The sequence below is a fragment of the Phaeoacremonium minimum genome (genome assembly GCF_000392275.1).
Source record: "Phaeoacremonium minimum UCRPA7 unplaced genomic scaffold PA7_03_scaffold_212, whole genome shotgun sequence".
NCBI lineage: Eukaryota > Fungi > Ascomycota > Sordariomycetes > Togniniales > Togniniaceae > Phaeoacremonium > Phaeoacremonium minimum.
In genome coordinates this window covers 136,519-246,747 of record NW_006921118.1, presented here as the reverse complement: position 1 = coordinate 246,747, position 110,229 = coordinate 136,519, and the positions used below count along the sequence as shown (strand labels likewise).

At 52.2% G+C, this 110,229-nt stretch overlaps 22 protein-coding genes across 22 annotated transcripts in view; 9 read left to right on the top strand and 13 right to left on the bottom strand.

The window, feature by feature from the left end:
* Positions 1 to 8,412: 8,412 nt before the first annotated feature.
* UCRPA7_2855 (hypothetical protein) lies at positions 8,413 to 9,379 on the top strand (the record flags this gene model as incomplete). Its single annotated transcript, XM_007915371.1, has 2 exons — positions 8,413 to 8,782; positions 8,853 to 9,379. 2 exons carry the CDS (start codon positions 8,413 to 8,415, stop codon positions 9,377 to 9,379), a joined length of 897 nt encoding a protein of 298 aa, XP_007913562.1.
* A 2,650-nt stretch (positions 9,380 to 12,029) lies between these two features.
* On the bottom strand, positions 12,030 to 13,565 carry UCRPA7_2854 (hypothetical protein; the record flags this gene model as incomplete). Its single annotated transcript, XM_007915411.1, has 2 exons — positions 12,030 to 12,775; positions 13,361 to 13,565. 2 exons carry the CDS (start codon positions 13,563 to 13,565, stop codon positions 12,030 to 12,032), a joined length of 951 nt encoding a protein of 316 aa, XP_007913602.1.
* Positions 13,566 to 21,521: 7,956 nt separating this feature from the next.
* On the bottom strand, positions 21,522 to 22,739 carry UCRPA7_2853 (putative solute carrier family 35 member f1 protein; the record flags this gene model as incomplete). Its single annotated transcript, XM_007915384.1, has 1 exon — positions 21,522 to 22,739. The coding sequence occupies one exon, from the start codon at positions 22,737 to 22,739 to the stop codon at positions 21,522 to 21,524; it is 1,218 nt and encodes a 405-aa protein (XP_007913575.1).
* A 2,831-nt stretch (positions 22,740 to 25,570) lies between these two features.
* On the bottom strand, positions 25,571 to 27,318 carry UCRPA7_2852 (hypothetical protein; the record flags this gene model as incomplete). The annotated part of the gene is made up of 3 exons (XM_007915419.1): positions 25,571 to 25,697; positions 25,810 to 27,210; positions 27,275 to 27,318. 3 exons carry the CDS (start codon positions 27,316 to 27,318, stop codon positions 25,571 to 25,573), a joined length of 1,572 nt encoding a protein of 523 aa, XP_007913610.1.
* Positions 27,319 to 30,737: 3,419 nt separating this feature from the next.
* Positions 30,738 to 32,482, bottom strand: UCRPA7_2851 (putative atp synthase f0 protein; the record flags this gene model as incomplete). Its single annotated transcript, XM_007915394.1, has 4 exons — positions 30,738 to 31,039; positions 31,100 to 31,734; positions 31,800 to 32,040; positions 32,131 to 32,482. The coding sequence occupies 4 exons, from the start codon at positions 32,480 to 32,482 to the stop codon at positions 30,738 to 30,740; spliced, it is 1,530 nt and encodes a 509-aa protein (XP_007913585.1).
* Positions 32,483 to 33,936: 1,454 nt separating this feature from the next.
* UCRPA7_2850 (putative adp-ribose pyrophosphatase protein) lies at positions 33,937 to 34,449 on the top strand (the record flags this gene model as incomplete). The annotated part of the gene is made up of 2 exons (XM_007915430.1): positions 33,937 to 34,159; positions 34,211 to 34,449. 2 exons carry the CDS (start codon positions 33,937 to 33,939, stop codon positions 34,447 to 34,449), a joined length of 462 nt encoding a protein of 153 aa, XP_007913621.1.
* An 80-nt stretch (positions 34,450 to 34,529) lies between these two features.
* UCRPA7_2849 (putative nudix domain-containing protein) lies at positions 34,530 to 35,415 on the bottom strand (the record flags this gene model as incomplete). Its single annotated transcript, XM_007915423.1, has 2 exons — positions 34,530 to 35,270; positions 35,323 to 35,415. The coding sequence occupies 2 exons, from the start codon at positions 35,413 to 35,415 to the stop codon at positions 34,530 to 34,532; spliced, it is 834 nt and encodes a 277-aa protein (XP_007913614.1).
* Positions 35,416 to 38,793: 3,378 nt separating this feature from the next.
* On the bottom strand, positions 38,794 to 41,964 carry UCRPA7_2848 (putative zinc finger protein dhhc domain containing protein; the record flags this gene model as incomplete). The annotated part of the gene is made up of 4 exons (XM_007915379.1): positions 38,794 to 38,835; positions 39,344 to 39,690; positions 39,993 to 41,413; positions 41,786 to 41,964. 4 exons carry the CDS (start codon positions 41,962 to 41,964, stop codon positions 38,794 to 38,796), a joined length of 1,989 nt encoding a protein of 662 aa, XP_007913570.1.
* Positions 41,965 to 46,933: 4,969 nt separating this feature from the next.
* On the bottom strand, positions 46,934 to 48,551 carry UCRPA7_2847 (putative bleomycin hydrolase protein; the record flags this gene model as incomplete). The annotated part of the gene is made up of 2 exons (XM_007915406.1): positions 46,934 to 48,230; positions 48,295 to 48,551. 2 exons carry the CDS (start codon positions 48,549 to 48,551, stop codon positions 46,934 to 46,936), a joined length of 1,554 nt encoding a protein of 517 aa, XP_007913597.1.
* A 2,167-nt stretch (positions 48,552 to 50,718) lies between these two features.
* Positions 50,719 to 52,720, bottom strand: UCRPA7_2846 (putative woronin body major protein; the record flags this gene model as incomplete). The annotated part of the gene is made up of 5 exons (XM_007915385.1): positions 50,719 to 50,903; positions 50,958 to 51,356; positions 51,412 to 51,725; positions 52,033 to 52,309; positions 52,681 to 52,720. 5 exons carry the CDS (start codon positions 52,718 to 52,720, stop codon positions 50,719 to 50,721), a joined length of 1,215 nt encoding a protein of 404 aa, XP_007913576.1.
* Positions 52,721 to 55,499: 2,779 nt separating this feature from the next.
* On the bottom strand, positions 55,500 to 55,700 carry UCRPA7_2845 (hypothetical protein; the record flags this gene model as incomplete). Its single annotated transcript, XM_007915412.1, has 1 exon — positions 55,500 to 55,700. The coding sequence occupies one exon, from the start codon at positions 55,698 to 55,700 to the stop codon at positions 55,500 to 55,502; it is 201 nt and encodes a 66-aa protein (XP_007913603.1).
* A 336-nt stretch (positions 55,701 to 56,036) lies between these two features.
* Positions 56,037 to 63,616, top strand: UCRPA7_2844 (putative serologically defined colon cancer antigen 1 protein; the record flags this gene model as incomplete). Its single annotated transcript, XM_007915441.1, has 7 exons — positions 56,037 to 56,069; positions 56,134 to 59,215; positions 59,866 to 59,903; positions 60,382 to 61,540; positions 61,673 to 61,912; positions 61,977 to 63,026; positions 63,459 to 63,616. The coding sequence occupies 7 exons, from the start codon at positions 56,037 to 56,039 to the stop codon at positions 63,614 to 63,616; spliced, it is 5,760 nt and encodes a 1,919-aa protein (XP_007913632.1).
* A 663-nt stretch (positions 63,617 to 64,279) lies between these two features.
* On the bottom strand, positions 64,280 to 65,452 carry UCRPA7_2843 (hypothetical protein; the record flags this gene model as incomplete). The annotated part of the gene is made up of 1 exon (XM_007915382.1): positions 64,280 to 65,452. The coding sequence occupies one exon, from the start codon at positions 65,450 to 65,452 to the stop codon at positions 64,280 to 64,282; it is 1,173 nt and encodes a 390-aa protein (XP_007913573.1).
* Positions 65,453 to 73,585: 8,133 nt separating this feature from the next.
* Positions 73,586 to 74,402, top strand: UCRPA7_2842 (putative methyltransferase domain-containing protein; the record flags this gene model as incomplete). The annotated part of the gene is made up of 2 exons (XM_007915407.1): positions 73,586 to 73,884; positions 73,937 to 74,402. 2 exons carry the CDS (start codon positions 73,586 to 73,588, stop codon positions 74,400 to 74,402), a joined length of 765 nt encoding a protein of 254 aa, XP_007913598.1.
* A 2,003-nt stretch (positions 74,403 to 76,405) lies between these two features.
* On the top strand, positions 76,406 to 78,029 carry UCRPA7_2841 (putative s-adenosyl-l-methionine-dependent methyltransferase protein; the record flags this gene model as incomplete). The annotated part of the gene is made up of 3 exons (XM_007915374.1): positions 76,406 to 77,576; positions 77,639 to 77,904; positions 77,961 to 78,029. The coding sequence occupies 3 exons, from the start codon at positions 76,406 to 76,408 to the stop codon at positions 78,027 to 78,029; spliced, it is 1,506 nt and encodes a 501-aa protein (XP_007913565.1).
* Positions 78,030 to 83,512: 5,483 nt separating this feature from the next.
* UCRPA7_2840 (hypothetical protein) lies at positions 83,513 to 84,693 on the bottom strand (the record flags this gene model as incomplete). The annotated part of the gene is made up of 2 exons (XM_007915367.1): positions 83,513 to 83,732; positions 83,786 to 84,693. The coding sequence occupies 2 exons, from the start codon at positions 84,691 to 84,693 to the stop codon at positions 83,513 to 83,515; spliced, it is 1,128 nt and encodes a 375-aa protein (XP_007913558.1).
* Positions 84,694 to 87,034: 2,341 nt separating this feature from the next.
* UCRPA7_2839 (hypothetical protein) lies at positions 87,035 to 88,126 on the top strand (the record flags this gene model as incomplete). Its single annotated transcript, XM_007915393.1, has 1 exon — positions 87,035 to 88,126. The coding sequence occupies one exon, from the start codon at positions 87,035 to 87,037 to the stop codon at positions 88,124 to 88,126; it is 1,092 nt and encodes a 363-aa protein (XP_007913584.1).
* A 6,771-nt stretch (positions 88,127 to 94,897) lies between these two features.
* Positions 94,898 to 96,098, top strand: UCRPA7_2838 (hypothetical protein; the record flags this gene model as incomplete). Its single annotated transcript, XM_007915372.1, has 3 exons — positions 94,898 to 94,926; positions 94,980 to 95,020; positions 95,074 to 96,098. The coding sequence occupies 3 exons, from the start codon at positions 94,898 to 94,900 to the stop codon at positions 96,096 to 96,098; spliced, it is 1,095 nt and encodes a 364-aa protein (XP_007913563.1).
* Positions 96,099 to 97,329: 1,231 nt separating this feature from the next.
* On the bottom strand, positions 97,330 to 98,445 carry UCRPA7_2837 (putative ras small monomeric gtpase protein; the record flags this gene model as incomplete). The annotated part of the gene is made up of 8 exons (XM_007915380.1): positions 97,330 to 97,508; positions 97,567 to 97,824; positions 97,879 to 97,907; positions 97,961 to 97,983; positions 98,041 to 98,120; positions 98,224 to 98,250; positions 98,325 to 98,356; positions 98,423 to 98,445. The coding sequence occupies 8 exons, from the start codon at positions 98,443 to 98,445 to the stop codon at positions 97,330 to 97,332; spliced, it is 651 nt and encodes a 216-aa protein (XP_007913571.1).
* Positions 98,446 to 102,401: 3,956 nt separating this feature from the next.
* On the bottom strand, positions 102,402 to 103,530 carry UCRPA7_2836 (putative pq loop repeat protein; the record flags this gene model as incomplete). The annotated part of the gene is made up of 6 exons (XM_007915390.1): positions 102,402 to 102,687; positions 102,736 to 102,784; positions 102,839 to 102,890; positions 102,947 to 103,081; positions 103,135 to 103,225; positions 103,463 to 103,530. The coding sequence occupies 6 exons, from the start codon at positions 103,528 to 103,530 to the stop codon at positions 102,402 to 102,404; spliced, it is 681 nt and encodes a 226-aa protein (XP_007913581.1).
* Positions 103,531 to 104,829: 1,299 nt separating this feature from the next.
* Positions 104,830 to 105,738, top strand: UCRPA7_2835 (putative replication regulator protein; the record flags this gene model as incomplete). The annotated part of the gene is made up of 4 exons (XM_007915440.1): positions 104,830 to 105,251; positions 105,315 to 105,351; positions 105,401 to 105,506; positions 105,557 to 105,738. 4 exons carry the CDS (start codon positions 104,830 to 104,832, stop codon positions 105,736 to 105,738), a joined length of 747 nt encoding a protein of 248 aa, XP_007913631.1.
* A 3,828-nt stretch (positions 105,739 to 109,566) lies between these two features.
* The window catches only part of UCRPA7_2834 (putative rna binding protein), a gene marked incomplete at both ends in the record, with an annotated part of 1,147 nt that continues 484 nt past the window's right edge, over positions 109,567 to 110,229 (top strand). The window contains 2 exons of the mRNA XM_007915396.1: positions 109,567 to 110,137; positions 110,200 to 110,229. The exon at positions 110,200 to 110,229 is cut by the window's right edge and continues 199 nt beyond it. Of these exons, the coding sequence (XP_007913587.1) occupies positions 109,567 to 110,137; positions 110,200 to 110,229 (601 nt within the window). The remainder of the gene's footprint in view (positions 110,138 to 110,199) is intronic.

Genomic DNA, 110,229 nt, shown 5'->3' with positions numbered 1-110,229 from the left:
GTGGAGCTGCGGGCGACTGATTTGACCCATTCACAACCAGAGGACGCTCAGCAGGCGCTGGATTCTGTGTTATCGGCAGCGGCTCTTGCACAAAACTGCTCACTGTCTGACTTTGGTTTATATGTAGGGGATTGTCATAGCCAGTTTCATCAGGGGTCCTACTCTCAGTCGTAGAAGGATTTCGGCTCGAGGTCGAGGTCGATGATGGTGTAAATGCCGAACCATTGACAATCAGCGGACGATTGTCCTGCGAAAGTCTGCTGTTAGTCTGCTGGAAAGGTGCAGAAACCAGCGGCGCTGAATTGGTCCCCATAGAAAAGGCTCTAGCATGTCCAAGGGGAGACGGCGATCTTGACGTCCTGCGCATACGTCTGTCAAGGATAGATTGAGGTAATTGATCAGTTGACAGTCGACGGCGCGCCTGGTTACTCTGGGCCAAATCGCCGAACGCGGGGATGCCAGCAGCCACACCACTAAGCTTTCTAGCCGGACTCGAAGCATCATTCACATAATAGCCAATGTATCTCGAACCTTCCTCATCCGGAGGTGTATCGGATGCAACTTTGTGTAGGCCATCATCAGCCTCTGAATCACCGTTCTCGTCGGGAATGAAACTAGGGATGGGAACTCCATTGACATGCCGTGCCGGAAATGTTGGGATACCAGTCATCGGCTGGCTAGATCCAGGATAGCCAGGTATCGCTTGGGTAGGGGGGATTGATGTCCGAGATGCCGGCTGTGACTGAGATCTCAAGGATCCACTTCCGGTCGAGTTACCAGAGTCGCTCGTCACAGTCGTCCGGTGCAGACTTCTCCTATATTCTGGCGCGGCGCTGGTAGTCGACGGCGATGATGGATATGTAGTGAAGCCAGGCTGTGGGTAGTAAGGAGATGGCTGCAAAGGAAGTCCGTAAACATACATCTCAGGACGAATTGGAGCTGTCAACGGCGGTTGATCAAACGAGTTAGTTCGCGATCTGTCAGATGACTGCGACGGACCACCCTGCATCCTTTGGGCATGTGCAAGCGCTTGTTGCTGTGCTGTAAACTGTTGTTGAGTGTATAGCTGAAAGCGAAGACTATGCTCCTGCATTTGCAGAGCATTCAAAGTCCCAAAGACATCTCCTTGGAAAGGATATTGAGCCTGTTGAGCTTGATACCACTGGATATCCTGGGGTGTGAGCGTAGGGGGCAGGCCAGTCTGGACGAAGACAGGACTGTTCTCGAAGGTTTGACTCGAAGATGCCCTTCGATTGCTGTTCACGTTCCGAGAAAAGTGTCGGTTGCCCCGGTAGTTTGCTCCACGCCCTCCACGGCCAGAATGTTGTTGCGATGAACTTCTCAAGATGGCAGGTCGAGGCGCCGGTTTCTGCCAGACTCGCTGGCTGGCGTTCTCCTCCTCCTTGGGGAAGACATACTGCTCGCAGCAATCATCTAGCTTTCCCTCGGCTATCAAGTCAAAAGCCCTCCTCAACTCAATATGTAATCCTCTGAACGAAGTATCATCGGCCGTATTGCCAAGGTTACGCGCAGTGTTGAAAGGCTCCTCGACACAGAGCATGTTGTTCATGGCCAAATGCCATTTCTTCTCCGTCTTGGAAATCATCTTCCCCAGTCTGACCGACAAAACCCACTTGTCATAGTCAAACTCATGGGCATAAAATCTGAAGAACTGAAATAGCAGTTCACCTAGGCTGGACTTATTCTTATCCCCATAGCCCCGTAGCTTGTTGATATCATCTGCGAACTCGGTCTTATGCCCATCCTTCGTTGGCAGTTTTTGATGTTGCCGTTGGTGCAATGCCGGCACCACGGGAGGATCGCGCAGCTGGAGGAAAACGATAATCATACATATCCAGGTATATGAACTCAAGGTTCCACCAAATGCTGTGATATGAGTTAGAAGCAATATCTTAGGCCCGAGCTGGCTGGAAACTTACCAGCATCGTTGACAATCCGCCTCCTAGTCCAGTATTTGATGATCATAGCCAACGGACGAATACGAGGATCAATCTCAACATAAGTTCTGACCATTCGGGTGTTCTCCAGAGCCAAGGTATTGTTGACATTCATGTCGCAAGCCAGCCCAAGCTCGGGGTCCCAAATCTTTACGATTGGGACCTTTGCCGAAGACACACAAACGACTTTTTCCATGCCACCTACATCATTTAGTATATTACCTTGAATAAAATCTCGAGTGTCCTTACGTTTCTTGAGCAGATCAGCTATTATGCAGACCCCTTCCAATTCCTTCCACTCGGTTGTTATGCAGATGTCCACTAGAAGAATTGTAAGTTAACGTTCCATTTGCTGCTGTTGAGGCGTGACAGTTACGAACCATCAGAGTCGTCAGAGCAAAGGAGGTTGCCTGAAGAACCAAACAAATGCACTCGGATATTGTGGCCGCTCCATTCCTCGTTGAAAATCCTTTCCAGCTTTTGCACCAGCTTCTGTCTGTTGTCCTCCACAGCCGGTGTCGGTTGTAATCGATCGTACAAGTCACGCATGTCTGTGTCTAACTGTCGCGCGACATCCTCGGGCAGCTGGCTTTTGATCTTGTCAGGATCCACATTTTCAAGTCGGTCACTCCCTATACTGTATGGCATCCGTCGTCGGCCGGGCACGAAGGCTGTTTCATAGATACATCCTCCGAAGCGCGGTGGCAGTGGACGTAAAGAGGGCACGCTGCCGTTCGTCTCCGAGTATGCAGATCGTGGAGAGTGGTTTTGTGCGGCATTGGGAGAGGGTTCGCGAGACTCGAAGGAGAAATTTCGCGCGTGTTGATGAGGAGTGGACGGAACGGAACTCGAGTGAGCGGGAGGATTGGACGCTTGCGCCGCGCGCTGAGCAGGGCGAGAAGGCAGGGTGTGAGAGAGATCGGCCTGTTTGGAAGGCATCTTGGGCGGTGTATCCTTCCCTGTTATAACCGCGCGATCGGGTTTGTCTGAGTTCTTACGGGCCCTATTCCCATGGCCGCTCTGCGCGCCAGGTTGCTTGGGCTGCTGGCTCTCCTTGTTCGACACCTTGGAGGACGATCTTGATCTCGGCGGCGGCGCCTGACCGTGAGGCGAGGTTACGGTAGGCGGAGGGGGTTGACTCTGGAGTCCGCCACCTCCTCCTCGGCCAGGTGAGATGAGCTTGTTGTACTGCAGAAGCTGAGCCTGCACCTGCGCCTGATAGGACGAGGTCTGGGGCGTAAGCAATGCCAGAAGGTCTGCTGGGATTGGAAAGGGGATCGGGGAGGACTCTGGTAGGGATGTCGAGTTGGATCGTGGCGTCGATGTTGTCGAAATGCGGCTCCAAGGGGCAGCAGATTGGTAATTATGCTTCGATTCCGCGGTAGTTGACGGGCTGTCCATGAAGGGTACCCGGAACGACTACCGGCAAGGCGACGGGGAGATCTGTGCGACACAGACGGTGGTATCGTATGAGCTATGAGCCCTGGATTCGAGTGATGAATCGGTGGGGTCTCGATGATGTCGTTGTTCCTCGGGAGTCTCAAAGATCAAAGGAGCGATAGCGGGTAATCAATCCTCTTTTTTCAAAGACAAGTCGTGGAGAGTGCCAGAAAGGGAATTCCACTGGAGCTAAAACCTGGCAAGGCCAAGCCAACTTGAACAAAAAAAGCCGAAAGAGTGAGCTCTGTCAGTCACGGTCTGAAGCACCAGCAGACGTGCCGTGCTGGCATGGAGGCAAATGTTGAGAGAAGTGAGTCGTCAAAGGACCTGGAACAGAGCAGCGATGTGACCGTGCTGTCAGGAAGCAGTTGGCCGGAGGCCAAGAAAGAGAGAGTAAGAGAATGTAATCGCGATAACGATGAATGGAGAAATGAGGAGAAATCGACGTGTCTGGAGTCGTCGTGGTGGTGCTAGAGATTGCCAGCGACTTGGATCCCCATGAAGGTAAGGAGGAGACAGCCAGCTCAGGAGCAGGTTGTTGCAAGGCGGCTTTGGATGGATGATCGTGGGAGGGAGGCGAGCAGAGGAGAAGGGGTCGTCTGTCTGGTTTGTCGCAGGTGTGCCTCTTTCTTGCAATGTATGCTGTCGTCGTCCCTACTGCTCTCTGAGGTAAGTAAGGGAAGGTACGATGTATGTAGTACTGTCTGTCCAGTACGATACTCCAGCAAGCAAGTGCAAGTGCAAGTGCAGGTGCAGGTGCGTGGAAAGAGTGCAAGAGCGACTGGCTGGAAAATAGTCTAGGCGTTGCAGGAACGACGAGCGGCAACTGACCCGGCCTGACGAAAAGAGAAAGAGCGCAGGATAGCGTAGCACGGTGCAAATGCAGTGCAGTGGACAGAAACACCTGTAGTCTTCTAGTCTAGGACCTTGGTAGGTACCTAGGCAGGTATGTAGTGCTCGCTTCAGGTCAGATCCCTGCGCCGCAGTAGGTAGAGTAGCAATGGTAAACTGAGGCAGAACCAGCCAGGAGAAGGTGCTGGGCCTTGTCAAGTTGGTGGGAATTGCACTGTGGGACGCGGTGTGGAGGGGTCCGTGTTGAGTGGATCACGACGTGGTGGATGCTGCTGCACTAAGGTTGTCTTCCGCATATCCATTTGGTGCCATACCTACAGGCATGACGAAGGCCAACACCAACACCAACAAACACCTACAACACCTACACAATGACTCTGTTGTTTAGACTATCAGATATGAAAGTATAAATGGCTGTTGGTCCTGTTGGTGACACTTACTTCGCCTTGATGACACATACATTGCAAAAAAGTGCTCACTGACTTGATTGATTTCTGCTTATTGCTCAATTCAATCACTCGCTCGCACATCTCAGGGCAAGCAGGGACTTGACTCTACCTCAATTTGGCTTGTGGGGTTTGTGTATGTGCAGCACCCCCTTTACTGGGTCGAGACTTTAAATGAAAGGAAACACACGCGCTTCCTCAGACTCTCCCATTTCACTCTAGCTAACACGCGAAGAGCGCGCCCTAAGAAAGAACCTGGGCTGTTTTTGTCTGATGCATAACAAGCCATTCATTCATTCATTGCCATTGCCATTGCCATTGCACTTATCCCATTCCCTCGTATCTCGAAGGCCGTAGCTTATCTTACCTAACGTAGCTCGTGTTCCATCCTAAGCTTCTTGTAGGTCGGATAATCGGGTGCTGAAAAGCGTGCCGTTGTCGATGTGCTGCCGAGACCACTACCCCATCAAGGTCCAGTCTAAAGATAGAAAGCTGGGGCAGATCGTGTTCAAGATCAAACAACGCCAGATTCATGTAGCCAACTTGGCAACCATGACTGACAGCGAAACCGCCTTAGAAGCGGCAATTCGCATCGGTCTGGGTGACTACCTTTAGGGTATCGTCGTCGGGTGCAATACACTGCTATGCTTTCTCAGAGGGGCCGCTGCCTGAGAACTTGACACCCCTCACATCATAAGCCATCTTCAGGGCCTCAAAACAACACCACTACCACCGCAACAGGTGCTTCTGTACGCAGGTCCATGAGCATCCCACTGCCCCCCATTCGGTCAATATCTGCTCGGTGTGTCTCACCCACCCATCCACCCGGCTATTCCAGCTGTGCTGTCCCGGCTTCCAATGCTGGCGCAGGCAAGGCTGAGCGCCCGGTGTCTCCTCCGGTAGGAGGAAGAGACAGGCCAGTCAGCCCGTCTCATACACCGCAACCGATGCGATCTGTAGTCTGGGGCAGGCCCTGTGGGTTGGTCGTAATCCGATCCTCCGGTCAGCTGTGTTACCGCCTGGAGTAAGTAGGAGCCTGGCTGAGCAGCCTCGCCCGCCCAATGAGGCTCCAGAGTGGCCGAGTTCCTGATCACGGCTCAGCGGTCGTGTAAGCCCTCTAGACAATGGCGCTGACAGTAACCGGCCACCGCTCAACCGTGGCACTGCTGCGAGGTCAGGCTGATGGACTTCGTAGCGAGCACTACAGGTGTTTACCAAGCCAAATCCACGGACAGAATACGTCTCAGGTGTCGTCTTCTCCAACAGAATTGATATGACTTCAACTTCGTCTGAATACGTAGAGATCGCCAACAGGCAGGCGATCCCTCACACACTGAGCATTACAAGCAAGGCAGGTGGTGGGTTACATTGCATCGAACAGTCCGATTCGCAAAGCAATGTGCTACCGGACGAAACACCTACTTCATTCCACATCACTTAGGAAGCTGACTAGAGACTGATGTGAGATGCGACAAGTCTCTCCCCCACCATTTCTCTTCTTTGAAGGCTGGAGTAACGCTGGAGCATATACTGTTCAGCATATCTGACTATTATACGCCTCAAAGGCCCGTGTGAACCCAATAGAACCGGGTAGTCCGGTCTCCTATTCTAGAAGTCCTCCTCCCTTTCTCTTGTGCCTAGTTCTTTGCTCCCCAGTCAGGCTATGACGAGGATACCTCTTTCGTGCCGCCCCGTAGCTCACTTATTGTATGGTGGAATTTAAGCTTCAAGCCATCCGTAACAAGTTTGTGATCGCCGTCTAGCTAGATCCATATTAGCCAGGGGTCTGTAACTGTCGATCGGCAATGCTATCTGCTGGAGACGAACTCCAAATGCCTTGAAAACGAGCACTAGGAGACTGTTACTCGTCATCTCTTCGGCGAATACGTATACAGACAGTAAGAGGCGCTTGCTCCGGGCTACTGTAGATGACCCGCTGCCGCAGCGGGTATGCCAGGAACCGGGCGGGTTCTCGCGCGAGCGCACGCGTAAAGCCAGTCGGTCTCAGTCACATCAGACCGCGATGCAATAGGGCCGTCTGCTTGGTCATGAAATGCGGATACCCCACACTCGCTTCCTTGCAGTGGTGCATCTCTTCCGCTGCTCGTCACTACAGTACTTACTTTGGCCCAAAGGCTACCTACGTCAGCTCCTCTACCGCTCTCTATTGCTTCCACCAATCCATATCCGACTGCGATACTATGCAGTATAGACTTGCATCCCGCCGCCATCACGAACCTGCTGTCGCTTCAGATTCATCCAAATAGCCGGGGCTGCCAATCTTTTGCCTCCGTTAGGGCCGCCACCATCTACCTGTTCCTGGTAACCCCCTTGTGGGCTTGCCTTAGCCTAGGGAAGATCGACCGTGGCGTTCCGAAGGGTCGCGTTGCCTTGCGTCTAAGGCATGTCTAAGAGTATTCCCGTCTTGAGGAGACGAAGCCGTCTATTTGACAAATTCAATTCTAATTCTTCCCGCACGCGATCCGGGTTGACCACCGATGATTGAGGCCGATAGACTCCACACGGTATTGATTGCAATGTTCTCGCGAGCTTCCACTATGTTCTATTCCTGGCCAGGGTTCTCCGCCATGACTCTATGCTGTCAGTATCCTAGTACCGAATGGATCGCAGGGCTCGCTGTCTGATCGAAGCGACATTTTACTCTTGAAAGTGGCACGAACCACTAATACTTCCACATTCCCTCGCACAACAGCTCGGCAGATTGCAGAGCCCGTTTCGGATCGAAGCCTGCCAATCCGGGCTCCAGATGAACTTCGGGACTTCGGGACAAGACACAATTGCAACTGCCTAGCGACGCTCTTTTGCTCGGCCAGACTCGTCAAATCAGTTTTTTAGGTCCCGGAGCAGCCAGCCAGCGGACCCTAAGACGGAGAATAGCTGTCCGAGACGTGGCAACTCCGCCTGTTATCAGACATCGCCTTGATCACATAGACTGGTCACTCCGGGAGCCTTATCCGATCCTTATGAAGTGGCGACTATCATTCCTGACTCAGTTCGTCATTTGCAAGTCACTGCCATTTTCACAAGATGTAACCAGGTGAGAAGACTCATGAGGATGAATCGCTGATGAGTGGCTTTTATTGCGAGATGAAGTGCTCATCATATTGATAAGGCGACATAAAATCAAGGTCTTCAACAAGTCTTGTCAAGGACTCTACTTTTCCAAATTGGCCATCCCATCTAGTGTATGTTGTTCGCGACGTCACAAGTGACGCTGCTCGATTCTGCTATGAGTCTCAGAGATATCGAGACCAGGCTGAGACCCGCTCGACAACCCCGCAATTCACCCAGCGAATCGGGAGTCCCCGCCCCACACGCTCCCATTGCCCACATTCCTTCAGCCTCGCGGGGCTCAGGGGTAAGCTCCAAACCCAAGAGCATGGGGCCTCAGCGGCCAGAGCGCTGCACAGAGGATGCGACGTCCCCTGTCTCAGGGTCCCTGCCAAAATACCCCGTTAGCCTTGTGCTCACGCTCTCTTATCGTCTTTTGTTTCTGACTTCGTGTTTCAAGATCTGCTGGCTGTTCCTTACTGTTTCTAAACGCTAAACTACCTCCTCTGTCGTATTTCTGTCCTGTCATCCTCGCAATTCGCAGCATCGATTCTAATTTTATGTTTCTTTGATATTGATCCAAACTTTGATACCCAAATTGCCGTTATTGTGTTATATCTGCAGGTCCTTGACAAGTCGCCAAGATGTTCTCAAGCCTAACCACCAAGATCGCGCTCAAGAAGATCGGCATGTCGAGCGACACGTTCAACTTCTCGTCGCCCGACCAGCCAGAGCCCAAGAAGCTGAAGAAGACCCGGAAAGACCTCCCGCCCGGTGTCGTGCCCGGCCTAGATGATGAGGAGGAGGAGTCAAAGGGCTGGCCCAAATGGATGACGATGAAGAGCCTCCCGCTGACGGTGCAGCCGTGGCTAGCACCTCCGCCTCCGCCTGTCGCAGTTGCTGCAGAGTGCCCCAAGATCGGTGACCTGGCGCCGCTGGATCGCGACAGGAAATTGACCTTCGGTGGCGGGAGGAAAGTCATCGTCGTCTTTCTGCGCTGCGTGGGCTGTGCATGTAAGTCTAAGACCCTTCTGATCGCACGCTACTGCTCGAGGCACTGTACTGACACCAAATCTTCATCCAGTTGCACAAAAGACCTTCCTCAACCTGCGGGCCCTTGCCAACAAGCACGCCAACAACATCACCTGCATCGCCGTGTCGCACTCGTCCGCGGCCGCCACCCAGAAGTGGATTGACCTACTCGGCGGAGCCTGGAACGTCCAGGTCGTCATCGACGAGGACCGCGCCATTTACGCCGCCTGGGGACTAGGACTGAGCTCCGTGTGGTATTATTTCAACCCGACAACACAGACAGCAGCCTGGAAGGAGAAGGGCTGGCTCGGCGCCACTGTAGCTGGCGCGATCCAGCGGAGCGGCACCATGGGCAGGGGCGTAACAGGCGCGCACACCATACCCAAGGAGCATAGCACAGGCGGCACTGGCGTGATAGATGCGGCCGCCGAAGGGCCCACGACTGTCATGGGCAATAAGTGGCAGCAGGCGGGCGCCTTTGCTGTGGACGGGCGGGGCACAGTGGTATGGGGCGGCAAAGCTCGGAGTGCAGACGACCTGATGGACTTGGACATGGGTGCGAAGGCTCTGGGCATGTAAGTGCGAACAGCTTGAGAAGTACGCGATAATAGCGGCCTGTCTGAGTGCTCGGCATCATTGTATAGTATTCCCAGTGGATTTCATGTCACTACATGACATCAAGGCGTTTAGGTTGGACGAAGCCGTTGTTCCAATGAACAACACATTTCATAGCTCATATTCTAGGGCATAAACCTCATTGTGCCCGATAACCATCAGTATAATTTGTCATTTCTGCCCAACCAACAAGATCGCAGAGAAAGATCATATTGTGAAAAGATTGCTCGGTTCCAGGTCGTCGGGTCGGGAGGGCACACTCACCGTGCATAGCACAGCTGCTCCGCCTCCTTTCGTTCGTGCCCATGTCCTTGTCACCACGCCCGACATGCCCCGCATTCGTGCCCGTACGCAGGAAATCTGCAAGTCATCGCTCATTCAGATTGTCCCACGGCGTGTGGCATACATCTAGACGCAGGAACAGACAAGCAGATGCAAGCCGAAGAGTCGATGCCCAACAATCCCAACAGTCTCCGCTCAGTGGAGTTTGCTTCGGTGCAGGAACGGTGTGAAGTCTATGGTGCCACCACAGAGTGCATGACAGGGATGGCTGAGTTGACTCTGTTAAATTCGATAAAACTATGAAATACCTAGATAGCTACAAAAGCCGGCGACGGGGGAGATACGTGTTAATCCGCCATATTCCTGAGTTCGGCCCCCCGATCTCAATTGCCCCTGTTCTGTTCCGGCGCCGTTGTGGGGACGGCGGGACTAACACAGATCTCCGGAATTGCGAAACGACAATGTCATTTCATCTTCTTGTCGGCGACCCGTTTCAATGGCACAAGAAGGTAATTGTCCCAGGGCATTATGTGAGAAGCACTGCACATCTAAATGGTGTGTTGGACGAACCTGCTAGGGTACTGCTCTGAGCTCATTTTGTGCCTGTCTTGACATTGTCCAAAGAACCTAAAATTGCAGTGAAAGAGGCAATGAAATATTGGGTCCGTATGTTGGCGCATCTCATGCCTTCCGTAGAGGCTAAAAGTGCAGTGAAGTCTTACTCGCAAAAGGTCATGGAACGTAGCGCAGGGTCTTCCAACTCGCACATGTAGCTTCATTGCCAGTCTTCTTGCCCTTTTCACAGAAAAGATGACTCAGGTAGATGATTCTATAACACGCATGGCATAACGGGCATCTAATGCTGCTAAGTCAACGTATATCAAGTAGACACCATTGTGATAACCTTCGTGAGAAAGAACCTAACCGTGATGTTCCATTTCTCTCCTCCCGCAGTCGTTCACAGTTCTTTCGATATCGCCGGAAATTGACCCAGATGATCCTTTACCTGACAGAGACACGAGTTAGTTTTAATGCAAAATGCCGCTGAGACGCTTTCTTTGATATTAGCAGTTTTTCCACACACCATACTTAGCATAGAGTAACTCTCGACGATGCGCTTCCTTCACATAGAGCCTCACATATTCTCAACGGATACGATACACTCTGTGTTCTCATGAATGTTGCAGCACTTAAATATGCAGTCTGTTCCAATAAGAAGCATTGTCACGTTCGGGGGGAGGTTGACAACGCTGTAGTATCCACATATTTTCGTATCCAATAGTCAAGCATGAACGACTCGGCAATATGCTAGTCTATTAACTTGCTGGGGGTATTGTTGTGTGTTCTTGTTTGATCATTACGTAGTATAAGTTTAAGTTAGTATATGATATTCTTAGATAGCAGCTCTAGCATATATATAGAGATGTCCGGACCGTAGAAAGCGTAGCAAGAACGAGCGCCGTCACCCCCCCGTTTGCATGCCGGCATACCAGAGAATTTCTACTCGATAGAAAGAAAGCGACAACGCCAGGTATGACCATCTCTCGTCAGACCATGTGCCCACCATATCCATACGGTCTTCCAGTTCGTGCGGTGATGACCAGATATTAGCTCCAGCTCTGCAAGCCAAGTCACTGCACAGAGGATCCGTTGGCGACGACAGGGGTCAAGGCAAGATCGGATGAGTATTAAAGAGGGAATGATGAGATGTATAGATCAATGAATGCCCATTCCACTACGCACAAACACCACCAGCAGTCGCCCTGTGAGAGCTTCGCGAGTAAAAATGAGGAAAGAGCTAGAGATATCCATCCAATAACTTCCAAATTCCGCCCCACGCAAATTTTTGGTGCCTTTCCGCCCCGAGTCCTATATATCAGGTATTCTTTTGCCGGGAATCTTAGCCGTATGCCTTCGATGCAACTAAAAACACCCCAACGACCGACGACCAAAATGAAACTAATAAAGGGGGTAGGTAAAAGCCGAGATAATAGAGAAGATGAAGACCCATGATAATAATATTAGCGAGGAGGAAACCGCAGCAAACTTCAAAACTCCCACCCCGACAACGGGTATGTTGACCCAAGGTGTTTGGGTTGCCCTTGTAAAAATTCCGTTGTCTTCCATGTAAGACCCAGCGAAGGGCCTGACGCCAATACCAATGCAGGAATTTGCTTTCACGCCCACCCTGAATGCCACCAAAAACACCTAAGTCGATTTTGTCCTGTCCCCAGCCACGTCGTCTGCAAATGATAACATCCTATTACACCGTTGCTGCCGCCAAAACTTTTGAATGTGAGGCATGTATAGCAGGATCCTGTCCTAGCGATACTTAGCCCCAGACGCTAGCCTGAACTCCTAGGCCAGACTTGTTGCCCCAGACACCAGGGCGGCCACCCCAACCAGACAGACCAACTGGTCCCTCGCCGGCTGCTGATGTTGGGTTGGACGGAGCACCCGTGCTTGTAGGCGTGTTGTTGTCACCGCTTCCTGGAGCACTGTAGCCTTGGCTGAGAGGAGAAGGCAGCGGCGTCGTCGAGCGCTTGTTTAGAGCCGGATTCTGTGCGGCTTGGTTTGACGCTCCAGGCACAGTGCCGGACGGCCGTGTACCAATTGGCGCTACGGCATTGCCGCCCTGCGGCTTCACATTGCTCGGGGATCCGCCAGGAGAAGAGTTGCTGGTACGGCTTGTGCCTTCAAACACGCCCTTGTTTCCAGCATTGTTGGATTGAGGGCTGGCATTGCTGTTTGCACGCGACCGTTGGTTTGGTCCTGCGGACTGCGATCCCTGCGCACCTTCAACAGGAGGTTGTGATCCAGCATCGGGGTGGATCGGTGGAGTGCGACCGTATTCATAGGTCAATGGAGACTGTCCGCGCATGCTAGCTGGCCCGTTTGGAGGCGCTGGCGGACCCGAGCGTGGAGTACCAGTTTCATCAACGTAGCTGGCGGCTCCCTCGCGATAGAGGGCCTCGCGCTGACGCGCAATGAGTTCACGGCGATCATCCTCGGACATACCGCTTGGGCTGAGGGTACGATCGGGCTTGTTGCCGTAGGAAGACAATTCAGCGAGAACAGCTAAGTAGCACAAGTTAGCCAATGATCTTATCTAAGTCATGAACGATATGCCAGAAGCCGTGAACATCGCAGTGCCGATCTTTACGCAAGAATATCAAGAGAAGCAGCGAGGACAGGATGCTTCGACCGCTGGGGCAAGAACATGTGGAACAACAAAGCTTCTGACCCCTGGAGGCGGAATGCGTCTTTTTTTGAATTTGCGATAGGAGTTTGATGCTATACAGAAGAGGGCGGCCTACTTCGGTTGTATTGCTGCTCTTGATGGTAATTTCGAAGCTCTCGCTCCCGCTGAGCCGCCATCCTCCTCTTTGCCTGCATCACCTGCTCCGCCTCGTTGGAGCCGCGCGAGGTCTGGTGTCTCTGGGAGGCGTAAAAGTTCTGCAAGTTCGATTGCTGGTGAGCGCCTCGACCCTCTCCGAATTCGCCTACGGATGGCGGTCGGTTACCGGCTCCCGCCCCCGAACGCCCATCTGTGATATTCAAGTCAGTTTTCCGTACGTTGGCGGCTCAGCCCGGCCAGTCCCAGACGGATCAAGCAAAGTCTGGATATAACCTGGCAAGGCTGTAATTAGGTAGCGGACTCACGTCGGCCGGGGCCTCCAAACATCTTCCCGCTCTTAACGAGATTATCAATGGCTCTGTCGACCTCTGAAAGTCGCATGTCAGCACGCAGTCGCTTCACCAACTCTGAGTCGCAAATTCCTCCACCACAACCATAATGAATGATATGCGCGGAGGCAGATATCAAGTGCTTGCGCAAATCCCCCAAAAAATCCCCAAAAGGCAACATACCCTCAATCTGATGTGTGAACGCGGCAGGCTCTTCCCGTGGTATCGCCGAGCTGGCGCCTGTTTGTAACAATTGTCAATCAATGCCAGTGCCACGCTAAGATACTGGCAACAAACCAGAACGAGCGGGTGGAGTCTGGTGATCCCATCCGGACTGTCCAGCAGCTGGCCATTGTGAGTTATCGTAATATGACATGATCGCTCGCTGTCTTCTAGAGTCTCGGAGCTGGATCGGCTAGCCGCAGGCTGGTGTTCGCAGAGATGGGGAGGGAGGAAGTAGGTTCGCCGTCTTGAAAGGACTCTGCGAGGTTATTGTATTAGTACGGCGGCGCGCAAAATACTCTTGAGGTAAGTGTGACGTGCGTAGGACAGTGCGTTTGAGAGGTTCTAGGAAGGAAAGTGGTGTTTGGAGTGAGTGCGGAGCGAGGAAATCATGGCATGCGCGGCGGGAAAAAAAATAATTTCGACTTTGACTTTGCGCGCGCCTATCACTCGATGTCATGCTTGTCTCAGCTGCAACTTACCCAGACCGAATCCGCTCCTATGCTTCTCAAGAGGTTTGCGAGACGTGACAGGCGAACAAGCCGGTTGAGGAAAGAAGGCAGGGGAAAGTACCAAGCCGGGCGCGCAAGAAGGGGGGGCTCTTTTTTTACTTGGTCCCAGAAAGTGGATGAGGTTAGGAGAGGAAAGGAGGGCCCGAGGATGATTAGCAGCAGCGGTGCGGTGCGTGGGAGAGGAGGGCGAGTAAGGGGAAAGTTGAAGAACGCGGCGCAAGTGTCCGTGGGCCGATCTAATTTTTAGGCCCGTTCGGCTCGTGAGAGCAGAGACCAAGTGAACCCGGACTAGAGAGGCAAATGAAAATAAAATGGAGCACGAAGGAGGTTGAGAGAAGGGTGTCCCGGGGCGTCAGGTGGTGGTGGAGGAAGACGTTTGATAAGTAATAGGGAAAAATTTAAATAAGGTAACAGAAAGTCTCGAGAGGGAAAGGAGACGCAGAGCAGCGCAGCGTGGGCGGCAGGGGATAGGATAGGATGGGATTGGGATGGGGATGGGGATGGGGATGCGCCCGCCGGCCGGGGCAGGGAAGAGAGGGAAGTGACCAGCGAGGTACCTTCCGTTTTGCCCGCGTGCGACTGGTGGTGTAAGAGGCTTGAGGAGCGACGGAAGTACACGGAGGGACACGCAGGAAAACGGAGCGAATAGACGATCAGTGTCGAAGATGAACAGCACTCAGCACTGGGCTGGACAGGAGAAGACAAATCCACTGCGCCCGCAAGGCAACGACTTAGAGAAACTCACAGATGATTCGACCACGCGCCTCAGCTCTCTCAATCTCGAAATAGGCAACTTCAATGTCGAGTCGAGTCGAGTCGAGTCGCGCTCGTGTCTTGCTTGGGTCTGGAGTCTAGAGTCTAGCCGGGAAGTACCCTTCTCGTCCACAGCCCACAGGTTCGATGTTTTGCGTGGTGTTGCAGCGGCCAAGGAGCAATCAATTTGTCGGGGATGGCAGACCCGACTTGTGCTAGACTACCTACGTACCTGAGGTAGAGCAACCCGGGCGGAAGAAAGGGCAGGGAGTAAGTAGCGTATTGGCCCGGGGGAGGGGATGTGGGTGATGGACATGAGAAAGCAGCCGACGCAAGATTGAGTGATGAAGTGTAAAGCAGGCATGTATGCTCTACCTACCTACCTACTTAATAATGGGATGGGTGGCTACGTTACGATGACCTGCGGCAGGCGAAAGATGGACATGGAGATGGGCTAGGAATACTGCGTAGTAGACCCGAGCCGGCACCAAACGTCGGTCAACCGACTGAGCGACGAGTGCATGCGAGTGAAATGTGAATGAATTGTGTGTGGTGTGCGTACGGTTACCATGAAATCGTCGAATCAGCGCTCAACAGTTGCAGGTGTTGGAGAGCACCCAAAATTGACGGGAAATTCGGAGTCTCATCTGCAGGTATCTGTCTTGCTGGTGTCGTTGACGGCTATGGTCTGGGTCAAGCCAACCCGCGGTCGACTTCCATCCCAGGAATCAGGTACCTACTACAGGACTGTTTCTCTCTCTCTCTCTCTCTCTCTCTCTCTATCTCTCCTCTAAAGATCACACACTCCGAACCGCGACCGTACCGGCGGCAACACCTGCTTTGTTTAAGTGGGATGGATCTGACGATGCCGGCCGTGGAGACGTGGGTGGAGAGACAAGGAAATTGAACTCGAGACCAGCGGCGATAGCGTTCTGGGGCGTGGAACGTGGGTACCTGGTACCTTGTCCATGTCATTCACGACATCCATCACTTTCTTATATTACCTAGCGTCGAAACCGGGGCTATCATATCACGGCTGCGAGACACCGTACTGGGCGGTTCTCCAATTTCTCTTGCGCTTGCACCAACCTTGGAACCCAACCGAATCTTAGACAAGGGCAAAACGGCATCCGCAAAAGGGGCAGGCGCTCTGGAGAAAGATATCGTCTGAATTATAGGGGTCGCGACGTCAGTAGGAAGTATCCATCTATGGACGGAAGGCACGACTTTCAGAATTGGAATTCGCAGCACTCCGTCCGCATCAGTCGCACCTACCTGCACAAGATCAGGCTGATTCATCCTGAGATTCCTCATCGCTGGACATCGCTGCTCCTCTCAAGTCCAGTGTCATTTCCCTGCAAAACCCGAGAGATGGCTTGTCTAGCTTAACGCTTTCCCTCCTTTCTTTTCAGCCCTCCAATTCCTGGGACTCTGGGCTGACAATGGAGCAAGTACTGTAAGTCCCCTCACTCCACTCTGTGTGTGATTGCAAGTATCTTCAAGTACCCGCCTTTGCCAAGCCTCTAAATCGCCAAAAAAGATGCCGTCTTTCCATCGCTCCTGCCATTGCAACTCCGCACGTCATTTTCTCTCGCAGGAGAAGACCGCACTGAAGAGTAGTGCCAATCTCACAAGACGCCTTCCGAGCCAAGGTTCAGTGAGTAGTCTAGAGACCTTGGGTGAGAACGGTCTACAAGTCTTTTGATATCGGCAGCATCCCATGCAGATGTAGATACCTATGCCAGGGATGTTCAGGAGATAATTATCCTTAATTACTGTACTGCACAACAGTCCTTTGGCGCCAAGGGTCTCCCATCTCCTGGGCCTTGTGGACCAAGATTCGTTCGCTGCATGTTCTAGTGAAGCAGCACCCCGTCTATCTGCAGTCCTTCGAGGACTGACAAGGGTGGCGCCTTCAATGGGCAAGATATCAACCCACGAAGAGTCCAGCTTCACATTTGCTCTAGTGCATGAGGCGAGGACAATAATGGGCAACCAAAAAAAGACGACTGCCTTTTCTGAAGAATCGAAACAGCTCTTTCCTGTGAGACATTCAGTATGATACTGTCTGTCCTCAGTTGAACCTCCTTTCAGTCTGGCTGTTGGGACTTGCTTAATTAGGCCTGGCCTTGCCAGCTCTTTCTCCAACGCGGACGGGCCGACAGCAACATTGATATTTCGACCGCTCACTCCTACACTCAATGTGGATTTTCAACATCTGCATCCTTCCTTACGACGATGACATGCATTGCTTACGAAGTATCCCACTGGGGGTGGTGGACACAGCGCTCTGTCCATATAGTCACTCAATTATCGAGTATCTCTTCTTCTCTCCAGGGCTCCACGTGGGATGCGAGGTGTGCTTCCCACATGACTTGAACTGCCCAGCTTCGTGTCACTCGATTGACGAGAACCATATTCAAGCTTAAGACCCTGGAATACCCTGTGCCAGTCGCAATCACGGTTGGCGCCTCCCCTTTTGCCTTCCCAAGGCATACGCAAGCGTCCCTTATCCCGTTTAGCCTGCCGTCAGATCCTCGCAAACGTTGCACTGCACCAGAGCCCTGCATTCTGGGAGTCGGCGTGTACCTCACGAATCACTACCTAGGTATATCATCCTGAGCCTCGTCACAATGGCTTCTTTGATCTAGGCATTAGAAAGGGTTCTATCCTTACCCATTTTGCCCCTCATCACACAAATTCGCGCAGACGATGGTATTCCTGAGAGGATGCCAATCATGTCCATCTTATCCACACATGGCAATTGAAACTTTGCTGGAACAGATGTGATTAAATCACAGTTAGGACATGGAACGGGCAATCCCTTCGACTAAGCACCCTAAAAGGCGATTGATATCAGTCGACTGTAAACGGGACATGCGACACCCATTCCGACATTCTGACGACTTACAATGGCCCGTTCAATGTACTGGAGGTTAATGTCACAGCGGTAACTGGCAAGAATCCACCAGGAGCCGCCCGGAACCTCACACAGTGGTGGGGGAGTTTTGCCTCTTGTCTCAAACTACTCACTGGAGTTCGGTATTCCGGATAACTGGGACAATGTGCCGCCTCATCAACACTCTGGCACACATAATGGGTTTCCCCTGCTCACCTGTACTGCTTCGTAGCAGTACTTCAGCCTGGGTGCCCTTGGGCGGCGAACGATCTATGATATCAAAGGATCGCAACATTGAATTACACAGCAAGTAGTATACTTGGCGCACGAACCATGTCTACATTCATCAAGGTACTAGCATTTTCTCAATAAGCGCAGTTGGCGGCTTGTAAAATCAGGCCAAGTCTAGTTCCCCTCGATGCTTGCTATTCAACATCAATGCCTCTTAACGACATACTTGATAAAATAACAACAGCTTGAACAGCCCGCTCCCTTCGGGGACTGCTAAGGGCTTCTACGTTTGCTTTCGCATTGGTGCGTCAGAATGCTTCCTGACAAGGATGCAGTGCGACAGATAACTCGCCAAATAACTGCCACTTTCTGACTTCAACCCAACTCGAGCTTCCGTAACCGGTAATAGACAAGTCTGCACCCTCCTAGTGGCTCGCCAAATGTATCGATATGTCGCATTTTGGACCATTGGATGATGAGCGAGTGACCGGTTCAGAGATCTGCTCGGCCCACAACTTCAATCGCTAGGCATATGCGTTGCCTTTAGGTAAATCACCTGGTTAGATATGTACCGTTCATGTATCTCTCTCCCTTAATTGCCCTGTGGGTGCCGAAGCTCGACCTCGCGATTACGATCTTCAACATGCAGACCAGGGACATAGGCCAGAGGTGAGAACATATCTTTCTGACTTCCGTTCCCAATGGCCAAGGACGTGATGATTGCAGTCTTACATAAGTAAGTCAATAGTTGGCTTACAGCATGCTTGAGGCTGCGAAACCTCTCATCCCTTAGATTCGCGAGCCTCTCCTGATCGAATTATGGCTGGGCAGTTGATCTTTGGAGCCACTTTGCTGCAGAGTAAGCCCCAGCTACCCCAAGGTAGTACCAGTGACGGCAAGCTTCGCCATATATGGCAGCAAACCCGTGCCTAGCCATGCAACGGTTCCCCCAGACCGGACAGACCGCGAGCGAAATTTCGGGCAGAACAGGCTTGCAGGGTTACCACGCTTTACGGAGAATGACCTGGTGGACCCGCCGTTTGCACATCGCGAAATAGCATCTCTCGTGGTCTGGACGAACTGATTTCCCGAAGCGATCTTCGTTCTTCGAATCTGTACTGGTTGCGTCTCCCAGCTCGACACGAGCAACAACCACGCAGCAGTAACAAGGCTGCCGGCTTAAATTGGCAAGCATCAGCACAGCTGCGGCAACGTATGACGCTTGTCATCATGGCTCCAGGGAGGTTTTGGGGCGCGTGAGATCTTAATTTGAGGTTGAACGCGCTAGAACTTCCAGAATCCGCCTAATTACGGTCTGTTAATAAAGTTATATACTGACCGACCTCGTCCGGATCTGGGCGGCCACTGATCCGAACCAAATGATAACGCCCAGCTGTCAGCCGAAAGTGGTGTTCACAACCTTGAAATTTTTCCATAGAGCGATTCGAGCCAAACACCTCATTTTGCGGGAAATGCCCATGAACTCGACTAGAGCGACGAGAGGGTGCAGATGATGCGTAATCGCTCCTTGGTTGTGCAGCCAACAACTACTGCCGATGCTGCCGTCTCCAAGTCTGACGATTACTTCTTCGAGTGAGGGACATCCTAGCAATTCTCCCCAAGGACCTAGCCAACGATTCCGTAGGTGAGAGAGCTTAGGAGCCGTCTACGCATCCCGAATCTCTCTTCATATTCGACTAGTATAATCGTTCAGCCTTATGACAACGATCCAAAGATGGAGCCTCTAGAAGATAGGTTTTGCCGTGACCTTGACTAGAAGCTATTCCCCCCTCACACCCTGTATTCGGCGCTCCCGTCGCTTGCATCTGAAGCTTCCATTCTCCAATCCTGGAAATCGACCTCTCCCTCACCCCGCCTTGAGGGAAGTGGGGTTGATGTTAGTCCATCGCCGCCTCCGAGGCAATTCATCAGCAATGACAAGCTTCCTACTGCTCGTTGCGGAGGGAGCTCGGCGACATAACGCTCGCCTCCAAGAATCATCCCGCACATCCTCTGGAGCTATGGCAAGCTGACCCGTCGAATGAGGACGACAGCTTTCCCAGAGCTCTGACCCGCACCGCCCAGAGACTTTCCGCTTACAGGCTAGGCGGGATGTCGAACAGACACCCACCCCCCATCGAGATTCGTTATCTTTATTGAATGTGTCCCTGCTGATTCCGAGCGAGTTGATCCCGCCGTCTCGGTACTTGACCTTGACATTCTTCAAGCTCCCTCATTCTCTGAACAGCAAAGCGGAGAACAACCAACCCCCCGCTCGCCTGGTTTTCCGCCTATGCGGAATGACGTGAGAGAGAGCCTTCCCTCGGCGGGGATAGCCTCGCCACAACTGACTGCCAACCAACGGCTCTCGGTATCTGAACAAGTTCAAACGCCTCTCTGGCGGTGTTGGTTCACTTGCTTGACAAGTGTCATACCATGCATGTGTCAATCCCGCAACTACAAGGCAGCGAGAATGCGCCCCTATGCAGCGCGGCTGTGTGCTCGATATCTCTCTCACCAACGATTCATCCTTAGTCCTCGAGGTTGGCGGGTGTTCCCGTCGAGTCCGCATGTTGGCCAGTACCAGTTTTGCCCATTACTGTCTTGATGTCGTTTGCAAGGAACATCCTCGTACGAGGCTGTGCGTGGCTTGAGAGCAGGCACCGCCATTGGTACGGAGTCAGGTGCACACAGATCGTGAGATCTGAAAAAGCAACTCGGAGCGACTGCCTGTGCCATGCTGGATTTATGCATGAGCGTTTGACAAGGTCATTTTTAAAGCTAATGGATTAATCAGGAGAGACTACTCTTTGGTACGAGCAGTGGCTGTGTGCCTATTTGAACTCTTCAACCCCTATTGGGGTCTTGAACCAAGCACTTACATGCCGTGCAGACCTAACTTTGCCTACAGCTTTACCGTAGTCGAGACGCCAATATGTAAATCGTAGATGGCGCCTTATTTCAGAAAATTTGGCGTGGCCTATGAAACCACCGAGAGCTGTAGTGAGATTGGTAGCTTGAGCTGAACCCGTTGTAGACGGTCATCCTAGTCTCACCTCACGTAGTCCGCAGCAAGTGCAAGTATGTCCCTAGTGTATCAACTTGCATCGGTAATTAATAATAATTTGCGGTCACCAATTTATACATTCTGGTGATGAACATGGGAAGTGTTCCTCACGACCGTTATGGCAGGCCTCAAAAGAAAAGCAGCATCGTGATATAGAATATTGTTGCATTGTGTGCTAAGGGAGTATGCCCCTTGACGTGAATGAGGGTATACGAAGCCAAAAATGCAACTTCAAAGCCAGTACTTCAAGCACATCGCTCTTCAGTCCAGCCAAGCCCCTTTCGGAGCTTAGCCGCACTTCAAAGCAAAAGAATGAAGCCAGTTCCTCGTTTCTCTCAAATCATCCATCCCTCGTCTACTCATCGAAAGTCCACCAGCCCAACGCTCGCCAGATAAACCCCCAAGTCAGCCCCCTTTCCGTTTTCCCCTGAATTTTGAACACCCCGAGACCATCTAAACCTGCTGGTGCTGCTCCCGCCCCTCGGCAGCCACGAGGCCCTGCTTGCGCGCCATGTTGAGCGCCTTGAGCTTGGCGGTGCCGATGCCCGCGACGCCGTCCTCCTGGTTGTCGCCGAGCCAGGGCTTCCTGCTGTCGCCGAGCATGGAGCCGGCGAGGAAGTAGACGACGAGGCCGAAGATGATGAGGACGAAGGCGATGGGGTACAGGTAGTGGATGGCGTACCCGAACACGTGGATGCCGATGATGACGCCCCAGAAGTTGCCGGTCAGCAGGCTGATGTCGAAGAAGGCGGCGCTGCCCATGCGCAGGATCAGCGGCGCCAGCGTGTAGAAGATGCTCAGCGCCAGCGTGTAGCCGACCAGGTAGCCGATGACGGGGCCGTTCCAGGTCGCGTCGTCGAAGGAGGCGCGGTCGAAGATGGCGGCCTGCACGCCGTTGATGCACATGCCCCACAGCCCGAGGAAGGAGAGCACCTCGTACATGGGCCGCTTGCTGACGAACCACTCCTCGAAGACGTTGCTCATGCCGTAGAAGGTCGCGCCGAGCAGGCCGAACAGGTCGCCCTTGAGCATGTCCACGCCCGGCCCGCCGTTGCTGCCCGTGATGTGGTCCGAGGCCAGCAGCAGGCCCATGCCGCCGCAGCACACGAGGATGCCGGCGATCTGGAACAGCTTGTAGCGCACGCGCAGCAGGAAAAAGGAGATGATGACGACGCAGACGATGGACCAGAAGTTGAGCAGCTGTGCGCTGAGCAAGTTCGTGTAGCGGTACGCCAGCACGGTGAAGTAGTTGCCCTCGACATCCAGGAAGGACAGGATGAAGTACTTCCAGCCGTCACGCAGGATGATCGAGCCATACTTGCGCGGGCCGTGGTGGTACAGCGTCAGCGGGATGTAGATCAGACTCAGCAACACGTAGTTGAAGAAGGTCTGGAAGGCAGGCACGTTGGTGCCCCAGTTGGCCATAAACGTGGTGAAGGTGTTGGTAGCCGTGATACACAGCGCCAGCACCTGGCCGATGGCGAGGATGAGCCAGAAGTCGACAGTTGTGAGGTACGAGTACCAGTGCACCTTCTGCGCCTCAATGGCCTGGAGACCATGCGCGACGGCCTCATTCTCGCTGGGGCCGTTGACCTGTTCGGGGGTAGCAGGCCCCTCGTACTGGTCGTGGGCCTTGGAGAGGGCCGGTTCCTGAGCTGTGGTGGCAGTCATGCTGAGAAGCTCGTATCCTGCTGATTCAGCGTGTCTGGAGCTATGTAGCAGTTGGTCTCGGAGTGTCCTTGCGGTGTTTATGGCACTTTGCATAAACTACCAGGTTGTAGTCCTTGGTGATGCTTCTCTCTATCAAGCACGGTTCTCAACCAAGGTCTATTTTGTGTGAGATTTTACCTCTCTTCACTATGAGGTTATATTTGTGTGTGGATATAAGTTAGGCAAGATGGCAATTGAAGAGCTCTTGTCTAAGTCTTTCTATCGTCCCCTTCAGCAAGCGCAAAGACTTAAAGTCGCCTGCTGTCTGTCTTATTGACGTTTGGGCCGGCACATGGATCGGTGTGCCGTGAACTGGAAGGTCGAGGGAGCCGAGGACAGGCTGAAGCACATAGGCGATGTTGTGTAAGTGATGCTGTATGAGAGAGAATCTCCTCAGATGATACTGAGGGAGTAATTGAGTGAGGCGTCACGATGTGCCTGATTGGGATATCGTGAGGGCGAGAGAAGAGGTCTGTTTCGAAAAAGCGAAACGAAGCTGTTGAGACCTTTATGAAGAGCTCTTCTGCAAAGAACTTTTTTTTTTCTCTTAGCCGCTCGCAGGAAAGTTAAAGTTGACTCGCCACCAAGCTGGAGGGTCGCCCGTAGCCCAGCCGGTGGTCGGTGGGCGGTCCCCACTGGCTGAACTTCCCACACGTACCCCAACGCTACAGAGCGAGAGAACCCTAGAGCGCCCTGAGAGCCTTCCGGCCAACGACCCTTGCACGCCATGCTAGCGGAGTCGGCTAGCGGGCTTCTAGAGCTGCGGGTAACGCGGTCGTCGCCGTTTAGCGCCGTGATAGACCCGGTCCAGATGCTCTGTCCCACGCATGATGGATTTTTCGCATCTTGCGGATGGAGCTTTCTTGATGTTCTGCAGATTCGCTTCGCGCAAGTCTGCCGTATGCGCTGCAGCCGTATCTAGTCTGGGATCTATTGTAGTATTCCCCCAGTCAGTGGGATGGGATGGGATGGGATGCCCGGTTCTTCGGTGCCGTCCTGCAGAGCGGAACGGCGAACCGGCAGCGGAAGCACGCCCGTTACAGTTACACGGAGCCGCATCGCAAGACTGCCTGCCTCCTTGGGCACCGCTTAACCCTCTCTAGAAATGACTTGATGTATTCGCTAGTTAGTTCTTTGGAAACATGCCTTTCCATTATCAAGCCGGCGATGAGCAGCTGACTCTAAGCTGTCAGTCGGTTTTTACGAGATACCACTGATAGGACTGTCTATGGCGTGGGGGCAGCACACCCGTCACACCTCACCTACTTTGCAGCAAAAAGCAATTACAATACAGCCCAGCATATACTGTGACTTGTTACACGAATGAATTTGAGCTGACAAGACGTCTAGCGCCAGACTAGCAGTGATGAATGAATCACCTTGCATCAAATGGTAGACTATCACCTTCGATTGCTTCTCCAGCTGTTTGAAAATCAGTGAAACCGCACCTTGACAACCATGTCCAGAAACAGTAGCACTAAGCGAGAACCGAACAGTGATATCCATGCTCATGATTATATTATCTCCTTCATAGTCTTTATCCAAATCAGATCGCGCTGCGTGTATATATTCGTGTCTAGGTAGTCGCCATGTTGCGCCAATCCTGGTGTACCCATATCTATATTGTATCATCCCTCTTATCTATCCGTAGATCTCTAGTGCCCATATATATATATGTTCCCCGTGCAACATGAATGGGTAGTGTCAACCCACAGAATGTGAACGATAAGAGTGCCGTACCTGCCTGTCCTCCCATAACCTCGTGTAGTCATCCCCCGCCAGCATATCTATCAACTGACTGTCGTGATATCATATGAATCCCGTGCCGTACTCATCCGCAATCCCCGTCGGGCTCCTCAGCCCGTAGTTCGGCCTCCTGCTGTCGAAGTGATCACCGCGGACTGACGGGCCCCTCGCCATGCCAATGCCGTCCTCACTCCCAGGGAGACCCGCCGTGTGCGGGCGCCGATCCTCGACGGGGCTCATCAAGTGATGGCCGCCGTTGCCCACCGGCGGCGTGAACGGGCCCCGGCTCATGTCGTCTGCGTAGAGAGTTGCCGCGATGTTTATCGGCGGTGGAGGTCCTCGCTTCGGCCGGCTTGGCATTGTTGGCGAGCTCATCACGGTAGGTGATGGAAGCGGCCAGTTCGGGTCATCCCTCGCCGGGGCCGCGACGACCTGGGGCTGTGGTGCTGAGAAATCCTCTCTGCGCAGCTCATGTTGAGGAGCAGGGGCAGGAGCAGGGGCGGGAGGGTTCCAGTTCGGCTGCCGGAACTCGGGCGGCGTGTTCTTCCTCACTGGTGGATGATAGCTCTCGCTCTGGAAATCGGCAGCACGCGGTGAGTTTCTTGCGGGAGCAGGGCTCTCTGGCCGCGGGCTATTGTGCATTCGGGGATGACCCATTGGACTCTCTGGTCGTGGACCATTGTTCATGCGTGGCCGGCCCATGGGGCTCTCTGGCCGCCTTGCAGCAGGCATCTGGGGACGACCCCTAGGACTCTCAGGTCGTGCTGCAGCTGGCATCTGTGGTCGACCCATAGGGCTCTCTGGCCGTGGTCCCATATTCATCTGAGGACGGCCCATAGGGCTCTCCGGACGGGCTGGTCGGTTCATGGGAGGCCGACCCATCGGACTCTCTGGTCGTCTGGCATGGTTCATCTGGGGCGGCCGGCCCATCGGGCTTTCGGGGCGCGGTCCTGGGTTCATCCGCGGGCGACCCATCGGACTTTCCGGGCGTTTTCCAGCAGGCCTCTGCGGTCGCCCCATAGGACTCTCAGGCCGGGGGCCGGGATTCATCCTTGGTCGGCCCATGGGGCTTTCCGCTCGCGGTCCAGGGTTGATTTGGGGAGGGCGGCCCATCGGACTCTGGGGTCGAGGCTCCCTTCCCATTGGGGCACGGCCCATGGGGCTTTGTGTCCGCTGAGGTCCGTTAATCGGGGGCCGTCCCATTGGGCTCTCCGGGCGCGCTTGACGAGCCATGGGCGGTGGACCCATGGGACTCTCCGATCGGCCATGGATGGGAACGCCGTACTCCTCCGGCGCCGGTCGCGGGGGACGACCAGTCGGGCCCCGTCCCATCGGGCTTTCCGCGCGACGGAACGAGGCACCATACTCGTCAGGATTCGGCCGCCGCGGTGCGTTCGGGCCGCGCACAGGCGGCGCTCTACCCATCGGGCTCTGCGTCCTCTGCGGCTGGACAAACTGAGGAGACGGCTTGCGCTGCTCCTGCAACGGCGGCGGTGCTAGGGGTGGCAGCATGGGTTCGCCGAGCGTCCTGTCGTCGATCCCCTCGCTGTAGTGGCTGCTGCCGGAACTCCCCTTGCGGCCCTCCTGCGCTTTCACGAGGGACTTCTCAAACTCGTCGATCTCCATCTCTAAGCTCTTCCGCTTGGCTCCGCTGATTGTCAGGGTGTCACGCTTCGCTCTGACGTTCTGAATGATTGGCCTGCTTGCCTTCTCCTCGCTGAATCTTGTGCCTTGGGACAATGGAGGCGACGGCAGTCCATGAGGCCCAGCATGATGCTTCGGGCCTCGTGGCTCGCGCTCCCTAGGATCTCTCGGCCGTGAGCCAGGTCCGCGGGGACCAGGGGCTCCGCCATTTGGTCTATCTCTTCCTCTGCTCGGCGGTCTCTCGTCATTGGCAGCGGGCCCTTGGAAGCGAGGCGCAGGACCAGGCCCGATGATGATAGGGCCCGGTTCTCTCTTCATCGAAGCCGGAGGAGACGGTATCGACATGGGCGGGGATGTCGGCGGCGATGCGGCCTCAGCATGCCTCCTCGCCTGCGCCTCCAGCTCAGCTTGGGCTTTCGCCCTAGCTTCCATCTCAGCCTTTGCCCTGGCGCGCTCCTGATCCAGGGCTACCCTGGCTGATATCTCCTCGGCCACCTTCTCCGGGCTGTCTCCGAACAGCGACGACGTCTCCGCCTTCTCACTAACACCAAACTCGAACTGTCCCAGCGGCGACTTTGGGGTCTGGGGCATGGCGGGCGTCGTGGGGCGCGAGAAGTGCACGTCGAGCGGGTTGACCCACGCCTTGTTGCGCGTCGAATTGGGCGTCCCCGGGCGGGAGCCGGAGCCGTACGACGGCATCGGCAGCGGGGGCGCGGCGAGGCTGGTGGAGGAGGCATTGTTGAAGCGCATGCGCAGGTTGGCGTCGGACGCGAACGGCTTCAGGCTGCCGAGGCTGCCCTTGCGCCCGCGGTCCAGGTTCGACAGGTCGTACATGCTGGACGCGGCGAAGTTGTGCGTCTGCATGGCGTACGGCGACGTGCCCCTCGTGGAGTGCGACGTGCCGGGCCGCGAGACGGAGCGGATGCTGCCGTTGACGACGCCCTTGCGGTGGATGTCCCGCCCGAAGAACTGGCCCTCGCCCAGCGCGTTCTGGTCGATCTTCTTCCATTCCTGCGGCGCCTTCTTGCCCTCGGGCTCCTTCCTGTGTGGTGTGTCAGCAGATTGCTTAAGTGGTTGCGAGCGTATTGAGCAGGATTGAAGCTCACTTCTTCTTGTCGGCCCCGAATTTGAGACCGAAAAAGGAAACCATTGTTGATATCGTGAATTAAAGGACCAAAACTGCACAATTGAGTTGTCAGGCGTCTTCAATGGCTGGAGAATGGAAGTCGCTTCTCGGGTTCGAACAGTAGATTACTCAATCAATTAATGAAATGATGAACTGAAGAGTCTGAATCTTCGCGTCAAACTCGTCGAAAGAAGACTTCCGGGTCCGAAGGTCAGGCTCGAACTCCAGACCACGACGCTTTGTGTAAAAATGCCCGTCGAAGGGGAAAGGAATGACTGGTGAAGCGAATGTCGGTCGGTACTGCCGTCTTTCTCGACTCGATCTGCTAGCAGTCCATATCGCCCTGTCCGGTGGAAGCCTCGAAAGAAATAACCCCAATTAAGTCTATTCAGACTCCTCCTAGAAAAGAAGCACCAAGCGGCGAGGGTGAAGAGAAGAATGCGACAAACAAGCGAGTGTTGACTTTTGGCTTGTGCCGTACGGTTCGCTGGAATTTCGAGGGTCGATGACACGCCGGCTCGTGGGCTTCTGGGCTTGTGGCTTCAGGGGCAATGAGTGAAGTAAGCTTGTGCGCGAACAACGCGGGGCGTTTCCTTGTCCAGTTTAACGTCGCCAAGCAGATCTCCCGTGTACGGCAAGGCGGTAAGGTAAGGATGTAAGCTTTCTCCACTGAGATGGGACGTCGCGTTGCCGGATTCCGGTGCTGTCTGTTTGTTCTATAAAGGACTGGACGTGTCTAGAGAAGAGACACACAAGGAGCAAGCGAAGGGCTACTAAGCGAGGCGGCGAGAGAGAAGACGTCGAAAAGCAAGCAGGATTCAGGTAAGGGCTTAGGATGGACGATCGCGAGACCTTTGTATTAATACGAGCTGAGCAGCGACCGGACAAGGCTGCTAGTGCAGGGACGGTGAGGACGCACTAAGGCAGGTCGATACGCGCCGCGGTCAACGAAACAAGGCCCCGTATAGAATTAACTTATCAACTGCAGTTAAAATGGGCTGCATTTGCATTTGCATTTGCATTACACTGCAGTAAGGTATCTGATATCTGAGGGTACTAAGTAACGCCGTCTTCCGGGCACCCATGCTTGCCCATGCTTGCCCACGCTTCCTCCTCACTTCCATGTTCGTGCCTTTTACTGCATAGTAGGTACGGGGGCATCTTCGAGCCTGGTTGGCACTTGTGAACGAGTCCGTCGCCTGTTCCTGCGTCTACCATGCAGTAGGCATGCACGCGGTATGGGGGGCGTCCCGCATGCATGCATGTGCCAAGAGCCGATAGCTGGGCTCACTAAGTATAAGCGTTCAGGGGTTGCTGCTGCAGCCCGTGGACATGGTGGGAGAAGACGCTCCTTTTTTTTCCTTTGTAAGATTTCAATGGGCATTCACGCCGATTACCCATGCAAATGCACTTCCATCGCTCAACGCAGGGGTTCCACGATAAGACGGGTCCTCCTAATCTAAGAGTAGCACGGCCAAAAGCGGGCAGGCCATGCGCATCACTGGCTTCCATGGTCGGGGGGGTCCCCCTGCCCGTCTATTAGAGTACACGGAGACTTTAATGACGTCCTGCTAACTTATTGTAGAAGGATCGTGAACTGCAGAAAATGTAACTGGGGGCCCCTTTTTGCGTAGGAAAAGACCGGTGTACTGTCGATCTACAGTAGACTTCAGAGATTAGATGAGGATAGACGGCTGTCGCGTGTGAAGGTGAAGAGTCAGCAAAGTCAGACGCGTCTGTCTATCTGGCCATCGAGATGCCACTGGCATTCCCCACGTCTCCGCCTCACAACAAAGACAAAGACTCACCAGCCCGCCGGGACCCTGAAGACAGTTCAATGCGCATGATGCCAGAAAGAGCAAGCTGATGCTCTAACGTTAATTAGTATTCTTCTTTCTAGACGCTCAAGAGGCGCTCTCTAGTCTCCCGACAAGATTTGAGGCTGAAGGGGAGAATCGATAGTCCTGGGCACAGTCCATGCTCTCTTTAATTTACAGTAATCTCCCGATTTGGAGAGTCGGTGTCGGCAGCTGCCGCCGGGCTGCAACTCTACCCAGAACTTACATTGCCATTCCGCTACGTTAAGCTTATTGACGCGCCGCAGAGGATGCAGAGACAGATCTGTCGTTCTTGTGTGAAACTCGTAGATATCACGACAGATGTAAGTTTTCCTCCATGTGTCCATTCCTCCAATTCCCCCTTTTGTTCCTTTTGCCGGCTTTCCCATCTGGCCGCGGATGGGCTTTTCTCTTAGACTAGACGAAACACTAGACTAGACGGTGCAGCCGCTCCGTTTCTCCCACTACTGCGCACCTTGGGGCCGGCTCCCACAGTAGGGACGTGAACGGGCGCCATCCTCAATCCACCACCCTATCGTCACCGTCCACTCAGGGGCAACGCAGATAATACGACAGGACTAACAAAGCAGACGACGACGCCACGCCTGCACCATAGAGAGGACATTTGGGAAAAGCTTTTGAGGCGGCGGCTCGGCAAGCCAAGGCTTCTTCTGCCAACGAGCGAACGGCGGCGGCGCTCGGCGCTCGGGGCTTGTGCCTTTCGTTTCTTCAGCAAACTTAGGTAAAGCGTCAGTCATTCTGTGCAATTATTCGTCTCAATGGCCTCAACGCCCGGTGAGTTCTGGCCAGAGCCATCAGCCAGCCCCCGCGCTGCCCGTTCCTCCACGCGGCTCGTTTTACAATATATCGATTCTGGCTCGTCAAATCTGGCAGATTTCCGATAGTGTGGCTCGTGTGGGTGGCTTCTTCGAAGCAGCTGGTTTGCTCAAACAGGAACTTGCCTATTTGGCGCCGACCCGGTCGGTCATGGCTTCCGCGAGTGAAGGAAGCGCCTTCGCTTCTGGCCCGGACGTGGCCCCTGCCTAATATAGGTAGTGGTCCTTTGCGGCCGTTGCAGGGCGGATCTCTGTTCATTACATTACATTACATGGTTTGTGTAAGCTCCCGAATCGATGCGCTGCTTGGGTGGAAATTGATGGTACAGCTTTCTCTTTATTGCCGTGAGCGGGATGATCTATATCTCTCTGTAGCTTCTATGCTGAGAAATGATGCCGCCTAGTGAAAAATGTCTCTCTAGAAAATCTCTAAATGCTTCCCTCAAACGCCATCTCGTCTTGTAGTTATAGTCCGACATTCGATCCCTCATAACGCCGAAGCCATGCCAACAGGGGTATTCTATCATAACAAATATTAGGGTGGTAGCAGTCACCGTCTAGTGATCGTACATCCAGGACGCCTTTAGCGTCTAACAGGGCCCGTAGCAGCTTCCACGAGCTCCTCTAGTGTAACAAAACGACAAGTATGGAAACATATGTAAGCGGCGGGATGCACCGGCCCAAAACCAGAATCCATCCATGACAACCCGGCCCCCCGGGTCAGGGGAGCGGGATTGGCAGGCAAGGGAGGTATATCTTCGGGCATGCATTAGGCGGACTGTTGCTGTCGGCCCGCGGGCTGCGGCGGCAGCTTGAAAGCAAAGACAATACCGGTGGAGACGATGAACAGGAGCGAGGCGACCATGAACGGCAGCCCGATCCACGCGCCGCCGAGGTTGACGCCCGTCCGGAGCGCCTGCGACAGCACGGGGCTGATGACCATCAGCCCGACCGTGTCGATGAAACCGATGAGCGTGTTCACAGTGGCGACGTGGTGCGGCTCCACGAGGGAGTTGAGCAGACTGCGCAGAAGTGAGGCGTATCCAGATCCGGCAGACATGAAAATGAGGCCTGTCATAGAGCAATTAGAACACGCTACTGGGAGTATTGATCCATGACAGATTAACTCACCAATCGCCATTAGGAAAGGGCTCGCCGCAAAGGCGATGAACAGGGCCCCGATGACGAGTAGGACTCCAGACCAGCGACTAAGCCACAGGTCCTTGGACATGGGCGACATCTTCAGAACCTTCAGGCAAAAGAGGCTGACAGCCGGTAAGATCGCGATCATGAGTATCAAGAAACTGGCGCTCTTGATGGTCACAAGGTATGCAGCCCGGCTCCAGGTCCAGTTGTAACGCTTCGTAGCGTACTGAAGGAGGAGTTCCTGTACGAACTTTCCGAGAATCATGAATACAAGGGGGAAGATGAGGAGCACGACTCGCTTGTTTCCCCAAATGAACTTCGTAATGTCATCGGCTTGCTCACGCATCAATTCGACAGCCTTCTGCCACTTCGTCTTCTTGGCATGCTCGCCTGACCGGTCGGGAGACGTGCTAGGGGTGCGTCCCGACTTAGCGTCATGCCATTGCCGGATGACCAGCGTCTCCGGCAGGAACAGGATGAGTATCAGGCTGAAAGCAAAGCAGGCAATGCCCACGATGAGCGGGTACCAAGCATTAAATGACAGAAGAAAGCCCGAGAGTGGCGTTGCCAGAAGCTCTCCGATCAGGAATATGGATGCGAAGCGGAACAGCCAAGATGCCCTATCCCGCTGATTAGCTTGCTCTGTTCACTAAAACGAAGATACGCGAAGAGGGCGGTGACTTACAGCTCATCGGGATGGCTGACATCTGCAAGATATGTGTACAGCATGGATACACCCACGGCGGATGAGCCTCCCACGACCATCCAAAGCGGCCCAAGCAGGACGACCCATACAGGCCAACCAAAAAGGAAAACGACTTCATACCAGAGGAACATGAGGAATGTCCCCAGGAAGGACAGAAACAGCACCGGGCGGCGACCCCATTTGTCTGCCAGCAAGCCCAAAGGCATAGCAAGGAAGATACCTGGCATGGGTTAGCAAGAACGACGTCACAAATGAACTCCGAAGTTGAACACCGAGAAGTGAACTCCGAAGTCTGAACGCCGATACTAACCTGGAATGCACTCGATAGTGGCAGACCAGCCTCTGAGCATGGCGAGTCTCCCTTGGACGTCGGGGCCCTTGCAAATTGGGTTCTCGTCGGTAAAGGTGAGCTGATCCGAGATCTCAGGGTTGAGTTCGCCGCATATTATAGCCTCCATTATGGCATTCCAGGCTGGGGTGCAGATATTGAGAGAAAAGGACAGCAGGAACATGATGATGAAGCACAAAACTAAGACACTGGTCCGGTATAGGTCTCTCGGATCCTGCTCTTGCTCGACGACATCCTCGTCCTCCGCCTGCGTGAGCAGAGGCGTGTTCTCGGATATCTCCCGGTCCGGTTCATCTGGCATGGCGGTTGCCATCTTGAAAGAGATGTTATTGTTTTTTTGGTGTCTTTTATGGGGGTCTAAACGGTTTCATGTGGAAACAACAAAATCTAGAGAAAACAAAACAAGAGAATTGAGAGATGAGAAATGAATGACGAGGTGATATGAGGAGGAATTATCTATGAAACAAGAAACGAGACTTGTACAAGAGACAGATAGATAGTATTGGGGGAGAGTGAGTCCGAAGGGAAATGGGGATTGTAGTCCTTATCAGGAAGGTTGTAAAGGGCCTGAGCTACCTGACTTAACCGGCCGAGAAGCGTCTGGCCCCCCGTAGTCCGCGAGGCCCCAAACTGTTTCAGGCGATTTGGCGTGTCATGTCACCAATTCAGCGGAATGGCATGCCATCAGCAAGCATTTGTGGGCCGCGAATCCCTCTGTACGATCGCCGCCAATAAAGCCGGTATTCCCAGCATTGCAGCATTGGTGGCATCATCGAAAGGGATGATGAGTTTGCAGGAAGCTGTCAGTGAGCCGACCTCATTGATGCTATTCGCTAGCCCTCTGACTTCAACGTAGGATCAGATAAGGCTGCGCTTGTCCAAGACAATTGAAGCAAGGATTCGCTATCAAATGTTAACCTAATAAGGTTGCTGTTTAGGTACGCGGGGCCTGGCTGACTGATTGACAGGCCAACACTTGAGTCGTACACGTCACAATGAACACGCACCCATATTGCGCAACGTATTCAAAAGGCGACACTCGCGTCTGTCCTCTATCAGTAGCGTGGAAGGCTGACGTAGTCCTTTGCGTTGCTAAACATGAATGAGAAGCGGGCGTGTTGAATAGGTAGTATACCCAGGTGTAGATAGATGATGTGTTACATAATTGCGACGTCCGACGGCGTTTGACAGACGATGAAATTTAAGCTTGAAACGGTCGCGAACTCTCTTCAGATGCACTCGCGCGCACGCTGTGGCTTGGAGATGCGATGGTGAGTGAAGTGGAACTGCCAACCCGGCCGAGGGGTAAATTGACCCCACCACCAAGTTGCTCCTGCCCCAGTGGCCCTCCGCTGGGTTGACGTCAACCCACATCAAGGAGAGCTGCATCAAAGCTCCAGATACCTTATCTCGGCTTTGCAATCAGACGGAGTATTGCCAACATGTCTGCTGGCGACGCAAAGGTAACAGCCATTGGGCCTCTTGTAAGCAACTTCATATCCCATTCACATCAGACCCATTTCACTCACAATGTTTCTAGCCAGAGGCTGAAAGGAGGTGGACGAAGCTGGTCAAGTAGGATTGCACTGAGAACCACAGCCGGCGCTCGCAACTGTAGCTCACAGAACACACGCAGGATCGAATATAAAGACCCCAATGGGACAGAGAGGACATGGGAGAGTGCCGAGAGGACTACTCGTCCAGCCAATAGCGACATTGATGGCGTCGGCATTGTGGCTATCTTAGAGAAGCCTACGGGTAGAATACATGTCCCTTACCAAACCCGCGATGGACTGCTCACATACATTCCTAGGACCTGAGATCATCCTTCAGAAGCAGTTTCGACCACCCGTTGACAAGGTCACAATCGAGGTCCCGGCAGGCCTGATCGATGCCGGAGAGACAGCAGAAGAAGCGGCTGTCCGGGAGCTTAGGGAGGAAACAGGTTATGTGGGTAAGGCGTCCGCTACATCACCTATTATGTTCAACGGTAAGCTTCAAACTCTATTTAAAGATACCAAGTTCATGTGAAATGATGCAGACCCTGGCTTCTGTAACACAAATTTAAGGATGATTCACGTCACAATCGACACGAGCCTACCCGAAAACCAGGATCTGAAGCCGGAGCTGGAGGAGAATGAATTCATTGAGGTCTTCTACGTACCTTTGGCTACTCTCTGGGACGAACTGAAGAAGCTCGAGGCAGATGGATTTGCGATCGACGCTCGGGTAGGGACGCTGGCTGAGGGTATCGAGTTGGCGAAGGCCTTCAAGTTCTGATTGTGATTTCTCACTCCAGGAGGCTCATCGGCAATTCGGCCGAAAGCTTAGGGTCGCTCCATGAAAAGAACAACAAGCTCTCATAGCTTGCCTTCCCTCCTAAGTCCCTCCCACAACGCCAGCGCCGCAAGAGTCTTACCGTCTCTCGCAGCTTCACGCCAGAGATCCTGCATGCGCACCAGCTTCAACGTGATCTTCTCGCCCTCATCCCGCAAGCCCGTCAGCTTTCCTGTCCACTCGCTAAGTTGTTCTCGCGGTACCCGTCGTTCGTGCATGTAGATTGGTATGTACTCGTCAGATCCACCGGGGGACGGATACACAGCCTGCGGCAGTCCCTCAGACTCATCGCTCTTGTCACTCGCCGTGCCCTCTGCTGCCATCTCGCTGAGACACTTCAGCTCGCTCGCCGGTATCTCCAGTCCCAGCTCCTCCTGTATCTCCTTCGCCGCAGTGCCGGCGAATTGGCCAGCGTCATCGACCATACCAGCCGGTAGTTCCACAAATGCCAGACTCCCTGCCGCAATCCGCGGCTGCACAGTGAGCAGGACGTACCGCTCGTCCGTCGTAGGCGGCGCATCGTCGGGTATCAATATGACCAACATCGCAACGGCCGGACCCCGCAAGAAGACACTCCCGGGAAGCTTCTCGCCAGCAGAGTTAGAGACATCGGAGGTGAGCTTGAGGAAGCCGAGTCGGGAGCCACCGAAAAGATCGAAGGACTGGACAGTTATTGATTTGAGTTTGTAAGGGTCGCTGTGGAAGGGGTGAGAGCTGTCTCTGGATTGAAGAGACAGAGAGTTCGTGAGGGTCTTGACCCAAGTCTAGACAGCATTAGCTCTGGGATCATAGTGTCGCGAATCGACCTCTCCATACATCGAACGGGTGAAATGACAGTAGCTGCTCCTCTTTCAGACCCTCTGGTAGAGTCACGGGAATGTTGTGTTGTTTTAGAGTGAAGCTCGACATCGTGCGATACGATGCTTGCCGTAGAGTATGCCGGCGCGGCGCGATTCGCGTGGTCGAAAATGGTATTTTGAGTCCTCGCAGGTGAGTCCGAAGCGAGGCAGTCCTCATTCCGCAATGTCTACGCAAGGAGGCTCGTCAATGGAGCTCTGTCAGGGTGGTGGGATGATTAATGCCGTTGAGACAGCTCTCGTGGTGCAGCAGTGTCGGTATGACGCAGTTTAGAAGGACCTCGGGAGTTCGATAGAGCCACAGGTAGCTTATGCCCCTAGCTGCAAGTGTTAGCGGGGTAGCTCGCTGGTCGGGAGGCTCAAAAATCGATCGATCCACTTGGAGAACCTTCTCTTAGAGTGGTGGGACCTTCTGCGTAAGTAGTGTGGGGCCTTTACTCAACTCGACCCTATTCTGTCACGAGGCGCTGTCATGACGTTAGGTAAATATCATTCTTCGGGAACCAGACGGGAAGTGACGTCAAGCTAGACAAGTCAAAATGTATATGGTTTGTAGATATATAAAAAATACTGACCGTCTTTTTGTCGCCGAATCCATGGTCTTATTTTAATGAAACAATCGATTTCTTCGTAGCAGAAATTATCACTTACATCCAAACCACCAAGAATTAGCCCAACATGCCTCGTCAAGGAGAAGGCCACATTGCACACAACGCCGTTGAGACCGGCCACGACATTATTCACGGCGCTGGAAAAGAAGAGGCAAGTATTTTACGGACTTTGCTTTTAGTTTTCAATAATTAACCATAGCTCAGTCCCCCCGAGTCGATCGTGCAGACAAGACAGCTTCCTTGCCAACACAGGAAGGCGGATTAGCCATCAAGGGCATGAATGCAAGCGGTGGTGGCAGTCAGGGACTGGCTGAGGGCCCAAATGCTGGCCAAGGTGGTCGGTCGACCAAGGCTTAAAAAGGAGACTTGATTGCATGCCTTTTTACAACGCTCTTAGTGTCATTCACTATGAGAACACGGGAATTCTCAAATCAAATATGCTGTATGCTATTAATGTTCTCAACAAATAAATTCAGTTTTGAGACCATTTTTCAAGCGAGCGGCTAGTAAGCCGAGCAGTATTCTTTGTCATGGTGATACGTCATCACTAACTACACTAAAACTTATGTATTATTGACTATTTTTGTTTCATCACTCGTAATGGCCTTGCCAACAGAGTGGGTTTGTGTTTATACTAGAATGAATGCTTCCCGCAGCTCAGGTTTCCTAGTTCTGGCAAGGAGCGTTCTACTGCAACCGCAGTTTGGGAAGAGTATAGGGTCCTCCCTTACGACCCCAATACGGCTGTAAGCTCCGGGAAGCTCTTTTGATGGGATGAGGGCCAGGCCGTGAACACGGCTTTGCTTGATCATCAACACCAATAGAACGACGGGACTAGTTACGCTGGTCCAGTCATCGAGTCGAACGAAGAGATGTCGTATTGAGCAGTCGCTCAAATATAGGTCTAAAGATGGGCCCTTATTCTCCTCCTTCTCACTGGTCTCCCTGACAGTGAAACTTCGAATGGCTAGGCATGAGATCTGGATGGCTTGTTGAAACTGTCCAGGGGTGGATGGTATCAAGTTGACTGTCGCCACCAACTCGGTTACTAAGTCGTCCAGAATTGATACATTGGTCGACATATTGATGGCTCCATCGACTGATATCCAAGACCAACTGGGGCCAAGTCCGGAAGGCTGAGTCGGGAGAGTAGGTCGGTCGGTGACAGTCGTCTCCCACAGCAGATCTATCGCGCGAAGCGGATCCCACAGCCCGGCTATGTTATCATGACCAGTGCCTCGCTGTATAGCGGTAATCGCACCAGATATCGCAGCCAGCCTATCCGTTTGCACGGTAAGTTTCGCCTGCGAGTAGTGATCGACGATGGCTTTCCACATGAGCCTTAGTTTTCTCAACTGTTCCTCTGCGTTGACCGTAGAGTTATTCGCCGACAATGCCTCATTGAAGCGTCGTACGTCCAGACTTCCACTGTCGACATCAAACTCGCTCTTGCGACCCTCGGCACACTCCCACTCTAGATAAGGCCCGAATCTCAGCTGCCGGAGGGAGAGAAGCCTCTCCTGGACGACCCATCCTCGCTCAAATAACGGCCACGAATTTCCATCTGCGTTCAGGGGCATTACACTGAGAGTCTGCTCGTCGCTCTCAAGGCTCAAGAGTGGACAAGCGGCATACATGAGGGGATCTCGATGGGAAAACAAGCCATCGGCGGTCTTCTCGGCACCGATGGCGTACAAGGTGACCATGCTGCCCTGGTACACATCGCACATGCGGCTGGCCTCGCGCTCCCAGTCTTCAGGGGAATCTTGAAAGATGCACAGCGAGTCTACCCACAGAAAGTCGATGCCCAACTCTGCTGCAACGCGCACCGCGTCGTGAATTGTACGAGGGAGTTGTTGGTCTATTATCCTGGACCGTAATAACTGTTCGTTGTGCTTCTCCAGCTTGAATGACGGGCCTGGACCCCAGCAATAACTCAGTGCAGCATACTGCACCCGTTGATCTACCGGCAAAGTTTCTGTGTCAAGGAGACGGAGCTCGAGCTGGGAATATTCCATTGGTCTTGGAAGTTTGGTAATATGGAGCAGCCGTGTGGGTAAAGCCGTACTTCTCCGTAGTTGACAATCCGTATGTGAAGCCATACACGTCTCAAAACATTCCTTCGCCCACTGGAAAGCAGCCGTACCAATGGTTGTGTCCAACGAAGCAAGCGCCGACCTGCCCCGTTGATCAAGAGTATATATGTCCATGGCCTGACCATCGAGAGTCTTCCCAGCTCGCAATGTCCGCGAATCCTCTGGAACCTGAACTCTCGGCATGAGATACATATTAAAATCCCCATACGGCGTCTCGCGGTCAATGCGGATGGAAACAGCGCCGCCGTTGCGCAGATCAGACAGATTATTGTCGACTGCCTCCTCACGCTCGGCTGCAGAAGTCATGATGGGCACCGCCAGCTCTGCCCCTGAGAGCAAGCTGGACCATAGGAGGGTGCAGAGATGGCAGCCATCCCGGAATGATTGCTCGAGCTGCCCGGCGCTTGCATGATGAGGCCGATCGGGTCCTTGGTACCCAGAGGTACGTATTTCGTCGGTGTGCTCTGCGATCCAGTCCCGAATCGATGCGCATATGGTACATAGCTGCCCTAGTTGGATCACGGATAGGTTTGAAGAGCCAACGTTCGTATTAGTGCGAGCAAGGGGGTGGAATTTCCCAAACGGCCCGGTCTGTCGCGTAGGCTGCGGTAGTACGAAGTTGCCCCTCTCCTCATGGCTAACCATGATGAATAGTTACAGAACCGCTGATCAACTGTAGCTGGTCTCCTCGTCAATATAAGGCCATGTCTTTTTTTTTTTTTATTAATAGATATGGACATCCTGATGTCGAACGCCTGCAATTTTCTGACAAATGTCAGCTCAAATGGTCGTCGGTGTATACAGGCAACACATCACTGCACTGCCCCTTCTGATCGTCCCTTCGTTGTCACCTGGTTGACCTTTGCATATGCCACCAGTCTAGCCTTACTATACTTACACCTGATATTTCTTAGCTTGACAACCCAAAAACACTATCCAGCGCTTATACATACTATTTCACCGGAGGATAATGTGAGTTTCAGAGCAATGCCACTCTCTCTGGACGTTAGACACACAGTCATGGTATATTTTATAGATGCTATAAATGATCCGAACTTCCATTTCATGCTTTTCCATCCAGTCATTGCTCATACATGACTTGTGAAAGCTTTCCAAAAATATGATATGATATGATAGATACCCAGCAACCCGTAAGAGACTTTTATATCTTGTGACATCCATCATAGAAAACAAACGTCGTGATATCTTATCTTTCAAGCCATGACCACGCTTTCACATCATCATTACCATCATCATCAACTCATGGACTCACAGCAACGGCATCACGATCCTTGTCTCGGTGTCTGTGAGAGTGCCTGTGGCCATCGTCATAATACTCAATCGTCCTCGGCCTCGACGACTCGACATCATCGTCGTCATCGTGGTGGCGATGGCGTCGATGCCTGTCCTCCTTCCTGTCCCGGTCGCGATCCCTATCGCCGCGGTCCCGGTCCCTCTCACGGTCTCGGTCGCGGTCCCGGTCGCCCCGATCACGCTCCTCACGGTAGCGTCTCTCGTCCTCCTCTTCATCGCGTGGGTCTCGGCGGTGCGAGCGGTGGGCGCGTCGCCGGCCCTCTTCCTCGTCGTCGACGTCTTTCTCATATTCCTTGCGTCTCATTTCTGTAAAGGGGTGGGTTGTCAGCCATTTCCACTTTCCACGACTCTGCGAAGCAAAGACAAGAGAGGTCCAAGGAGAAAAAAGCTGCGGGCGCGCGCAAACAAAGAGAAGAGGTAAACAGCGAAACAAAGTAATGAGAAGAGAAGAAGAGAGGTCGAGGAGACGCGAGCACGGCACAGGCGATGGGCACAGGGCGCAAGGCAAGGACGGACCGGACGAGACGGGCGAAAGTCACAGGGGGGATCGGGCATCGTAAGACTGGGAAGGAAATCTCAAAAAGGAAAATGGAAAGAGCGCAACCCACCTCTTAGTTGTGCTGTAGCTGCGGTATAAGCCTGGATCTCTTCCCGGCTCAACACTCGGAGGACGATTACAAAGTCGTCTCGCACCTCGAATCTCTCCTTGCCAATGGTGAGAGCCTCGGGGTTGACAAGCTTTCGGCTGATTTTTGTCCACCTAGCCCCAGGAGGCACGTTGGCCTTGGTTTTGTCATCTTTGTGTGGTGCGACCCCTTCTCGTACCGGGTTGGGCTCCTCAGGGAACTGCGTCTTAGGCTGCTTTAGGATACCCTTGACCGGCTTCTTGTCGTCTTTGTCACGAGGAGGCGATAAGATGCGAACCTGCCTTTCTTCGGAACCCGGGATCATCAGTTCGCGACCCCGTGACTCGTCTTTGAGGGCGCTGGGTGGAGCTTCGAAGGAGCTTCGCTTGGATGATGATGGCGGGCTTCTGCGTTCAGGAGACGGTTCCTTGATGACTGGACGGTCTTTCTGCTTTTCGGAGGCTTCCATTGCCTTCATTTGCTCCTTGAGAGCGAGCAGCCCCGCCGTATCAGTGGGCTTGAACGCAGAAGAGTGCCGTTTTCTTCTCACACGTGGAGTCCTACCCTCCTCGGATGAGGAGTTGCCTTCACGGGGCGAGGGCTCGACTGAGTCTCCATTGAGCTTAGCTTCAGCATCGCGCCTGTTTCGCTCTCTGATGTCGTCTTCGTCCCGATCGGTACGTGATCGTACAGGTATGTCTTCTACAACGTCACGAACCTTCCTCTCATCAACTTCAGGACGAGATTTGTAACGATCGGCTGTGCGGGAGTCCGGGGCCTCAACAATCTCGATCTCTCGTCTTCGGTCATCGTCGACGTCCTTTCGTCTCTTTGGGATATCATCATCCTTATCATCCTTATCTTTATCCTTCTCCTTGTCTTTCAAGGCTGGCCCAAGACCTATCGCGCTTGCAGCGATACCCAGGCCGGTAGCGAGCTTCTCGCGTACTTTACCCTTGTCACGATCATCTTCAACGCGAGCAGCATCGTCTTTACTGCTCTTCCTCTCCGGACGATCATCATCCTTTCGGACAACCGTGTCTCGCGATTTGCGATCTCTATCCCGCTCCCTGTCTCGGTCACGGTCCCGGTCAGCGTCTTTGCGCTCGTCTCGAGCAACGATGCGGTCCAGGTCCTCATCGGACCGGCGCCTTGGCTCACGATCTTCGGGGTCTCTGCGAACTTCGCGGCGTTGCTCTTCGCGACGCTCGCGGGCGGGAGCTCGGTCATCCCGTTCACGCTCGCGAAGATCCGCGTCACGACGGTACTCGTATTCGTCGCGTTTCGGTTCAAGATCTGTTCGCAGACCGAATCCACGACTCGTAATGCTCTCATCATGGAAATAGTCACGATCCCGATCTCGGTCCCGCAGCTCTCGCTGTACCAGTTCATCCTCACGACTTCTGTAATAATCATCATGATGAGTAGTACGGGGAGTGCCATCTTGATACAAGACGGGACGTCGTGAGCCTCGCTTATCAGTAGGACTTGGGGGGACGTCCAAGTGACCCGAACGACGGACGTCGGCGGGAGGAATAGGCACCGCAGGCGGTGCTGGCATACGGACCTGCGGCCGGTCATAGATGCCTCCTGAAGCGTCCTCCATTCTATTGATCTTATCAAAGCCTCGAGTAGTTGGAGGAGGGCCTCGGCGGGTATCAAAATTGCGCCCTAGATCTGTAGTCACACTGACAGTTGGTCGATAGTAATCGCCGCGGCCGAAGCTGTCACGGCGACGTCGCTGAGATGACCCTCTATCATTATCCAAATCGTACCGGGCGAGGTCGCTCGGTTTGGTATATTCGTAGCCTTCGTCACCATAGTCGATCGGAGCATTGGCATGACGCGGCACACTGGCATAGATCGAGGGAGGTCTAGCAGAGCGCTCGGTTCGAGGAGCTAGGCGGTCGTCGGCCGTCCGCTCTCTCAGTCGCAGATACTCGTCGTTGTCCATAGTTGCGCTGAACGGAGCGCCTCCGCTGTATGAATTGCGGTTCTGGCTTCTAGAACGTATCGACGAAGCTGGCTGGGTGTAATAAGGCCCTTCTTCGCTTGACCGATAAGGGTCTCTGCTTGGACTGCCAGGCCTCGCTGAGCTGGGCACATGCGACGTGACACCATGTTTGCTCTGGCTTGTGGTGACAATGATAGGTCTCTTCTGTGCGGAGTCGATGGTAGATGACCGACGCGTGCGACTGTGGTCTCTGACGCTCGAGCTCCGTGCAACGAGGGGCTCCTTTCTTACGGTGTAAGTCGTTGTAGTAGTGGGTGCTGTGCTGCTGCCGCGGTGATCAGACGACCCGTGGTGTCGTGGAGTGACATTGTCGTGTCGTGAAGTAGGATAAGCATGCAGCTCGCCTGGGTACAGGGAGGAGTAGCCCATGCTGATATTGCTGGGCATCGTATTTCTGGCGGGGTTGGAGAGCGGAGGAGAGCGTCGCCCGGGCGGGTAGCGATATCTGTTATCCATGACGGCAGTGTCGGACGAGCGCGTGGGCCGTATCTATAGTAATATATAAGCAGCGGCGCTCTTTACGATGGGCGCCCGCAGTGAGGAGCCGAGGTGAGTAATGAAATCTGGTCGTGATGGATGGTATGAGGTGAGCAGAGTCGACCCTCTCTCCCACGTGAGAGGATGGAGGGATGGTCAACGGGTGAGTGTTTCGCAAAATTCCAGCCAGCCCGCCCACCGGACGGGGAGGGACAAGACGAAGGAAGGGGTGGTGGGAGGGGGGAGGGGTGAAGGGTGTGAGTCTTTGGCGGGGTCTTTCGAGGTGGGATGTCAGCTCTGCCGCTGCACGTCGATGCGTCTGCCGCAATATAATTAGCTAAGGACCCTTCTGCGGATTCTCGCAGCCGTGTGCTTTGCGGTGCGGGAGACAAGCATGCACACCTGGTACCACCAATCAGACGGATGGGCGAGTGGGAGGAAGGTTGTCGGATAGCAATAGCTCGAAGCCAGGAGAAGAGAGATTGGAGATTGGGCTGCAGTCGGGATGGACAAGCAGATCAGAAGCCGGCGGGGGTGGTCAAGATGTGTCGACAGTAGCCCGAAGGGTCAGGATAGCTCCGCCTCTTTGCGATCAAGGGTCCCAGGCCCGGCAAGTGTGATCAGGCGACTATAATATACAGCAAACAACAGGCAGACCGCAAGTCCTGCAGTCCGATGAGGGAGATGGTCAAGGGTGAGCAGAAGTGAAAGTGAAGAGACCGGATGGCCCAACAAGAAGACACTGTAGGAAGTAGGTAGGGGTGTGGCGTGTGTCTGCCTGATCAAGTGTCTATTCCCAATTCGCAGCCGGTCAGGTCAACCTCCCCGCATAGAAAACAGAGAAGCTTGTCGAAAGGACCCCGGCGGCAGAATGGGCAGATCTCTCGGCTTCGGGAGGGTTCGTAAAGGTGGTGGTCTCGCCTTCGTCGGGTTACTCGCGGAAGGGTAGGAGAAGGCTGCCGTTCAAGCAGACGGCTATGTGCATTCGCTTGTCTGCTGATGCTGGCTGGGCTGATGTTGCTATTGCCGACCGCAGTTTTCCAGCAACAGTCAAGTTTCCGAGCTTCTGCGGCTCTGCGAGAGTGTCACGCAGTTTTCCACAGTAGCGTGAGAGCAAAGTGGAATAGTCAGTCGTGGAGCTGCAAGAGCGCCGACGACGATGAAGTGGGGAGAGGAGAGAGTGGGATGGATGGCGCAGGCCAAGTGTTGCCCGGCTTTGGTGTTGAAGGCTTGGGTTGGTCAGGTACCTTGATTAGTTAAGATGCTTGCTGCCAGGGACCAAGGTAACAAAATACGCATGGGAATGTTATTAACGTGGTAATAAATGTAAGTGTAAGTCAGGGTAAGTAAGGGTGGCCACAGCTTCGGCGCGCACAGGGTAAGGTAGGTAACAGGGGGGTCTGTTTCTCCGCTGACATCAACAGATGACGTCCACTGCACCCCTACAAGATCAAAAGTCTTTGTCGCTTCGCCTGAGACGGACGGAGAATAATGACCTTCTCCGCTCCGTCATCCGGGATTAGATCAGATTTGGCCAAGGAAGGAACGAAGACACCTGCTTAACGTCCACTTACAACAAGACAACTCTTGTAAGTCGTCAAACCCCGAACACTTCTGGAAAGTGAAGATATGGTACCCAGAGGAAGGACGAAGGGTGAAGGAACTAAATATCTTCACGCTTCATGTATTGATTAAGCCGTCGTCTTCAAATCATTCCGTTCCTATGCTCCGGACCACTTAGGGATAGACTAGAGATGCAATTCACCTCGATTCAGGGTCCGCCTCTGCAGCGTCAATCTGCGCGGCCAACAACGTCTTCTGTGGTGCAGGGCAGTAGCGTCTCTCGATCGGTGGGGCGAATATGATCTATCTCGCACTCCCAAACGACACGGCCAAAATCCAAAATGGTGGCACAATTGCGAAAATCTTTGTCGTTTGGTGGTTGCCCCACGCGTGCGCGTGCGCATACTGCATAGCAGTCGTATCTGATGTGTCTCCCTCGTGCCGCGAGTTGCTGGCAAATCGCCTTGTTTCCGAACGAGACAGAACCAATACCAGCAGAACAAGAGGCCGTCGAGAGAGCTCCTGTCAGTTGCCTCGCAACTCAATGCTGCTTCTGCTGTGGCAACCCGCAGCGCGATGTGGGAATGTGGAACCTTCCACGGCGTTGATCAACACGTTCTTCAGCCTATCAAGTCCATTCTCTGGCCTCTCATTCCAGGCGATTAGCCCTCCCGAATCAGCTCTCACAACTGCCTACTATGGCGAGTATGGCAGCAACCGGCGGCTCCTGTTGGGCGCTCTTTGCCGCGAGCCCTTCCGTAGTCCGTGCTCCGGATTGGGCTGCTACGCTTCAAACCCAAGATGGGGTCTCTTCACAAAGACCACCACGACCACTCCCTAAAGCCAGAACGCTAGACAGGCCAACTGGATACGAGGGCGCGCTAAACGGTGGGCCAAGTCCACTGTATTTCGTTTCTAGAAAACTTGGAAGGGCCTGCGCCTGAGAATAATGGTTTCCACTTCCAGCTGCAAGTGTTAGTCTCGTAGGTTACGTCCCGTCTGGAGCTTCTAAAGCAGACATCGCGTCCTCGTCCAGTCAACAGGGCAGGGCTTGGCTTGGGTCGCATTGCCCCATACATTCTGCAAAGAACACCAAGGCCAGGGATGCGACTAAGGGCGCTCTTCCCACTGTGGCGGAATTTGGGGACAACCCTTGGGGAGACACCAGGGACACGTGCGGGTCGGGATTGAGGCACAGGGAGGGTGGTCCGGCAGACCTACACCGATGATCTCACCCCCTTTCTGGCTGACGGCCGCAGTCTGGCAACGGTGATCGCTCACCGTCCAGACAGACAGATAGACATCTGCCGTACTGCTAGCCAGCCCGCCCGCTGATCACCTCATGCCATATGCCCCGGCCGTCTGCTTCTGCTTCTCTAGTCCGACTGCCCAGCAGCGTTGAGGCTGCTGGCTTATAGCCCATTGTTACTAGCCTACCTGCCCGAGCAGGTTTCTCAGGGGCTGTTTATCCACAGCTGCCTGCCAAACTGGAAGCACAGCCTATCCTTTGATGCCCAACAGTCCGAACTGTCTTGCCGTGGCATGTTCGCCGCTTATCTAGGTGCTTGATAGATTGCTCAACTCTCCTCCGGTTCGACCGATGAAAGTGATCACGTCTCACAAGATCATTTTCTCGGAAATAACAACAAGGGGGAGGACAGTTGATAGCTCACATAAAACTCTGCTCTATCACAAACCCACTTTGAAGCGTCGGGTCTCCGTAATTTTACAGTATGTGAAATACTTGGTTAGGAAGTGCTACTAACATGCCCTATCCTAGAACTTGAGGCGAGATCTACAATGTTGGGATATGCATAGAACCACTCACCGGCATCAACCTTGGCCATTGCAGAATTACAACATCGTCTTATGCTCCTAGATCCCATTAGCTAAACCCCATGGGAAAAGCCGTTGCCTAAAGAGTTACGTCTCATGGAGACGTAGATGCCACGTCAGGAGAGATAGAGGCAACATCCCAGAGCCGATCGATCCTGCCCGGGAAGAATACGGCTCAAGAACTCACCCATCCTGGCATAAACACCCGGAGAAGTGTGTTCGCCACCGTCCGGTATGGGCGCCCGGCTCCGTAACGGCAAGCCCCGTGCCTGCTACCAAGTCTACGGCCCAACACGTATGCTGGCTGCCGAGACATTGATCCTCATGGCGATCTAGATCGTATGACAGTTGGTGTAGGGTGAGTTGTCACACCTGACGGCGACGACATGTGTGACTGACTTGATGGTGCCATGGTGACAGGTGCAGCGGAAGGTTTTTTTGATGAGTCTCCGAACGTTGGGGTCGCGGTTGTTCCCCGAGGCCATGTTGTCGAGGGAATAGGGGGTTAGGTTGGGCAGAGCTGTGGTACAGGGATCACCCCTTTCGCCACAGTCAAGAACACCCAAGCACGTTAGGTTCTCTTGAGAGGATGCCTTTACGCGTCTGAATCTTTCGACTGGAAGTATATTGTAGAATTTGAAATAATACAGGCTTGTGTGGTGGAAAACAAATGTAGTTCTTACACGAGTTGACGAGAAGCACGCCGCTGTAGGGTTGCTTCTTCTTAAGGAGACTCATTGGTTTTGGCAGCTAACATGTCATGGTCTGGATGATAACAGCCTTTCTGCTGGCGCACTTGAATATTACTCATTTCTTTCTATACTCCTCGAATATTGGCTGTGACGTATACTTATTTACATCCGACATCTTCACAAAAGCCATATTTAGCACCAACTAATCACAATGAGCAAGGACATGATAAAAGTTGGAGAATAATACCAGTATCATCAGACATATCTCTAACTATCTCATGGGCGTTCGAACTAACCGTGTCACATTTCACAGCCAAACTCACAAAACTCCGCGCACACATCTAGGCCAGTGATCCCATGGGATCCCAAAGAGGCAGCACCACGGGCTCCTTCTTGAGCACATCTTTGACCTCCTTACTAAGGAACTTCGGATCAACAACAGCTTGGTAGACCCATTCGTCCATCCACGCATCGCTCATCACAAACCAGCCCTTCTCGCCAGCCGTCTCCCCCCAGCTGTTCTGCACGCGCCATCGCACTGGTTTGCCCGCAGCGTCGACGTGAACGGCAGTCAAAACCATGGCGTGTGTCATAGCAGACTCGCCCGTCTTCAGTCGAGCCGCCTTGTCCATGCCAAGAAGGCTGATGTTGAAGCCAAGCTCGTAGTCGATCAAGTCTACGTCCATAATGCCGCTTGCTCGGTCGCTGAACTTGCCAACATCGCTGCCGAAGAATACTGGCAGCCCGGCCTTGAGCATGGCGATGCAGGCGGCCTTGAGGGTGGCCATCTCGACGTTGATGTAGGTGATGCCGCGGCCCCCGACAATGTTGCCCAGCCGGTCGACGGTCAGGAGGCTCAGGGGCGGGTTGCGCGGATCGTGCACCAAAGATACCATGCTCGCGATGACGGCGCTGGTGATGCGAAACTCGGACGAGTAGATGTCCTTTGCGAATGCGAGCGGCGTGCTCTTGACCTCGCGCGCCTTGCCTGTCTTGTCGGCGAAAGTCCATGTAAACTCCTCAGATACCGGCGGCGGCGGGCCGAGAGTCAGAGTTAGAACGGTGTGGATCTCCTTCATCATCTTTGCCTTGGCGGCAGATACGCTCGAGGCGGTCGTAGCTGGGTTCCTGAGCATGTCGCGTAGAATGAGAGCATCTTCACGTAGCTTAGTGAAGATGATGCTGTTGATGATCGACGACGACATGGCGTTGTAGCTGTCGGGATACAGCGCCTGCGGGACAAGACCGTACTTCTCGACAAGGTTATACACCATGTCCCATTGCCCACCGTCCGACAGGGGTGCCTGAATGAGTGTCTGAACCAATCTTGAATCAAGATCCTTGTCGGCGGTGTCAATAATCTGCTCTAGGAAGTAGTTTGCCTTCTCGAGCTTATCCCAGAAGAAAAGATAGGCTTGAGAAAGCTCAAAGGCATCGAGGTTGTACTTCTGCATCAGTGCCACGCGGAACGTGTTGGTCGACGCGAACAGCCAGCATCGCCCCGAGCTGCGCTGGTTAGTAATCGGCGCACCCTCAAAGGGAATCTTGATGTTGAAGACATGCTGGTCTTCGATTTTGGCGGCGCGGGATGTGAGAACATCACGCGGGTTCGCCGAGCTGAGGGCAGACAGGGCCAAGCTAAGCAACTCATCAGCAGTTTGAACCCATCGAGACACAACTTGCTGAATGCAATGTTTCATACCGATTTTTAGGGTCCTGCAGGAGATGGCTTTGCCATTGCTGCATCTGTGACACTGAGATGTTGCCGGGCTGTCTTGCCAGCTTCAGTGCTCCTAGAGCCTTTTCGTTAAGAGTTTCCGTCGGCTTGCCATTGCTGACAAGCACGTAGCCCTCATCTGAAGACTCTCTATTTTCAAGCTGCATAGCACGTAGGCGATCGATGACAGCCTTCTCGTGCATAGCTGCCTCCGGTGAAAGCTTGGACTGATAAGACCCCATAGCTTGTTATCTTATCGATCTACAGATGCTCCGATTGCCTTTGACTGCCTGGTAAAGTATGATATCAGATAACGTCGTGAGTGTACCGATTTAACGTGTTGGAAGCTGAAGAGAGCTTCGTAATATTCTCCAAGTAGACTCCAACTTTAAGCTATTGATTCAAACTAGAAGTGTCGGCGTGACCCTTGAGAGTCATTGCCGAGTCAAGAAGGTCGAATTGCAATGGCGCACTTGAGACAATGGAATGAGGGGCTTATCAGTCCGCCGGCGGGTTGGATACGGCGATACGATACGCCCGGTGGTATGGTAACCATCCTGGACAACCTGCCAATCGACATCCCTGCCGACTAGCACGATAGCGTAGATAGGTCTGGTGCAATGCGCACCTGTTTGGCCACAGTTCTTCTACTCATCAATTCTAACTATCAGGGTGTATCACTTGGAGTGCCATAATGGCCTTAGAAGGCCGTTTGGAGTTGAAGATGGAGTCTGAGGAAAGATGGCCAATACTATCTAGAACTGGGTTTCTGTTTTTTCAATTAACAGATGGTCTTAACACAGGCTTTCTTATCAATGAGAGCATAGAACAAGAGCTCTGTATGGTATAATCGGCGAGCAACATTGAGAAGTCGAGTAAATAGATAGGCAATCTTGTGATAGTCGCATGAACCATCCTAAAGATTCGCCCATATTTTGGTGTCGCAGCGCAATCGACTACCTTTCAACATACCCTACCTAGGTAGTTATCAACCACTTCAAGGGCGCTATAAGGAAAGCTAGACTTCCTGACGATCAGACGCCCCCTCCATTGCTGGGGAAAGTTGGCCATAGGGAATCCCGTCAGCAGTGTTATCCTTGCTAGTAGTCTTGACATCGGCCGTCCTTTCAACTGCTCTGTCTCTATATGTCATGGTTGCTTCATCCAGGCTCTAGGGCGCAAACGGAGCGATGGCTCCCCAACCCTACTGACGCATCACCAGTGTGGCGATTTAGGCCGGGAGGTGACTGCATCGTGGACCAAGGGAGCCTCGGAACAGAAGAGAAATCCGCAACTATGTCTGGAGTGCGTTGGTATCAGCCGAGGACAAAGGCGTCACTCTCGATTCGAGCCATTTCAACACCATCATTAGACTGGGTGATGCTTCCACTTCTTACATGAAGAGGCTGTAGAAGGCCGAAGAGGCTGAGATCACATAGCTCAAATGCGATCGATTAATTGTAATGAAAGACAACATGTATTCAAGCCACAAGGGTAAAGAATTAGACAATGCGTGATGCGAATGGAATGACGCTTCTGTTACTTCTTGTCACCTTCAAAGAAAAGTCGAACAGACCTCTTCATTGCGAGAGTTTTCTTGAAGAAGTCTTTGTTGCTCATGTAACCATGGATGTCTTCAAAGTCCAAAACGTCAACAGGTATACTCGTCCGACACAGTAGTAAACGTTAATTGTTACAATACTTAACAAGATCTTGAAGATTCTGTTTATTACTGTAGGTTTTATCCACTTCTGTCGAGATAGTAATTTCTAACAATCCCCTTGTCAAACTAATATTTATTATCCTGGCAGAGGAGTAAAATTAAAACAATAATATAATTGAGAGAAGAGTGTACCCGAGTACTGAATGAACACCCTCGAAGAATAAAGTCAAACAGGCGCACATCAACTAGCCGAAGAAAACAACAACAAAAAGCGATGGCATGTAGGATTTCTAAATATATATGCGGCATGACAGAACAGTCAGGAATGCTGGGGGAAGATGCACCATGGAGCGGCCCGCGCCGATAAATACAGGGGTCCCATAGGACCCTTAGCGTACCATCATATGTGACAATCAGAGAATAAATTCATCATGGTGCACAACGACAATCAACATGGGCACAGCTTTGTAGATACTTCCAATTGCCATTAAGATGATATACAACAACTACCTATCTACGTCGACGAGATGATCCGGCTTCGCCACCGATTTTCCAAACTTTGTCCAATCTCAGAGAGAATAATGCCATGTCCCGAGTCTCCCATAAAATGACACTTGCTTACACTGCGCGAGGAAACATTTGTTGCTATTCTATGTGGAAATTCTTCTATACATGGTCTTGTGAAGCAGCCATCATTCGTGACATGCACTCGTTAACAAAGAGATCAACACGAGCCCTCTAACCTTTTACAGGCGAGAGCCGTGGATCACCTTCATGTCAACAGCCATCTCACGGCCGTGGTCGTTCACGACGAGGACACGGACGCTGCCGCGGCCGGACTCGAAGGCGTTGGACAGGCGGGACCAGAGGTTGGACTGGTCAATGACGGGGAGGCTCTGCTTGACATCACCCGTCTCGGTCATGGCGACAACTGTGAGCAAGGTTAGTTATGAGACGACGACCAAAATAGCTCGAGTAAACTTACGGCTTCCGTCCTGGAGGTCGAGCACGCGGTACTGCTTGAAGACAGGGCCACGCATGGTCTGGACAACAACACTGGGGGCAGGGTTGGAGACGAAAGAAGACTCCTCATGGAGCTGCTTCGTGAAGAGGTCAACACCGAGGTAGCGGTACTGGCCAGTAGCAGCGGAAGTGGAGATGCGGATGACCTGGCAAGGTCGGCCCTGGAGGATGAGGATGTCTCCAAGGCGGATGTGGTGGCAGGGGATGGTAACGGTGTTGGGGACGAAGTCATCATCACCACCGGAGCGGCGAGAACCACGGCTCTCACGGATCTCGGTCACCTCAACGGACTCACGGCCCTCAGGGTGCAGGATGCGGTCAGCCATCTTGTGGATTCCGTGGCGGAAAGAGTGGTAGTGGCCTGTTATTGCTGATTAGTATTCAAGTCTTGAAACACCAAAGGCTAGCTAGCTTACCGTCCTCGTCGTAGTATCCCATGTTCTTCTTGGAGGTCTTGCGGGGGAGCTCGATGGTCTCCTCTACGATCTTTGTGTCCTTGTAGTAAGAAGGACGCGCGCTGGGAGGATCAACGGTTTCGCCGGTGACTTGGTAGCTGTCCTTGTAGACGGGGCGGTGGCTAGGAGGGTCGACGGTGCTGTGGACGTGGACTTCCTCTCTGTAGGTAGGCTGGACACGAGAGCGGTATTCACGCTCGATCACGTCAATTGGGGTGTTGTAGTCTCGGTGATGAGTGTCAACCTCAATGCGAGTCTCTGCGTGGGAGCGAGGTCTAGAGAGAAGAGGGAAGATGAATGTCAGCTGGACTGAAGTGCGATTGATGTTTTGGTTACTTGGTCAACAAAGCTAGAGGGAAAGGGGCAATGTCCAAGCTTCTTGATGGGGCTTGGAGACCGGGGGAGGAGGCCTGCCGATCCAATTGGAAAGGTCCCGACCAGCCAGACGCCGAACCGGGGAATTTCGTTTGTCAAATGGAAATTGGGGGTGATTGGAAAGCAGGAAAGGCAAGAACAAGGAGAGGGAGGAAAGAAGAAAAAAAAAACCAGAAGCTGTTTCTCAAGTGAACTGGCTGTACTGACCTGCGGTCTTCACGGTAGTAGTCTGAACGGATGCCGGGACGGCGGTAATGTTCCTCTTCACGAGTGATGCGGACCTCTTCTTCGCTGTAGCGCTGCTCTCCGCGAGGAGGAAGGTTGCTCTGAGCGGTGTAAGAAGAGTATTGACCTTCCCGTCCGGCGTGGTGCTTCTCCGGAAGTTTGATCTCAAGCTCCTCGTGGGTGGTTTGGGTTTGGGTGGTGTCGGACTCGGCCTCGCGGTAGGACGAGGGGAAGATGCTGAAAGGGACGGGGACGCGGGCTTCAAAATCCAGGTTGGCGGCCTTTCAGGGCGCGAGAGTCCTCTTCTCCTCGACCTTCCACTTGAGAAAGGAAGAAAAGAAGATTCCTCTGGCTTCTTTTCGTAAAGAAGTCGAAAGAAAAGAGAGCGGGAGAAGGACGCGTTCGAATGGGAACGGACTCCTTCTTAACTCTGGGTTTCTCGACGACTTTGAGGGTTAGAGGAGAGAGAAGGAGAGAGGAGTAGTGGTGAGGTGTGTCTTGCTGTGAGTGGGCAGTTCAGCTTAGTGGTTGGGGAGGAGAGAAGGAAAAGGAAGAGGAGGTCGATGCAATGCAGGAGCGAGAATCTGCGGATCAAATAGTGTTGCACAAGGGTTTGGATGGCCCCCCGACTGGTCGACGCCCGCTGGGATTTCTGTGTGTGGCCAGACATGTGCTTGCGATGTGTTTACTTGCGGTGGGGATCTCTCGTGTTTATTGCCCACCAAAGCAGCCTAGCCTCTGGTGGTGGCCCTCCATCTCTGCAGCTCCCGCACGATCCCTGCTCATCACCACCAAAGCTCCAAACAGCTTGCTTCAATCCAGTCTAATCTCAGCTACCGTCGCAGCGATCCTCTACAGGGGCACTTCCACGCCGTCTCGCGCCTGACAGGTCCCATTCGATCCGGAGACCCCATATGAACCTGTACCCGCGATGACAGCCTCCTGGCCCAGCCACCTGCAATGAAGATCGTGAATTGCTCATTACCCGGGCCACCTCCTCCCTGGGATTTCTGTAGGAAATGCGTATTAGAGAAGAGCTCGATTGATTCGCTATTCGAGCAGTGTTGGGGCCACCGAGCTCCCAGGGAACGAGGGTGATTCACGTCCCAACCACCGCCCGTGGACTGGAAGCTCTGCTCCGGCCAATGGCAGGACAAATTGAACGCCACGATGTGCATGCTGCACTCGATCTCACCTGTCTCGCTTGATTCTTCAAGCTGAAAGAGCTTCGGAGAGCATGGGCAAGCTTCAGTGATGGCTGGGATATGCATGCGGAGCAACCTCACACTGCGATATCTTGCAGGCTGGGAGAGGCGCGGCCAGCATGTCGACGCCCAATCGAAGATCAGTTGCTTACCCAACCTTCTGGCCTTCCTTCGTGTTCACCTGTGATATCGTGGACCGCATCCATTGGGCTGGCAAAATACGCCCTCCACAACTTATGCAAGCCCTATTCGGCCAATTCGCCCGCATAATGAGACACGTCCTGCCCAACAGAACGCAGAAAAAGCCGCTCAAGTATCCAAGTACCACGGCACCTACGCCCATTTCAACTTCACCCCAAACTTCATCGTCAAGCATTATCGGGGTCTTAAAGATGTGGTCTTGAAACTACTCTAGTGAGGCTCCATTCCAACGAGAAGCCCATCGACGATATCCACGCCGTTCACATGGAACTGGAACCGCGACGCGGGGGTAGCCGAGACGCTCGGTTGGACCCCTGAAAAACTGGAGAAATTTCGCGTTGCTATGACAACAAAACACCCCAGCGCAGAGCTAGCAGGGAGGTCGCTTCGTGAGCGGAACCTCGGATGTCCCAGCTTTATTTCAGTAGTTTCCACCTAGACTCGTCGCCCACGACAACGAGTCGCGTCATCCTCTCCTAGCATCGAATAATAACAGCGGCTCTCGTTCGGCTATGACAGAGGCCATACAATCGAAAATGGAGATCTAGTGTGAACTGAAAAGTACTATGCAGTAATTGCGATTGGAGGCGATGCGGGAACCCTTTCTCGAGGTTCACATCAACCATCGAAAGCAATTGCAATCTTCAAATGCGCTTGAATCTTCGAAACACAACGAACGTCTTGATACTTTCGAGGCTTCTTTTCTCGTCTGGATTTCTTCGTGGCACAAGGTTTTGGCCTTTAATCGAGGACTAAATGTGGTCCCTTCCGCAGCCAAACCGAATGTGAACATCCTTCCCGAGAACGAGGCCTCTTCCACTTTGAGGCTCTGAGTACGACCGGAAGATGACATGAACATGTTTTATCTCTTCTTTGTGTACGACTTGAGACCTGGCGAACCGCGGGGTTATTCGGGTGGCGAGTTCGCCTTGTCGAGATGAGGCTCTTATGTCGCCAATTGATTTGTCGACTGTTTCAAACCTGGATGCCTTCTTCCATGTCGGGTCTGTCAAGTGATAACCTACACGCCTGGTGATCCCCGAGGCCGGCGGCAAGGAAGTGTTGCTCCAAAAGGGCGCATCCCGAGAACCAGCAAGTGCACAGCAATTGGTTCGAGAGGTGACAGCATGACTTTCCTATCGCCCTGTGCAAGATCAAGGTAACGGTACAACCTCCTTCTCTAGGGTTTCTTACGGCCATCTCGCTTCTGTTCAACAAATACCACATATTGAAACGTGGCTGTCAGACAGAGCTGCATAGTAGCAAGCTGCTGTGTAATCAACACATATACCACCAAGGGCGCACGTAGGGCATATCCAAGCGTTATTCTGTTGCATTGTCAAGCCCCGTACAACATGACCCCTGTTGCCGATTTACGAAAGACACGGCTCAAAGTGTTGTAAGACCTTGTCTAGTTTCACTCATAGTCAAGAAAATGCCCGGCTTGTATGGTGTGTCGTCATTGTCGAGGATCGAGCGAGCGAGGATCTATCGGTGTTCAAATTGTCATCTTATTGTTTCGTTGCGTGTTTGCCATGTTATGTCGTGAGACCTTCTGACAGGCGATATCGTCTACTACAAAACGCGAGTTGAGCTGGAGGGACACAATCCAAATGGCGGTGTCGACGCCTCAGAATAAACTGAGAGATCGCAAGTATAAAGGCGTCTTCGACCACATCTTAGAGACTTACAACGATCTGATTGGGAGTGATGCGAGGCTCGGCACCGAATATTGCCCATTTAAGCAAATCCTTTGCCAAACCTCAAAGGTATTCGGTGTAATCGGGACTCCACGAGGCCCTATAAGATAACAAGAAATTGCGTCTACATAGGCGATGAACTTGAAAAGTCTTCCCTACAAATGTTGCCGGTACATTAGTGCCACCGACCTGCCCTGTCTACATTTACAACAAAACCTGGATATGGGTCGTCCTATGCAAAGCCTGGTCTTATCCTTCGGCCTTGCTTTGGTGGCATTGGCGACATGCGGACTTGCATCTGAGCCGAGGCGGCACCGTGACTGTAGACGACCTTCTAGGCAGTCTAATAGTCGACAGCATCATCGGAGACGGACTCGTAGTCGGACTCGGAGTTGTTCATGTGAGACTGAATCTTCAAGCCTTGAACAACCCCGTGAGCCTCCTCCTCGGAGAAGAGCCCCAACGCCAGCAAATCGGCAACGAACCTACGAGCGGCCTCAATCCTGGGAGCGACGTAGTTATCGCCCTTCTCAATGGTCGCCATCTGGGCGTTGAATGTTAAAGAAACCTATCAGTGTTTATTTCCGCCTTCGACTGCACTGCGGATTCATGGCACCATCTACGTATGTAGCGTTAAAAATGTGGGTGACGTGCTACTGCTACTATTTTCTGGAGACCAAGTGAGCCCCGCTGATGTAATAGCCAGAATTTAACCCCACCAACCCACCTTGAACTCTCGAGAAGCTTTTGTACCTACCTAGGGCACATATGATTCACGCCGATTCCTAGTCGTGGTTTAGTATATAACTTTTTCGTTCTTGTATATCTAGCACTTCCATACCTCAACTTCACATTGTCGCAAGCATTGCGACCCGAAAAGATGAAGCAACGATTCTCGTCCCTCGATGTCAAGGTCCGATCCCGCAGCAAGCCGTAAGCTTAGGCTTGAATGTTGGATTGCTAACGGCCAAGTACAGGTCATTGCACACGAGCTGTCACAGGCGCTTGTGACGCTGCGATTGTCAAATGTCTACGACCTCTCCTCCAAGATCCTTCTCCTCAAGTTCGCCAAGCCCAATGACAAGAAACAAATGATCATCGACTGCGGTTTTCGGTGCCACCTTACCGACTTCGCCAGAACAACTGCCGCTGTGCCCTCGGCATTCGTCGCACGACTGCGAAAGTTCCTCAAGACCAGACGAGTCACTTCGGTGTCACAGATCGGAACGGACAGGATAATAGAGTTTCAATTCAGCGATGGACAGTACCGGCTGTTTCTGGAGTTCTTCGCGAGCGGCAACGTCATCCTGACGGACTCCGACCTCAAGATCCTGACCCTGATGCGCAATGTACCTGAAGGAGAGGGCCAGGAGCCACAGCGCGTTGGCCTTACATATTCGCTGGAGAATAGGCAGAATTACGGCGGCGTACCGGACCTGACCAAAGAACGTGTACGTAATGCGCTTCAGTCAATATCCGAGAAGTCTGCTGCCACCGCGGCGGCTGGCAAAAAGATCAGGAGAAAGGCTGGCGACGAGTTAAGGCGAGGACTGGCAACCACTTTGAACGAGCTGCCTCCGATATTAGTCGACCATGCTTTCCAAGCTACTAAGTTTGACCATACGGCCAAGCCTGCGGATATTCTTGAAAACGAGAGCCTGTTTGACTCCTTGTTCAAGGCTCTTACGGAGGCGCGTTTGGTGGTAGACAATATTAGTACCTCTGAGACCGGTAAAGGCTACATTATAGCGAAGAAGAAGGTGGACCTCAGTGATGCAGCTGATGCGCAAGAACCCCAGTCGCAAGAGGCTAAGCCCACCGGACTCCTTTACGAAGACTTTCACCCGTTTCTACCATCTCAATTTGAGGGAAACCAGGCATGGGCAATCCTGACATTCGATACATTCAACAAGACCGTCGACGAATTCTTCTCTTCCATAGAAGGACAGAAATTAGAATCGCGGTTGAGTGAAAGGGAGGCTGCCGCAAAGAGGAAACTCGACGCTGCGAAACAAGACCAAGCCAAGAGGTTAGAGGGACTTCAGGAAGCCCAACTTCTCAATCTACGCAAGGCTGCCGCAATAGAGGCCAATGTTGAGCGGGTTCAAGAAGCTATGGATGCTGTGACTGGGCTTTTACAACAAGGCATGGATTGGGTGGACATCGGCAAGCTTGTTGCACGCGAGCAGAAAAGGCACAATCCCGTTGCTGAGATCATCAAACTGCCCTTGAACTTAGCAGACCATTCCATCACCATCGTCATCAGCGAGGAAGAGGCAGCCGTAGAGGAAGACGAAGATGAGGGCTATGACACCGAGTCGACTGTGTCGGACGATGCTGAAGAGTCCGAGATTGATGCTGGGAAGAAGAGGATCGCTCAAAGTCTAGAAGTTGACATAAAGTTGGGCATCTCTCCATTCAGCAATGCCCGAGAATACTATGAACAGAAACGTTCGGCAGCAGAAAAGGAACAGAGGACGATGCAGCAATCCGTTACCGCGCTGAAGAATGCCGAACAAAAGATTGCCGAGGACCTGAGGAAGGGCCTCAAGCAGGAGAAGGCAGTTCTGCAGCCCATTCGACGCCAGCTTTGGTTTGAGAAGTTTTTGTGGTTCATTTCCTCAGATGGTTACCTCGTTCTTGGTGGCAGAGATGCTCAACAAAACGAGATGCTTTATAAGCGGTACTTGAGGAAAGGGGATGTATATGTTCATGCTGACCTACACGGTGCCGCTACTGTCATAATTAAGAATAACCCAAAGACTCCTGATGCCCCAATCCCGCCTTCGACCTTGTCTCAAGCTGGGAATTTGGCTGTCTGTTCTTCTAATGCTTGGGACTCGAAGGCTGGTATGGGTGCATGGTGGGTTTACGCGGATCAAGTTTCAAAGTCTGCGCCGACAGGAGAGTATCTCTCAACAGGTAGCTTCATGGTCCGAGGTCAGAAAAACTTTCTTCCACCTGCTCAGTTACTTCTGGGCTTTGGTATTATGTTCAAGATCAGTGAGGAGAGCAAGGGTAAGCATGTCAAGCACAGATTACATGACAACTCTACTACCACTACACTGGATGATGCCACATCGACTATCGACCGCTCAGAAGAAGCCCTAGATCCTAATCGAGCTGATAATGACGCGGCGAGTGAGTCGGATGAAGATCAAAACGATCAAGAAGACAACCTTGCCCGTGAGAATCCACTTCAATCCAGCAACAGAAGGGATAGCGTCGAAGGCGATGACGCCGATGATGAAGAAAGAGTCCCGGATCAAGAGGTTGCAGCAATGACCCTCGATGATCAGCCACAAATGCCAGAGGAGGCGCAGCCAGACCAAGAAGGCCCAGATGTAGAACAAGGTGTTGCAGAAGAAGAGGAAGACAATGACGATGCTGCATCAGAACGGCCCCCGCCAAGTACATCGACGGCACCTACATCTAAGCCTAGCACTACTACGTCTCAGAAAAAGGGTCGTCCCAAACGTGGGCAACGCGGCAAGGCCAAAAAGATTGCAGCTAAATACAAGGATCAAGACGAGGAAGATCGCGCTGCCATTGAAGACTTGATTGGCGCCTCAGCTGGTAGGCAAAAAGCTGAGGCCGAAGCCCAGGCCAAGGCGCAACGGGAAGCCGAAGCAGAAGCTGCGCGGGAGAGACGGCGAGCCCAGCACCAACGCCAGCAGAAAGAGACAGCGGAACATGAAGAGATCCGTCGCATGATGCTTGATGAAGGCGTCGAGATGCTTGACGATGCAGAGCTCGAGAAGAGCACACCACTCGATGCCCTTGTCGGGACGCCTCTAGCTGGAGATGAAATTCTCGAAGCGATGCCCATTTGCGCACCGTGGACGGCGATGGCCAAGTGCAAGTACAAGGCCAAACTGCAGCCTGGTGCGCAGAAGAAGGGCAAGGCCGTCAAGGAAATACTCGACAGGTGGCGGGTTGCCTCTGGGAAGAAGGGCGTCTTGGACGAGAATGCTCGGGATTCGGAAAGGATGTGGCCCCGGGAAATTGAACTTATAAAGGCCCTGAAGCCCGAAGAGTGTATTAATTGCGTCCCTGTTGGTAAGGTAAGAGTTATGATGGCAGGCGGCTCTGCAGGAGGCGCCGGGGGTGGCAGTTCATCAAAGGGTGGTAATCAAGCCAAAGGTGGTCGCGGAGGGAAAGGCTCGAAGCGAAAATAGGTGCGGTATCAACGCATAATTGGCTAATAAAAGTGAGCATTTCTCAACGACATCTATATCAAGTTGCCGCCTCGGTGTGCGAAGCCGTAAAACGTCTTGATCTCCAATGTTTCACCTCAATTTACTCTGCCTCCACCAGCTTTGTCTTATCACTGGGTGCCATGACATAGAGCAATGAGCTGGTTCGTCTTAGTCTTGGAGTGTACGTTGAGATAGATCTCGCCTTGTCTCACGATCATTTGTCCCTACTACCACTCAATCCCGACTTTCCCCAGCCCGGTGAAGTGCCTTCTTGAAGGAGCACAAATCTGCACACCTCGATCAGACCGACTCGTTCTCTAATTTTCCTGAGGTTTTAATAGGGAGAGTACAGCCCTCGAATATTCACCAAGCTCGAGAGAACTCCAGCTTTCTTTTTTTCCAAAACATCTTTCCCTCTTCGCACCTTCCTTGACCTCCACCAAACTCCCACCTGCCTTCCCGCCAACTGTTGGAAGCCATTAGGAAAATCATTTTCCCTTTGGCTTTCAGCAGACGGATTCTTGCTACTGCGAGTAACTGATTTCCTGGTTCGTCGATCTCACCTCAACTTGTCCTTCCCGATCCCTTCTCCCCTCATCAACCGCGACGCGCAAATCATTCCTCTCGTCTTGAGCGGATGTCCTACTGTCAGATCAGTTCACATCCGCGTGTAGCTAGACTACCGTATTGCCTGACACGTTTATCTGTCGTAATACCTTGACAGGCCCCAAAGACTTTACGAAGGTATGCTTCCTTGGTGAAGGCAAACATCACTTCCACTGCAAAGCAGATTTATTACAGCTGTCCACACTCCATCTCTTGGTGAGAACACACAATCATCTCTGTCTTGAACTCTTTCAACAGATATTTTGCGGTGATAGCTTCCCCTGATCCCCTGCGCTTCTCTCCCTAGTTCTCCGCATGCCATTATACGGACCATTACACGTTGGTCGTTTAATCTTTTTGGTTCCGTTTCCTCGGCTTAAACTATTCCGCACCTGTGTCATCGACTAATTGTTATAAAAGCCAGGCAACAACTCAGCCAACATGGCAGCATCCGCCGAACCTACGGCTACTCAATCTATTGAGGTTGGCTTCGATGGTGAGTCTCTCAACTTCAAGAGCGCCACCGCCGACATATCATTCACCATCCATTCTATGCCGGACATTCCTGCCAACGCGCAGATCATCGGCATTTGTGCTCTCAATAAGGAAGATGCCTTGCCAGAAAATCATGGCTGGATCGTTTCCGATCTCCTTGCCTTCAAACAGTTGATGTTCAAGGAGGGGAACAAAGATGCCCAAATTTGGATGTCAACTGCCGACCTCGCAACCGCCATTCGGGATACCGAGGACAAGCATGCTCATGTTGAGAGCATTGATAGCTCTTCTGAACCCGATATGAATCAGATCAAAGGTAAAGACATCTCGGCCGCTACCTCTGGACTACCGTTCAAGGTCTTTCCTTCTATGTCCAAGCTTCATCTCGGCTTCATCAAAGAAGTTCGGGAGCGTGCCAAGCTTGCACAGAAGAACAAAACAGCACTCGTCATCTTCGGAATGGGACTGAGCAATGCGACTCAAGATCTAATCATCGGTTCATCCAGCGAAATCGTCACAAAGGATCGGCTATCTCGAGCCACCGGGAATGAGGTGCCTCTCATCCTCGTCACACCTGCTGCATTTTCAGGTGGTTGGCAGATTAATACTGAGCTGGGGGAGAAGCATGATTCCGTCTCAAATGCCATTCGGAAGAACTTGATAGCGTCGTGGTGCAAAACAACCTTTACACCCAAGATTACCTCCAATGAGTTCGCTTCAGGAGACCTCGGCCAGGGTGGGGTTGAGAAAGGCTCTGCACAGCCGTTGACTCACATCTTCAACTTTGACCCGAGCTGTGATGAGTGGGAGAAGCTCTGGGCGAGTAGAGTCGGTGCACCTCTGACATATTGGCAACGTAAGTGGAACAAGTTCCCGGCCGTCGAATTCCTGAGGAGGAGTGATGGATACGGTTTTCTCGGCTCTGCATTCGGTGGCACTCAGAGCTCTCAACTGGCCCATGTGAGGTTTCTCGTCGCCCATGAGTTGAGGACTTGCATCGGTGACTGGGACAAAGCCTTCAGCACTTCTACAAAGGAGTTTTTACAGGACTTTATTGATACAGAGGATGTCACGGAGAAGCACTGTAAGGAGGTCATGGACCTCCTCGAGGCTCGAGCTTCAGCTATGATGATGGCAGACACGATCCGATCTCTCCTTTTTCTTCCTTCCCCGCAGGGGTATGACTGCAGAAATTGGAATCATGACCTGCATTCAGCGATGACAAGCCATGATGCAATGGCCAAGAGCAGCTTTGCGAGCGCTTGGTCAACTCTTCTCATGTTGTGGCCCGGTGCGCCGCCGCCAGACTCTACCGTCCGCAAGACAGTTAAGGATACTACATACTGTCGACCGACCTTCTACCTTGCTGCTGCCGTGATGACAAAATTCGTTCTCTATCAGGGCAATGACGACGTTGACACCATCAACGAGTTCGTCAAAGTCCGGATCGGTGGTGGTGAGTAGCCCCTATCTTTGTAGCCAGCTATGGGAACTCGCTAACTTAACATGTGATTTGGTAGCGATCGAGATGATTTCCAACGAAATCTCCAGGCAGTCTGCCGAGCGCGAGGAAGCGGTTAAGCGGAAGGGTGCTGAGCTGAAGGCTGCTGAGCTGAAGGCTGCTGAGCTGAAGGCTGCTGAACTCAAGGCTGCTGAACTCAAGGCTGCCGAGATCAGGGCCTCTGTGATCGAGACAGCCCTCAGGCGTCAGGAAGCCATTCAGCGCAACGTCGACAAGATCAAGACTGCCAAGCTTGAGGAAGCCTCCCAGCGCAAGGTTGACGAGTATAAAGCCGCCCCGGCTCCGCATGAGAATCCTGTTCCCGAGGCTGTGCCTGTCGTCGAGGCTGTCGCAAAGACGAAAGCGAATCTTAAGCCAGAGCATCAAGCTAACTCGCCTCCCCGAACACTTCGCAACTCGAGATGGAGTGACGACACTGCTATCGTCAAGGAGCCTTTAACGTTCCAGAATCCCGAGAAGATTACCAGTCATACGACCGAGCCGGTTCTCCCGCAGAAGTCTGCCCGAAGTTTCGTGCAGGAGTCAACCACAGTTCTCCCAAAGAACAGTCAGGACTCTGCCATAGCAAGAAAGGAGCTCTTGAATGATGCAATCAAAGATCTTGTAAAGAAAGAGCTGAGTAAAAATGGCAACGATATTTCAGACATCATCACAGCGTTCGAGAAGAAGATGAGACTCTCTGACTCTTCTACTGCAACGACTAAGCGAAACTCCTCGGTTGCCTCACCTCCGTCGGATAAATCAGATGAAGTCGCGAACGTTGCAAAGCCACCCGATTCTGAGCCGTTACCTGAAATCAATTTGGCGTCTTGCGGCATGATTGGGGTGTTGGTCATGAACGTGAAATCTGATGATCAGGCCAGAGATCTCTTTACTGAGGAGGATAAGCCCAAGATCGTCAAGATCATGCATCGTGGAGACGCTCTCAGGGCAGTTCAATTCAGAACTTTGGAGGAGCGTGACATGGCTATGGATCGCTTGCCCAATACACTCAAGTACAAGGCCACTGAAAACCCCTTGAAGCCGTATGTCAAGAATTTTCAGCCACGTGAGAGCAAGCCAAATATGTCAAACACGCAACATGTGGATACGGAGGGAAGCATCGCTCGCAGTGGCTCTGGAGGAGCACAAATAATCAAGTCTGCGGCGCCTACTGACCAATCTCGTCAGTGGCACACGAGATCCTCCTCAGTCTCAGCTCCTACGACTTCGACGCCATCGAAGAGCTCCGAAGTGGTTCCCTCATCCACATTTACGCCACCTGGTAAGGCAAATCGAGTTCCGTCTATCAATGTTCAACCACCAACTCCAGCCTCCGTGGCCGATGTAGTCAATCATGAAACGCGCGGCGAGGTTGTTGAAGCTGTGACAGAAGGCTCGGCTGCCCAGAAAGGAGTTTCCTCCAAAGACGCGACATGCAAGACAGATGAAGCGATGACTCGAGCTCAAGCGACGGATCAGAATTTGACATCAGCTACAGCGCGCGAACCCTCTCTAGGCTCGATGGTGGACAACCTGATTCAGAATACCCCTGGCCTAGCCGGCGTCTCCAAGGACGCCCTCGCCGCTTTCTTCAACTCAATTGCGGACAACCTCAGAACGCCCGCCACTGGAAAGAGCACATCTTCTTTCCAGTAAGAAGTGTCAGCCTGTCTATCCTCATAGTCGGCCGATTAACAGAGGTGAATCACGACAAGGGGATTGCTTGGTTGTAAACTCAGAGGTTCGAGGGCTAAACGAACTCGTCGTTGAAAACGTTTGGCCAATTGACTCTGTATGGGTTCATCTGGTTCTGCTCAATATGAGCAAGGAAATGCTTCGGCACACGAGTAAGAAACGCAAGAAAGATTCTCGGTCAAGGCGAAAAGCTCACTGAAAGGAATGGTCATGAGAAATGTTGTTGGCTTGAAATCTTCCATTAGATTAGATAATGGCACATTTAGCTAACCTAAGACGTCTTCCTTGAAGCCCCAGCTCCCCAAAAGTATGCGAGTGAGGTTGGCATTTGCAATGACTGGCACGTTGAGTATAACGCTCATACCTACCTCTGAGGTCGTTCAAAACCACCATGATCAGCCTGGGCGTAGCACTTGAGTCCGGAGTTCACCTGCTTCGAGTCAAAGCGCCACAGCGTCTTCTTCGACGCGCTTACGAACTTTATTGATTGGAGATCCGCAGTTACTGGCGGCAACCTCAGATGAATATACAAAGCCTGGCGATTAGGCACTCCCAATGGCCAGACAGCCATAGTCAAACATTTCATGATATTAATGTATTGACTGAAGGTCAAGCCGCCTTCGTTCATGTCTTTGCGGACACCCCCAGATCTGCAGACTCTTTAGGTGCCCTATCTCCTCGTTGATATACGAAAAGGGCCTCGTCCTTGCCAGCGAAACTCGGAAGCGGGATCTGTACCACTTTCGTCCAGTCCTTTTGCTCTTTTTCCATGTATTCGTTCATGATCATGTCTTTGAAGCCGGTATATCCGTTCCGATTTTGCGTGCCTACTACGGCGACCGTGTCGCCCTGATAGGCGGCCATCAGTCCCCGCGTGAATCCGCCCTCTACGCCGCCGGCGAGACCGCCGCCCACGACGGGGTACACGAGCAGCAACACCATGTCCTTTCCGCCGGCGTTCTCCTTGCGGCCGAGCCATTTAACTCCATCGGCAATGACGGTGTCATTCACCCAGTTCGCGCGCCACTCGCTCTGCTGGTTGTCGACGGGCACGACTGACACGCCGTGCTGCCGCAGCATGAAGCTCCAGTAGCCGTTTCCGCTCCCGACGTCCGCGACAGTGCGCCCGGCAGCTAGGATGCGCAGCATCTCGAGAGACTCATACGAAGGTACTGCGCACCCGAAGTGGTGCATGAAGATGGGCAGCACATGGTGACTCTGTGGCCGTGCTTCAGACGCCGCGCATGGCCCGCACCATTCGAGGTTCCGGCATGACCAGGCCCAGAAGTCAAAGTAGGGATTCGGCGGCGGCGACTTGTTCTTTGAGATGGTGAGAGACGGCGCCGCTGGGTGGATATACCGCTTCTCGGTGATATGTGTAGCCACGGAAGCTCGCAGAGAATTCTTTTTTGCATTTGATGCAAAACCCTTCAGCGCACTTGCCGTCGCGCTGTTGGCCTGAAAGATGGTGATGTAAGCCTCAATATCAGCCTGTGGCGGCGGTTGCAAGGGCTCCTTGGTCTCCGGATCGGCATACCAGGCGTGCAAGTTGTTTGCGGCGCCAAGAGATACGACGTGCTGCACCTGCGCGAGTGTCACGCTCGTCATGGCATGGTAAGTATAACTGTCGTTGGCAGGCAGCTGGAACCAGTCCCTGATTGCGGCGGCGAGGTCATTCTTCTCCAGCGCCGCGAGCGCTGCAGTCCTGGCTTCGCTGCTTTTGACCCGGGTGTGGGGTTCAAAGTGCGCGGAGCCGATGCACTGGACAACCTTTTTAGATATTGGCCGGCTGGCCATTGTTTTTAGGGGCCGCTCAGACACACTGGTGGCTTTCAGGAAGGAGGTCTCAAGGAGGTGTTTTGTTTCTTGAACGGACGGTGGGCATGGTCGGCGGATGCGGCTCCCTAAACCTGATATGCCGAATTTTCGGCGTAGGACACACGGGACGGCACGGACACGGCTTAGGCACTAACGCTAAAGGACAAGCCGAAAACCTTCGACAAACGACAGTGAATATTGATAAATAGCTAAGAAATATACATAAGTGTATGGACCTGTAGAAGATAACTATTCTAACTTGTGAACTCTCGCACCTCCAGTCATATTATGCAAGACTAGTATTTTGTTAAGTGGCGGACATAGATCACCCTGACCGATGCATTGTTCATCAAGGCGGCCAACACTAATTAATGTTCTAGGTTGTTGACTACCTCTGTGATATCGTTGATTCCCTCTGCCGATAGATACTCTTTGAGATGTCTTGAATTGGGTACCTATAAATTATGTTATAACTTTGAATACCTGCTAACAAACCTTTAAAGATTTGTCAATCAAGATTGACTACCTAGCGTGCGACTAATTTCGCTTCTCTTCTGTTTGAATGTTAACGGGCAACTGGATTATCACCAACAAGACAAATTTAGACTGTTGATCGCATTAGAACCTCTCCAAACCACCTAATTTCGATACTCTAGAGTAGAACAATCGTGACCTTAGAACCTTTACTTGGGAAATATCTAAGGAAAGCGAGTGATAGGGAAAACCCGAAAACAACACATGCAAATTGTTTATAAGAGATGCAGTCGAAAAGCTCCTAGCTCTCATCTCCCGAGGTACCGATTTTATTGATCCCCCCACAGCTCGTATTATTGCCTGAATGAGAGCGGCAATTAGTCTATCGTAGATTGATCGCAGCGTATCTACTTCATAACTCATGAGCCAATCTATCTACCTAACCCTAGTGATACGAGGACGGTACTCTTCAATCCATAACTCCACCATATAATGAACGAAACGGTCGTACCAGGACTTATATACTCTTCTGTACTTTGGTTCTGTAGCATTATCCGTAAGTATCTCTTCCAGAACTGGTTCGATGATTTCGTCTGTTTCACAAGCAAATCGTATCCTCTGAGAGTCAAATGCTTCACTAAGCAGACGCACGGTTCAATCGTCCGGGCTTTCACCAATACGGCCATCAATTTATCGCCATCACCTCTCGTAAGGATGGGATGCAAGTCCTCAAACCTAATCAGGATTTGTTTTGAGGCATGAAGAAGCGGAGCAATCTGTCGCCGACTCAATAAATTCGTTTCATCTTGGCTTTCCTTCTCCTTGTTGCCACTCGAATGTTCGTTGATGGTCGTAGCTAGAAGGACAGCTAGCATTGCGTGCGCTACCTATTCTTCTAAGTCTCGCTCGTCTTCGATAATAACCAAGCCCAAGAGACTAGTCGTCTTGAATAGGAGGGCTTCACTGATTTCTGCCATGTCCTTGGTGCTTTCACCCCATAGTCTACGGAGCCAGTAATGAGCCCACAAGCACAGCTGCTCCCTTAAGCGCGGTGCTTGAAAAAACAATAATCTCCACTTGTCGACTAGAATCTGCTTCTGTTCCTTGCTCAGGCTTGTTCTCCAATCCCGGGGTGGCGCTAACATGACCATCGAATCTTGTAGATCGTAACTATAGATGTCTGAAGAAGTGAAGAGAATCGCACAAAGATCTAAAATCAGCCGCTGTTTCTCTTCGTCAGAGGCTAGACCACGCCTGAGTTTGGAAAGTTGCCCATCAACAGAAAGCAAAATGTCCAACCCTGCATAGCATAGATAGTTGAGAATATCTTGGAGGCGTAAGCCAGTGACTTGCGCGAGGTAGTGTGGTTGTAGGAATACAAAGACCAACTCGAATCCCGTTACTTGGGTCAAAGGTTGATTCGGATCGTATCTCCTCATCCTTGCATACATATCCATTGAATTCCGCGGTTCGACAGGAAGACTCGCTGCGTGCAACTGGGTCAGACAGAAATACCGCAGTTAAATTTGAGAATATGGAAATACTTGGCCAATAACAGTCGGGTTTGAATCCGCGAGACTCAAGACACAGTAATCTCACTGCGTTCTGCGTCTTCTTGAATGTTTGGAGCAGATTCTCTTCAGATGTTTTGTATATGTCAAAAGACCAAAATACTGGCTGAATTAGCTAAAATTGTAGCTGCTGGAGAAGAACATTTACCCAGGAAGTGATTGAGCTTTTTCACGTCTGCATCAATACAGGGTAGGTCGATAGTTCGTCTTCCGCTTCTTACGACATTGCAGCAATTCTGACAAGGAAAAGTACCATTGCACTGTTGCTATGTGAGCTATTGTAGTCCAACAGCCACTGAATGTTTGGGGTACCTTAAGATGCTGATCTCGGCAACGGAGACAGACTTTGTTTGACCTCTTGACTATCGTTTTCGTACACTGTGACTGCTGTTGGCAATTAGTAGTCACATTCTCAATCTGAAAACAGTTCACATAGGTTTCGGGGATGTTGAGTCGTTCCGATGCTGACGAGGCGAGGCTTTCGCTTGTCGATGGGCTCATTTGTTGTTTGCGCTTTGAGCTTTGAGATCCTTTGTTCTGATATTCTGAACTGCCAATCCGAGAACATGAAGGTGCAATTACATCCTTGTCCTGTTGATGTGGCATCAGAGAGATGCCAGCAGCCAAAGTTGGCTGCTTGGTGGATAGGGGCCGCGGTGCAATATGTGGGAACCGTATTTTGGCATCTCTCTCTGGTTGAGGGTGGGGAAAAAGCACGCCTGTAGGAGGGCCAGATACTTTTATGGTCGTCGGAGGTTGAATATGTGTATTGGATGGTGAGGTGGGCAATGTCATAGAGTCTAAACTTGGTGGTAAAAGGGGAGGCGCCACTGAATGTGGTGTTGGAAATCCCAAATTGGTTGAGAGACCTGTATTGAATGGATTTTGCAGATGTTCCATCCCGACTGGACGAGTTGCTATCATCAAGCCATCCTTCAGAGGTTCAGGCATGGAATTCTGATGGGAGGCAAGTTGATCATTGTTGAACTCTGTGTTTGGTAACGATAGAACTGATACCGAATTAATGGCTATGTTGTCCTCTGGGGAAGATACGATCATACCATCGCTAATTTCAGACAAATATGGGTTTGAAAATCCATCAGGCTCTTCAGCTGTCTCATCCGGATGAAGAATGCGTGCCTCATCATAACAGATGAGATTCCCATGCCATGCATCCGACATAGACTGGGAACTTGATCCGTTGCCACTCAGGTTGTCCCGGTCCATATCCCCGAAATCGTTGTTATCAGATGCCGCAATCTCTGTAAAGGGGGTCACTTGATGTCGTGACAAATGGCTGTCTTTGACAAGCAGTTGAGGATCGATGCCTTGCTCGTCTGAGAGCCAGGGTTGTTGCTGAAAGTATTCCATGCTGCACATCCATATGTCAATCTGACATGTTCCTAAGAAAATTGCAATCTGGCAGTGCTTTCTCATGCTATGCATACCTTATATCGCTATCGAACACTTACGAGAAGTGATTGATAAAGAACTGAATGCCTGCTGTGATATGGTGAGGAGAACACAAATCAATGATATCGTAGCTCTTCACGAAAAGAGGTGGGCGAAAGTGGAATTATGTTTCGACAGCAAGCCAAAGAGATGTTCTACTGTCAGAAGTGAGGATAATCCCGAGAAAAGTCATGTTCTTCGAGGCACTTAAGTACTGAAATTGGACCTGCTTTGCTCTTCAAAGCGAGGCTGGCTTGCTCGAGGCGCTGTCCGCTTCCCCATGGAAGACCTGACCAATCATCAGGCAGGACAGCGTTGCCGGTCGTCCAAATCAGTCTAGCGGCAAGCCCTTGAAACGTCACTCTTGCGGACAGCTCAGCCGATACCCAAAAATGGCCGTTGCCGGTCGAACAGATATCTGTGATTGGGCAATTGAGCTGGCCAATACGAGGAGGCCTTTCTCTCAAGTCAGATGCCGGTTCTCTTTTGGGAAGAAAGCACAAATCGAAGAATGTCTATAAATGACGAAGCTGATTGCAATGAAGAGCATTTAGTATGCCTTTCAAGTTTATTATTGATTCGAGGATTGAAAGTCTTGTAGGCACTGTATATCGTGACAAGATCCATTCCTATCACCGAAGACGAAGGACGATAACGACAAAATCCAACATGGACGCTGATGAAAACCAATGGCCGAATTCCGCCATTATTCCCTTGGTCATACTGCTCGTGACGATTCTCCTGGCACCGATCGGATGGGTTGTTCAAAGATACTGGGTTCAAAGAGGTATGTTTTACACATGTCACTATTCTATGCCACAACTTTGGGTCGATCTGACGAGATTGTTTACCAGCCACGTCCAATAACAGGGACATCGAGGCCCTGAGAGAGTAGAAGGGAGGATGAGCTAAGCAGGGGGTATTATAGATGAAGGATAGAGAGTACTGGTGTTGGAAGGACAACCTTGAGCTGGGGATTCGTGAAACATCGCTTCTTATATACTCTCATCAGGTCTTCGTACTCAAAAGACTTCACTGTCACAAAGATGAATCACCTTCAAAGCTCAAAGAGATAACGACGCCTGTTTGACAAGTACTGTAACTTTCAGAGCAGCCACGCGTCAGGTCTCGATCTCAAATCCACTTGGTGGACCGATTTTTGACATTATCTCGCCCCTCTCTTGGACCATGACGGGTTCTGTTCACCGCTTCTTACTTCTTCCTCTTCCCTTTTAGGAGGACGCTGACAAAGCCTCCAAGGGACATGATGAGAGGGATAATCTGTCCCACAGAGGTGAGGCTGTAGACATCGTGGACATGACTCCATCGAATTGTCAACTCCACCGCCAGAATTGCGAGTGTGAGGGTAATCGTCATTGCCCACGACGATACAAATCTAATACCGTCTTGAAGGTTAGAGATAAAAGACCCCTTCTCTTCACTCGCAAGCGCAATTTGATCTCGGGTGATTGCATCCGAAGACCTAACGTTGCCATCGAAAGTCGAGCTGTGTGGGCGCCTTCTCCAAGAGACAGCGGCTCTGACTAGGCTGGTCCAAAACGTGGTGGCGACAACCATGATGAACACGGAAAAGACCTTCCCAAACGTTCGAAATCCAGCGTACATATCGACTTTTGCGAAGAAAAAAGTGTGTCTTGTACATGGCGTGTGCAGAAGTCTATCGAGTCCAACGAACCACAGCCAGATTTGGTAGGCGTCAATGGCGACTACAACAGAGTAGCGCAAGATAGTCCCATACAGAGGCGAGAACGTTCGCTGGAGGAAGTTCAACTCCCCTTCGTCATCGGGTGCCCGCAAGGCTTGTGCGAAAGTGCTAGGGTTGATGCCCATGCAGGTGATGCTGAACACTGTCATGATAACGGCCTCGCAGGCGTAGAAGTCGTCCATGTTCACCGTGGCGTAGACGACGCCAAACAGCAGGGCGAATTGATACAGACCGCCGAGATTCGCTAGCTCTGCGGTGCCTGGCTGGCCAAGAATACCGGATATGATCAACGTGAGAGTCTGTATGTAGACTCCCAGGCGGATGCCGAGCCCATATAGATCCTCTTTGCCCACGATCCCGCAGGCTGCGGTCGCGATGGAGCTATTGTCTCGCAACTCCATTATCGATGATGCCGCCAATGTTGGCCATTTTTCACACTGATGAATGTCGGGAAAGGCGGTTTGGCAGCTGAATCCCGTTGGGCTTCCTCCATTTATAATTCTTGTTCAGTGCGAAGGGAGCTAAAGTTCAGCTGCTCCTAACCGGGCACTGATCGTCGTGTGGTTGAGCATATTCGTCCATTGACGGAGCTGTGGTAACAACAATCATCTTGTTCGCGCCCAGATACTCCACATTGGCTTCAAGACACTTAGTCTGCTGCCAATCGTATTCTCAATCGACTTGCGACGAGCGTTCTCAACGCTCACTGGCCAATACAAGAGAATGATCTGTGATGTCGCCAGTTTCAGGGACGGAATCATTTGTCTCCTCATTCTAACAATGAAGATACCGAGCCAGTCAATTGACCATTATGGGTTCAAGGTGGGTTAGTATCTGAGATGCGAGTGCTGCCTTGAGACAGCTCTTGGTAATAAATGTCCTCATATTGGGATCTGTTTTCTTATTCTTAAGGACTTTTCCCGTGATCAGAAGTGAGTAACAGTGCATGTAACATTTTGCATTGAACGCATCAATGTCTTTGCGAGCACTATCAGTGAAGAGCCGGCGAAGCTTTGGCCAATTGAGTAAGCTGGCAAGAATGGCTGAGGGGTTGGATTGGAGTTGCTTTTTGCTCGTCTGTACGTCTGCTTGTAGCTAGTTCCACTTGGGCAGTACTTATCAGGCGTCACGATAATCAGCCATGTTGTGATACCATTGATAGCACTTCAGGTCGTACTCGGAGATGCAAGTTTTATCGTTGTTAGACACCGCCTGTTGAACAGAGCGCAGTGCATAAGTTGAGAGATACGAATTCGAACCTGCGAGTGGTCGATCTAGCAGGGGCCAGGAGGTTTTTTTTTTCGTAGAAATCTAGGCATTCGGCACTTGTGGGCGATCGGACAGTCCATCTATCAATGCTACTGTACTCGAGAAACCCTGGACCCTGTCGCCATGTGTGCTTTAAGCCTTTAACTGTGGCTTCAGTCTAGACCAAGGCCCTGTCTCCGCACATTGAGATACAATGTGCGCATTGGAATGTGAAGAATGTCTCAATTCATGCGATCTTCTCAGCAATTGAGTTGATGCTCACACAAGAGTCCATTCAGTCGGGTAGAGGAAGTGGGAAAGGAACTCTGAGAAATCTGAGAAATGACGAAAGTGAAGACACCATTTGCTGACGGCTCTCTGATGGTGGCCGCGCTAGGGGGTTGAAGCGGGTGATCCGGTCGCGGGAAGGAGCGACTGTCCGCACTGTTGGAGCCCCTAAAACTTGGATGGTCAAGGGCATTTAGGTGTCTACAGGTCGTTACAGGGGGGCGATCAGCACCGTCAGGGCCGTCAGGGCCCACGATTACGCACCCTGCTCCATTGACTGACCTGACAGCCTGTCCCTGCTGGGCGAACGGTGCCACACTGTCAGAAGACCGGCAACTGCGTGAGGGCGCAATGCGGTGTTTTCCTTAGTCGTAGACTGTCCGTCCAGAAGCTTGTGATTTGCCTTGTCCGAAATGACAAACAGAAAAAGCAATTCTACGTCTGAGCGGCACTTCTCATTCCAGCTCCAGAATTGCAGTCTTGCTCTTCTCTCTCTCTCTCTTCCCCGCAACCCCTCTGCTCTGGCCAAACTTACTGACCTCTTCACTTACCAACTTTTTCTTGGTCACTCCTAAGTGCTCGTTGGTGACGGCATGCCCGCCATGAGATTGCTATACCAGAAAGGTCCTTGTCACATCACATTGCAGGTGTGAGGAGATTCTTTCGTTTCCAGAGCTCCTCCAGTTTGTTCTCCGTCAAACCAGAGAGAACCGATTGGGCAGTCTGAGAACCTGAAGAAACTACTACTACAAGATGGACCCCGTACGAATTGGGTCGCCTCTCCCCAACGCCCCGTCCCAGGATGACAAGCCCTTGAACGAACCCCAAGCGGCTGCCCAGCCAACTTCCACGGCAGGTGATGCTCAGCATCATAATGAAGTAGAACATCCGCCGCACATACATACCCAGCAGCTTGACGTCGAACCCAAGGTGGAGGGTGAAGGTTCTCTCCAGCCCGCATCAGCACAAATCTCTAGCACTTCATCGCCATCTACTGGACTGGCAACCCTTGAATCCGAAATCCCAAGCAGCAATTCCTCCGTGCCATCAGATATACAGGGTCAACACCAAGCCATACCGCAGGTTCCCTACACTACCGCAGATGAGCAAGAAGACCTGGACGCGGTGGCACAAGCCGAAGATGGCCATATCGTTGTTGACAGCGACGAGGCTTCGGACGGAGGCTATGCCTCTGACGCAGTGACTGCCGCCTCAACATCCTTAGCAAGCAGTGTGCGCGACTACGCGTTCGAAAATGGTCGAAGGTATCACAGATTCCGGGAAGGCCGATACAACTTTCCCAACGACGACGTCGAGCAAGAGAGAGAAGACATGAAACACGCAATGGTGAAAATGCTGTGTCAGCAACTTCACTTTGCTCCCCTGGGTGATAACCCTCATCAGATCCTAGATATCGGTACCGGCACAGGCATATGGGCTATCGAGATGGCCGACCAGTACCCTAGCGCAACGGTCCTCGGGGTCGACCTCAGTCCCATCCAGCCAGAATGGGTACCGCCAAATGTCCGCTTCATGGTTGATGATGTCGAGAGCCCGTGGCTGCACCCCAACAATTACTTTGACTACATCCACTCAAGACACACAGTAATGGCCATCAAAGATTGGCCGAAACTATTTAGGCGATCCCTGGAGTAAGTTGACAGCGACTGGCCGCGAAGGTAAACTGCTAACCACAACATTTAGACATCTTCGACCTGGCGGTTGGATCGAGCTTCAGGAGATCTACCACTACCCCATCAGCGACAATGGCAAAATGAAGCCCGACCATCCCGTGGCGCAGTACTGGGCACTGATCAACGAGGGCCTAACGAATCTGGGTGTTGATTTTCATGCCGCCTCTGACGATCGGCTGGGCAACATGATGCGAGACTGTGGCTTTATCAATGTCTCTGAGCGTGTCTTCCACGTCCCCATCGGGACCTGGCCCAAGAACAAGGTTCTCAAGACAGTCGGGCTATACTGGAGGACAATCTTGCTCGACGGCATCCAGGCCATCGCGCTTGGCCCGCTGACGCGAGGCTGCAAATGGACAAAAGAGCAAGTGGAGGTGTTTCTAGTCAGCGTGCGTAAGGCGTACCATGACAACTCCTGCTTGATGTACATGCCTCTACGAATTGTCTACGGACAGAAACCAGAGCATTTGTACTGATGAGTACTGTGTGTTTCGAGGTTAATACGCCCAGACTTTCAATCTTAACGGAACGGGATGGTCAATATGGAAAGGCTTCACTGGGCAATGGGCGATCGATTGCTGTTAGGACATGATACCCGGAGATGTAGGGTTAAAAAGAGGCCATCACGATGTCATCTGACAGCTAGGCTATGACTTATGCAATAAATCTATGTGCAAATCATCTCGAGTGACTGTCGTCCAGACTTCGCCTAGAAAATTAGAGTTGTCGTTGAATGTCCGGGCTGTCGTCCCGAGCTACGGTCTGCCGAAGGATCTCACCCATGCTGACAGGTCCCGACAGTCTGGGACGGCACCCTCAATCTGCATAGCCGATCTGAGATCTCCAAATAGCCTGATTGGGCAATCTTGAGTCTAATACGTGGTGGTCCCGCTGACGGGCCATGCCGTGCTGACCTTCCTCCGTCCATGTCATGTGCTTGAGCCTGGCCGAACCGGATTACCAGACAGCACCCCTCAGCTTCAACAGTTGCATCATCACTTCACATAGGGTAGACCAAGCCTCGTAGAAGCGAAGAACCGAATAAAACAGCCCCGCGAAACTTTATCGTATGTTTCGTGTGACAGAGTTGAGACATGATCTGGCTCGTGATCTATTTTCGCTGTGTGGCAGAGCGTGGCGTATGTGTGCGAGATTGCACGGCAGAAGATCCAAGGCACAAGGCTTCAAACCATGCGGTTGGGAATGCGAAAGAGAACAAATGATGAGAAACATGGCCAATTGTGGGATAATAGACGTCTTGCGAATTGGTTGATCATCGGGGACACGGAGCTACTGCCGGCTTTTGCCAACTTTTGGGCTGAACTATCTGCATTGCTTAGACAATCGTGATCTTCAAGGTTCGAAGCCATATGCTTAGTGCACCGTGCCCTGGACTTGAGGAGTTGCTAAGGTGAAGAAGAGTTGCTGCCCGACAAAGCTTCTCAAATGTCCGAGTCGAGCGGCTGAACTTTGTTCAGTCTCGCTGCAATTAGTCTTCTTTCAACGTTACAGCGGTCGGCCAATTATTGGCCGGTGAAGAACACGCGGGCCACGTTCTTCTTTTTATCAGCTTCGGCCTTGGCTTCGAAGCTCAATCCAGGGTTCGTGGCTTTTCGAATCTTCACCGCATCCAATCCATCCTCCGCCATGGCGCATGCGAGCAAGAAGCAGACGGCTTTGAACTTCCAATAACGGCGTAGCTCTAACCAAATCCTCGCTTCCTCCCTACCTGGGTATTTCCCTACGCCTTTGGCACTGTATGTCCCAGAAGGAATCAACGACGAGCGGGGAAGACGGACGGCACAGGCTTGAGTTCAAACCATGCGATGCCCAGACACTGCTAGGTCGACTCTAGCTCCCTCTCTACCGAAGCTACCTGCTCCTAGGTGATTCCATTCCAATGCGCTATTTCTCCACCACGGCGGCCGAGCTATTCCCCTGCGAGACAGGCTACTGCGCAGCGATTCATGTTCTCTTATCAGACCCGTGGCCTCGGGCCGGACCTTATAACGGGTTCTTGATCCACTCGAGCTCCCTCTCGTGCAGCTGCTTTCTCAACGTTCATCCGTCTGTCAATACTCGTTTGTTTCCATCAACTTTTCTGCGATTCGGGAATCAATTGGTGCATTGTTTCAGTGGTTGCATCGTTGATAAATTGCTGAAGTCGCAAAGGAACCGCCAAATTGCTACACAAGGTGATGAGCATCCTACACGGAGCCCACGGAATCTGCTGCTGATCAATGCCACAGTTGATGCATGCGTAGCGCTCCTTTCAAATCCGTAAGGTGATTTCTTGTTATCGGCATTCATTTTGACATTTGCGCGCTAGGCGACGCAAGACAGGATAAGAAGGCACTCAAATCTCTTGGTACTCTCAAATACTATCAAGAAGTCTTAATCTCTTGGCGTTGCTTTCCTGTCCTAGGAATATAACAAAGCCTTAGTCTCATACATCAACCCCCGTCACCATCAAGACAAAATGGGCAAATTCAAATGGGCTTCCTGGAAGCGCCCCAGCTCGGACTCGCCCGACACGGAGCGAGTCGCAGAAGCAAAGAAGCAGGGCCGTCGACCCTTCTCAATGTCAATGGCCTCGCCCGTGAAGAACAAGGAAGAAGCAGTGGATGGCGAGACGAGACAGTCTGCTTCCACCTCGGAGGTTTCCGAGAGTGTACCGACTCAGTCAACTTCTGAGATGGTGAAGCTGGCGCGGAAGATCGTGGCCGAGGCTGAGAAGCTGGAAAAGTACATGAAAGACAACAACATCCCCGAGCCGAGCTTTGATGTCAACGCCCCGAGCGACTTTCCGAAGCTACCGGCAGATGTGCACGTTAGTCGCCAAGAGATCATTCACGCGACGGGACAGTTGAGGGAACTGGCTGTGGGCCCGAGAGAAAGTGTCAGATGGGGAATCTGGGGTTTCCTAGACGTGTTAGCCATCCAGGTTGTCAACAGCTACGGAATTGCAAAGCTCGTTCCTATTGATGGCACAATCACTCTGTCAGAGCTCCAGTCCAAGAGTTCACTCGATCCCGTCAACTTAGCCCGCGTCATCCGCATGACCATGACAAACGGTATCTTCTGTGAACCGTCGCCCGGCGTCATCGCACACACAGCCGCCTCTCGCGTCCTCGCCGAGGATCCCAATCTGCAGGGATGGGTGGGTTTCAACACCGAAGACATCTTCCCTGCCGCTGCGCATGTGCTGCAGGCCCTCAAGAAGTATCCCGAGGCCACGGACCTGAAGCAGGCAGGCTTCCAGTTTGCGTTTGACACCGTCGACAAAGAGCCGATGTTCGTGACATTCGGCAAGGATCCCGTCCGGGCCAAGAGAATGGGCCTGGCGATGACGAGTCTGACGGGCGGAGAGGGCTACGAGGTCTCGTATCTGACTGATGTGGAAGGCGGCGGATATGACTTCACGGCCATTGACGAAGCGGGCGGTACGTTCGTCGATGTCGGTGGTAGTGTGGGTTTTGTGTGCGTTGACCTGGCGAAGAAGTACAAGAATATGAAATTCGTCGTGCAGGATCTTCCCAAGACCATCGACAGCATCTCCAAGCCGATCCACGAGGATTCGCAGATTGCTGAGCGGATTGAGCTCCAGGCGTATGATTTCTTCACGCCGCAGGTAGTGAAGGGTGCCGATGGTAAGTGATGACATATAATCCGTCGGCAATCTTGGGGGAGCTTATTGACCATTTATATACAGTCTACTTCTTCCGATGGATCATTCACAACTACTCGACTCCATTCGCCATTAAGATCCTGAAGAATCTCATTCCTGCCCTGAAGCCCGGAGCACGGATCATCATCAACGACCATTGCTTGCGGGAGCCAGGCGCTGAGAATCCGTGGGATGAAAAGCTCATCCGTCGTATGGATATGGTGATGTTGGCGCTGCTCAATGCGCAAGAGCGTACTGAGGCAGAGTACCGCGAGCTATTCAAGGCTGCTAGTGACGGTTTTGTATTCAAGGTATGTTTGGACAGATGACTTTTTACCGGAGATATAATAGCTGATGATCATTATAGGGCGTGATGCGACCAAAAGGCTGCCGCATGAGCATTGTCGAGGCAGTTTGGGAGGGCCAGAGTGAGTAAATACGGAGCTTGTTGTTATATTACGCAGATATATTGTGCAGTTTGATACCCGGGACTCGTCGAATCTGGAAGCAATGGAACATGTCATCGTGGATCTGTTCTGCAATCACCATATTCGTTACAGTAGCAAGTAGTGAACACCTAAGTTGTATATCGTATTCTTAAACATCCAAACATGCCAAAATAAACAGCGTCTCACAAGCCAGCGTTTACCCCCTTTCCTTTCGTAGCCTCCTTCGTCGAATCGTGATCCAGGCGTGCGATCTTGGACTTGATCTTGGCCAGCACACCCGATTCTGCCTTTCGTTTTCGATTCATCGTTTCAATCGTCAAAGGCGGTCCACTAGATGAGCCGCTCTGAGATGATTGCAAAGCACCGTAGTCGCTCGACATGAGGCTTGAAGCAATTGTCGAAGGCGGGGTTTGACTGATATTTATCTCCGTAGAGCTATTAGAGAGCTCTGCTGATGGATTCTTGTCAGTTGAGTCATCACCCGATGTCGATGAGATAGCCGTGCTTTTCTCCTCAGATGCTTGATCATTCGGCTCCGAGCAATCGTACTCGATGCTGAGTCCCTCCGCCGGAGGCTGGTGACCCCACCTCAGGGGAAATTTCCAGTTATGGCAGAACATGACAGCTCCGTCGCTTTTCAGCCCTTTTAGGCTAGCGAATGTTCTGGCCCATAGCTTTGGATATTTGGTAGATAGAAGGACTTGAGCTCGATTTCTGGCTTTTCGACTTGAATAAGCAGCATGATTTGAGCATTGACATGCCTCAAAGATCGCACCCGGTGTATGCCAGTATATGTCATCTACCAGACGCCAAGGATTTGTCTCTGTACTGCCACGAGTTGCCAGGATTTGTTCGAGGAGGCTGACGGAAACGCCAAGGTATTCCTTGCCAGGAGGAAGTTGACTACCGTACCCGCAGTCTTCACAGGACCTCTGACACCCATCAGTCACAGGTTGGATCAGATCGCCAAATCCTTTGCCGAACAGAGTGACTGCGTGAAGTGATCGCGCGAGGTCTGTCCAGCCACAGCCTGATTCGCTAAGACTGAGTGTCACCATGTGCGGTCGGATAGGGGTTTTTTGAGTAGCTACATCCATGAAGTCAAACCCTTCAAGAACGTTTTTCGGCATGCCAGCGAGCCGGAATCCCACGCCATTTTCTGAAGTTGTGTAGTTGAGATGGTCGATCATCTTTTCGAGAATTGCAAAAATCTCCAAGACTCTATCCTTGAAGTAATAAAATGTCGTTTTCTTTCGGAGAACCACTTCGCTCTCCTTTGCAACAGCGCCCACCTTCTGTATTGTTTCTTCTTCCCATATTTCTACGTCATCGGCATATAATCGGACTGCACAGTTCTCCGGGCGAAGTAAAACGTCCATGGCTGCTCTCATGCCATCTCGGTTCGCCGCGCCCTCTTGTAACTGACCCTGTTTATACAGGAAGTGCTCGTTGAAAACGTCTTTCTCATCATGCTCAAGAGAGGCACGCACGAGGTGAAGTAATGCACTGAGACCATCGACCAGCCAAGCACGACGATCATTCACGTCGTATAGGAGGACGTATTGCTGCGCAATGAACTTCAATCTCGACTTGTAGCCGTTATGAATATTAGAGCAAATCGGCTTTTCCTTTTTTCCGATGACGAATTCCGAGTTGATGTTGACAAAACTACCTCCCGATATGGTAATTTTCTCCCAAGCGTGCCGAACGGATGGCTTTCCAAGACCAGACCATTTGATGTCGTAATTTGCATCCGGGGCGCCTAAAATTCCGTTAAAATCGCAACTCTTCAGCAAATTGAGGTCATTCTCACCAACAAAACTTCTGGCACGGGAGCACCACCCGAGGATGTGTCTACATGTCTCGAGATTCAAAGGGTCGATGTGTGTGAGATCAGCCGCACGAGAGTCAATATACGAAATGCGGCTGCCATCTTCGTTGTGCAGTAGGTGCCATATTATCATGTTGTCAACTTGGCGAACGGGAATTAACATTGTCGAATAGCCTTTGATTAGTGCCTTGTCGTGAAAGGAGGTTATAGAAGACGCATCGGCTAACGCAATAAGTATATCGAGAGGAATCTCAAGTCCGAGGCCGGATTCAAGTGTTGGTCGACAGGCGATCGGGTACCCTAAGACGATAGACGGGTTGTGAAAGAGTGATTGCCAACATTGGCCGTTAGGGAGGCCCATGTCTCCTCCTCTGGCTATTGTTTCCGTCTCAATATCATACCCAAACACGTAAAGTATATGCTCTTGCTCTTGACCCAACGAAAGATCAGTCGTGGCCCTTAGCGAGATGCTCGGGGTGCAAGTATGTGGGATGCTGTGATTTGTAGTCGAGAGAGGGACAGTCCTGAGTGAGGATGCTAGCCACCCCAACTGCTCCCCAATCTCAGCGATAGAGTAGGACGTGCCAATAGCCCGAAGAATTAACTCTTTGTTGGGCAAATAAGCTTCGATTCTGGTTTTGTCAGGAAGAACGCCTAACAAATCAGCCTGAGTGAGCAATATAAAATATTCAGAACCGAAACTTACGTGTGATGCGGGAGGATCCATTTGCACTGCGCTGTAGTGTGTTTTGAATAATAGATATCATTTCCAGCCCCGTTGTTGGCCATGTTTGACACATGTATTGTTTAATAGTCATCGCTTGGGCATCTTTCATCGATCCGGTGAGACATAGGATCTTGGGAAGGATTTCGCTCGGAGGTTCGGAGAACCCTTTTTCCTTCATATAAGCATCAAGATCCAGCCTAAGGCAAAACATTGTATCGATACTACTGGGTACAGTTCGTCTGCTCATCTTGCGGCATTGCGGCAAGTTTGCTAGGATACATGTCTTAATTCCGCACATAGCTGTTGCGGAGTTCACCGACTGCAGTTGTTGGTTGAGACGTCCCAGAAGCCATTTAGACGCGGTGCTGCCGATTATGAGATCAAGGTATTGAAAACTGCTCATGTCTTCCTCATCTTCCTCTGAAATCCCATCAAAGCTTTCCGGTTGGGTCGTGATATCAGCCCCCAACCTCTGCCTCCATAAGTTGATTTTATCTTCGAGGCTCATACCGTCGTTATTAGACTTGGTGCGTTCTGGTGGCCCATCGTCACCTTGATAACTTTCCACGAGGCGTTGGGTGATAGTACTAGCAATGCATGCATTAGTTTTGTAAATACGAGATAGATCGAATTTGGAACATGGAAAGCCTACTTTCGATACTTATGCACGAAATACATCACAGTACGGCCTTCTTGGGTCGATACGGCATACCCCAGTTTTATGGAGAAGATCTTGAGTAAGTCAGGAAGTGCTTCTGCTATATGTGTGATGTTCGCATCATCCAGCTGCTGACGGATTTGAGTGAAGAGATATTCAGCAAATTCATTGATGTATCTTCGTGTTCGACTCCCCCCAGCTTCACTCTCATTATCTGAATAAACTGTGCCATGGTCAAAATTATCCGACAAGCCTTGATTATGCTGTGAACCCGCTATGAGATCATGATTTTGCTCGTCGGGAGGCTTGCTATGTGGAGCAATATGCTTGGAATCTGAAGTGTCCTTTGAAAGATCACAGGAGCCAGGAATAATAGATCCATAGCCGGAATCGGAGATGGCCGGAGGAGGTCTATCGAGTGATATCGTTGATGGTGCACCCGTTGATCCCTTAGAAATCCGTGTACATGGAAAAGAAGACCAATGCTTGCAAGGGAGACAGTCACCAGCAACATCCCTTGGGTCGGGTAAACATCTTATTTTGTGCTCCCGGCATCGTACTTTGACTCCTGTTAGGCTTACGTAGTCCATCGGTATGGAAGATATCTTGAGAACTTACTACAAGCACCAACGCTTCGAGTTTGTCCGGTTTGTCTTCTGTCCTCATATTTGAGGGGCCTTTTGCCCCGCCTTTTTAAGGAGGAAGATGTAGATTTGTCCCAAGGCGCTGCTTCTCCAGGGGGCACTCGATTCGAAATGCTTTCTTCGACGCCTGTAGATAGAGAGGATAGAACGTGAGAGACCCAGGGTACAGATTGGCTTGAGATTTTGGGGTCTTTGATGTTTGCACTTTCATTGTCGAACGAAAATGTCGGGCCATTATTTAGAGAAGCAGGCCAACTCATTTCCAGGTCACTGAAAGTCAAGTCATTTTCAGGAGTTACAAAATCCCCGAGTCCGTGGAAGGTTGTGAGAGAATTCCGACGCGAAGAGCTGTCAGGGAACGGAGGTGGGAATAAGGACGTTGGAGCTGATGCCCAATATTCATCGAAGGTCAAACCCGCCTCCAGTGTTTGCTCGTCTTTGAGATCCCTCGGCTTCTGCGAGGGCTGAACAATATGCCCATCTTCACGATCAGCTTCTTCGTTCAATCCAAGGCTGTCTTTCCATCGTGAGATGTTCTCATTTTGCGTAGTGTCCATCTTTCTTACTTGTCACTGTGGGAGCTGATGAAAGTTAGAGTATTGGTTTGTTGGTACAGATAGAGAAGATTGTACCCGAAGAGACTGACGAGGGCCAGCCTTGTTGATGCTGATTGAGCAGCTGTGTCAAAATGGTATAGAATGGATTCTGTCTGACATTTATCATAAATATCAAATATAAAATAAAGATCAAAAAGAGCAGACAAAGTCGTCAGAGATCAAAACTCAGATTTGCATTCGCATACCAGAGTGAGAAGAGGCATCGTTGAAGTTAAGTTTTCGAGATGCCATTTGTGCCTGGGGGCTGGCATCAAGAGGTTGGGCGCCCGTATGCATTGCACAGCCTCCACCATTTTGATTCGCAGCGACTGCCAACCAACACTTGACCGCAAGTTTAAACGCGGGAGGCGAGGGCTGATTCTGTAGGCATAATTTCTCTGCTGTTCAATGGTCTAGGCTAGGGGCGAAGGGAAGGTCCTGTTGAAGGAGTTGTGTCGCATCTGGCAAATGGCAATCTCTTTTGCTTTCACATATTGAAGACAGCCAGAGCCTCACTAGTGTAGATGCTGCTCATTTGATATTCCGGTTCCTAGGATGCACTTTCATTATGCGCTTTCACCGGAAACTCAATTGTCCTACCTACCACCAAGTAGGGAGCAGAGGTAAAACCAGAGGCATCTTGATAATAGATCAAACCGGTACAAAACACTTTATCGTAATAGCCATATACCATCTAGTTTTCATCACGATTTGCAGTCAACCGTGCACTGGGGGATCTGGAATTGCCTCTTTTTTGAGTCAAAAGAGTGTGGACATTGAACTACCTACTGTAGGTACTCGGTACATACCAGAAAGCTAGAAGCACAAGAAAAAAGTTTAGGGATCCTTTCCTTCCCTCTCCGCGCCTCGTCTTCGACAATGCCTGATTGTGTCTTCCAAAGAAACGCCGGTGATAACTTATTCTCTAAACATAGTGGTAAATGGAAGGCCATCTTCCTGGGCAAACCATTTTGATGTTGAAATGAGGTATACATTGATTGTGACTGAACAAGTTTAAGCATCAATCTTAGTCTCCTCATCCTCGTATGACGGAGGTGGGTCTTGATGCTCCATCAAGCCAGACTTCTCCTCCTCGACAACCGCCTCCTTGTGAGCAGCCTTGTGCTCGGCGTGACGGGCATGACGGCGGCAGTGACCATGGACAAAGAAGGACTGGCCACGGACGAACTTGCGCCAGAGACCAACCACGAGGGTGCCAACGATCATACCGATACTGGCGAGAATTAGTCAATGTCTAGGCTGAATGGTGATGAGGAAACAACTTACATGCTGACGCTGACGCCGGCAACGATGCCCACGAGGACGGGAATCACGATATGGTGGGTCAGCTTTTGGAAAAGCTTGCCCCAGCTGTGAGTGCGATGGCGGTACATGGGCGCGCCCTGGTGGTGATGGTGGCCCTTCATGCCACCACAGTGCTTCTTGGGCTTGACGTGATCAGCGAGGATCGCCTTCCACTTGCAGATGAATGTCGTGCACTCCTCCTGCTTGTCCATCGGGTTGCTGGGAGACTGAGAGTCGGTGGTCTCGATATTGCCAATCATCAGCTTCTCACCGGGAGCCCGGAGCAGGCTGATGTGAATGTTCGGGATGTCGTCCACGAAAGAGTTGCCGACCTCGATGATCTGCAGGTCGATGGAAATGAACTCCAGCTGATCATCCTCGCTCTGCGGTGACTTCGCAACCGGGCGGACCCCGAGGCTGAAGCCCAGAGGCTGCTCGATGTTCTGGGGCTTGTTGTGTGGTCGCCATTTGTGATGGCTCTGGAGAGCCTTGCCCTCCTTGTCCTTGTGCTCTTTTCTGTGCTTCTTAGACTCCGGAGCGTCCGGAACCTGGGCTGCGGTCAAGACATTGTTGAACGGGTCTGAGTTGGGGAAGAGTTCGAAGCCGTTGAGCAGCAGGCGGTCGGCGTTGTGCTCGTGGTCGACGGTGAAGGCCAGCTCGAGGTGGCTTGGGCCATTCCGCACCTTGGCGACACCGTGGTGGAATTTGAAGAGAGGAGGGCAGTTGGGGCAGTCTAGCTTCAGAACCTGACTCTCTGCGGTCGTAGGTGCTGCGATAGGAAGTGTCTCGATAATATCGATGTCGGCTGCGCTGATCTCAGGAGGCAGTAAGAATGCCTGCGTGGTCGCCGCGAGACCAGCCGCGGCGATGGTGAGGGGCTTCAGCAACATGTTGCTGGGCGGATGTATCGGATTTTATCAGTCAGAGTTAGGAAATCAAAGGAATGTCGGTGTAAGGTCGAAATCGTGATGGAATGTGTTGAAATCGTAAGTTGAAAGTTGATAGAAGATTGTATGTAGGATGAAGAAGGAGATGGATGGTTGAGGCGATGAGGTGTCGCTGTCTTACACGCTCCCTGTGGTGGGATTCCCGCCCGCCCACTCTAAATCATCACTGCCACTCCACGTAACCCGCAGTCCTACGGGTGGCGTTAGCGTTGCCGTGATCCGCTGGACTCTCTAAGAGGTCGACGTAATCGATGCCTCAGGCATTGAAGATGGACCTCAGCATGGATATTGCTCATCAAGATGATTGCACAATTCCTATTTTAATCATGACTCTTCCAAGACGGTAACTCAATGCATCATTCTTTCTGGTCTGTGTAATCTTCATCCAGTAAGATCTGTCACCGAAGCGGCCAGCGCTCTCTCCCAGTTCAGGTCCATTATGCACGATGGATGATTGCAATTTACCACGAGGCTCGGCCCAATTCAAGGGAGTTGAGTATATATTATTTCGTTATGAAATGAAATGGTCGATCAAGAAGTTTGCAGTCTACCCATATGAGAAGAGATGTCCGGTTGAAGAGCAGATATTTCAATCTCGAGGTTAGAAAAGAAGGGTCGTGTTGCGGTCGAATACTCAAGAAGCAGCAGCCCTGGGGCTATTGTCTGAGGCATCCATGGATTTTACTACATAGAAGGTACTGATTCTCTATGGGCTGTGTCCAAAATCTGAAGGACGCGGTCAACACGGCGGTGTAAGATGCCACAAGCCGCCAGGCAGGCTGCAGACGTCAACCCTGTACCAGTTCTCGTCTCGATTATTGGCTCTGTCAAAAATCTTATCCAGTGGTTACACACATGCGCTGCTTTGTCGCGTCCATGCTTGGCCAGGTCACTCAACGTCGCACTCATGACTTGTCGGCCATTCAATGACTTCTCCCTCGACTCATGCCTTATTCGAATCCATGCAAAATCCTATGTCACTCCGAAACTGCATCTCCGCGTCGATAAGTTGTCGAGTAAGTAGGTTTTGAACTTCACGTCATCCGACATAGCCAATGCGCGTCAATCTTGCTTTCGGCAAAGTGAAGTATCCAAATTGCTTGAATTCGGGGAAAGAAACGCTATGAAGGTTTCTCACGGGCTTTCCTACTACGGTGCGATGATTGATTGATGCTGCTAGTGAGCCACGTCCCTGAAGTAGTCAAGAATCTAATAGCCGTGGGTAAACAGCGCCCGTTTGGGATGCCCAAAATCGTGGCCTCTCACCAGAGTAGTGCTAGATTAAAGGTAGGATATACAATATCCGAGGTACCTCTATCCTGCTGGAGCTAAGATATGGGTACGTCGAACGAGGTTACGCTCGTTTTGTATCAAAAGCTCTCAATGAGATGAGGTAAGATATTGGTGGAAGCTCGAATTCACTATAACCAGCGCTCGATAATCTGGCTTTCCAACCGCAGTTTCCGATCTTGAGTCGCTCAAGGTTCTTAATATGGAATTGGCATCCTCTGAGCATGAAGCATCTCTTCCACTTACACAGGATAGACTATAGCAGCGATATCGACTGAACCCACTGCTGATGCAAACTGTCCTGTGCTTCGGTTAATTGCATACCTCAAGTCTGCTGTCCTCTGACTCCCTGCAATTCAGAATCTCTTATAAGATGAAGTATTTGAAAAAGGTAGGGTTATTGATTTGTTGTTTAGTTGGTCACATGGCTGGTTTCTTCTCAGATTGCACTTCAAGTGAAGACTATTCACACCCTCACAACCTCAACTCGTCCACCGCGAGCTTACAACGACTTCATCAAACTCATCACAGACGAGGCTGAGGCTGTGAACACCATAAATGATGCAAAACGCGCGTTCCCTTTCACACTGAATGGACGACGCTGGAACGTGAAGCTTCATCGAGGTGGGATTGGCCTATCGAATAGTGCCCGGACCAGCAAGCCACACCTGCAGCATTCCCCCTTTAGCGACCGACTGAGCTCTAAAGGTGCCCCGCTCCCGCAGCTGCGCCTCCACCATTGACCAACCAGTGCTGTGTAAGTCACTTAGAAGATGGACTGACGTTGTTCCATCTTATTTTCTGGGTGTTGGACGTTCTGGTTTATTGAGATGGAAACTGATTATATGAACCTGGCTTCACCGAGGGGTTTGATAGCGTAAATGAAGTGTCTATATAGTTGACGCTTGTCTGCCTCCTTTGCTTGCACTCTGAGCAAGCTTTAGCCATGTGAAAGCAAACCCACGACGCCTTGAGAACATCTACCATAGCGAATATGGCAGCCACAACCTTACCTCTTGGAGTTGATCTCTCACCTGCTGGACCGTCACGAGCCAGCACTATTGACTCGCTAGACCGACAACTGAATGCACTTGGTCTTGAATCATCTACGAACGATAACCACGTCGAACTTCCATCATACGATGTTGCCGTCCAAGATGGTCCGTTACAGTACGCCGCTCTGGCAGAGAAAGCCACTGGCGCCGACGAGAAGCAAGCCGAGATCATCGCAGAACAAACACTCCTGGACAGAGCGACTGCCTTCCTCACAGCAGCGCAGCCCGTCGCTGGGAGCTACTCACTACTTGACAAGCCAATCCTGATCCCACGGCTCAACCCCGGACCGAACATTCCCTTCGCTCGGGCCTGGGCACCCAGCCTACAAGCCTACGACATCTCGCAGCACGACTTCCTCTCGTTCCTCGACAACCTCAACGTCGTCTGCGCGCCGCACCCCGCCGCACGCATCCTCGAGATGCTCGCCTTCGGCGTAGCCTTCGTGCCCGCGGACGGTGCAGACGGCATCTCGGGCGGCCTTGCGCTGCTCGCGGCGCTCACGGCATGGGCGATCGCGCGCAGCCGCCGCAAGAAGTATCTGGCCCTCGTCAACGCCATGCTGTTCCACCCGCGAGGCCTGCACGCGCGGGTGGTCAGCACGAAGCAGATGCGCGCGGTGCTGGACATCGCCCCTGGTGAGCCGCTGATGGCCCCGCTGGGCCAGGAGACGCTCGCTTTGAGCGCACAGGAGCGCAATGTTCTGGCCATGAGGCAGTGGGCCGCCGAGCTGGAGTTTGAGGGGCTGCCGGCGCCGGACCGGGCGACGGGGCTGTTGAACCGGTTTGGAGCGTGGCAGGTGCGGCGCAAGACGTGGCAAGCGGACAAGGAGGCGCGGCGTGGGAGGAAGAGGGCGTGGAAGAAGCACCTTAAAGGGAAGAAGTTGAAGGAAGGGAAGGGTGAGAAGTTTAGGATTAGATGGCTGTCATGGGTGATGGTGCAGAACTTGAGCGAGTGGGAGGCGGAGCAAAAGGAGATGGAACGACGGAAGACTGAGAAGGAAGGCAAGGGATGGCGATGGGGGAGGAGTTGAACCTTGTGTCTGATTTTGAAGAGTCGGTTTATTGTTCTAACTTGATGATACCCTAATGATAATGATGATGGATTTTGCTTTCTTTCTTTTCATACCTGCTGCATTGTCGTCTGCAATGTTGGAATTTCAATGCCGTCTATAATACTCACCTGTAACATAAAATCTGAATTGCATGGACACATCTGTGCGTAAACACTCCTTACTGGTGCTCAAGCCGGGACTTGGCCGATATCCTAGAGACTTCAATTGGCGAAGCGACATTCGAGAATATGGTCGATCAGATCGCGATCTCTTGACGCTTACTTTTGACACACGGCAATGTCGAAGATGCTGAGACGAGGCGGCTCGCCTTCGAATCGCGAAGATCATGCAGTTTGTAGATCACCTGCACCACCATCTGCTTCTCATATGAAGATCTGTGGCACGATGCACCTGGATTCTGAACTCACAAGCACACACGCTTTGCTTCAGCTCGTCTGCATGTACGCAGTAAGCTGATAGCCCGCCTGCAAGCATCATGATGTGCGATTATAGTCGGATATTCTGATGTGAAGAGGAGCTCGTCACTCAGAAGGGCCAGTAGGCTGATCAAGACAGAGCGTACGTCCAAGAACGTTCAAATCGCAACTGCGCTTGCTTTTGCTTGTTACATATAGGCTGTAGAAGCAACTTTGTACCACAATCCAAAAAGACGTCGTCTATCCGTCGTCTATCCGTCGTCTATCCGTCGTCTATCCGTCGTCTATCCGTCGTCCGGTCTCGTAGTCGGCCCACCAATGCCTCTTCAGCCAGAGCTTCGTTGACCATGGGCTCATTTTCAAGTCTCATCTGTTTCGTCTGACGCGTTGCTGTGATAAGAAGAAACAAAAGATCCACATTGGCTCGAGACTTGGTTGTTCGAGTAAGACGGTAGAGGGCGTCATGCTAGCTTTGGGTTTGCCAAACCGACGGGCTTCTCCTGAGACATCTGATACCGGCTCACGCAGACTGCAGACTTCAGCAGCGACATATCATGGCCCGGGTCGTTTCGGCTTCCCATCTCGGTGTCTTCACGGCGATGTAATGCAAGCCAGCTCGTCTTCAGAAAAGATCTCTTCACTTAGCCTAAGGCACTGCCAAACAGGCTAAGCGTCCTAAGAGAAAGGGCCATAGTTCTTGGACACACGTGATAGCTAGAGTGTGTCTCGGCTCTCGGAACGAGCCCTGCTGTCCAACTTTCAAGCTGAAACACGGAGAATGGGGTCAAGCCACCATGCGTGGAAAAATGTCTTTCGAGGGAATGGATGTCGCGTGTAAGAGGGAGATTAGCTGAGCTTATTTTAGGATCCACTCGACAGCAAAGTTGATGATTTGCAAGGTCCGGGCTAGGAAGCTCTCTGGAAGCAATTTCGAAGACCGTGGGACGAGATTTGTTTTCCTGGATTGCTTGCTCTCCAGTAATTAAACCCGATCTCGAACGAGCAGGAGGGTTTTCGAGGGCAGGGGGGAAGGACGGAGATTTCTCAGTCGTCGATATCATTGATACCGAAGAGTTAAAGGGTGGGATCGTTATCGGCGCTTTGAACCTCCAAGTGGGAATGCAGTCTGTCAGATGTTACAGGTCCTGCGTCTGCGCGTGTGTCAAGGCGTCGTCGACTTTGGCTTGGATGGCTCGATGGGTTGCACCATCCAGTCCAGTCCAAACGGTCGAACGATGGTAAGACACCTACGATCAAGACTAAATGATTGGTCCCAACGGCTGAGATTGTACTCTTCTGTACACGTGCAGTACACCGCTGTACTGAACAGTGCTCGGCAATAAGCCCAGTAGGAAATTGACTTGGACCATAGCGCTGCAACCTCACGTCAACCATCTGGTTCCTTGTTCCGTTTCATCTTGGTCCATCCGTCTCTCTGCAGGATGTGGGGATTTACCCATTCATCCACGGAAACTAGACCAGTCCATACGGTTGATTTCTCAGGCAACAGATGCACATGTACTCAGTACTCACATCTCAAACTGCCAGTGGTGAACAGTTGCGCGGTTCTTGCGCGGCTGCTGTGATTACGACGCGATGCTTTTGAAATTGGAGGAAAGGCGCCGTGTTGGCGGCTTTGATTTTATTGAGGAGGGTCCTTGTAATATCAGCATGGATTCCCCATCCGGCCAGCACTTCGTGTACAGCGCAACAGCGTATTATTCGTAGTATGGCGAGAATGTTAGTGTCGGAGAATAATAGTAAGGACGGGGAGCCGTTGTGTCTGGAAAAGGGGGGTCCACACCAGACCAAAATACTGTTAAGGTAACGTTTGCAACTCTGTTGGCTCATTGCGCTAGTGTTTCCAGTTCCCCTTGTCACCACCGGGGGCCATGCGAGCGATGCTAGCCCAAGCCACCGAGTGATTCGACGCAGGGGTCTGAGATGCTAACGTTAGTCTTCTTAGGCACTCCTGGGCTTTCTGTTCCTATTGTCGAATTTTCATTTGTTGATTCGTATGGCGGCCTCGGCCTCAAGACGCACTTTTCGAATCGATTGCTCTTTCTCTTGCTCCATTTTATGGGTTGGCTGCAGGTGCACCTTGCACCTTGCACACCTGTAAGTGTCTGGGCAGGAAAGAACGAATGACGAATGGCAAGCTCCTTTTCCTTCCTCCTCAACAAGAGGTGTACGTATTGGACTGTCTGGTACCTTGCATCCTGCATCTTGCATCTTGCATCCACAGTACGCGACCGCCGCAAAGGCCTGCTGGTGGCCCCTGGAGGCTGCTTGAGATGTCACTCGCTCATTTCAAGCTGTGACTGCCCAAAAATATCAATTTCATAGACTATCCCTTCCTCATCCAGGCGATGCGCGCCACGAGAGAGATTCGCGCCTGCTGGAAAAAGACAGCCATTCACACGGCCAAAGACCGATGAAGTCAAGCGCTCTGAGACACGATGACGCTATGCTTCCTTACTCCCGTCGACCTCAACGTTTGTCTTAACTCACCAACAGGCAGCTGCTATTCCCCAAAGACCAGAGAAACTGGAACCTGGCTGGCGATCGAAGAGCTGCAGGCCTCTCACATTCGACCAAGCGAGTCCGCCCGCCCAGCGCATCGGATCAGATGATACTCGAGCAGAGGTGATGAGTGCCCGTCGCCTTGCACCTCTCGATCTCGACTCTCGATGTGACTAAATTGCCGTCACGTACTGTACTAATAAGTAAGCCCGCTGGCAACGGGGCTTTCGTGTTTTCTTGCGACAGACAGGGACAGGGACGTTGAGCAAGGATTACAACAGCGACGAAAGCTCCCCCGGCGCCCCCTTGAACCTGGTCAGTTCAGCGTACATAGTGGTCTTCTCCTTCCTCCACCTTTAGCGTCGCTGTTCAATCTATCGTAAAGTGCACAACCCGTGGCAGATGCACTGATCGCCTGCCTCATTTCCACTCTACCCGGCTCGCTCTCCTCCTTCTCTCACGTCGCCTGAACGTGACATTGTGGCCTGCCATGGCAGTGGCCTCGTGTTAGTGAAAGCCGAGCTCTTGCACTAACAAGCCCCCTGTCACCACTGCTGTTTGGCCTTGTCTTCTTCTGCCCACCACCCGGGACCCGGGGGCTTGCTAACATTTGTTCTTCCTGTCTCTCTTTCGCTCTCCCCCGTAGTGTAAGCGTCCTGGGCTCTCTCGCTTTTCCCGCGCCGGCTGCTTGACGACGACACCACTTTCTCCTCCTCTGCCGTCCCGAGCGAATTGATTGCAAGTCTCAACCTTCTTTTGTCTCTCGTTCCGGAACCTGGCTTTTCGAGCGGTCTTGAAGACATCGCCGTCCTTTCTTTTTTGGTAGCAACCCACGCAAACGACCTCACTCAGAGGCTCTACCCGGAGACCAGCAACACAAACATTATCCGGACTGCCACTTTGGGATTTCGCCGACAAGTGCGCAAACAGACGTCGACCGAACCCGCACGATTTGCCAGTTTTCTGCTCATCATCGTGCGAACGCCTGCAAGCGTGTGCCTGATTTCCTCTTGATCTCCTACCTCTTCAGACGTTGACCAAGGGGTCCTGCTGTCCACACGGCTAGGCCTTGACTGTCCCGCAGACCTGAAACACCTCCCGAATTCTGAGCAACACCATCGGGTCGTACCACACCAGCAACGCCTGTCCTGTTCCGCCTCCCCCGTCCGAGACTCTTTTTTTGTCTTTCGTTTTCTTCCCTCCGTTGAGAAACTGCTAGTTGTGCTGCGCTTTTCAGGCAATTGCGACAGCAGAAGCGCTGCTGCATCGGCTTCGTTTGCGCTTCCGCCTCTTCACTTGCTCGACACTCTCACCAGACCTCCTGGGAGACTTTGTGCACCGTTCTGGTAGACCGGAGCATCTGCCCGTGGTCTGTGCATGCACACGCCGCAGAAACTGGTCCTGGTGCCAAGCGTTCGAAACACCAAGCGTACGTGATCTCCTTTCTGGCTCCCCCTACCTGCGACCCGGCTGTTCAAGAGTCCCTTGTACGGACTTGGCCTTGGTCGAAGCGACCCTCCCAAGGCCCCGTCCTGCCTTGCACGGTTGCTACTGAATAGGCAGCTTGGTCCTGGGACTTCGGCCCACGCAGACCGTCTCCCTAACAAGGCATCTTGGGCTTGTCGTCCATCCTCTTTGTTCCATATACGCCACTTGCAAGCCGAAACCAAGCTGACATACGCCTTTCCCTCTCCACAGACTCTCTAATCCTTGGGATTCGCGCTGCCCATACCCTTGGATCTTGATTAATCTTCTCAGCTTTCATTCACTATCGTTGATCAGGTTGAACCAGCCGGCCGTTCTCTTCTTCGTTTGTCAGCATCAAAATAGAGTGCTCTCTTTTCTTTTTTTGTCGTTTGTCCGAGAGCGCAGGTTTCACAACCTTTGCTTTAAAGTTGATCTGCTTGCTTCTTAAGATACCCGTCCAGTCGTTTACCTATCGGAAGTGAACTTGTGCAACGTTTGCGAAGGAGCACAAAGGAAGCTACGGAGCAGATTTTCGTCGTATTCGTCACACCTCGTGCCCTCGACAAGTCGGAAAGCTCGAGGCGACAGATTTGTCTAGCGTCGGGACGGCATCTTGCATATGCAATTGAGGTAGCAACAAACTCTTTGAGGTCCGGTAAAGGGAGGAGGAGAGCTCGGGAGCATTCATATGCCCCGTCGAGAGCTGTTGAGTTGGCCACGGCTCAATGAGTCGACTTCAAAATGGGGCAGATATGGATCGGCCGTCGACAGCAGGATCGATTAGGAGGGCTAGGGAAAGAGCTGAGGCTGGACTGCCCAGGGAAGACTTCTCGACCTTTGTGCAGCGGCAGGGAATGGACCAACCTTCGGTAGCGCAGCAATCGATACCACGACGGCCACCGCCTGGCCCTTCAAGTGCTGGGCAATCAAGAATACCGCGACTCCAGGCGCCACCTGGCTTGCAGACGAAGGATGGTCAAATAGGCATTCCAATCTCACGGCCGGCACCTGTCGCTCAATGGCCTTTGGCGGGACCCTTGATGTCTCCTGCGGACTCCTCAGATTCAGAGCCGTACCGGCCACCTCCAGGACGATCACAACCGCCACAGAGACCGCCCCGTCCGAGTAGGGTGCCTTCAATATTAGATGGCTCAAGGATACAGGATCATACTCCGTCATTTCAATATACGCCACAAAACGTGCGAGAGTCAGACGGAAACCTGTCTGCGGTTCCTGAAACGCCTTCTTCAGTGTCTCGACCATCTACGCTGTCTTCACTTGCGTCAATACCAGATTTTCCTTTACCAATGCAAATGCCTCCGCCTCCGCCGGTAGCGCCTCCAAGGAGAAGTGTTAATCTTGGTCCACCACCGTCAGCGAGGCGTGGCGCGTCGTCATTCTACTCAAATGCGTCGTTCGTCTCGCCTATTCCTGAAGAAAGCCCTCGGTCGAGGTCGCATGCCTCTTTCGCGTCGAGTGCTGCGATGCCCGAAAGCTGGGGCACGCCATCACCAGGGCCAAGTCCGCAATATCCAGAGGGATATCTTGACGATTCTACGGTAGATGAAAGCGCCCAATCCCCTTACGATGAGGAAGGAGACGAAAGCCGACTGGTTAGGAGCGCAAGTATCGGCAAGAGGGGGAAGGCGTCGCTCGTGACAACGACATCGTCAAAGGCATTGGAAGTAGGAGATATGCCACCACGGCCTGGCCCATCACCCATGCAGACGGGACCCTTTAACGAAGGTACTGGCTACCTAGATGCTTCGTCGAGCTCATCTTCAACGGTGCCCACAACGAGAACACCTGTTGGTGCAGCCTTGACGGCCGATGCGATTCTCAGTGCTTATGATGCGGCAACCGCTTCCGATCCGTCCAACCCAAGCAGAAGGATGTCTGTTTCTCCTCAACCTCCAGGAAGCAGGCCATATAGTCGATTGTCTGCCATCCGGAGACCACCCAAGCTGGACATTGATGCAGTGAGGAAGGCAGAATCAAGAGGGAGCTTGACAAGTCTGCCAGATCTGATCCGGCGAGCAACGAGATTAGCAGCGAGCTTGGAACGAGGAAAACGACCTGCAAGCCGGTTCGATGATTTGAGTGACTTCCCTGGAGCGTACGACGGTGGGAGGGACGGCGAAAAGGAATATTCTAGTCAGTCAAACCCCTTGCAAGCAATTGACAGTAGGCTAACCAACATTACAGCGGAATATGAGAAGCATCAATCAGGCCTGTCTGATATGCTCGCTGCTTTCCCGCCTCCTGCGCAGCCAATAAATCAGCGGCGAAGTTTCCGTCAAAGTCTTCGTGACCAAGTAGGGTCATGGCCGCTCCCAGCGGCCTTCAACCGAAGTCAGAGCAGTTTGCCTAATTCGCAAATTGAGAGACGGCCAAGCGTGTCACAGGAACCAAAGAAACAGGGTCGCCGATGTTGTGGCCTACCACTGTGGGGCTTCTTGCTCATCGTCCTTATTGTACTCATCATCATTGCTGCGGCAGTGGTCATTCCCTTGGAATTCTTCGTTATTCGAAAGCAAAATGCTGGTCAAGACGCTCAACCAGCGCTTGAGCAGTGCCAGAATCAACTGATTTGCGCCAATGGCGGTACAAACGTCGTCAACCAAGGCATCTGCTCCTGTATATGTACCAATGGATTTACTGGCTTTGATTGCACCGTCGCTGGCGCAGACGGATGCACCACTGCCAACCTGGCTGGCGAGACTAATATCAATAATGTCACTCTCGGCAACGCCATTCCACGCCTCGTGCAGCAGGCAACTAATTTCTCAATCGCCCTCTCGGGCACACAGATCCTCGCAAAGTTTAACGCCGGCAACTTGAGCTGTGTTGCGGAAAATGCGCTTGTCACCTTTGATGGGCAGAGCTCACGACAGGGCGCAGCAAATGCTATCGTCACCGACCCCGAGAACACCAATAACGCTGCCAGTGGCGTCAACGTTGTCAACGGCGTGGCTATTGTGACTGTCATGGTTATGGCCGGGCAGTCAACCACGGTCACGGTTGACGTTCCCACCTACTACAAGTCTGGGGATGCCCTGCAGACAGCCAATGGTGCCGGCACATTCTCTACCGTCTTTGGGACCACGATTTCCTACCCGGCAGGAGAGACCAGCATCCCACCCACTACAACGACGACAGTCACCACTACTATCACGCCTACAACGTCTACCGCGACGAGCACCCCAACTGATTCTTTCATGGTCACGGAGGAGATTTTGGATTTTGCTAGAGTTGCGGTCCTATTCGTCCTCCAAGAAGAGACCCTCTCGAATGCCGAGTCGGCGCAGAATGCCATGCAGCGTTTCTTCACGAGCGCTAGCGACAGCTACTTGGGAACGGGCAGTTCGGTGACTCCTGACCAGGCGAGAAACGTCAGTATCGGAAATGGGAACACGATCGACTTTGTTAATCTGGCGATCGATGTCGGCCAGGGCACTGTAGGCGGAACTCAGACGGCCAAGTTTCGCTTCCGTGACAGACGACTGGTACCATTTGCGGAATGAACGATAGATCTGTGAGAAAAGAGAGCATTGTACATAGCGAGGCATGCAAGCATGCTATTACTGTTTTTATACGTCATGACCACGAAGCATGTGGGCACGCACGATGGTGTGGACGAGGAGCACGAGAGGGAGGAAGGATAGGCTGGAAGAAGGGAGTTCCAAAAATACCCCGGTGTAATTCTCTGATAACTTGTACAAACAGAATTTTTTTTTTCTCCCTCAGACGCGCGCGCACACACAATAAGTATTTATTTACTGGATATAGCGTGTATTGGCGCGTGTGCGTTCAGCGCTTTAGGGTCAGAATACTGGAAGGGGGTGGCTCTTTTGTCATGAAGTACTGAGGAATGGTGTGATAGAAACCTATCGAGCATCGGTTCTGTTGATGTTATAGAGCGGGACAGAGCTGCAATATACAATCTATATCCCTCAACACTGCCTGGATTTTTGGATGGTGCCATGTGATTCGCTTCAATCAGCCTTGTTTGTCGGTCACCTCAGGGCACACGCTGAAGAACCAGTCTGAGGCGGTTAAGAAGTAATGCCAATACTGAGGTAGTTCTCTGTGTTTTTCACATTGAAAGCGAGAGGCAGTGAAACAGGATTTAGAGCTTGAAGTCTCCTGTCAGGAGAGAAAATTTGTATAGTGAAGAGATATAAAAGTCGTCAGGTGTCGTAAAATCGGTCCACTATCTTATCTACGTCGAAGAAAAGGCCCCAGTCCACCCAAAGAGCAGACCAAATCCAGGTCAAAATACCGTCAAAGCCCTGCTGTTGTCAGGCCAAATGCTGGTAGATGTTACCGGATCCGGAAGAACCAATAGCAGCCCCTTTGCTCCATCCAAGAGAAACCCGCCTATCCGTAGGTTTGAAGAAGTTCCGCCCTTGAAGATGCTCCTGAAATGATATGACATGCCTAAAAAGAAGAATGGTGCCCGTGAATTGTGCTGCTTGCGCGAGTTCGATATTCAATGCTGTGTGAGGAGTGAAACAACGGTGAATGGAAAGGAAAGGAAAGTTAGACCGTAAGGACAGTCGTGAGACTTTTGATTGTTCTTCGTCAAGGTGTGTGCAAGATGTAGCTCCAGAAAAGAAAAGAAGAAAACGCCGCAAACGCCTTTTAGGACTGTTCACACATGGGGTCTGGCCCTTTTTGACTTCGCTCTCTTTTTGCATCCTGTCGTAAGAGTCTCTGTTTGCAGAGACGTTCTGAAAGCGCCCTATTCTTGCATCATAAGACGACGCATTTACCGTGATCTCGTCGTTTGCTTCGTTTCTTCTTCTTGCCTACCATACCGCTGTCCCATTTGGTATGGTAAGCATCCTCCTCCATATCGAGCATGGTTTGGTGGACGTCGTCCCGCCTCAGCATTTGCCGGCACAAATCTACGAAGACCTCATCCACATTCGCTGTCGCAGGTCAGTAGAGATCTAGATTATTGAAAGCATCTTGATCTTGGGCACTAACTTCTTGTCCTAGCACTAGCTTCATAATATGGTGCGCCCCATTGCTGGGAGATCGAAAACGCCTTCGTTCGGGCGATGGCCCTCTGGTCCTCGAGGTCGGCCTTGTTGCCTACAATAACGATTGGAACGTTCTCATCGTCTTTGACACGGATTATCTCCTCTCGCAGATTGTATAATTCGGAAAGAGAGGATGGCGATGTTATGCTGAATACAAGAAGAAATCCTTGGCCCGTCTTCATGTACAGATCTCTCATAGCAACTAAAGCCTAATGAGCAAAGCGTCTCATGCTGCTCGGGTATCGACGGCACCTACCAAACTGCTCCGTTCCTGCGGTATCGAGGCTGTGACTGTGAGAAAAGGTCCAAGGAAGGTTCTAGCCCTTGGAGCTACTTACATCTCTAAGACCACTTGGCGTCCCTACGAATGATGTTAGTGCTGGAGGGGAATTGCGGAGGCGCGTTGAAGCAAACTCACATCGACGGAGACTTGTGTCCGGTACGAGTCCTCGATAGTCGGATCATAGCTCTCGATCCATTCATTGTGGACGAACTGGGCTGTGGTAACACGAATCAGCTGATATGCACGTGCATGAATTGTGGTGTGGGATCCCAGAGACTGGACTAGGGTCGGTTGGGATCTGGATCTGGCCAGCCGTACCTGTCAAGCAACTTTTCCCCACGCCACCTAATAGGGGTTGTCAGCGGAACATGCATGTGATTTTTTTGGGGGGGGAGCTTTGAAATGGCTCGGCAACACACCTGCTCCCAGGACGACGATGTGAAATTCACGACTAGAATATTGAAGGCGATGTTAGTTGTGCTAGTTTGGCTGTATGAAGAGAGCGTATGCAACATACCAGGGTTGATATCTCGGACCCATGGCGCAGGTGATGCCTCCGGTGTGAACCCGAGCCCGAACTGTTCACTGTGTCTGGTCCTCGAGGTGAGCAAACTTGACCCAGCCTGATCAAGCAGTCCTCCTGCGCCTAGACCTGCGCCGCCTGTCCACTCCGCGAGTGAGAAAGCCGCCGAGAGGGCGAATTGAAAGCCGCGTAGATCAATAGCCGCCGTCATGCAAGTGTTCAGGTCGGAGGTTTAATTAGAGGCAGAAATAGAATGGGGGGGGAATGTGATGGTTTTCCCTTCCAGGTGCAAGCTTTCCTTGCTGGGTGGTGGGAGCAAGGCGTGGGAGCGCAAATCCTCGCTGTGTTCGGAGGCTGAAAGCGGGGGCCGAGGTGGGTGAATTTCAGGGCAATGTGTGGGATACAGCAGCAAGAAGAGGGGGCCGGAGCCTGTATTGATAGAAAAAGGGGCTAAGGCAGGTAGGTAGCTACCTCCCTACCCTACACACACACACGCACACACAAGCGGAAAACAGCTTGTCCCCGGAGGCGTACCTTAGGCCTGGAGCTTGGGCTTTCGGAGGGGAGGGTATAAGAGTGCCAAATAATCACAAGAGTCCGGCAGGGCGGTACGCCAGGTGGCCGGCCACGCGAGGCTTTAAAGATAGAGATGTCCGAAAGGGAGAAAGATGTGGCAGATGGCGGCAGAGAATCCGAGAGGATGCCACAGTGGTTATTATGTTGAATGAAGACTTTCAGTTAGGCTCAGAGTCAGACTTTCAGGTTGCGAGAAAGAGTCGTCATACGAAGACCGAGCCGGAGAAGCTGAGAAGTGGCACTCGTAATTCGACCGGCGTACAAGCTACGTGACGATTTGCTTGTGGCTCAACGATTCCTTGTCGACAACCGACCAGTGAAGAGGCCCGACGATGCCTAGCAAGGAGAGGTGGACTCTACTAAGACACAGGCGGCGTGGCGGCGATTCTGCGGAGGCGAGAGAGGCTGACGTCCTTCTTTTCCTGTTGGCCTTTCGTCCCAAGTTATTTTGGCCACAGACTGGGGCCTGTTGATGTCAGGAGCAAGGAAGCTGCTGTAATTCTGTTGCTTGTTGCTGCTTCCTGGAGGCAGCGGAGAAAGAGGGACCGACGAAGATAGGTCAGTAACGTAAGGTCGTAATGTATAATGTATCCCGACTGCCCAATGCACTGAATAAAGTGTGCAATAGGCACTAAATAATAATGATAACCGGATCCAAGTGCAGCAACAATGCTCGTGTTCGTGTATGTGGATGAATGTAAGTGTTGTACTCCTGTCTGCTATGTATGTATGTATGTATGTATGTCTGTATGTTTGTATGAATGGGCCAATTTACGATCGTCGCTTCCGCCGCCATAAAACATTTTTTTCTTCTTCCTTCTCAGGCTTCTGCTCTCCTTTGTGACATCCCTGCAGGTGCAGGTGCAGCTGTACTGTACCGCACCTGCCTTTGCTTCGGACTCTTACGTTCAGTCCTTTCCGTTTTCCGCAGGGCCAGACCAATGCTCTCGCCGGGAAGGACAGACCTGGAGCAGAAACGGGGAGACTAAGCGACGCAAATGGGCAAATTGGCCAACCACGGGGGGGCGGAAGGAGCGAGTCTGTCTGCACGGGCTGCTTCCCCGGCTGGCGGCACGCGGGTGAGGATGCCATACTGCGTGCGTACCTCACTGCAGACCACCTGCTAGGTACCAACTTAGGTGCTGGTACCTGCCATACCTACCTGGTAATAATATCATACCATGTCCGGCGATACACCAAAAAGAAGCTGTTGATCCCCACCGATTGTGCTGGGGGGGGGGGAACGCATGCAAAATGCAAAACGCAGTCTCTGCGTTTCTCTCCACTGCAGTAAGCACTGCACCACGCATGCCCACCTACAAGCCTCCAAACAGGTGCAGCAGCAGCAGCATTAGCGGTTCTTGGGTAGCGATTCGCCAATGCACTTTGACAGGCACAGGGCATGCCCCATTCTGTGCTGCGAATCCCTTGCCGGCCCATCTTACTGTATTACTGTATTACTCTACCTCTCTACTTGCCTAGACACAGCGCTACCTATGGTACCCCACCGTGGATAGCTACCTAGGTAGCAACCCTGGCCGAGCAGTTGCAGCAATTGGAAGAACGAACCGACGACTCTGAGTTAGCTCGAGTCAACTCGGAGCTTGGAAGCCCTTGGACGGGGGCAGAATAAGACTGAGACTGGTCCGTCGACTCTTTCCAGCTTCTGACGTTGGACCGGCCATTGACTCCTCTGTGTCTGTAGACATGCTGATTCGTGCCTTGAACTTAGTCAGCCTTATGCTCTTTTCAACTCGACTCTTCCGCTCAACAACATCCACTCACTACCTGCTATACACTACTTGCCTTGCCGATCGGCACAACCAACACCAGAAGCTATTCGCGAAATACGCGGGATTGGATCCGGCAAGTTCAACTTTGACTTATCAACAACGTTACCCTTACTTCTTCCTGATATGAATATCCCCCCTATCAACGAACCAGGAGCTCGGTACGGCCGCCCGGTCTCCTTCCGACACAGGTTAGCCTCCACGGATGTGCACTGAAGAACAGTGGTCGGACGCCCTCGCCGTGTATGAAGGTCTTATCGTCTTCCGGCTTAGCTTGGCTTTGCAAAAATTCCGCACCCCGAAACCCCTCAACCTCAACAAAGGCCCAACGTGGGAAAGAACCTTCGAATGTGCAGCAAATCCACTACGGCCCCTACGAGAAGCCCGAGGAATGGCACCCTCCAAGACCTGCTAAGCTAGCCTGAAGCTTCCCCTGAGAGCTGGCACCCGCAGCACTTGCGCACGCCGTGCGTCAACTGCTTGACGCCATCTTCATCCGAACTCGCGCTGTATTTCGCTATCGCACTTTGGCGACGAGAGTAGGGTCGCAATGCGTGAATTAGACTCGTGGTCTGTGCCAGCAGTCAGTCATCGGAACCGAGACAGCAACCTTGATAGCCCACGCTCTTCGACGGAGCAGCACTCGTCACTATAACCATTTAGTTATGCATATCAGATGGGCAGGAGCTGCCTCCGAGATACATGATTGACTCAGGCTATCTCCTCATATCCCTCTTTGGGCCAAGCCCCGTTGTCCTTCAAACCATGCAGCTGGGTCGAGAGGCTCTCAAGGTCTGAATACCATCCCTTGCCTCAGCGGACTTGTCACCACACGATGCTATATACTCTTCAAGTATAAGGCCTTGATTGCTTTTCTACACAGTCTATATTATGGCTCGGGATATGAGCCCAAGCCCAGTCTCGACTATCTGGATCACATCTTCTTGTCTGAGACAGACCAGCGTCAGGGTCTAAGACATAAGACATCCGGCCTCCACCGAGAAGTAGCCCTTTGTGGGCTTAAACACGCAAATACTCGCCGACCTTGATCTTGATGGATCGGGGACCATTATCGTCTTCCCCAGAGAGATAGACAGACATCTGCCGAAACTCTGACAAGCCACACTCAACACTTTGCCCGGCAAAGCTTACCAATCAAGACAGCAGAGCGTCTCGTCGCGCCCATCCCACATCCGATCGCTTCTTATCATGTAAAATGCAAGAAGTAGAGGTCGGGCCATCAAGCCTCTGACGTGAAATATTGAAAGCTCTGCATTGAAAGCTAGTCGCCTTCATGTTGAAGCCTCGGTCGCGAGCAGCAGTCCCCAACATTAGCTCCTTGGCAGGTGTTGCTGCGAATATTTTTTGCGGCACGCTGAGAGTTGCAGTCGTTGATATTCCACGGCGGAATTAAGGCCGCGAAACCCGGTCAACTCCCCATAGAGTCGGGGCCGGCTGTAATTTCAGGACTTCGGCGTGGCCGACGTACGGAACGGGGTCGCTCCGTCTTTGTAGAGTCGTGTGATTTTGGCCGACTTTTCGATGCTTACGTAGCTTGTATAATATTGCCGCAAGTCTCAATCGCATTATCGTGTCGATATTGTTGGTCAGATCTCCTGCTTTTGTTCTGTCGTCGAGTCTTCACCCAATGCGATGCCGTCCCGAGTCTGACCAACGGCCTCCTCGCTTCTTACAGCCTGCTCTTCGTCAAGCTTCCCCTTTCTGCGCTTTCGGAACTTCCTCTCTGCAAACTTGAATGGAGTCCCTTCTGCCTTGTGCTCCGCTGCGATATCGTCGAAAGTCTTGCCTTCTGCAGCTGCCGCCTTGCGGATCTTCCGGGTCCGCACGAGCCAGATTGCGTGGGATATGAAAATGCCCAGCTCAAGCAGGCAGCTAATGTCGTCAGCACCTTTACCATATACTTCCCGACGGAGGGCCTACCAGATTATATATAACACGCCTCCTAGAACATCGAAGGTATTTTGAGCGACTGATGAGCGTTAGTCCCCCTCGGTCATGGATTGCTATCTTCAATGTCTCTTACCCAGTGCCATGAGTGAAAAGAAGGCACCAAACCAGTCCATGGTGAGGAAGATCTGTCTTTCGGTCAGAGGAACGCATTTTCAAGTTTCTCGGTGGCGTATTGACTCACCCAGTTGATGCCAATGACCCTTCCTCTCCTCTTCCATATCTCGCCATATGGAGGGAGGAGTCCCACTGCGAGCAACACAGACGCAATGATGCCAATGACTAGTATTGCCGTATCATTGCCTCGGTTGTACAACGGCTGTTTCTGGTCAGCACGCATTTGAAACTTCCACTGTCCTGCTCCAAACTCACCCTGATCGTCAAGATGAGGGCGGTCTCAACACCGCCGAAAAGCGCAGCCATACCCAAGCCCATCAGTGCCGCCGTCCAAGCACGCCATTTGCTGGATGAGAGACTTAGCAACTAAACGACCGTGATTGAAAGGATGTTCACTGCTTACTGGCCATATATCAAGATCTGTGTCCAGCTGGCCAGACAGAGGACCATGAAGACCTGCGGCTGGACCTGAATGGGAATATTGAAGTTTTGCACGATTGAGTATGTCCCAAATGGGACACCGCCTATGGAGGGCTTCGTCAGGATAAGATTCCAGATCGGGCCCGGAACGGCATGGACTTACACAGCGCCCATAGGAACATCATAGAACCCGGCAGGCCGTCCGTCTTCTTCGTCCGCCAGTTCGTCCATATTTGTGGGACGAGCTGGACACACCATAGCACCGTTCCTATTGTTCCCAGGACGTTAGCTGCCACGGGAATGTGTGACTGGGGAGCCATGATGTCCTGTCGCCGCTCGATGCCGAGCCACTTCCGAGTTGGAAAACTCCGCCTTTGCGAATCTTGTGTTCGAACGGGCAAATCTACGAATATGTAGTCTCAATATATTAAAGTATGGTGAAATTCTGTCTTGGACCGAGTGAAGAGCTCAAAGAAAAATCTCAGAGTCGGGCGAGTTCTATGAGCTAAGCCGAGTCGAGTTCGAGATTCCGATCCAGGGACCAAGTTCGGTTCTCGGTGTCTGGTGGTATGCAGCAACGCCGGGCTATGCGATTCAACACTGTACACTGTGGCTCGAAACAAACAATCATGTCAAGATGCCAAAATAATAGGAAAGAAGAAAAGAAGTCTGGATTTGTCGGTCTGCCCTCTCTGGGCTGACTAGTAGTCATCGTTCGTCCATCACGCCCAAAATCTCAGCGTTTCCATTGCTAATGACAAGTGCAAATCCGGACTCTATGCCCCACTACGGCCATCTCCTACTGCCATGACGCCTTCTTGGCCTTTGCCTGCCCCCGATCAACGGCGGCGCTACGAGCGGCCCGGAGATGCATTCTTGCTATAATCGGGAGAAGTTGTTTGGTGATACCAGCAGCCTCCCAGGTGAATCTTTCTAAGTAATTTGAGCATAGTTATCCAATGCAGGCGAGTAATGGTACACCAGGCGGCGGAGGGTAGTTGATCGCACGGTTCGGCCGAGCCTCTGTCGGGATCCGTTCCCGGAGTGATCTTAGATCCTACGCTACGGAGACGTGCCGTTGCATGCATGAATCGGCACCACGGGAATAAAGTAGTTGTAGGATGCTTTCCCCAATCCGCACTGTATTTGATGGCAGGACAGGTCGCTAATTGCCGCTGACCGCCACCGGCTACCCGAGAAATTGGAATGCAGGAGTCGCTGTGATTGGCCATCATACAGTTTGGCTTTGCCGCCGCTACTGTGCTGAAAAAAAGTTTAGCTTGGTGAAACCTCAAATTTCGACATGTTTAAGTCTGATAGATGATGCTTCAGTTGCAAATATCAGGGGACAAGACACGTTAAAGTAACCGTGCAAACTCGGTGTTGGAAGGAAAGTCTTGACACAACTTGACAAATACATCACTGCATATTTTCATCCAACACAAGCTTTCTGCAGCAGAAATTTCACCTTTCCGCCACCAACGCTCAGAGGGAACAAAAGCAAGCTCACCTTAAGAAGCAATTGTGACGATGGCCACGACTGCTCCGGCCTCAGCAAAGGCCAAGAAGCGGAAGGCCCAGGATGATGGAGGTGCTCGCAAGAAGCGGAAGTCAAAGTACGAAGAGGACGAGAGCCTTCTGGATCTCAAGGCGGGAGTGAACACCGTCTTCACATTCATGGACAGTCAGCTCCTGTCAGACTATGTCACGAAGAAGACGACAAAGTTCGGCACTGATCTGAGCCCGGTTGAGCTCTCTGACCTCTATATCTCAGCAAACGCAGTCAAAGACACCACGTCGTGGCAAAAGCTTCGCACCCTGTCAAATCTGCCGGATTTCCTGGAGAGCTTTGTGAAAGACCCGAAGGAGCTAGGAGAGGCACCAACTAAGAAGGGTGCACCGCACACTATTATCGTCACCGGAGCGGGTATCCGGGCGGCAGATATTGTGAGGTAAGTGTAGGCAAGATTTGCAGTGATTATTGGGCCCAGACTGACATAACGCAGGGCTGTCAGGAAGTATCAGAAGAAGGGAAATTCTGTCGCAAAACTAGTGAGTAGTCACAGCGCAGGGTCCCCATTTTCATGCTCACGTCTGGTAGTTTGCGAAACATATAAAGCTCGATGAAGCTGTCGATTTTCTCAACCGCAGCCGGACAGGGCTAGGGGTTGGCACACCGGCTCGGCTGATGGATTTACTTGATAATGGTAGGCATCTGCGTCTCAAGTCTAACACAGCAACTGCTAACAGGATTCAGGGGCGCTCTCTGTGGAGCATCTTAAACGCATTGTCGTCGATGCCTCTCATATTGACCAGAAGAAGCGCGGTGTTATGGATATGAAGGACACTATGATGCCGCTCGCCAAGTGGCTGGCAAGGAAGGAATTCAAGGACAGGTACACGGACGAGCAGAAGCCACTGGATCTGCTATTCTACTGATGGGACTTTCCCATTACTTCTCGCTGCGAAGGATTTGGAAGCTGGCAAGGAAGGAGCTTTTCGTTGCTGCTGTTTGTGGCTAATAGATACCCATAGATCCTCACTAGGAAACTACTCTTATCAATGACTTCGTTCACGACTTCCACATTTGGCCGCCCACAACCTATGGGGCAACCAGCTGCTTCTGTTGTCAAGTGCAGACAAGGCGCAACTGCTTCGCATTTCTGGTTGAGCAGCATTAAATGTGTTTGATTCAAAGGTCTCCCGTCTCATCCCCCTCCGTCTGTTTACTTTCTTTCTCCTCCAACATTCTCCTCCTCATCCACCTCTTCACCTCTGGACCCTCAAGACACAACCTACACACTACAAGACCTAATTTCAACAACACGTTTATTGGACGTCGCCCTTTTTTTTGGATTGTGCCCTTACTATCACTCTCGACACATCTGTTTGACCCTTTTTGGAGTTCATTCTTTGCTTGCAGCAATTTCGACGTCTCTCCTACAAGCCTCCCTTCAGGAAGAATACCTTGACGCGTCACAATGTTCGCCTCTATTTGGGCGCTCAGCCTCTGGGCAGCGGCTATTCTCTGCATCTATCCCGTTGTTGGCCAGACAGACAACAATAATATAGGTAGGCCTTGATTTCAAGAGTCCTTGAATTCAGTATGCTGAGTGGCTTGCAGCTTGCTTTGGCGGATGTTATGCATCAATCATGGCGAACGACCAGTGCCCCGACCTCAGCTGCATCTGCACGGATATCGAACAGCTGAATGTGAGTTAACTTTTCTTATTGCTTCATGTGATAGTCTAATTTGCTTGACCTAGACATTCCTCCACTGTCTCTCGGTGTGGTGTCCAACCGAACACTACGGAAATGCTTTCCGCCACACACTCTCGTCTTGTTCCAAGGTGGCTCATCAGCCTGTTTCCAATAACAACAAAGCCCCAGCCATGAGCACACTCCCGAACCAGGTCATACCTGTCCCTAATTTCTCTTCAACCACATCCACCACATCCACCACACACAAGCACACACGCACATTCACTACCATGTTCGATGCTCCCCTAAGTACTTCCTCCTATAACGGGTATCCCATACATACTCTGTCCGCAAATGCCCTAGCAGTCAGGTCGTCAGCTCCATCGCTTGAAGGAGAAAATTTCTCTCATGATGGTCAAGAACCCAATGCGGTGCTCAGTCCTCGCGGAGCTGCAGTTGGCCTCATCGGAACGGTCACAGTCCTGGCATCTCCTTCCGGGGTTGGCTCCAGTTCCAGTATTGGGTCCTGCGGTGCGAATCCAGATGTTCCCGTTGTGACTATCACAATCCTAGGCGGGACTCCGGGCACCGGCCAACCTCCAGCTGGTCCAGGTCCCGCATCAGTTCCTGGAGGTGATGGTTCCGTTCAGACAATCACTGTCTTGGGATCGATTCCTTCTGGTCCGGCTCCAAGTGGCTCGGGTAATGGCGGTCCAGTCGTTAGTCCTCCTGGGTTGAGTGCCACAATCTCCCCAGCACCTACCTCATCGACGCTTGCCTCCAGTGGATCCAGCACTCCATGCCCTCTCGAAAGCACGAGCGCTATCCCCTCTGGTCCGTCATCAACAATCACTGTACTTGCTCCGGCGCCAGGCTAGGAAACTGGGCCAGGAAGCGGTGGATCCGGCACAAATGGACAGAATGGAAACGACACGCTGGTAACTGTAACGCTCGTGACGGTCCCAGCGGGTGGAGGCGGTCCTGGCACTGGCACTGGCCCTGGCGGCAATGGGGGTAGTCCTCTGGCCACGATGACAATCTTGGCATCTTCCAGCAACGGTCCAACTGGCCCAGGCGCAAGCGGCGGTCCCTCTCCTAAGTCGACTTGCACGGAGACTGTCACGGCGGTCGTCGTGACAGCTACTCCCATTGCGTCCGGTGGTACTCCTAGCGGTCCAACTGGAAGCAACGGCGGTAGTGTTGGCACCGGTCCTTTGATTACTCCTACGGTCGTCTCCGTCACAACCGTTCCAGTGAGCTCGTTGCATTTGACCTCGGTGCCACCTGGTCCGAGCATCATTTCGATACCAAGCAACGGAGGGCCAGGAAACAGCGGCACAGGATCCGGAAACGTCCCTCCAGGCGGGCCAACAAACTCAGGCAATGGCGTGCCACCGGGTACTACTCCACCGGCAGCACCTCCAGCTGTAACGATCTCATGTCTTGGCGGATCGGGTGCTTGTGTTGCCATGTCAGCCAGCACGTTGGTAACTGCGATTCCTCCTGGCAGTGGCGGTGTTCCTGGATCCAGTAACGGCCCTGGCGATGGTGGAGGCGCTGGTGGCAGTCCGTCTTCGTCAGTTGCTATCGTCACGATAACAGGCTTCCCTCCTGCAGGTCCTGGTCCGAGCAATGGGGCCAGCAATCCCAGCGGCGGCGGTCCCGGCGGTCCAGGAGGTAGTGTGACGGGGCCTTCCACGGTTGCAGTCGTGACGGTGACACCCGGTGTCGGTCCTGGAACTTCACTTCCGATTCCTCCGGCGGCGACTGTCACACAAGCCTGGGCTGCGGATAGGCGGGCTCCATCTGTTGGGGTACTGATCCTCTCGGTCCTGGTCCTGGTGGTGTAGCACGGTCCTTCAATGATTTCCAGAGCATAAACGTTGCCTTTGCTGGGCGCTGGTTCATGGTCAAGCCGTTGCAGCAACGAAAGCCATGGGCGAAAAAGCCAACATGTTGGTGGCGTCTGTGTGATGTTTGCTTTTTTATGTGAGAACGAAATACAATTAAGAGAGTGTAAGAATAACAAGGACTTTTTATGACCGGCGGGAGTTGTTGTGGCGTTATTGATATCTTGAGGGCGACGTCTATTATTCTATCCATCGAGGGAGAGAGGAAGCTTTTTAAATCATTCACATGGGCACTTCAGGCTTAGACAGTTCAGCAATATCCAGAGCTCATTCACTGCAAAACAAGATGCCGAGCCTTTCTTGGGCGTTGTTTGACACACAGATGTTGTTTTGGGCCGGCATATGCGATCCTCGCAGAAGCGTAGATCATACTGGCCGAGACCTGCTGGTAGTGGCTGGTGAAACATGTGCCATGGCAATCCAAGTCTTGGCTATTGCATGTTCTGTTTCCGAGCCATGTCGTCGCCAATGAGGCTCCCGAGCTAAGTAAACCAAGTTGTTTGACGAGAAGCTCAATTCTAATGCAATAGCCTAGATGGCATGCAACCTAAAAAATCCTGCTGCACTGAAAATAGTCTTTTCCCGGTAGTTCCTCGAGTTGTGGGAGGATTCATGTGGAGGTGGAAGCTGTCCAGGAAACAATGGATGTGTTCGTCGAACTCTAAACGATGGCACTCGTGGTGGAGTGGGGCACTGCATTTGACAGTTGGTGCGCCAGCGCTGCACTACCTACCGAGCCTGTAGCGCTGTCTGGCTGGCTTTGCAGGTTGGCTGCTGGTTCTGGCCTTTCACTGATAACGTCGGGTTTAGTGGCTCCCGGCGGGTCGTTCCGGGGGCTGTTGGTGGCCGCTTGATGGGCCGCATCAGTGCAGTGGGCTTGTTGGCGCGTAATTGAGTTTTCGCTAGGCGGCGCGGCGGACAAGACCTTAGTGACGGACTGTTCTCGCATACCGCCTTCTGGGGGAACGGCAGAAAAAGTTAATTTTTCCCTACGAGTCCAACTTCGACGCCATTTGAGACTGGGACTTTGGCACCCGGACGGAGCATCTTCAGAACACAACAGTTTTTGAACGCTTTCAAGAACGGGTCACCCTTTTCACGGAGCATATCTCTCTTGCATACACATACATATATATTGCGAGCAATTGGATCGATCATGAAGCGAAAGGCCGATCCTGCGACGCTCCCCGTCGAGGGCGGCAAGGACTCTGCGGCGGCGGCGGCGGGGTCGAAGAAGCGCAAGCTGAGCGAGCCTGACGACTTTGTTGCGTTGAATACTGAGAAGGAGGCGCGCAAGAAGGCGAAGAAAGAAAAGAAGGAGAAGAAAGACAAAAAAGACAAGTCGGAGAAATCGGAGAAGTCAGAGAAATCTTCTGACAAGTCTGAGAAGAAGGAAAAGAGCAAGGACAAGTCCAAGGACAAGAAGGAGAAGAAGGAAAAGAAAGACAAGAAGCGCAAGGCCGAGGCGAGCGAGGATGTGGTTGATGCGGAGACGCAACCCGCGCCCGCCGCTCTGAACGGAGACGCGGACGAGGTGCCAGTGAAGAAGGAAAAGAAAGACAAGAAGGATAAGAAGAGCAAAAAGGAGAAGAAGGCCAAGGGGGAGTCTGCCACAGACGGTGCAGACACCACCAAAGTGCCCGTCAAGGAAGAGGCCGAGGCCGAGGCCGTCGACGGAGCTGAGGAGCAGCAGTCTGGCAAGAGGGAGAAGTACATTGTCTTCATTGGTATGGAACCCCTTATTCACATTACCTAAAATCAACCTCGACTGACCAGCTCGACCACATAGGCAATCTGCCCTACAGCGCCACCGCCGACT